The following is a 144179-nucleotide window of genomic DNA, read 5'->3' as shown; positions in this document are numbered from 1 at the left end:
TAAAAATGTTTCCTGGAACAGTGTCCTTTAGATGCTCAGATGCTAATAATGCCAGTGAGGAATACTACTCGGAAGACAGTGATTTCGGGGTTTTCTCTACGTTGTTATTCCCTAGATTAACTGTAATCGATTGTCTGAGGAGGAAAGATTCAGTATTCCTTCAGTATGGCCAGTGTATGTCAGGCTATCGTGATACATGTATATCCATGCGTCGTTACCCTGCTAGAATTGATTTCAATTCAAGTGATGGCTTCAGGCACTGACTCTGGATTAGTCTTACTCATTCCTTGACATAAAGGTGGTATTATATCTTCCTTCCAAGGACATTGGTGGAACGGATGTCACTTCATGAGTTTTTCTAAGTTTGATCCTTTCTCAAGTGCTGAAAGTGTCCACTCAATAGGATAACGCAAGGATTTCCGCCTTTGCAGATAACATTCGACATGCCTTGAATACAGGCTGGGCTCCTGGGAGTGGGTTTGTGTGTGTGTGTGTGTGTGTATGTGTGTGTGGGGGTCAGGTGTGCTGGTGCGTCAGGCGGAGGTCAGACGGGGTTCAGGCGGGAGGTGGTCCGGCTGCAGGCAGCGTGGGTCAGGCGGGAGGTGCGCCAGGATGCGGGCAGAGGTGGCTCAAGGAGTTTGAGTGCCTGAGTACCATGCATGAGGCTCTGAGTTCAAATTTCCTTACCACTGCAAAAAGAAATAGAGTAAGGCTAGCCAGATGTAAAAGTTCAGGGTCTTAAAGAAACTCCTGTAGCTAGAAAGGAGATTTCAGACAAAGATATTTCAAAAGATGAAATACTTTTCTTCTCTATGAGTAGTATGTACTTCTTTTAGCAAACTTGGAAAAGAATAAAAATTATAGTAAAGAATATATATACACACTCACATACTTTTGTCCCCTCTGTGCTGAGGATTAAACCCAGGACCTTTGCACATACTGGGCAAGTGTTCTACAACTGAGCTACATGTCTGAACCAAGAAGTAGTATTTTAAAGCCATCAATCAAAATAGTTGTGAGAATGATTAGTGATATAATTTGGCAAGAGGAATGGTAGTGGAAGAGAAGCATTTTGAGCAGGAAAAGAATGCAGTCTGATGCAAGTACGCAAGTGGAATCTAGATGTGAATAAACTGGGATTATACAGTTTTTTGTATCACTGGTTTTCAGACGTTCTTTTCTCTTTTTCACACACGAAAAGCCTGCCCTTTAAAAATACTTAGATGATATCACAAAAAGCAGAACAGCTGATGAGCTTCAGAAGCATATCAATGCCTGAGAGCCCTGACGTTGAAGATTATATTCACCTGGGTTATACTTTGTTGCAAAATATGAAAAAAGATTGGCAGGTAAAAGTGACGGCTCCTGAGGCCAAGTGATACAGCCTTGTTCAAAATGGTATTTATAATTCTATTTTTTGACAGCTTTTTGACATACTGAGCAAATTGACAGACAAAAAGCTTGATCTGGATTTGATGTCATCACATGTTTACTTAATGAACAAAATCATATTGTGTCTGCCTGGGTCACTGGGTCAGGTGCTGTTGGAAAGTCAATAATTTGAAGTCATCTCTTTCCATTGACATAATTGTGCTGTTACCGTTCCTCTGGATTATTAATGAATACATTAGAAGCCAGTCAATCAAATAGTAGTATTTGAGGAATGTATCCTTTGAGGCGGTTATGTTTTCATTTCTCCAAAGATTGTTAGAATTGTTTTGGAATTTCCTTTAGTGCACCTGATCATTGTTTTGAGTATCCTTAGTTTTGTTTCCTAATGAGTTGGTTTACAAAATAATGAGTTTGAAATTAAAAATTAAGTGTACGTGCATGTATTATCAATGTCAGAAGAGTTTTTCATTGAATGTTTGTTTTTTTTCCAGTGCTGGGGATTGAACCCAGTTCCTTGACTATGCTAGGCAAGTAATGCATTCTCAGATTCTGTTCTTTTTACAAACTTTTGATAATAATGGTGTTTGAAGTCAGGGTCTCTTACTTGCTTGGTAGGTGCTCTAGCACTTGAGCCATACCCCTAGGCCGCTTTTCTTTCAGTAATTTTTCAGATATGGTCTTTTGAGTTTTCACCCAGGGTGGGCCCTCAGACCTTGATCCTCCTGCCTATGCCACGTCACACAGATTGGATTATTTTGGGGGTGGTGGGACTTGGGACACACATAAGGATACAGGCACACAATAACATGCTCAGCTTACTGGTTGAGATGGGGTCTTGCTAACTTTGGGGATTTTATTTTGTACTATTGGGGTTTGATCTCAGGGCGTTGTAATTGCTAAGCAGGCAGTCTACCATTTGAGCCGTATCACCAGCCTAGGTCTCATTAACTTTTTGCCTTCCCTGGATTAGAACTGTGATCCTCCTGATTTCTGCCTACCGAGTAGCTGGTATTGCTACAAGCATGAATCACTCTGCCCAGCCTCTATTCTTAACTATGGTTTTCATGACTTCTCAGCACTGTCCTAATGAGGAGTGTTCTTAACCATTTTATGAGCTCTAAAATTATATTGTGAAGCATGAATGTGTGGGCTCCATATTTGATTATTTTGAAGGAAATTAGTGGTGTTCGCTAATTTTGTTAACAATATACTCAATGCATAATTCTTTTTCTAAATTTCCTGAAGACTAGGGAGCTTCATAGACTTTTTTGTTTTTGGTGGGACGGTTGGGAGTGGTAATACTGGGGTTGGATGTCAGGGCTTTGCACTTGCAAAGCAGTTGCTCTTCCCCTTTAGCAACACCACCTGTCCAATTCTACAAATCTTTAGGTTAAAGAAGTACAGTGAACCCCTAAAAGAATAAACAGAGCCAAACCATCCAAAACCAATCGCTATATTGTTTAGGAATGGATACATATGTGATAAAAACACCAATAGTAATATATTGAAATTTGGGCTGTTTGCCTGTGATGTATACCTGCATTTCTCTCTACTCAGCAGGAAGAAACGGGAGGATCACAGTTCAAAGCCAGCTGTGGCAAATAGTTTCCACAACCCTATATTGAAAATACTCAAGGCACAAAAGGTCTGCTGGAGTGCTATGGTTTTTCTTTTTTTTAATATTTTTTATTGAGTACTGTTGTACTGGGTATATGTTGTTACATTTACAAAAGATTGTTACAATATGTCACAGTTAAATTCATCCCTTCCGTCATTTTCCTTTATTCCCTCTCTCCCTATTCCTGGAATAGTTTAACAGGTTTCATGTTTCCATTTTCATACATGAGTACATAATGTTTCCGTCATATTCACCCTCACAACCCTTTACTAATAATGCTTCCTGCTCCCAATGTAACTAACCCCCAGACAAGACCAGTTTTACTTTCTTGTGTTGTGTTTTTTATTAGTTTATTTCTTTGTTTTTGGTGGGACTGGGCCTGTTCTCTTTTTTTGAAAAAAAATGATATTTTATTGTTTAAGATAGCTCTCTGGGGCGGTTCACTGTGACATTTCCAGGTACATATGTATTATAATCCTACTTGTTTCATCCCTTCGTTTTGTCCTTTGTACTTTGTTCCGCTTCCATTCTTGACGTGTAGAAAATTCATCCACCGTATTCACATTCTTAAGTTCATTCTTTTAAATGTTCTCCCTCCCGTTAGGGACTTCCCGTCAGATTGAGTTGTTTTACATAATATTCTTAGTATTTTTATTGGGCCTATATTCTACATCTGAGAGACAATACACAGTGTTTGGTTTTCAGAACCTGTCTAATTTCACTTAAGATAATCTCCATTTCCATCCATTTGCCTGCAAAGGATAAAATCTCATTCTTTATTGTGGCTGAATAAAATTCCATTGAAAATTCTTGTTTTTGTAATTTTCAGATGTAAAGAACGTTATACAGTGACACGGATTATCAGGAAATTACCACATGGTTACTTTTCAACTTGAATTTCAGATTCTATAAATTCAGGTGAGTTAAGGAGCATTTTTGATCAGAGATCGTGCTTCTATGAGATATACAACTCCCATACCCCAGCCTTTAGCAGTGACTGAGTTGAGGACGAGTTCATGAGCCCTGGGTCCCTTAGCATGTATGTATCATTGAAGAATTTTTTTGTCAGCACCCCACCCAATGCACTGGTAGGATTTTTGCAGAGGCCCTAGATGCTTTATTGCAGGGCAGATGTGAAGGTGCCCCTGGGCTTTCAGTGCAAGCCCCTGAGGTTGTGGAGCACTCTTGGATGCCACCAGTAGTTAGCAGATGGGCCTGTCACCTTCCATCTATTAGTTACCTATATCTGTGTAACAAATTTCTCCAACTTTTAGCATAGTAAAGAAGAAAAAATAATTCACTCATTTTCTGTGGGTCAGTCATTTGGGAACTGCCCAGTTGAGCAAAAGTGACCCAAAATGTTCGTAGAATGTTACAACCCAAACTGACCTTATATGTCATTTAGACCAACCTTCTTATTTTATAGGGAAATCTATGCAGAGAATTTGAATGATTACCTGTGCTGGTGCAGCTATTGTCAGAGGTGTTTGGAGCACAGGGCTCTGTCCCTCACATCTGCTGTTGGGTGATGTCAGTGCTATAATGTTTGTGAGGAGGTACGAGGTGATGAGAACTAACATGCATAGTAAGTCATATAGTTGTTAGTTTGTAGGAAATCTGGCCGATTAAGTGTGGTTGTGTAACTTCTCTCTGTGTAGCTCAGTGAAATGAACACAGTGATTAAAAAAACATTTTTACATTACTGAATTTTAGAAACTTACTGTAGTGGGGGTACATTGTGACATTTGCAAAAGTTCTTATAATATGCCATAGTTGAATTCATCCCTCCATCATTCTCCTTTATCCTCTCTCACCCCATTCCTGGAATAGTTTCATCAGGTCTCGTTTTTCCATTTTCGTACATGAATATATAGTATTTATACCATATCCTACACCCTTTCCTTATATCCTCACTCCTCCCACAAGTAACAAGTCCCTAGACAGGACCTATTTTCGAATTCTGTTCTCCATTTTTAACAACAAAAATCCATTTTTGTGTGTACTATTTTTGGTGTGGAGGGCAGAACTGGGGCTTGAACTCAGGGACTCTACCTTGAGGCAGTCCACCAGCCCTTTTTTGTGATAGGTGTTTTTGAGATAGGGTCTTGCAAACTATTTGCCCAAGCTGTCTTTGAACCATGATCTTCCTTATCTCTTCCTCCTGAGTCACAAGGATTGCAGGTGTGAGCCTCTGGTGCCCAGCACATTTTTGTTTGTTTAATGAAGATAGCTATACAGGATATTTCATTGTGACATTTTCACATACGTATATAGATATATGCATATATATATACATATATACATATATGTCCATGTTATAACACAAATTGTGTCATTCCCTCTATTTTATGGTTTTCTACTTTATTCTCCTTATGGTAGTTTCAAAAGGTTTTAAAATTCTGCATTCTTCTACAGAAAGTACAACAACCATATTGACCTGATTAACCTCTTCCTTTTACCCTCTCTCTCTCGTAAATGAGCTCCCCTTAGACCTGTTGTTCATAATACTGCTTGTATGCGTATCAGGTCTCTAGTCCATGTGTGAGAGAAAACATGTGGCCTTTGGCTTCCCTAACCTTTCTAATTTCACTTAAGTTGATGTTGTCCAGTTCCATCCTTTTACCTACAAACAACAAAATTTCATTCTTATTTAAGGCTGAATAAAATTCCATTGTGTATGAACGCCACAGTTTTTGATCCATGTGTCAGTAGTGAGGCGTCTTGGCTGATTGACATATCTTAGCTGTTGTGAATAATGCTGCAGTAAACATGGATTTGCAGGTGTCTGTATTGTAACCTGACTTGCATTCATTCACGGATGTCCCTATGAATGACAATGCTGGATCACACAGCAATTCTACTTTTAGTTTCGAGAAGCCTCCATATTGTTTTCCATACTTGTTTTACTAATTTACATTCCCACTAACTGCATATGAGGGTTCCGTTCTTTTAGACATCCTTGAAAATATTACTTGTTTGTATTCTTGATGATAGCCATTCTAATGGGAGTGAGTTGGAATCTTGGTATGGTTTTGATTTGTGTTTCCTTTCTGACTAGCGATGGTGAGCATTTCTTTATGTAGTTTTAGGTCCTTTGGACTTCTGCCTTGGAAAAAGCTCTGTTAAGTTCCTTTGTGTATTTTTTCATTGGGTCATTGATTTTATGGGAATTTAGTTTTTGAGTATATTCTCGGTATTAATTTCAGTCAGATGTATACGTGGCAAAGATTTCGCCCATTCTGAAGCCTAGGTGTCTGCGTCTAATCCTCACCACGTGATCTCAGGATGTGGTTCTAGTGTACTGGCACGGGAGAAAAAGGTTACATGGAGGCAGAGCACAGGCACCTTTTGATCTGACATAAATTCTTCTCTGGTCTGCAGAGTTCATCAAAGCACAGACAGTGAAGGTTTGAAGAAACTCACCTCATTCACCAGTGTTTCCAGGTGTTCATAAGTATGGGTTCTGCTGAAAGGTACTTTTCTTCGATGAAAGGCCAGAAATTCACCTACTCAAAATAGTTAATATTCATGGATCACAGCCACTCTGTGGGTGGGTTTGTGTGTGGGGCCGCATGTGTGGTTAAAAATAGTTCCTGGATCAGTGTCCATTCGATGCTCTGTTCCTAATAATGCCAGTGAGGAATGCTTCAAAGGAAGGCAGTAATTTTGGGTTTTTCTCTGCGTTGCTATTCCCTAGGTAAACTGTAATCAATTCTCTGAGGAGGAAAGATTCAGGGATCCTTGCATATGTCCAGAGCATGTCAGGCCATCATGATGCATGTATACACGTGCATCGTGCCCCTGCTAGAACTGATTTCAGTTCAAGTGATGGCTTCAGGCACTGACTCTCGATTAGGCTTTAGTTGTTCCTTGGCATAATGGTGGTAGTATGTGTTCCTTCCAAGGACATTGGTGGAACTGATGTCACTTCACGTGTTTTTCTAAGTTTGATCCTTTCTAATGTGCTTAAAGGGTCCCCTCAGTAGGTTAACGCCAGGATATCAGCCTTTGCAGCTAACATTGGACTTGCGTTGAATAGAGGCCAGGTTCCTGGGTGTCTGTGTCAACCTGTCTGTCTGTCTTTCTTGTGTGTATGTGTCTGTCTTCGTCTCTGTGCTTAATATTTCTCATTTGTTCATGTATTAATTTCTTTGCTATTCCTCATAAATTCTCGTACTACCAACTGTTTCTCACTCGTTGAGTGTATCCGCTGCATAGGCATGCAGAAGCCTCCTTGAATCAAAATCTATGATTAACGATGCGGAAATAGATCAATGAAAAAGGCTGTGTGATGTTCTATGCCTTCTGGTGTTGCTCAAAGTTGTAATTAACTCCATCGAATGTAAGAAATTCACATACAAGATAACTATTAGTATGTCACTCATTATCTGTGTGTGAGTGTGTGTGGGATATTTGTTGTTTAATTTCCCAACACTGGTTGGTAGAATTTAGGTTACTTCCCCAAGTCACTTGAGGAACAGCCTTGTGTGGCACTGACTTTATGTCTTCGGTTCCATGAATGAAAGGTGTACTGTGATGTCCCTCAGAGAACCTTTGCAGATTTGAATGTCCTTCCTGAGAGTTTCATGCTTATTCCATAGGTTGTGGTGTTCCTGAAATGTGCCGTTCTCCCGAGAGGTGGTAAGCATTTCAGTGACTAGAGAAACCTAAGCATTGGTTGGCTATAGCGTGTGTGTGCCTGTGTAGTTCTCAGATCAAAGTGAAGTAATTTCTGTCGAGAGGGAGTGAATTCATGTGGTCACGTTGAGGGTCTTGGCAGCCAGTGTGTGCGTTTGCGTGTTTTGTTCAAGTTAGGAACACTGTAGTCTGGAAGACAGCTCCAGGTTCTCACTCTGTGATATTTTGGGTCAAATAAGGGAATACCCTCCCAGATGATGGGAGATGTAGTTCTGAGAAGGAAGTTGCCTCATCCAAGGTTCAGGGAGTTTTCCTGGCTGATTTACCTTGAGAGGGCTTGAGGTGTTTGTGTACTCACCAGGTGAAAGCCTTCCTGTCCTCCACAGTGTGGGGTCCAGATGGGAGTACTTTGGAACAAGACAGAAGTGTCATGCCAGTTGAACCTTGAATGATCTGAGGAGGGAACATGAAGGAGACAAGCAAACCCCAGATCAGAAGTTCTTGCCAGGAAACTGCCACACAAGTGGCTGGAGACTGGAGGGAGAGGGGCCGTAGAGGCAGTGCTTACCTGGTCTGACCAATCAGGACACACTTGGTTGTGATGTCACAGTTGGATCAGAACCCCTGGAACATATACATTCCTGAGGCAGCTCCTGCCTGGCCTGTTGCTATGGTAGCGCAGCCAGCCAAGCATGAAGAAGCTGGAGGTAGGTGCCACTGTCTTGTGTGGAAGACTTCTCTTTAAATTGGGTCCTAGGTATACGGGGCATGCGTGGCGGGAGCACACGGGTGACCTGAGCACACCAGGATCGGGTGATTCCATTCGTCACAGCTAGCATAACCTTCCGTGCCACACAGCTTTTAGTGTCCATACTCCTCTGTGTCATTTCGCAGGGAACTCACCAAGCAGAGTAGGCCTCCTGGTTGTCCCTGTGGTCACAGGAAGCCTTGGTTTCTGCTTCTAATCCTGACCACGTGATCTCAGGGTGTGGTTCTAGTGGACTGGCAAGGGAGGAAAAGGCTACATGGAGGTCCAGCACAGGCACTTGTTGATCTAACATAATTTCTTCTCTGGTCTGTAGGGTCCATTCAACCAAGGGCAGTGAAGGTTTCAAGAAAATCACCTCATCACCAGTTGTTCCAGGTACCCATAAGTATGGGTTTGGCTGAAGGGTACTTTTCTTAGATGAAAGTCCAGAAATTCACTTACTCCAAAATAGTTAATATTCATGGATCACAGCCTATCTGTGGGTGTGTTTATGTGTGGGGGCGCATGTGGGTTAAAAATATTTCCTGGATCAGTGTCCTTTAGATGCTCAGATCCTAATAATGCCAGTGAGGAATACTACTCGGAAGACAGTGATTTCGGGGTTTTCTCTGCGTTGCTATTCCCTAGATCAACTGTAATCGATTGTCTGAGGAGGAAAGATTCAGTATTCCTTCCGTATGGCCAGTGTATGTCAGGCTATCATGATACATGTATATCCATGTATCGTTACCCTGCTAGAATTGATTTCAATTCAAGTGATGGCTTCAGGCACTGACTCTGGATTAGTCTTACTCATTCCTTGACATAAAGGTGGTAGTATATCTTCCTTCCAAGGACATTGGTGGAATGGATGTCACTTCATGCGTTTTTCTAAGTTTGATCCTTTCTCAAGTGCTGAAAGTGTCCACTCAATAGGATAACGCAAGGATTTCCGCCTTTGCAGATAACATTCGACATGCCTTGAATACAGGCTGGGTCCCTGGGAGTGGGTTTGTGTGTGTGTGTGTGTGTGTATGTGTGTGTGGGGGTCAGGTGTGCTGGTGCGTCAGGCGGAGGTCAGACGGGGTTCAGGCGGGAGGTGGTCCGGCTGCAGGCAGCGTGGGTCAGGCGGGAGGTGCGCCAGGATGCGGGCAGAGGTGGCTCAAGGAGTTTGAGTGCCTGAGTACCATGCATGAGGCTCTGAGTTCAAATTTCCTTACCACTGCAAAAAGAAATAGAGTAAGGCTAGCCAGATGTAAAAGTTCAGGGTCTTAAAGAAACTCCTGTAGCTAGAAAGGAGATTTCAGACAAAGATATTTCAAAAGATGAAATACTTTTCTTCTCTATGAGTAGTATGTACTTCTTTTAGCAAACTTGGAAAAGAATAAAAATTATAGTAAAGAATATATATACACACTCACATACTTTTGTCCCCTCTGTGCTGAGGATTAAACCCAGGACCTTTGCACATACTGGGCAAGTGTTCTACAACTGAGCTACATGTCTGAACCAAGAAGTAGTATTTTAAAGCCATCAATCAAAATAGTTGTGAGAATGATTAGTGATATAATTTGGCAAGAGGAATGGTAGTGGAAGAGAAGCATTTTGAGCAGGAAAAGAATGCAGTCTGATGCAAGTACGCAAGTGGAATCTAGATGTGAATAAACTGGGATTATACAGTTTTTTGTATCACTGGTTTTCAGACGTTCTTTTCTCTTTTTCACACACGAAAAGCCTGCCCTTTAAAAATACTTAGATGATATCACAAAAAGCAGAACAGCTGATGAGCTTCAGAAGCATATCAATGCCTGAGAGCCCTGACGTTGAAGATTATATTCACCTGGGTTATACTTTGTTGCAAAATATGAAAAAAGATTGGCAGGTAAAAGTGACGGCTCCTGAGGCCAAGTGATACAGCCTTGTTCAAAATGGTATTTATAATTCTATTTTTTGACAGCTTTTTGACATACTGAGCAAATTGACAGACAAAAAGCTTGATCTGGATTTGATGTCATCACATGTTTACTTAATGAACAAAATCATATTGTGTCTGCCTGGGTCACTGGGTCAGGTGCTGTTGGAAAGTCAATAATTTGAAGTCATCTCTTTCCATTGACATAATTGTGCTGTTACCGTTCCTCTGGATTATTAATGAATACATTAGAAGCCAGTCAATCAAATAGTAGTATTTGAGGAATGTATCCTTTGAGGCGGTTATGTTTTCATTTCTCCAAAGATTGTTAGAATTGTTTTGGAATTTCCTTTAGTGCACCTGATCATTGTTTTGAGTATCCTTAGTTTTGTTTCCTAATGAGTTGGTTTACAAAATAATGAGTTTGAAATTAAAAATTAAGTGTACGTGCATGTATTATCAATGTCAGAAGAGTTTTTCATTGAATGTTTGTTTTTTTTCCAGTGCTGGGGATTGAACCCAGTTCCTTGACTATGCTAGGCAAGTAATGCATTCTCAGATTCTGTTCTTTTTACAAACTTTTGATAATAATGGTGTTTGAAGTCAGGGTCTCTTACTTGCTTGGTAGGTGCTCTAGCACTTGAGCCATACCCCTAGGCCGCTTTTCTTTCAGTAATTTTTCAGATATGGTCTTTTGAGTTTTCACCCAGGGTGGGCCCTCAGACCTTGATCCTCCTGCCTATGCCACGTCAAACAGATTGGATTATTTTGGGGGTGGTGGGACTTGGGACACACATAAGGATACAGGCACACAATAACATGCTCAGCTTACTGGTTGAGATGGGGTCTTGCTAACTTTGGGGATTTTATTTTGTACTATTGGGGTTTGATCTCAGGGCGTTGTAATTGCTAAGCAGGCAGTCTACCATTTGAGCCGTATCACCAGCCTAGGTCTCATTAACTTTTTGCCTTCCCTGGATTAGAACTGTGATCCTCCTGATTTCTGCCTACCGAGTAGCTGGTATTGCTACAAGCATGAATCACTCTGCCCAGCCTCTATTCTTAACTATGGTTTTCATGACTTCTCAGCACTGTCCTAATGAGGAGTGTTCTTAACCATTTTATGAGCTCTAAAATTATATTGTGAAGCATGAATGTGTGGGCTCCATATTTGATTATTTTGAAGGAAATCAGTGGTGTTCGCTAATTTTGTTAACAATATACTCAATGCATAATTCTTTTTCTAAATTTCCTGAAGACTAGGGAGCTTCATAGACTTTTTTGTTTTTGGTGGGACGGTTGGGAGTGGTAATACTGGGGTTGGATGTCAGGGCTTTGCACTTGCAAAGCAGTTGCTCTTCCCCTTTAGCAACACCACCTGTCCAATTCTACAAATCTTTAGGTTAAAGAAGTACAGTGAACCCCTAAAAGAATAAACAGAGCCAAACCATCAAAAACCAATCGCTATATTGTTTAGGAATGGATACATATGTGATAAAAACACCAATAGTAATATATTGAAATTTGGGCTGTTTGCCTGTGATGTATACCTGCATTTCTCTCTACTCAGCAGGAAGAAACGGGAGGATCACAGTTCAAAGCCAGCTCTGGCAAATAGTTTCCACAACCCTATATTGAAAATACTCAAGGCACAAAAGGTCTGCTGGAGTGCTATGGTTTTTCTTTTTTTTAATATTTTTTATTGAGTACTGTTGTACTGGGTATATGTTGTTACATTTACAAAAGATTGTTACAATATGTCACAGTTAAATTCATCCCTTCCGTCATTTTCCTTTATTCCCTCTCTCCCTATTCCTGGAATAGTTTAACAGGTTTCATGTTTCCATTTTCATACATGAGTACATAATGTTTCCGTCATATTCACCCTCACAACCCTTTACTAATAATGCTCCCTGCTCCCAATGTAACTAACCCCCAGACAAGACCAGTTTTACTTTCTTGTGTTGTGTTTTTTATTAGTTTATTTCTTTGTTTTTGGTGGGACTGGGCCTGTTCTCTTTTTTTGAAAAAAAATGATATTTTATTGTTTAAGATAGCTCTCTGGGGCGGTTCACTGTGACATTTCCAGGTACATATGTATTATAATCCTACTTGTTTCATCCCTTCGTTTTGTCCTTTGTACTTTGTTCCGCTTCCATTCTTGACGTGTAGAAAATTCATCCACCGTATTCACATTCTTAAGTTCATTCTTTTAAATGTTCTCCCTCCCGTTAGGGACTTCCCGTCAGATTGAGTTGTTTTACATAATATTCTTATTATTTTTATTGGGCCTATATTCTACATCTGAGAGACAATACACAGTGTTTGGTTTTCAGAACCTGTCTAATTTCACTTAAGATAATCTCCATTTCCATCCATTTGCCTGCAAAGGATAAAATCTCATTCTTTATTGTGGCTGAATAAAATTCCATTGAAAATTCTTGTTTTTGTAATTTTCAGATGTAAAGAACGTTATACAGTGACACGGATTATCAGGAAATTACCACATGGTTACTTTTCAACTTGAATTTCAGATTCTATAAATTCAGGTGAGTTAAGGAGCATTTTTGATCAGAGATCGTGCTTCTATGAGATATACAACTCCCATACCCCAGCCTTTAGCAGTGACTGAGTTGAGGACGAGTTCATGAGCCCTGGGTCCCTTAGCATGTATGTATCATTGAAGAATTTTTTTGTCAGCACCCCACCCAATGCACTGGTAGGATTTTTGCAGAGGCCCTAGATGCTTTATTGCAGGGCAGATGTGAAGGTGCCCCTGGGCTTTCAGTGCAAGCCCCTGAGGTTGTGGAGCACTCTTGGATGCCACCAGTAGTTAGCAGATGGGCCTGTCACCTTCCATCTATTAGTTACCTATATCTGTGTAACAAATTTCTCCAACTTTTAGCATAGTAAAGAAGAAAAAATAATTCACTCATTTTCTGTGGGTCAGTCATTTGGAAACTGCCCAGTTGAGCAAAAGTGACCCAAAATGTTCGTAGAATGTTACAACCCAAACTGACCTTATATGTCATTTAGACCAACCTTCTTATTTTATAGGGAAATCTATGCAGAGAATTTGAATGATTACCTGTGCTGGTGCAGCTATTGTCAGAGGTGTTTGGAGCACAGGGCTCTGTCCCTCACATCTGCTGTTGGGTGATGTCAGTGCTATAATGTTTGTGAGGAGGTACGAGGTGATGAGAACTAACATGCATAGTAAGTCATATAGTTGTTAGTTTGTAGGAAATCTGGCCGATTAAGTGTGGTTGTGTAACTTCTCTCTGTGTAGCTCAGTGAAATGAACACAGTGATTAAAAAAACATTTTTACATTACTGAATTTTAGAAACTTACTGTAGTGGGGGTACATTGTGACATTTGCAAAAGTTCTTATAATATGCCATAGTTGAATTCATCCCTCCATCATTCTCCTTTATCCTCGCTCACCCCATTCCTGGAATAGTTTCATCAGGTCTCGTTTTTCCATTTTCGTACATGAATATATAGTATTTATACCATATCCTACACCCTTTCCTTATATCCTCACTCCTCCCACAAGTAACAAGTCCCTAGACAGGACCTATTTTCGAATTCTGTTCTCCATTTTTAACAACAAAAATCCATTTTTGTGTGTACTATTTTTGGTGTGGAGGGCAGAACTGGGGCTTGAACTCAGGGACTCTACCTTGAGGCAGTCCACCAGCCCTTTTTTGTGATAGGTGTTTTTGAGATAGGGTCTTGCAAACTATTTGCCCAAGCTGTCTTTGAACCATGATCTTCCTTATCTCTTCCTCCTGAGTCACAAGGATTGCAGGTGTGAGCCTCTGGTGCCCAGCACATTTTTGTTTGTTTAATGAAGATAGCTATACAGGATATTTCATTGTGACATTTTCACATACGTATATAGATATATGCATATATATATACATATATACATATATGTCCATGTTATAACACAAATTGTGTCATTCCCTCTATTTTATGGTTTTCTACTTTATTCTCCTTATGGTAGTTTCAAAAGGTTTTAAAATTCTGCATTCTTCTACAGAAAGTACAACAACCATATTGACCTGATTAACCTCTTCCTTTTACCCTCTCTCTCTCGTAAATGAGCTCCCCTTAGACCTGTTGTTCATAATACTGCTTGTATGCGTATCAGGTCTCTAGTCCATGTGTGAGAGAAAACATGTGGCCTTTGGCTTCCCTAACCTTTCTAATTTCACTTAAGTTGATGTTGTCCAGTTCCATCCTTTTACCTACAAACAACAAAATTTCATTCTTATTTAAGGCTGAATAAAATTCCATTGTGTATGAACGCCACAGTTTTTGATCCATGTGTCAGTAGTGAGGCGTCTTGGCTGATTGACATATCTTAGCTGTTGTGAATAATGCTGCCGTAAACATGGATTTGCAGTTGTCTGTATTGTAACCTGACTTGCATTCATTCACGGATGTCCCTATGAATGACAATGCTGGATCACACAGCAATTCTACTTTTAGTTTCGAGAAGCCTCCATATTGTTTTCCATACTTGTTGTACTAATTTACATTCCCACTAACTGCATATGAGGGTTCCGTTCTTTTAGACATCCTTGAAAATATTACTTGTTTGTATTCTTGATGATAGCCATTCTAATGGGAGTGAGTTGGAATCTTGGTATGGTTTTGATTTGTGTTTCCTTTCTGACTAGCGATGGTGAGCATTTCTTTATGTAGTTTTAGGTCCTTTGGACTTCTGCCTTGGAAAAAGCTCTGTTAAGTTCCTTTGTGTATTTCTTCATTGGGTCATTGATTTTATGGGAATTTAGTTTTTGAGTATATTCTCGGTATTAATTTCAGTCAGATGTATACGTGGCAAAGATTTCGCCCATTCTGAAGCCTAGGTGTCTGCGTCTAATCCTCACCACGTGATCTCAGGATGTGGTTCTAGTGTACTGGCACGGGAGGAAAAGGTTACATGGAGGCAGAGCACAGGCACCTTTTGATCTGACATAAATTCTTCTCTGGTCTGCAGAGTTCATCAAAGCACAGACAGTGAAGGTTTGAAGAAACTCACCTCATTCACCAGTGTTTCCAGGTGTTCATAAGTATGGGTTCTGCTGAAAGGTACTTTTCTTCGATGAAAGGCCAGAAATTCACCTACTCAAAATAGTTAATATTCATGGATCACAGCCACTCTGTGGGTGGGTTTGTGTGTGGGGCCGCATGTGTGGTTAAAAATAGTTCCTGGATCAGTGTCCATTCGATGCTCTGTTCCTAATAATGCCAGTGAGGAATGCTTCAAAGGAAGGCAGTAATTTTGGGTTTTTCTCTGCGTTGCTATTCCCTAGGTAAACTGTAATCAATTCTCTGAGGAGGAAAGATTCAGGGATCCTTGCATATGTCCAGAGCATGTCAGGCCATCATGATGCATGTATACACGTGCATCGTGCCCCTGCTAGAACTGATTTCAGTTCAAGTGATGGCTTCAGGCACTGACTCTCGATTAGGCTTTAGTTGTTCCTTGGCATAATGGTGGTAGTATGTGTTCCTTCCAAGGACATTGGTGGAACCGATGTCACTTCACGTGTTTTTCTAAGTTTGATCCTTTCTAATGTGCTTAAAGGGTCCCCTCAGTAGGTTAACGCCAGGATATCAGCCTTTGCAGCTAACATTGGACTTGCGTTGAATAGAGGCCAGGTTCCTGGGTGTCTGTGTCAACCTGTCTGTCTGTCTTTCTTGTGTGTATGTGTCTGTCTTTGTCTCTGTGCTTAATATTTCTCATTTGTTCATGTATTAATTTCTTTGCTATTCCTCATAAATTCTCGTACTACCAACTGTTTCTCACTCGTTGAGTGTATCCGCTGCATAGGCATGCAGAAGCCTCCTTGAATCAAAATCTATGATTAACGATGCGGAAATAGATCAATGAAAAAGGCTGTGTGATGTTCTATGCCTTCTGGTATTGCTCAAAGTTGTAATTAACTCCATCGAATGTAAGAAATTCACATACAAGATAACTATTAGTATGTCACTCATTATCTGTGTGTGAGTGTGTGTGGGATATTTGTTGTTTAATTTCCCAACACTGGTTGGTAGAATTTAGGTTCCTTCCCCAAGTCACTTGAGGAACAGCCTTGTGTGGCACTGACTTTATGTCTTCGGTTCCATGAATGAAAGGTGTACTGTGATGTCCCTCAGAGAACCTTTGCAGATTTGAATGTCCTTCCTGAGAGTTTCATGCTTATTCCATAGGTTGTGGTGTTCCTGAAATGTGCCGTTCTCCCGAGAGGTGGTAAGCATTTCAGTGACTAGAGAAACCTAAGCATTGGTTGGCTATAGCGTGTGTGTGCCTGTGTAGTTCTCAGATCAAAGTGAAGTAATTTCTGTCGAGAGGGAGTGAATTCATGTGGTCACGTTGAGGGTCTTGGCAGCCAGTGTGTGTGTTTGCGTGTTTTGTTCAAGTTAGGAACACTGTAGTCTGGAAGACAGCTCCAGGTTCTCACTCTGTGATATTTTGGGTCAAATAAGGGAATACCCTCCCAGATGATGGGAGATGTAGTTCTGAGAAGGAAGTTGCCTCATCCAAGGTTCAGGGAGTTTTCCTGGCTGATTTACCTTGAGAGGGCTTGAGGTGTTTGTGTACTCACCAGGTGAAAGCCTTCCTGTCCTCCACAGTGTGGGGTCCAGATGGGAGTACTTTGGAACAAGACAGAAGTGTCATGCCAGTTGAACCTTGAATGATCTGAGGAGGGAACATGAAGGAGACAAGCAAACCCCAGATCAGAAGTTCTTGCCAGGAAACTGCCACACAAGTGGCTGGAGACTGGAGGGAGAGGGGCCGTAGAGGCAGTGCTTACCTGGTCTGACCAATCAGGACACACTTGGTTGTGATGTCACAGTTGGATCAGAACCCCTGGAACATATACATTCCTGAGGCAGCTCCTGCCTGGCCTGTTGCTATGGTAGCGCAGCCAGCCAAGCATGAAGAAGCTGGAGGTAGGTGCCACTGTCTTGTGTGGAAGACTTCTCTTTAAATTGGGTCCTAGGTATACGGGGCATGCGTGGCGGGAGCACACGGGTGACCTGAGCACACCAGGATCGGGTGATTCCATTCGTCACAGCTAGCATAACCTTCCGTGCCACACAGCTTTTAGTGTCCATAGTCCTCTGTGTCATTTCGCAGGGAACTCACCAAGCAGAGTAGGCCTCCTGGTTGTCCCTGTGGTCACAGGAAGCCTTGGTTTCTGCTTCTAATCCTGACCACGTGATCTCAGGGTGTGGTTCTAGTGGACTGGCAAGGGAGGAAAAGGCTACATGGAGGTCCAGCACAGGCACTTGTTGATCTAACATAATTTCTTCTCTGGTCTGTAGGGTCCATTCAACCAAGGGCAGTGAAGGTTTCAAGAAAATCACCTCATCACCAGTTGTTCCAGGTACCCATAAGTATGGGTTTGGCTGAAGGGTACTTTTCTTAGATGAAAGTCCAGAAATTCACTTACTCCAAAATAGTTAATATTCATGGATCACAGCCTATCTGTGGGTGTGTTTATGTGTGGGGGCGCATGTGGGTTAAAAATATTTCCGGGATCAGTGTCCTTTAGATGCTCAGATCCTAATAATGCCAGTGAGGAATACTACTCGGAAGACAGTGATTTCGGGGTTTTCTCTGCGTTGCTATTCCCTAGATCAACTGTAATCGATTGTCTGAGGAGGAAAGATTCAGTATTCCTTCCGTATGGCCAGTGTATGTCAGGCTATCATGATACATGTATATCCATGTATCGTTACCCTGCTAGAATTGATTTCAATTCAAGTGATGGCTTCAGGCACTGACTCTGGATTAGTCTTACTCATTCCTTGACATAAAGGTGGTAGTATATCTTCCTTCCAATGACATTGGTGGAATGGATGTCACTTCATGCGTTTTTCTAAGTTTGATCCTTTCTCAAGTGCTGAAAGTGTCCACTCAATAGGATAACGCAAGGATTTCCGCCTTTGCAGATAACATTCGACATGCCTTGAATACAGGCTGGGTCCCTGGGAGTGGGTTTGTGTGTGTGTGTGTGTGTGTATGTGTGTGTGGGGGTCAGGTGTGCTGGTGCGTCAGGCGGAGGTCAGACGGGGTTCAGGCGGGAGGTGGTCCGGCTGCAGGCAGCGTGGGTCAGGCGGGAGGTGCGCCAGGATGCGGGCAGAGGTGGCTCAAGGAGTTTGAGTGCCTGAGTACCATGCATGAGGCTCTGAGTTCAAATTTCCTTACCACTGCAAAAAGAAATAGAGTAAGGCTAGCCAGATGTAAAAGTTCAGGGTCTTAAAGAAACTCCTGTAGCTAGAAAGGAGATTTCAGACAAAGATATTTCAAAAGATGAAATACTTTTCTTCTCTATGAGTAGTATGTACTTCTTTTAGCAAACTTGGAAAAGAATAAAAATTATAGTAAAGAATATATATACACACTCACATACTTTTGTCCCCTCTGTGCTGAGGATTAAACCCAGGACCTTTGCACATACTGGGCAAGTGTTCTACAACTGAGCTACATGTCTGAACCAAGAAGTAGTATTTTAAAGCCATCAATCAAAATAGTTGTGAGAATGATTAGTGATATAATTTGGCAAGAGGAATGGTAGTGGAAGAGAAGCATTTTGAGCAGGAAAAGAATGCAGTCTGATGCAAGTACGCAAGTGGAATCTAGATGTGAATAAACTGGGATTATACAGTTTTTTGTATCACTGGTTTTCAGACGTTCTTTTCTCTTTTTCACACACGAAAAGCCTGCCCTTTAAAAATACTTAGATGATATCACAAAAAGCAGAACAGCTGATGAGCTTCAGAAGCATATCAATGCCTGAGAGCCCTGACGTTGAAGATTATATTCACCTGGGTTATACTTTGTTGCAAAATATGAAAAAAGATTGGCAGGTAAAAGTGACGGCTCCTGAGGCCAAGTGATACAGCCTTGTTCAAAATGGTATTTATAATTCTATTTTTTGACAGCTTTTTGACATACTGAGCAAATTGACAGACAAAAAGCTTGATCTGGATTTGATGTCATCACATGTTTACTTAATGAACAAAATCATATTGTGTCTGCCTGGGTCACTGGGTCAGGTGCTGTTGGAAAGTCAATAATTTGAAGTCATCTCTTTCCATTGACATAATTGTGCTGTTACCGTTCCTCTGGATTATTAATGAATACATTAGAAGCCAGTCAATCAAATAGTAGTATTTGAGGAATGTATCCTTTGAGGCGGTTATGTTTTCATTTCTCCAAAGATTGTTAGAATTGTTTTGGAATTTCCTTTAGTGCACCTGATCATTGTTTTGAGTATCCTTAGTTTTGTTTCCTAATGAGTTGGTTTACAAAATAATGAGTTTGAAATTAAAAATTAAGTGTACGTGCATGTATTATCAATGTCAGAAGAGTTTTTCATTGAATGTTTGTTTTTTTTCCAGTGCTGGGGATTGAACCCAGTTCCTTGACTATGCTAGGCAAGTAATGCATTCTCAGATTCTGTTCATTTTACAAACTTTTGATAATAATGGTGTTTGAAGTCAGGGTCTCTTACTTGCTTGGTAGGTGCTCTAGCACTTGAGCCATACCCCTAGGCCGCTTTTCTTTCAGTAATTTTTCAGATATGGTCTTTTGAGTTTTCACCCAGGGTGGGCCCTCAGACCTTGATCCTCCTGCCTATGCCACGTCACACAGATTGGATTATTTTGGGGGTGGTGGGACTTGGGACACACATAAGGATACAGGCACACAATAACATGCTCAGCTTACTGGTTGAGATGGGGTCTTGCTAACTTTGGGGATTTTATTTTGTACTATTGGGGTTTGATCTCAAGGCGTTGTAATTGCTAGGCAGGCAGTCTACCATTTGAGCCGTATCACCAGCCTAGGTCTCATTAACTTTTTGCCTTCCCTGGATTAGAACTGTGATCCTCCTGATTTCTGCCTACCGAGTAGCTGGTATTGCTACAAGCATGAATCACTCTGCCCAGCCTCTATTCTTAACTATGGTTTTCATGACTTCTCAGCACTGTCCTAATGAGGAGTGTTCTTAACCATTTTATGAGCTCTAAAATTATATTGTGAAGCATGAATGTGTGGGCTCCATATTTGATTATTTTGAAGAAAATTAGTGGTGTTCGCTAATTTTGTTAACAATATACTCAATGCATAAATTCTTTTTCTAAATTTCCTGAAGACTAGGGAGCTTCATAGACTTTTTTGTTTTTGGTGGGACGGTTGGGAGTGGTAATACTGGGGTTGGATGTCAGGGCTTTGCACTTGCAAAGCAGTTGCTCTTCCCCTTTAGCAACACCACCTGTCCAATTCTACAAATCTTTTGGTTAAAGAAGAACAGTGAACCCCTAAAAGAATAAACAGAGCCAAACCATCCAAAACCAATCGCTATATTGTTTAGGAATGGATATATATGTGATAAAAAACCAATAGTAATATATTGAAATTTGGGCTATTTGCCTGTGACGTATACCTGCATTTCTCTCTACTCAGCAGGAAGAAACGGGAGGATCACAGTTCAAAGCCAGCTCTGCAAATAGTTTCCACAACCCTATATTGAAAATACTCAAGGCACAAAAGGTCTGCTGGAGTGCTATGGTTTTTCTTTTTTTTAATATTTTTTATTGAGTACTGTTGTACTGGGTATATGTTGTTACATTTACAAAAGATTGTTACAATATGTCACAGTTAAATTCATCCCTTCCGTCATTTTCCTTTATTCCCTCTCTCCCTATTCCTGGAATAGTTTAACAGGTTTCATGTTTCCATTTTCATACATGAGTACATAATGTTTCCGTCATATTCACCCTCACAACCCTTTACTAATAATGCTCCCTGCTCCCAATGTAACTAACCCCCAGACAAGACCAGTTTTACTTTCTTGTGTTGTGTTTTTTATTAGTTTATTTCTTTGTTTTTGGTGGGACTGGGCCTGTTCTCTTTTTTTGAAAAAAAATGATATTTTATTGTTTAAGATAGCTCTCTGGGGCGGTTCACTGTGACATTTCCAGGTACATATGTATTATAATCCTACTTGTTTCATCCCTTCGTTTTGTCCTTTGTACTTTGTTCCGCTTCCATTCTTGACGTGTAGAAAATTCATCCACCGTATTCACATTCTTAAGTTCATTCTTTTAAATGTTCTCCCTCCCGTTAGGGACTTCCCGTCAGATTGAGTTGTTTTACATAATATTCTTAGTATTTTTATTGGGCCTATATTCTACATCTGAGAGACAATACACAGTGTTTGGTTTTCAGAACCTGTCTAATTTCACTTAAGATAATCTCCATTTCCATCCATTTGCCTGCAAAGGATAAAATCTCATTCTTTATTGTGGCTGAATAAAATTCCATTGAAAATTCTTGTTTTTGTAATTTTCAGATGTAAAGAACGTTATACAGTGACACGGATTATCAGGAAATTACCACATGGTTACTTTTCAACTTGAATTTCAGATTCTATAAATTCAGGTGAGTTAAGGAGCATTTTTGATCAGAGATCGTGCTTCTATGAGATATACAACTCCCATACCCCAGCCTTTAGCAGTGACTGAGTTGAGGACGAGTTCATGAGCCCTGGGTCCCTTAGCATGTATGTATCATTGAAGAATTTTTTTGTCAGCACCCCACCCAATGCACTGGTAGGATTTTTGCAGAGGCCCTAGATGCTTTATTGCAGGGCAGATGTGAAGGTGCCCCTGGGCTTTCAGTGCAAGCCCCTGAGGTTGTGGAGCACTCTTGGATGCCACCAGTAGTTAGCAGATGGGCCTGTCACCTTCCATCTATTAGTTACCTATATCTGTGTAACAAATTTCTTCAACTTTTAGCATAGTAAAGAAGAAAAAATAATTCACTCATTTTCTGTGGGTCAGTCATTTGGGAACTGCCCAGTTGAGCAAAAGTGACCCAAAATGTTCGTAGAATGTTACAACCCAAACTGACCTTATATGTCATTTAGACCAACCTTCTTATTTTATAGGGAAATCTATGCAGAGAATTTGAATGATTACCTGTGCTGGTGCAGCTATTGTCAGAGGTGTTTGGAGCACAGGGCTCTGTCCCTCACATCTGCTGTTGGGTGATGTCAGTGTTATAATGTTTGTGAGGAGGTACGAGGTGATGAGAACTAACATGCATAGTAAGTCATATAGTTGTTAGTTTGTAGGAAAACTGGCCGATTAAGTGTGGTTGTGTAACTTCTCTCTGTGTAGCTCAGTGAAATGAACACAGTGATTAAAAAAACGTTTTTACATTACTGAATTTTAGAAACTTACTGTAGTGGGGGTACATTGTGACATTTGCAAAAGTTCTTATAATATGCCATAGTTGAATTCATCCCTCCATCATTCTCCTTTATCCTCTCTCACCCCATTCCTGGAATAGTTTCATCAGGTCTCGTTTTTCCATTTTCGTACATGAATATATAGTATTTATACCATATCCTACACCCTTTCCTTATATCCTCACTCCTCCCACAAGTAACAAGTCCCTAGACAGGACCTATTTTCGAATTCTGTTCTCCATTTTTAACAACAAAAATCCATTTTTGTGTGTACTATTTTTGGTGTGGAGGGCAGAACTGGGGCTTGAACTCAGGGACTCTACCTTGAGGCAGTCCACCAGCCCTTTTTTGTGATAGGTGTTTTTGAGATAGGGTCTTGCAAACTATTTGCCCAAGCTGTCTTTGAACCATGATCTTCCTTATCTCTTCCTCCTGAGTCACAAGGATTGCAGGTGTGAGCCTCTGGTGCCCAGCACATTTTTGTTTGTTTAATGAAGATAGCTATACAGGATATTTCATTGTGACATTTTCACATACGTATATAGATATATGCATATATATATACATATATACATATATGTCCATGTTATAACACAAATTGTGTCATGCCCTCTATTTTTTGGTTTTCTACTTTATTCTCCTTATGGTAGTTTCAAAAGGTTTTAAAATTCTGCATTCTTCTACAGAAAGTACAACAACCATATTGACCTGATTAACCTCTTCCTTTTACCCTCTCTCTCTCGTAAATGAGCTCCCCTTAGACCTGTTGTTCATAATACTGCTTGTATGCGTATCAGGTCTCTAGTCCATGTGTGAGAGAAAACATGTGGCCTTTGGCTTCCCTAACCTTTCTAATTTCACTTAAGTTGATGTTGTCCAGTTCCAGCCTTTTACCTACAAACAACAAAATTTCATTCTTATTTAAGGCTGAATAAAATTCCATTGTGTATGAATGCCACAGTTTTTGATCCATGTGTCAGTAGTGAGGCGTCTTGGCTGATTGACCTATCTTAGCTGTTGTGAATAATGCTGCCGTAAACATGGATTTGCAGGTGTCTGTATTGTAACCTGACTTGCATTCATTCACGGATGTCCCTATGAATGACAATGCTGGATCACACAGCAATTCTACTTTTAGTTTCGAGAAGCCTCCATATTGTTTTCCATACTTGTTGTACTAATTTACATTCCCACTAACTGCATATGAGGGTTCCGTTCTTTTAGACATCCTTGAAAATATTACTTGTTTGTATTCTTGATGATAGCCATTCTAATGGGAGTGAGTTGGAATCTTGGTATGGTTTTGATTTGTGTTTCCTTTCTGACTAGCGATGGTGAGCATTTCTTTATGTAGTTTTAGGTCCTTTGGACTTCTGCCTTGGAAAAAGCTCTGTTAAGTTCCTTTGTGTATTTCTTCATTGGGTCATTGATTTTATGGGAATTTAGTTTTTGAGTATATTCTCGGTATTAATTTCAGTCAGATGTATACGTGGCAAAGATTTCGCCCATTCTGAAGCCTAGGTGTCTGCGTCTAATCCTCACCACGTGATCTCAGGATGTGGTTCTAGTGTACTGGCACGGGAGGAAAAGGTTACATGGAGGCAGAGCACAGGCACCTTTTGATCTGACATAAATTCTTCTCTGGTCTGCAGAGTTCATCAAAGCACAGACAGTGAAGGTTTGAAGAAACTCACCTCATTCACCAGTGTTTCCAGGTGTTCATAAGTATGGGTTCTGCTGAAAGGTACTTTTCTTCGATGAAAGGCCAGAAATTCACCTACTCAAAATAGTTAATATTCATGGATCACAGCCACTCTGTGGGTGGGTTTGTGTGTGGGGCCGCATGTGTGGTTAAAAATAGTTCCTGGATCAGTGTCCATTCGATGCTCTGTTCCTAATAATGCCAGTGAGGAATGCTTCAAAGGAAGGCAGTAATTTTGGGTTTTTCTCTGCGTTGCTATTCCCTAGGTAAACTGTAATCAATTCTCTGAGGAGGAAAGATTCAGGGATCCTTGCATATGTCCAGAGCATGTCAGGCCATCATGATGCATGTATACACGTGCATCGTGCCCCTGCTAGAACTGATTTCAGTTCAAGTGATGGCTTCAGGCACTGACTCTCGATTAGGCTTTAGTTGTTCCTTGGCATAATGGTGGTAGTATGTGTTCCTTCCAAGGACATTGGTGGAACCGATGTCACTTCACGTGTTTTTCTAAGTTTGATCCTTTCTAATGTGCTTAAAGGGTCCCCTCAGTAGGTTAACGCCAGGATATCAGCCTTTGCAGCTAACATTGGACTTGCGTTGAATAGAGGCCAGGTTCCTGGGTGTCTGTGTCAACCTGTCTGTCTGTCTTTCTTGTGTGTATGTGTCTGTCTTTGTCTCTGTGCTTAATATTTCTCATTTGTTCATGTATTAATTTCTTTGCTATTCCTCATAAATTCTCGTACTACCAACTGTTTCTCACTCGTTGAGTGTATCCGCTGCATAGGCATGCAGAAGCCTCCTTGAATCAAAATCTATGATTAACGATGCGGAAATAGATCAATGAAAAAGGCTGTGTGATGTTCTATGCCTTCTGGTGTTGCTCAAAGTTGTAATTAACTCCATCGAATGTAAGAAATTCACATACAAGATAACTATTAGTATGTCACTCATTATCTGTGTGTGAGTGTGTTTGGGATATTTGTTGTTTAATTTCCCAACACTGGTTGGTAGAATTTAGGTTCCTTCCCCAAGTCACTTGAGGAACAGCCTTGTGTGGCACTGACTTTATGTCTTCGGTTCCATGAATGAAAGGTGTACTGTGATGTCCCTCAGAGAACCTTTGCAGATTTGAATGTCCTTCCTGAGAGTTTCATGCTTATTCCATAGGTTGTGGTGTTCCTGAAATGTGCCGTTCTCCCGAGAGGTGGTAAGCATTTCAGTGACTAGAGAAACCTAAGCATTGGTTGGCTATAACGTGTGTGTGCCTGTGTAGTTCTCAGATCAAAGTGAAGAAATTTCTGTGTCGAGAGGGAGTGAATTCATGTGGTCACGTTGAGGGTCTTGGCAGCCAGTGTGTGCGTTTGCGTGTTTTGTTCAAGTTAGGAACACTGTAGTCTGGAAGACAGCTCCAGGTTCTCACTCTGTGATATTTTGGGTCAAATAAGGGAATACCCTCCCAGATGATGGGAGATGTAGTTCTGAGAATGAAGTTGCCTCATCCAAGGTTCAGGGAGTTTTCCTGGCTGATTTACCTTGAGAGGGCTTGAGGTGTTTGTGTACTCACCAGGTGAAAGCCTTCCTGTCCTCCACAGTGTGGGGTCCAGATGGGAGTACTTTGGAACAAGACAGAAGTGTCATGCCAGTTGAACCTTGAATGATCTGAGGAGGGAACATGAAGGAGACAAGCAAACCCCAGATCAGAAGTTCTTGCCAGGAAACTGCCACACAAGTGGCTGGAGACTGGAGGGAGAGGGGCCGTAGAGGCAGTGCTTACCTGGTCTGACCAATCAGGACACACTTGGTTGTGATGTCACAGTTGGATCAGAACCCCTGGAACATATACATTCCTGAGGCAGCTCCTGCCTGGCCTGTTGCTATGGTAGCGCAGCCAGCCAAGCATGAAGAAGCTGGAGGTAGGTGCCACTATCTTGTGTGGAAGACTTCTCTTTAAATTGGGTCCTAGGTATACGGGGCATGCGTGGCGGGAGCACACGGGTGACCTGAGCACACCAGGATCGGGTGATTCCATTCGTCACAGCTAGCATAACCTTCCGTGCCACACAGCTTTTAGTGTCCATAGTCCTCTGTGTCATTTCGCAGGGAACTCACCAAGCAGAGTAGGCCTCCTGGTTGTCCCTGTGGTCACAGGAAGCCTTGGTTTCTGCTTCTAATCCTGACCACGTGATCTCAGGGTGTGGTTCTAGTGGACTGGCAAGGGAGGAAAAGGCTACATGGAGGTCCAGCACAGGCACTTGTTGATCTAACATAATTTCTTCTCTGGTCTGTAGGGTCCATTCAACCAAGGGCAGTGAAGGTTTCAAGAAAATCACCTCATCACCAGTTGTTCCAGGTACCCATAAGTATGGGTTTGGCTGAAGGGTACTTTTCTTAGATGAAAGTCCAGAAATTCACTTACTCCAAAATAGTTAATATTCATGGATCACAGCCTATCTGTGGGTGTGTTTATGTGTGGGGGCGCATGTGGGTTAAAAATATTTCCTGGATCAGTGTCCTTTAGATGCTCAGATCCTAATAATGCCAGTGAGGAATACTACTCGGAAGACAGTGATTTCGGGGTTTTCTCTGCGTTGCTATTCCCTAGATCAACTGTAATCGATTGTCTGAGGAGGAAAGATTCAGTATTCCTTCCGTATGGCCAGTGTATGTCAGGCTATCATGATACATGTATATCCATGTATCGTTACCCTGCTAGAATTGATTTCAATTCAAGTGATGGCTTCAGGCACTGACTCTGGATTAGTCTTACTCATTCCTTGACATAAAGGTGGTAGTATATCTTCCTTCCAAGGACATTGGTGGAATGGATGTCACTTCATGCGTTTTTCTAAGTTTGATCCTTTCTCAAGTGCTGAAAGTGTCCACTCAATAGGATAACGCAAGGATTTCCGCCTTTGCAGATAACATTCGACATGCCTTGAATACAGGCTGGGTCCCTGGGAGTGGGTTTGTGTGTGTGTGTGTGTGTATGTGTGTGTGGGGGTCAGGTGTGCTGGTGCGTCAGGCGGAGGTCAGGCGGGGTTCAGGCGGGAGGTGGTCCGGCTGCAGGCAGCGTGGGTCAGGCGGGAGGTGCGCCAGGATGCGGGCAGAGGTGGCTCAAGGAGTTTGAGTGCCTGAGTACCATGCATGAGGCTCTGAGTTCAAATTTCCTTACCACTGCAAAAAGAAATAGAGTAAGGCTAGCCAGATGTAAAAGTTCAGGGTCTTAAAGAAACACCTGTAGCTAGAAAGGAGATTTCAGACAAAGATATTTCAAAAGATGAAATACTTTTCTTCTCTATGAGTAGTATGTACTTCTTTTAGCAAACTTGGAAAAGAATAAAAATTATAGTAAAGAATATATATACACACTCACATACTTTTGTCCCCTCTGTGCTGAGGATTAAACCCAGGACCTTTGCACATACTGGGCAAGTGTTCTACAACTGAGCTACATGTTTGACCCAAGAAGTAGTATTTTAAAGCCATCAATCAAAATAGTTGTGAGAATGATTAGTGATATAATTTGGCAAGAGGAATGGTAGTGGAAGAGAAGCATTTTGAGCAGGAAAAGAATGCAGTCTGATGCAAGTACGCAAGTGGAATCTAGATGTGAATAAACTGGGATTATACAGTTTTTTGTATCACTGGTTTTCAGACGTTCTTTTCTCTTTTTCACACACGAAAAGCCTGCCCTTTAAAAATACTTTGATGATATCACAAAAAGCAGAACAGCTGATGAGCTTCAGAAGCATATCAATGCCTGGGAGCCCTGACGTTGAAGATTATATTCACCTGGGTTATACTTTGTTGCAAAATATGAAAAAAGATTGGCAGGTAAAAGTGACGGCTCCTGAGGCCAAGTGATACAGCCTTGTTCAAAATGGTATTTATAATTCTATTTTTTGACAGCTTTTTGACATACTGAGCAAATTGACAGACAAAAACCTTGATCTGGATTTGATGTCATCACATGTTTACTTAATGAACAAAATCATATTGTGTCTGCCTGGGTCACTGGGTCAGGTGCTGTTGGAAAGTCAATAATTTGAAGTCATCTCTTTCCATTGACATAATTGTGCTGTTACCGTTCCTCTGGATTATTAATGAATACATTAGAAGCCAGTCAATCAAATAGTAGTATTTGAGGAATGTATCCTTTGAGGCGGTTATGTTTTCATTTCTCCAAAGATTGTTAGAATTGTTTTGGAATTTCCTTTAGTGCACCTGATCATTGTTTTGAGTATCCTTAGTTTTGTTTCCTAATGAGTTGGTTTACAAAATAATGAGTTTGAAATTAAAAATTAAGTGTACGTGCATGTATTATCAATGTCAGAAGAGTTTTTCATTGAATGTTTGTTTTTTTTCCAGTGCTGGGGATTGAACCCAGTTCCTTGACTATGCTAGGCAAGTAATGCATTCTCAGATTCTGTTCTTTTTACAAACTTTTGATAATAATGGTGTTTGAATTCAGGGTCTCTTACTTGCTTGGTAGGTGCTCTACCACTTGAGCCATACCCCTAGGCCGCTTTTCTTTCAGTAATTTTTCAGATATGGTCTTTTGAGTTTTCACCCAGGGTGGGCCCTCAGACCTTGATCCTCCTGCCTATGCCACGTCACACAGATTGGATTATTTTGGGGGTGGTGGGACTTGGGACACACATAAGGATACAGGCACACAATAACATGCTCAGCTTACTGGTTGAGATGGGGTCTTGCTAACTTTGGGGATTTTATTTTGTACTATTGGGGTTTGATCTCAGGGCGTTGTAATTGCTAGGCAGGCAGTCTACCATTTGAGCCGTATCACCAGCCTAGTTCTCATTAACTTTTTGCCTTCCCTGGATTAGAACTGTGATCCTCCTGATTTCTGCCTACCGAGTAGCTGGTATTGCTACAAGCATGAATCACTCTGCCCAGCCTCTATTCTTAACTATGGTTTTCATGACTTCTCAGCACTGTCCTAATGAGGAGTGTTCTTAAGCATTTTATGAGCTCTAAAATTATATTGTGAAGCATGAATGTGTGGGCTCCATATTTGATTATTTTGAAGAAAATTAGTGGTGTTCGCTAATTTTGTTAACAATATACTCAATGCATAAATTCTTTTTCTAAATTTCCTGAAGACTAGGGAGCTTCATAGACTTTTTTGTTTTTGGTGGGACGGTTGGGAGTGGTAATACTGGGGTTGGATGTCAGGGCTTTGCACTTGCAAAGCAGTTGCTCTTCCCCTTTAGCAACACCACCTGTCCAATTCTACAAATCTTTAGGTTAAAGAAGTACAGTGAACCCCTAAAAGAATAAACAGAGCCAAACCATCCAAAACCAATCGCTATATTGTTTAGGAATGGATACATATGTGATAAAAATCCAATAGTAATATATTGAAATTTGGGCTGTTTGCCTGTGACGTATACCTGCATTTCTCTCTACTCAGCAGGAAGAAACGGGAGGATCACAGTTCAAAGCCAGCTCTGGCAAATAGTTTCCACAACCCTATATTGAAAATACTCAAGGCACAAAAGGTCTGCTGGAGTGCTATGGTTTTTCTTTTTTTTATTATTTTTTATTGAGTACTGTTGTACTGGGTATATGTTGTTACATTTACAAAAGATTGTTACAATATGTCACAGTTAAATTCATCCCTTCCGTCATTTTCCTTTATTCCCTCTCTCCCTATTCCTGGAATAGTTTAACAGGTTTCATGTTTCCATTTTCATACATGAGTACATAATATTTCCGTCATATTCACCCTCACAACCCTTTACTAATAATGCTCCCTGCTCCCAATGTAACTAACCCCCAGACAAGACCAGTTTTACTTTCTTGTGTTGTGTTTTTTATTAGTTTATTTCTTTGTTTTTGGTGGGACAGGGCCTGTTCTCTTTTTTTGAAAAAAAAATGATATTTTTTTGTTTAAGATAGCTCTCTGGGGCGGTTCACTGGGACATTTCCAGGTACATATGTATTATAATCCTACTTGTTTCATCCCTTCGTTTTGTCCTTTGTACTTTGTTCCCCTTCCATTCTTGATGTGTAGAAAATACATCCACCGTATTCACATTCTTAAGTTCATTCTTTTAAATGTTCTCCCTCCCATTAGGGACTTCCCGTCAGATTGAGTTGTTTTACATAATATTCTTTTTATTTTTACTGGGCCTATATTCTACATCTGAGAGGCAATACGCAGTGTTTGGTTTTCAGAACCTGGCTAATTTCACTTAAGATAATCTCCATTTCCATCCATTTCCCTGCAAAGGATAAAATCTCATTCTTTATTGTGGCTGAATAAAATTCTATTGAAAATTCTTGTTTTTGTAATTTTCGGATGTAAAGAATGTTATACAGTGACACGGATTATCAGGAAATTACCACATGGTTACTTTTCAACTTGAATTTCAGATTCTACAAATTCAGGTGAGTTAAGTAGCATGTTTGATCAGAGATCTTGCTTCTATGAGATAAACAACTCCCATACCTCAGCCTCTAGCAGTGACTGAGTTGAGGACGAGTTCATGAGCCCTGGGTCCCTTAGCATGTATGTATCATTGAAGAATTTTTTTGTCAGCACCCCACCCAATGCACTGGTAGGATTTTTGCCGAGGCCCTAGATGCTTTATTGCAGGGCAGATGTGAAGATGCCCCTGGGCTTTCAGTGCAAGCCCCTGAGGTTGTGGAGCACTCTTGGATGCCACCAGTAGTTAGCAGATGGGCCTGTCATCTTCCATCTATTAGTTACCTATGTCTGTGTAACACATTTCTCCAACTTTTAGCATAGTAAAGAAGAAAAAATAATTCACTCATTTTCTGTGGGTCAGGCATTTGGGAACTGCCCAGTTGAGCAAAAGTGACCCAAAATGTTCGTAGAATGTTAGAACCCAAACTGACCTTATATGTCATTTAGAGCAACCTTCTTATTTTATAGGGAAATCTATGCAGAGAGTTTGAATGATTACTTGTGCTGGTGCAGCTATTGTCAGAGGTGTTTGGAGCACAGGGCTCTGTCCCTCACATCTGCTGTTGGGTGATGTCAGTGTGATGTCAGTGCTATAATGTTTGTGAGGAGGTACGAGGTGATGAGAACTCACATGCATAGTAAGTCATATAGTTGTTAGTTTGTAGGAAAACTGACCGATTAAGTGTGGTTGTGTAACTTCTCTCTGTGTAGCTCAGTGAAATGAACACAGTGATTAAAAAAACGTTTTTACATTACTGAATTTTAGAAACTTCCTGTAGTGGGGGTACATTGTGACATTTGCAAAAGTTCTTATAATATGCCATAGTTGAATTCATCCCTCCATCATTCTCCTTTATCCTCTCTCACCCCATTCCTGGAATAGTTTCATCAGGTCTCGTTTTTCCATTTTCGTACATGAATATATAGTATTTATACCATATCCTACACCCTTTCCTTATATCCTCACTCCTCCCACAAGTAACAAGTCCCTAGCCAGGACCTATTTTCGAATTCTGTTCTCCATTTTTAACAACAAAAATCCATTTTTGTGTGTACTATTTTTGGTGTGGAGGGCAGAACTGGGGCTTGAACTCAGGGACTCTACCTTGAGGCAGTCCACCAGCCCTTTTTTGTGATAGGTGTTTTTGAGATAGGGTCTTGCAAACTATTTGCCCAAGCTGTCTTTGAACCATGATCTTCCTTATCTCTTCCTCCTGAGTCACAAGGATTGCAGGTGTGAGCCTCTGGTGCCCAGCACATTTTTGTTTGTTTAATGAAGATAGCTATACAGGATATTTCATTGGACATTTTCACATACGTATATAGATATATGCATATATATATACATATATACATATATGTCCATGTTATAACACAAATTGTGTCATGCCCTCTATTTTTTGGTTTTCTACTTTATTCTCCTTATGGTAGTTTCAAAAGGTTTTAAAATTCTGCATTCTTCTACAGAAAGTACAACAACCATATTGACCTGATTAACCTCTTCCTTTTACCCTCTCTCTCTCGTAAATGAGCTCCCCTTAGACCTGTTGTTCATAATACTGCTTGTATGCGTATCAGGTCTCTAGTCCATGTGTGAGAGAAAACATGTGGCCTTTGGCTTCCCTAACCTTTCTAATTTCACTTAAGTTGATGTTGTCCAGTTCCATCCTTTTACCTACAAACAACAAAATTTCATTCTTATTTAAGGCTGAATAAAATTCCATTGTGTATGAACGCCACAGTTTTTGATCCATGTGTCAGTAGTGAGGCGTCTTGGCTGATTGACATATCTTAGCTGTTGTGAATAATGCTGCAGTAAACATGGATTTGCAGGTGTCTGTATTGTAACCTGACTTGCATTCATTCACGGATGTCCCTATGAATGACAATGCTGGATCACACAGCAATTCTACTTTTAGTTTCGAGAAGCCTCCATATTGTTTTCCATACTTGTTGTACTAATTTACATTCCCACTAACTGCATATGAGGGTTCCGTTCTTTTAGACATCCTTGAAAATATTACTTGTTTGTATTCTTGATGATAGCCATTCTAATGGGAGTGAGTTGGAATCTTGGTATGGTTTTGATTTGTGTTTCCTTTCTGACTAGCGATGGTGAGCATTTCTTTATGTAGTTTTAGGTCCTTTGGACTTCTGCCTTGGAAAAAGCTCTGTTAAGTTCCTTTGTGTATTTCTTCATTGGGTCATTGATTTTATGGGAATTTAGTTTTTGAGTATATTCTCGGTATTAATTTCAGTCAGATGTATACGTGGCAAAGATTTCGCCCATTCTGAAGCCTAGGTGTCTGCGTCTAATCCTCACCACGTGATCTCAGGATGTGGTTCTAGTGTACTGGCACGGGAGGAAAAGGTTACATGGAGGCAGAGCACAGGCACCTTTTGATCTGACATAAATTCTTCTCTGGTCTGCAGAGTTCATCAAAGCACAGACAGTGAAGGTTTGAAGAAACTCACCTCATTCACCAGTGTTTCCAGGTGTTCATAAGTATGGGTTCTGCTGAAAGGTACTTTTCTTCGATGAAAGGCCAGAAATTCACCTACTCAAAATAGTTAATATTCATGGATCACAGCCACTCTGTGGGTGGGTTTGTGTGTGGGGCCGCATGTGTGGTTAAAAATAGTTCCTGGATCAGTGTCCATTCGATGCTCTGTTCCTAATAATGCCAGTGAGGAATGCTTCAAAGGAAGGCAGTAATTTTGGGTTTTTCTCTGCGTTGCTATTCCCTAGGTAAACTGTAATCAATTCTCTGAGGAGGAAAGATTCAGGGATCCTTGCATATGTCCAGAGCATGTCAGGCCATCATGATGCATGTATACACGTGCATCGTGCCCCTGCTAGAACTGATTTCAGTTCAAGTGATGGCTTCAGGCACTGACTCTCGATTAGGCTTTAGTTGTTCCTTGGCATAATGGTGGTAGTATGTGTTCCTTCCAAGGACATTGGTGGAACCGATGTCACTTCACGTGTTTTTCTAAGTTTGATCCTTTCTAATGTGCTTAAAGGGTCCCCTCAGTAGGTTAACGCCAGGATATCAGCCTTTGCAGCTAACATTGGACTTGCGTTGAATAGAGGCCAGGTTCCTGGGTGTCTGTGTCAACCTGTCTGTCTGTCTTTCTTGTGTGTATGTGTCTGTCTTTGTCTCTGTGCTTAATATTTCTCATTTGTTCATGTATTAATTTCTTTGCTATTCCTCATAAATTCTCGTACTACCAACTGTTTCTCACTCGTTGAGTGTATCCGCTGCATAGGCATGCAGAAGCCTCCTTGAATCAAAATCTATGATTAACGATGCGGAAATAGATCAATGAAAAAGGCTGTGTGATGTTCTATGCCTTCTGGTGTTGCTCAAAGTTGTAATTAACTCCATCGAATGTAAGAAATTCACATACAAGATAACTATTAGTATGTCACTCATTATCTGTGTGTGAGTGTGTGTGGGATATTTGTTGTTTAATTTCCCAACACTGGTTGGTAGAATTTAGGTTCCTTCCCCAAGTCACTTGAGGAACAGCCTTGTGTGGCACTGACTTTATGTCTTCGGTTCCATGAATGAAAGGTGTACTGTGATGTCCCTCAGAGAACCTTTGCAGATTTGAATGTCCTTCCTGAGAGTTTCATGCTTATTCCATAGGTTGTGGTGTTCCTGAAATGTGCCGTTCTCCCGAGAGGTGGTAAGCATTTCAGTGACTAGAGAAACCTAAGCATTGGTTGGCTATAGCGTGTGTGTGCCTGTGTAGTTCTCAGATCAAAGTGAAGTAATTTCTGTGTCGAGAGGGAGTGAATTCATGTGGTCACGTTGAGGGTCTTGGCAGCCAGTGTGTGCGTTTGCGTGTTTTGTTCAAGTTAGGAACACTGTAGTCTGGAAGACAGCTCCAGGTTCTCACTCTGTGATATTTTGGGTCAAATAAGGGAATACCCTCCCAGATGATGGGAGATGTAGTTCTGAGAATGAAGTTGCCTCATCCAAGGTTCAGGGAGTTTTCCTGGCTGATTTACCTTGAGAGGGCTTGAGGTGTTTGTGTACTCACCAGGTGAAAGCCTTCCTGTCCTCCACAGTGTGGGGTCCAGATGGGAGTACTTTGGAACAAGACAGAAGTGTCATGCCAGTTGAACCTTGAATGATCTGAGGAGGGAACATGAAGGAGACAAGCAAACCCCAGATCAGAAGTTCTTGCCAGGAAACTGCCACACAAGTGGCTGGAGACTGGAGGGAGAGGGGCCGTAGAGGCAGTGCTTACCTGGTCTGACCAATCAGGACACACTTGGTTGTGATGTCACAGTTGGATCAGAACCCCTGGAACATATACATTCCTGAGGCAGCTCCTGCCTGGCCTGTTGCTATGGTAGCGCAGCCAGCCAAGCATGAAGAAGCTGGAGGTAGGTGCCACTATCTTGTGTGGAAGACTTCTCTTTAAATTGGGTCCTAGGTATACGGGGCATGCGTGGCGGGAGCACACGGGTGACCTGAGCACACCAGGATCGGGTGATTCCATTCGTCACAGCTAGCATAACCTTCCGTGCCACACAGCTTTTAGTGTCCATAGTCCTCTGTGTCATTTCGCAGGGAACTCACCAAGCAGAGTAGGCCTCCTGGTTGTCCCTGTGGTCACAGGAAGCCTTGGTTTCTGCTTCTAATCCTGACCACGTGATCTCAGGGTGTGGTTCTAGTGGACTGGCAAGGGAGGAAAAGGCTACATGGAGGTCCAGCACAGGCACTTGTTGATCTAACATAATTTCTTCTCTGGTCTGTAGGGTCCATTCAACCAAGGGCAGTGAAGGTTTCAAGAAAATCACCTCATCACCAGTTGTTCCAGGTACCCATAAGTATGGGTTTGGCTGAAGGGTACTTTTCTTAGATGAAAGTCCAGAAATTCACTTACTCCAAAATAGTTAATATTCATGGATCACAGCCTATCTGTGGGTGTGTTTATGTGTGGGGGCGCATGTGGGTTAAAAATATTTCCTGGATCAGTGTCCTTTAGATGCTCAGATCCTAATAATGCCAGTGAGGAATACTACTCGGAAGACAGTGATTTCGGGGTTTTCTCTGCGTTGCTATTCCCTAGATCAACTGTAATCGATTGTCTGAGGAGGAAAGATTCAGTATTCCTTCCGTATGGCCAGTGTATGTCAGGCTATCATGATACATGTATATCCATGTATCGTTACCCTGCTAGAATTGATTTCAATTCAAGTGATGGCTTCAGGCACTGACTCTGGATTAGTCTTACTCATTCCTTGACATAAAGGTGGTAGTATATCTTCCTTCCAAGGACATTGGTGGAATGGATGTCACTTCATGCGTTTTTCTAAGTTTGATCCTTTCTCAAGTGCTGAAAGTGTCCACTCAATAGGATAACGCAAGGATTTCCGCCTTTGCAGATAACATTCGACATGCCTTGAATACAGGCTGGGTCCCTGGGAGTGGGTTTGTGTGTGTGTGTGTGTGTATGTGTGTGTGGGGGTCAGGTGTGCTGGTGCGTCAGGCGGAGGTCAGGCGGGGTTCAGGCGGGAGGTGGTCCGGCTGCAGGCAGCGTGGGTCAGGCGGGAGGTGCGCCAGGATGCGGGCAGAGGTGGCTCAAGGAGTTTGAGTGCCTGAGTACCATGCATGAGGCTCTGAGTTCAAATTTCCTTACCACTGCAAAAAGAAATAGAGTAAGGCTAGCCAGATGTAAAAGTTCAGGGTCTTAAAGAAACACCTGTAGCTAGAAAGGAGATTTCAGACAAAGATATTTCAAAAGATGAAATACTTTTCTTCTCTATGAGTAGTATGTACTTCTTTTAGCAAACTTGGAAAAGAATAAAAATTATAGTAAAGAATATATATACACACTCACATACTTTTGTCCCCTCTGTGCTGAGGATTAAACCCAGGACCTTTGCACATACTGGGCAAGTGTTCTACAACTGAGCTACATGTTTGACCCAAGAAGTAGTATTTTAAAGCCATCAATCAAAATAGTTGTGAGAATGATTAGTGATATAATTTGGCAAGAGGAATGGTAGTGGAAGAGAAGCATTTTGAGCAGGAAAAGAATGCAGTCTGATGCAAGTACGCAAGTGGAATCTAGATGTGAATAAACTGGGATTATACAGTTTTTTGTATCACTGGTTTTCAGACGTTCTTTTCTCTTTTTCACACACGAAAAGCCTGCCCTTTAAAAATACTTTGATGATATCACAAAAAGCAGAACAGCTGATGAGCTTCAGAAGCATATCAATGCCTGGGAGCCCTGACGTTGAAGATTATATTCACCTGGGTTATACTTTGTTGCAAAATATGAAAAAAGATTGGCAGGTAAAAGTGACGGCTCCTGAGGCCAAGTGATACAGCCTTGTTCAAAATGGTATTTATAATTCTATTTTTTGACAGCTTTTTGACATACTGAGCAAATTGACAGACAAAAACCTTGATCTGGATTTGATGTCATCACATGTTTACTTAATGAACAAAATCATATTGTGTCTGCCTGGGTCACTGGGTCAGGTGCTGTTGGAAAGTCAATAATTTGAAGTCATCTCTTTCCATTGACATAATTGTGCTGTTACCGTTCCTCTGGATTATTAATGAATACATTAGAAGCCAGTCAATCAAATAGTAGTATTTGAGGAATGTATCCTTTGAGGCGGTTATGTTTTCATTTCTCCAAAGATTGTTAGAATTGTTTTGGAATTTCCTTTAGTGCACCTGATCATTGTTTTGAGTATCCTTAGTTTTGTTTCCTAATGAGTTGGTTTACAAAATAATGAGTTTGAAATTAAAAATTAAGTGTACGTGCATGTATTATCAATGTCAGAAGAGTTTTTCATTGAATGTTTGTTTTTTTTCCAGTGCTGGGGATTGAACCCAGTTCCTTGACTATGCTAGGCAAGTAATGCATTCTCAGATTCTGTTCTTTTTACAAACTTTTGATAATAATGGTGTTTGAATTCAGGGTCTCTTACTTGCTTGGTAGGTGCTCTACCACTTGAGCCATACCCCTAGGCCGCTTTTCTTTCAGTAATTTTTCAGATATGGTCTTTTGAGTTTTCACCCAGGGTGGGCCCTCAGACCTTGATCCTCCTGCCTATGCCACGTCACACAGATTGGATTATTTTGGGGGTGGTGGGACTTGGGACACACATAAGGATACAGGCACACAATAACATGCTCAGCTTACTGGTTGAGATGGGGTCTTGCTAACTTTGGGGATTTTATTTTGTACTATTGGGGTTTGATCTCAGGGCGTTGTAATTGCTAGGCAGGCAGTCTACCATTTGAGCCGTATCACCAGCCTAGTTCTCATTAACTTTTTGCCTTCCCTGGATTAGAACTGTGATCCTCCTGATTTCTGCCTACCGAGTAGCTGGTATTGCTACAAGCATGAATCACTCTGCCCAGCCTCTATTCTTAACTATGGTTTTCATGACTTCTCAGCACTGTCCTAATGAGGAGTGTTCTTAAGCATTTTATGAGCTCTAAAATTATATTGTGAAGCATGAATGTGTGGGCTCCATATTTGATTATTTTGAAGAAAATTAGTGGTGTTCGCTAATTTTGTTAACAATATACTCAATGCATAAATTCTTTTTCTAAATTTCCTGAAGACTAGGGAGCTTCATAGACTTTTTTGTTTTTGGTGGGACGGTTGGGAGTGGTAATACTGGGGTTGGATGTCAGGGCTTTGCACTTGCAAAGCAGTTGCTCTTCCCCTTTAGCAACACCACCTGTCCAATTCTACAAATCTTTAGGTTAAAGAAGTACAGTGAACCCCTAAAAGAATAAACAGAGCCAAACCATCCAAAACCAATCGCTATATTGTTTAGGAATGGATACATATGTGATAAAAATCCAATAGTAATATATTGAAATTTGGGCTGTTTGCCTGTGACGTATACCTGCATTTCTCTCTACTCAGCAGGAAGAAACGGGAGGATCACAGTTCAAAGCCAGCTCTGGCAAATAGTTTCCACAACCCTATATTGAAAATACTCAAGGCACAAAAGGTCTGCTGGAGTGCTATGGTTTTTCTTTTTTTTATTATTTTTTATTGAGTACTGTTGTACTGGGTATATGTTGTTACATTTACAAAAGATTGTTACAATATGTCACAGTTAAATTCATCCCTTCCGTCATTTTCCTTTATTCCCTCTCTCCCTATTCCTGGAATAGTTTAACAGGTTTCATGTTTCCATTTTCATACATGAGTACATAATATTTCCGTCATATTCACCCTCACAACCCTTTACTAATAATGCTCCCTGCTCCCAATGTAACTAACCCCCAGACAAGACCAGTTTTACTTTCTTGTGTTGTGTTTTTTATTAGTTTATTTCTTTGTTTTTGGTGGGACAGGGCCTGTTCTCTTTTTTTGAAAAAAAAATGATATTTTTTTGTTTAAGATAGCTCTCTGGGGCGGTTCACTGGGACATTTCCAGGTACATATGTATTATAATCCTACTTGTTTCATCCCTTCGTTTTGTCCTTTGTACTTTGTTCCCCTTCCATTCTTGATGTGTAGAAAATACATCCACCGTATTCACATTCTTAAGTTCATTCTTTTAAATGTTCTCCCTCCCATTAGGGACTTCCCGTCAGATTGAGTTGTTTTACATAATATTCTTTTTATTTTTACTGGGCCTATATTCTACATCTGAGAGGCAATACGCAGTGTTTGGTTTTCAGAACCTGGCTAATTTCACTTAAGATAATCTCCATTTCCATCCATTTCCCTGCAAAGGATAAAATCTCATTCTTTATTGTGGCTGAATAAAATTCTATTGAAAATTCTTGTTTTTGTAATTTTCGGATGTAAAGAATGTTATACAGTGACACGGATTATCAGGAAATTACCACATGGTTACTTTTCAACTTGAATTTCAGATTCTACAAATTCAGGTGAGTTAAGTAGCATGTTTGATCAGAGATCTTGCTTCTATGAGATAAACAACTCCCATACCTCAGCCTCTAGCAGTGACTGAGTTGAGGACGAGTTCATGAGCCCTGGGTCCCTTAGCATGTATGTATCATTGAAGAATTTTTTTGTCAGCACCCCACCCAATGCACTGGTAGGATTTTTGCCGAGGCCCTAGATGCTTTATTGCAGGGCAGATGTGAAGATGCCCCTGGGCTTTCAGTGCAAGCCCCTGAGGTTGTGGAGCACTCTTGGATGCCACCAGTAGTTAGCAGATGGGCCTGTCATCTTCCATCTATTAGTTACCTATGTCTGTGTAACACATTTCTCCAACTTTTAGCATAGTAAAGAAGAAAAAATAATTCACTCATTTTCTGTGGGTCAGGCATTTGGGAACTGCCCAGTTGAGCAAAAGTGACCCAAAATGTTCGTAGAATGTTAGAACCCAAACTGACCTTATATGTCATTTAGAGCAACCTTCTTATTTTATAGGGAAATCTATGCAGAGAGTTTGAATGATTACTTGTGCTGGTGCAGCTATTGTCAGAGGTGTTTGGAGCACAGGGCTCTGTCCCTCACATCTGCTGTTGGGTGATGTCAGTGTGATGTCAGTGCTATAATGTTTGTGAGGAGGTACGAGGTGATGAGAACTCACATGCATAGTAAGTCATATAGTTGTTAGTTTGTAGGAAAACTGACCGATTAAGTGTGGTTGTGTAACTTCTCTCTGTGTAGCTCAGTGAAATGAACACAGTGATTAAAAAAACGTTTTTACATTACTGAATTTTAGAAACTTCCTGTAGTGGGGGTACATTGTGACATTTGCAAAAGTTCTTATAATATGCCATAGTTGAATTCATCCCTCCATCATTCTCCTTTATCCTCTCTCACCCCATTCCTGGAATAGTTTCATCAGGTCTCGTTTTTCCATTTTCGTACATGAATATATAGTATTTATACCATATCCTACACCCTTTCCTTATATCCTCACTCCTCCCACAAGTAACAAGTCCCTAGCCAGGACCTATTTTCGAATTCTGTTCTCCATTTTTAACAACAAAAATCCATTTTTGTGTGTACTATTTTTGGTGTGGAGGGCAGAACTGGGGCTTGAACTCAGGGACTCTACCTTGAGGCAGTCCACCAGCCCTTTTTTGTGATAGGTGTTTTTGAGATAGGGTCTTGCAAACTATTTGCCCAAGCTGTCTTTGAACCATGATCTTCCTTATCTCTTCCTCCTGAGTCACAAGGATTGCAGGTGTGAGCCTCTGGTGCCCAGCACATTTTTGTTTGTTTAATGAAGATAGCTATACAGGATATTTCATTGGACATTTTCACATACGTATATAGATATATGCATATATATATACATATATACATATATGTCCATGTTATAACACAAATTGTGTCATGCCCTCTATTTTTTGGTTTTCTACTTTATTCTCCTTATGGTAGTTTCAAAAGGTTTTAAAATTCTGCATTCTTCTACAGAAAGTACAACAACCATATTGACCTGATTAACCTCTTCCTTTTACCCTCTCTCTCTCGTAAATGAGCTCCCCTTAGACCTGTTGTTCATAATACTGCTTGTATGCGTATCAGGTCTCTAGTCCATGTGTGAGAGAAAACATGTGGCCTTTGGCTTCCCTAACCTTTCTAATTTCACTTAAGTTGATGTTGTCCAGTTCCATCCTTTTACCTACAAACAACAAAATTTCATTCTTATTTAAGGCTGAATAAAATTCCATTGTGTATGAACGCCACAGTTTTTGATCCATGTGTCAGTAGTGAGGCGTCTTGGCTGATTGACATATCTTAGCTGTTGTGAATAATGCTGCAGTAAACATGGATTTGCAGGTGTCTGTATTGTAACCTGACTTGCATTCATTCACGGATGTCCCTATGAATGACAATGCTGGATCACACAGCAATTCTACTTTTAGTTTCGAGAAGCCTCCATATTGTTTTCCATACTTGTTGTACTAATTTACATTCCCACTAACTGCATATGAGGGTTCCGTTCTTTTAGACATCCTTGAAAATATTACTTGTTTGTATTCTTGATGATAGCCATTCTAATGGGAGTGAGTTGGAATCTTGGTATGGTTTTGATTTGTGTTTCCTTTCTGACTAGCGATGGTGAGCATTTCTTTATGTAGTTTTAGGTCCTTTGGACTTCTGCCTTGGAAAAAGCTCTGTTAAGTTCCTTTGTGTATTTCTTCATTGGGTCATTGATTTTATGGGAATTTAGTTTTTGAGTATATTCTCGGTATTAATTTCAGTCAGATGTATACGTGGCAAAGATTTCGCCCATTCTGAAGCCTAGGTGTCTGCGTCTAATCCTCACCACGTGATCTCAGGATGTGGTTCTAGTGTACTGGCACGGGAGGAAAAGGTTACATGGAGGCAGAGCACAGGCACCTTTTGATCTGACATAAATTCTTCTCTGGTCTGCAGAGTTCATCAAAGCACAGACAGTGAAGGTTTGAAGAAACTCACCTCATTCACCAGTGTTTCCAGGTGTTCATAAGTATGGGTTCTGCTGAAAGGTACTTTTCTTCGATGAAAGGCCAGAAATTCACCTACTCAAAATAGTTAATATTCATGGATCACAGCCACTCTGTGGGTGGGTTTGTGTGTGGGGCCGCATGTGTGGTTAAAAATAGTTCCTGGATCAGTGTCCATTCGATGCTCTGTTCCTAATAATGCCAGTGAGGAATGCTTCAAAGGAAGGCAGTAATTTTGGGTTTTTCTCTGCGTTGCTATTCCCTAGGTAAACTGTAATCAATTCTCTGAGGAGGAAAGATTCAGGGATCCTTGCATATGTCCAGAGCATGTCAGGCCATCATGATGCATGTATACACGTGCATCGTGCCCCTGCTAGAACTGATTTCAGTTCAAGTGATGGCTTCAGGCACTGACTCTCGATTAGGCTTTAGTTGTTCCTTGGCATAATGGTGGTAGTATGTGTTCCTTCCAAGGACATTGGTGGAACCGATGTCACTTCACGTGTTTTTCTAAGTTTGATCCTTTCTAATGTGCTTAAAGGGTCCCCTCAGTAGGTTAACGCCAGGATATCAGCCTTTGCAGCTAACATTGGACTTGCGTTGAATAGAGGCCAGGTTCCTGGGTGTCTGTGTCAACCTGTCTGTCTGTCTTTCTTGTGTGTATGTGTCTGTCTTTGTCTCTGTGCTTAATATTTCTCATTTGTTCATGTATTAATTTCTTTGCTATTCCTCATAAATTCTCGTACTACCAACTGTTTCTCACTCGTTGAGTGTATCCGCTGCATAGGCATGCAGAAGCCTCCTTGAATCAAAATCTATGATTAACGATGCGGAAATAGATCAATGAAAAAGGCTGTGTGATGTTCTATGCCTTCTGGTGTTGCTCAAAGTTGTAATTAACTCCATCGAATGTAAGAAATTCACATACAAGATAACTATTAGTATGTCACTCATTATCTGTGTGTGAGTGTGTGTGGGATATTTGTTGTTTAATTTCCCAACACTGGTTGGTAGAATTTAGGTTCCTTCCCCAAGTCACTTGAGGAACAGCCTTGTGTGGCACTGACTTTATGTCTTCGGTTCCATGAATGAAAGGTGTACTGTGATGTCCCTCAGAGAACCTTTGCAGATTTGAATGTCCTTCCTGAGAGTTTCATGCTTATTCCATAGGTTGTGGTGTTCCTGAAATGTGCCGTTCTCCCGAGAGGTGGTAAGCATTTCAGTGACTAGAGAAACCTAAGCATTGGTTGGCTATAGCGTGTGTGTGCCTGTGTAGTTCTCAGATCAAAGTGAAGTAATTTCTGTGTCGAGAGGGAGTGAATTCATGTGGTCACGTTGAGGGTCTTGGCAGCCAGTGTGTGCGTTTGCATGTTTTGTTCAAGTTAGGAACACTGTAGTCTGGAAGACAGCTCCAGGTTCTCACTCTGTGATATTTTGGGTCAAATAAGGGAATACCCTCCCAGATGATGGGAGATGTAGTTCTGAGAATGAAGTTGCCTCATCCAAGGTTCAGGGAGTTTTCCTGGCTGATTTACCTTGAGAGGGCTTGAGGTGTTTGTGTACTCACCAGGTGAAAGCCTTCCTGTCCTCCACAGTGTGGGGTCCAGATGGGAGTACTTTGGAACAAGACAGAAGTGTCATGCCAGTTGAACCTTGAATGATCTGAGGAGGGAACATGAAGGAGACAAGCAAACCCCAGATCAGAAGTTCTTGCCAGGAAACTGCCACACAAGTGGCTGGAGACTGGAGGGAGAGGGGCCGTAGAGGCAGTGCTTACCTGGTCTGACCAATCAGGACACACTTGGTTGTGATGTCACAGTTGGATCAGAACCCCTGGAACATATACATTCCTGAGGCAGCTCCTGCCTGGCCTGTTGCTATGGTAGCGCAGCCAGCCAAGCATGAAGAAGCTGGAGGTAGGTGCCACTATCTTGTGTGGAAGACTTCTCTTTAAATTGGGTCCTAGGTATACGGGGCATGCGTGGCGGGAGCACACGGGTGACCTGAGCACACCAGGATCGGGTGATTCCATTCGTCACAGCTAGCATAACCTTCCGTGCCACACAGCTTTTAGTGTCCATAGTCCTCTGTGTCATTTCGCAGGGAACTCACCAAGCAGAGTAGGCCTCCTGGTTGTCCCTGTGGTCACAGGAAGCCTTGGTTTCTGCTTCTAATCCTGACCACGTGATCTCAGGGTGTGGTTCTAGTGGACTGGCAAGGGAGGAAAAGGCTACATGGAGGTCGAGCACAGGCACTTGTTGATCTAACATAATTTCTTCTCTGGTCTGTAGGGTCCATTAAACCAAGGGCAGTGAAGGTTTCAAGAAAATCACCTCATCACCAGTTGTTCCAGGTACCCATAAGTATGGGTTTGGCTGAAGGGTACTTTTCTTAGATGAAAGTCCAGAAATTCACTTACTCCAAAATAGTTAATATTCATGGATCACAGCCTATCTGTGGGTGTGTTTATGTGTGGGGGCGCATGTGGGTTAAAAATATTTCCGGGATCAGTGTCCTTTAGATGCTCAGATCCTAATAATGCCAGTGAGGAATACTACTCAGAAGACAGTGATTTCGGGGTTTTCTCTGCGTTGCTATTCCCTAGATCAACTGTAATCGATTGTCTGAGGAGGAAAGATTCAGTATTCCTTCCGTATGGCCAGTGTATGTCAGGCTATCATGATACATGTATATCCATGCGTCGTTACCCTGCTGGAATTGATTTCAATTCAAGTGATGGCTTCAGGCACTGACTCTGGATTAGTCTTACTCATTCCTTGACATAAAGGTGGTAGTATATCTTCCTTCCAAGGACATTGGTGGAATGGATGTCACTTCATGCGTTTTTCTAAGTTTGATCCTTTCTCAAGTGCTGAAAGTGTCCACTCAATAGGATAACGCAAGGATTTCCGCCTTTGCAGATAACATTCGACATGCCTTGAATACAGGCTGGGTCCCTGGGAGTGGGTTTGTGTGTGTGTGTGTGTGTATGTGTGTGTGGGGGTCAGGTGTGCTGGTGCGTCAGGCGGAGGTCAGGCGGGGTTCAGGCGGGAGGTGGTCCGGCTGCAGGCAGCGTGGGTCAGGCGGGAGGTGCGCCAGGATGCGGGCAGAGGTGGCTCAAGGAGTTTGAGTGCCTGAGTACCATGCATGAGGCTCTGAGTTCAAATTTCCTTACCACTGCAAAAAGAAATAGAGTAAGGCTAGCCAGATGTAAAAGTTCAGGGTCTTAAAGAAACTCCTGTAGCTAGAAAGGAGATTTCAGACAAAGATATTTCAAAAGATGAAATACTTTTCTTCTCTATGAGTAGTATGTACTTCTTTTAGCAAACTTGGAAAAGAATAAAAATTATAGTAAAGAATATCTATACACACTCACATACTTTTGTCCCCTCTGTGCTGAGGATTAAACCCAGGACCTTTGCACATACTGGGCAAGTGTTCTACAACTGAGCTACATGTCTGACCCAAGAAGTAGTATTTTAAAGCCATCAATCAAAATAGTTGTGAGAATGATTAGTGATATAATTTGGCAAGAGGAATGGTAGTGGAAGAGAAGCATTTTGAGCAGGAAAAGAATGCAGTCTGATGCAAGTACGCAAGTGGAATCTAGATGTGAATAAACTGGGATTATACAGTTTTTTGTATCACTGGTTTTCAGACGTTCTTTTCTCTTTTTCACACACGAAAAGCCTGCCCTTTAAAAATACTTTGATGATATCACAAAAAGCAGAACAGCTGATGAGCTTCAGAAGCATATCAATGCCTGGGAGCCCTGACGTTGAAGATTATATTCACCTGGGTTATACTTTGTTGCAAAATATGAAAAAAGATTGGCAGGTAAAAGTGACGGCTCCTGAGGCCAAGTGATACAGCCTTGTTCAAAATGGTATTTATAATTCTATTTTTTGACAGCTTTTTGACATACTGAGCAAATTGACAGACAAAAAGCTTGATCTGGATTTGATGTCATCACATGTTTACTTAATGAACAAAATCATATTGTGTCTGCCTGGGTCACTGGGTCAGGTGCTGTTGGAAAGTCAATAATTTGAAGTCATCTCTTTCCATTGACATAATTGTGCTATTACCGTTCCTCTGGATTATTAATGAATACATTAGAAGCCAGTCAATCAAATAGTAGTATTTGAGGAATGTATCCTTTGAGGCGGTTATGTTTTCATTTCTCCAAAGATTGTTAGAATTGTTTTGGAATTTCCTTTAGTGCACCTGATCATTGTTTTGAGTATCCTTAGTTTTGTTTCCTAATGAGTTGGTTTACAAAATAATGAGTTTGAAATTAAAAATTAAGTGTACGTGCATGTATTATCAATGTCAGAAGAGTTTTTCATTGAATGTTTGTTTTTTTTCCAGTGCTGGGGATTGAACCCAGTTCCTTGACTATGCTAGGCAAGTAATGCATTCTCAGATTCTGTTCTTTTTACAAACTTTTGATAATAATGGTGTTTGAATTCAGGGTCTCTTACTTGCTTGGTAGGTGCTCTACCACTTGAGCCATACCCCTAGGCCGCTTTTCTTTCAGTAATTTTTCAGATATGGTCTTTTGAGTTTTCACCCAGGGTGGGCCCTCAGACCTTGATCCTCCTGCCTATGCCACGTCACACAGATTGGATTATTTTGGGGGTGGTGGGACTTGGGACACACATAAGGATACAGGCACACAATAACATGCTCAGCTTACTGGTTGAGATGGGGTCTTGCTAACTTTGGGGATTTTATTTTGTACTATTGGGGTTTGATCTCAGGGCGTTGTAACTGCTAGGCAGGCAGTCTACCATTTGAGCCGTATCACCAGCCTAGTTCTCATTAACTTTTTGCCTTCCCTGGATTAGAACTGTGATCCTCCTGATTTCTGCCTACCGAGTAGCTGGTATTGCTACAAGCATGAATCACTCTGCCCAGCCTCTATTCTTAACTATGGTTTTCATGACTTCTCAGCACTGTCCTAATGAGGAGTGTTCTTAAGCATTTTATGAGCTCTAAAATTATATTGTGAAGCATGAATGTGTGGGCTCCATATTTGATTATTTTGAAGAAAATTAGTGGTGTTCGCTAATTTTGTTAACAATATACTCAATGCATAAATTCTTTTTCTAAATTTCCTGAAGACTAGGGAGCTTCATAGACTTTTTTGTTTTTGGTGGGACGGTTGGGAGTGGTAATACTGGGGTTGGATGTCAGGGCTTTGCACTTGCAAAGCAGTTGCTCTTCCCCTTTAGCAACACCACCTGTCCAATTCTACAAATCTTTAGGTTAAAGAAGTACAGTGAACCCCTAAAAGAATAAACAGAGCCAAACCATCCAAAACCAATCGCTATATTGTTTAGGAATGGATACATATGTGATAAAAATCCAATAGTAATATATTGAAATTTGGGCTGTTTGCCTGTGACGTATACCTGCATTTCTCTCTACTCAGCAGGAAGAAACGGGAGGATCACAGTTCAAAGCCAGCTCTGTCAAATAGTTTCCACAACCCTATATTGAAAATACTCAAGGCACAAAAGGTCTGCTGGAGTGCTATGGTTTTTCTTTTTTTTATTATTTTTTATTGAGTACTGTTGTACTGGGTATATGTTGTTACATTTACAAAAGATTGTTACAATATGTCACAGTTAAATTCATCCCTTCCGTCATTTTCCTTTATTCCCTCTCTCCCTATTCCTGGAATAGTTTAACAGGTTTCATGTTTCCATTTTCATACATGAGTACATAATATTTCCGTCATATTCACCCTCACAACCCTTTACTAATAATGCTCCCTGCTCCCAATGTAACTAACCCCCAGACAAGACCAGTTTTACTTTCTTGTGTTGTGTTTTTTATTAGTTTATTTCTTTGTTTTTGGTGGGACAGGGCCTGTTCTCTTTTTTTGAAAAAAAAATGATATTTTTTTGTTTAAGATAGCTCTCTGGGGCGGTTCACTGGGACATTTCCAGGTACATATGTATTATAATCCTACTTGTTTCATCCCTTCGTTTTGTCCTTTGTACTTTGTTCCCCTTCCATTCTTGATGTGTAGAAAATACATCCACCGTATTCACATTCTTAAGTTCATTCTTTTAAATGTTCTCCCTCCCATTAGGGACTTCCCGTCAGATTGAGTTGTTTTACATAATATTCTTTTTATTTTTACTGGGCCTATATTCTACATCTGAGAGGCAATACGCAGTGTTTGGTTTTCAGAACCTGGCTAATTTCACTTAAGATAATCTCCATTTCCATCCATTTCCCTGCAAAGGATAAAATCTCATTCTTTATTGTGGCTGAATAAAATTCTATTGAAAATTCTTGTTTTTGTAATTTTCGGATGTAAAGAATGTTATACAGTGACACGGATTATCAGGAAATTACCACATGGTTACTTTTCAACTTGAATTTCAGATTCTATAAATTCAGGTGAGTTAAGGAGCATTTTTGATCAGAGATCGTGCTTCTATGAGATATACAACTCCCATACCTCAGCCTCTAGCAGTGACTGAGTTGAGGACGAGTTCATGAGCCCTGGGTCCCTTAGCATGTATGTATCATTGAAGAATTTTTTTGTCAGCACCCCACCCAATGCACTGGTAGGATTTTTGCCGAGGCCCTAGATGCTTTATTGCAGGGCAGATGTGAAGATGCCCCTGGGCTTTCAGTGCAAGCCCCTGAGGTTGTGGAGCACTCTTGGATGCCACCAGTAGTTAGCAGATGGGCCTGTCATCTTCCATCTATTAGTTACCTATGTCTGTGTAACACATTTCTCCAACTTTTAGCATAGTAAAGAAGAAAAAATAATTCACTCATTTTCTGTGGGTCAGGCATTTGGGAACTGCCCAGTTGAGCAAAAGTGACCCAAAATGTTCGTAGAATGTTAGAACCCAAACTGACCTTATATGTCATTTAGAGCAACCTTCTTATTTTATAGGGAAATCTATGCAGAGAGTTTGAATGATTACTTGTGCTGGTGCAGCTATTGTCAGAGGTGTTTGGAGCACAGGGCTCTGTCCCTCACATCTGCTGTTGGGTGATGTCAGTGTGATGTCAGTGCTATAATGTTTGTGAGGAGGTACGAGGTGATGAGAACTCACATGCATAGTAAGTCATATAGTTGTTAGTTTGTAGGAAAACTGACCGATTAAGTGTGGTTGTGTAACTTCTCTCTGTGTAGCTCAGTGAAATGAACACAGTGATTAAAAAAACGTTTTTACATTACTGAATTTTAGAAACTTACTGTAGTGGGGGTACATTGTGACATTTGCAAAAGTTCTTATAATATGCCATAGTTGAATTCATCCCTCCATCATTCTCCTTTATCCTCTCTCACCCCATTCCTGGAATAGTTTCATCAGGTCTCGTTTTTCCATTTTCGTACATGAATATATAGTATTTATACCATATCCTACACCCTTTCCTTATATCCTCACTCCTCCCACAAGTAACAAGTCCCTAGACAGGACCTATTTTCGAATTCTGTTCTCCATTTTTAACAACAAAAATCCATTTTTGTGTGTACTATTTTTGGTGTGGAGGGCAGAACTGGGGCTTGAACTCAGGGACTCTACCTTGAGGCAGTCCACCAGCCCTTTTTTGTGATAGGTGTTTTTGAGATAGGGTCTTGCAAACTATTTGCCCAAGCTGTCTTTGAACCATGATCTTCCTTATCTCTTCCTCCTGAGTCACAAGGATTGCAGGTGTGAGCCTCTGGTGCCCAGCACATTTTTGTTTGTTTAATGAAGATAGCTATACAGGATATTTCATTGGACATTTTCACATACGTATATAGATATATGCATATATATATACATATATACATATATGTCCATGTTATAACACAAATTGTGTCATGCCCTCTATTTTTTGGTTTTCTACTTTATTCTCCTTATGGTAGTTTCAAAAGGTTTTAAAATTCTGCATTCTTCTACAGAAAGTACAACAACCATATTGACCTGATTAACCTCTTCCTTTTACCCTCTCTCTCTCGTAAATGAGCTCCCCTTAGACCTGTTGTTCATAATACTGCTTGTATGCGTATCAGGTCTCTAGTCCATGTGTGAGAGAAAACATGTGGCCTTTGGCTTCCCTAACCTTTCTAATTTCACTTAAGTTGATGTTGTCCAGTTCCATCCTTTTACCTACAAACAACAAAATTTCATTCTTATTTAAGGCTGAATAAAATTCCATTGTGTATGAACGCCACAGTTTTTGATCCATGTGTCAGTAGTGAGGCGTCTTGGCTGATTGACATATCTTAGCTGTTGTGAATAATGCTGCAGTAAACATGGATTTGCAGGTGTCTGTATTGTAACCTGACTTGCATTCATTCACGGATGTCCCTATGAATGACAATGCTGGATCACACAGCAATTCTACTTTTAGTTTCGAGAAGCCTCCATATTGTTTTCCATACTTGTTGTACTAATTTACATTCCCACTAACTGCATATGAGGGTTCCGTTCTTTTAGACATCCTTGAAAATATTACTTGTTTGTATTCTTGATGATAGCCATTCTAATGGGAGTGAGTTGGAATCTTGGTATGGTTTTGATTTGTGTTTCCTTTCTGACTAGCGATGGTGAGCATTTCTTTATGTAGTTTTAGGTCCTTTGGACTTCTGCCTTGGAAAAAGCTCTGTTAAGTTCCTTTGTGTATTTCTTCATTGGGTCATTGATTTTATGGGAATTTAGTTTTTGAGTATATTCTCGGTATTAATTTCAGTCAGATGTATACGTGGCAAAGATTTCGCCCATTCTGAAGCCTAGGTGTCTGCGTCTAATCCTCACCACGTGATCTCAGGATGTGGTTCTAGTGTACTGGCACGGGAGGAAAAGGTTACATGGAGGCAGAGCACAGGCACCTTTTGATCTGACATAAATTCTTCTCTGGTCTGCAGAGTTCATCAAAGCACAGACAGTGAAGGTTTGAAGAAACTCACCTCATTCACCAGTGTTTCCAGGTGTTCATAAGTATGGGTTCTGCTGAAAGGTACTTTTCTTCGATGAAAGGCCAGAAATTCACCTACTCAAAATAGTTAATATTCATGGATCACAGCCACTCTGTGGGTGGGTTTGTGTGTGGGGCCGCATGTGTGGTTAAAAATAGTTCCTGGATCAGTGTCCATTCGATGCTCTGTTCCTAATAATGCCAGTGAGGAATGCTTCAAAGGAAGGCAGTAATTTTGGGTTTTTCTCTGCGTTGCTATTCCCTAGGTAAACTGTAATCAATTCTCTGAGGAGGAAAGATTCAGGGATCCTTGCATATGTCCAGAGCATGTCAGGCCATCATGATGCATGTATACACGTGCATCGTGCCCCTGCTAGAACTGATTTCAGTTCAAGTGATGGCTTCAGGCACTGACTCTCGATTAGGCTTTAGTTGTTCCTTGGCATAATGGTGGTAGTATGTGTTCCTTCCAAGGACATTGGTGGAACCGATGTCACTTCACGTGTTTTTCTAAGTTTGATCCTTTCTAATGTGCTTAAAGGGTCCCCTCAGTAGGTTAACGCCAGGATATCAGCCTTTGCAGCTAACATTGGACTTGCGTTGAATAGAGGCCAGGTTCCTGGGTGTCTGTGTCAACCTGTCTGTCTGTCTTTCTTGTGTGTATGTGTCTGTCTTTGTCTCTGTGCTTAATATTTCTCATTTGTTCATGTATTAATTTCTTTGCTATTCCTCATAAATTCTCGTACTACCAACTGTTTCTCACTCGTTGAGTGTATCCGCTGCATAGGCATGCAGAAGCCTCCTTGAATCAAAATCTATGATTAACGATGCGGAAATAGATCAATGAAAAAGGCTGTGTGATGTTCTATGCCTTCTGGTGTTGCTCAAAGTTGTAATTAACTCCATCGAATGTAAGAAATTCACATACAAGATAACTATTAGTATGTCACTCATTATCTGTGTGTGAGTGTGTGTGGGATATTTGTTGTTTAATTTCCCAACACTGGTTGGTAGAATTTAGGTTCCTTCCCCAAGTCACTTGAGGAACAGCCTTGTGTGGCACTGACTTTATGTCTTCGGTTCCATGAATGAAAGGTGTACTGTGATGTCCCTCAGAGAACCTTTGCAGATTTGAATGTCCTTCCTGAGAGTTTCATGCTTATTCCATAGGTTGTGGTGTTCCTGAAATGTGCCGTTCTCCCGAGAGGTGGTAAGCATTTCAGTGACTAGAGAAACCTAAGCATTGGTTGGCTATAGCGTGTGTGTGCCTGTGTAGTTCTCAGATCAAAGTGAAGTAATTTCTGTGTCGAGAGGGAGTGAATTCATGTGGTCACGTTGAGGGTCTTGGCAGCCAGTGTGTGCGTTTGCATGTTTTGTTCAAGTTAGGAACACTGTAGTCTGGAAGACAGCTCCAGGTTCTCACTCTGTGATATTTTGGGTCAAATAAGGGAATACCCTCCCAGATGATGGGAGATGTAGTTCTGAGAATGAAGTTGCCTCATCCAAGGTTCAGGGAGTTTTCCTGGCTGATTTACCTTGAGAGGGCTTGAGGTGTTTGTGTACTCACCAGGTGAAAGCCTTCCTGTCCTCCACAGTGTGGGGTCCAGATGGGAGTACTTTGGAACAAGACAGAAGTGTCATGCCAGTTGAACCTTGAATGATCTGAGGAGGGAACATGAAGGAGACAAGCAAACCCCAGATCAGAAGTTCTTGCCAGGAAACTGCCACACAAGTGGCTGGAGACTGGAGGGAGAGGGGCCGTAGAGGCAGTGCTTACCTGGTCTGACCAATCAGGACACACTTGGTTGTGATGTCACAGTTGGATCAGAACCCCTGGAACATATACATTCCTGAGGCAGCTCCTGCCTGGCCTGTTGCTATGGTAGCGCAGCCAGCCAAGCATGAAGAAGCTGGAGGTAGGTGCCACTATCTTGTGTGGAAGACTTCTCTTTAAATTGGGTCCTAGGTATACGGGGCATGCGTGGCGGGAGCACACGGGTGACCTGAGCACACCAGGATCGGGTGATTCCATTCGTCACAGCTAGCATAACCTTCCGTGCCACACAGCTTTTAGTGTCCATAGTCCTCTGTGTCATTTCGCAGGGAACTCACCAAGCAGAGTAGGCCTCCTGGTTGTCCCTGTGGTCACAGGAAGCCTTGGTTTCTGCTTCTAATCCTGACCACGTGATCTCAGGGTGTGGTTCTAGTGGACTGGCAAGGGAGGAAAAGGCTACATGGAGGTCCAGCACAGGCACTTGTTGATCTAACATAATTTCTTCTCTGGTCTGTAGGGTCCATTCAACCAAGGGCAGTGAAGGTTTCAAGAAAATCACCTCATCACCAGTTGTTCCAGGTACCCATAAGTATGGGTTTGGCTGAAGGGTACTTTTCTTAGATGAAAGTCCAGAAATTCACTTACTCCAAAATAGTTAATATTCATGGATCACAGCCTATCTGTGGGTGTGTTTATGTGTGGGGGCGCATGTGGGTTAAAAATATTTCCGGGATCAGTGTCCTTTAGATGCTCAGATCCTAATAATGCCAGTGAGGAATACTACTCGGAAGACAGTGATTTCGGGGTTTTCTCTGCGTTGCTATTCCCTAGATCAACTGTAATCGATTGTCTGAGGAGGAAAGATTCAGTATTCCTTCCGTATGGCCAGTGTATGTCAGGCTATCATGATACATGTATATCCATGTATCGTTACCCTGCTAGAATTGATTTCAATTCAAGTGATGGCTTCAGGCACTGACTCTGGATTAGTCTTACTCATTCCTTGACATAAAGGTGGTAGTATATCTTCCTTCCAAGGACATTGGTGGAATGGATGTCACTTCATGCGTTTTTCTAAGTTTGATCCTTTCTCAAGTGCTGAAAGTGTCCACTCAATAGGATAACGCAAGGATTTCCGCCTTTGCAGATAACATTCGACATGCCTTGAATACAGGCTGGGTCCCTGGGAGTGGGTTTGTGTGTGTGTGTGTGTGTATGTGTGTGTGGGGGTCAGGTGTGCTGGTGCGTCAGGCGGAGGTCAGGCGGGGTTCAGGCGGGAGGTGGTCCGGCTGCAGGCAGCGTGGGTCAGGCGGGAGGTGCGCCAGGATGCGGGCAGAGGTGGCTCAAGGAGTTTGAGTGCCTGAGTACCATGCATGAGGCTCTGAGTTCAAATTTCCTTACCACTGCAAAAAGAAATAGAGTAAGGCTAGCCAGATGTAAAAGTTCAGGGTCTTAAAGAAACACCTGTAGCTAGAAAGGAGATTTCAGACAAAGATATTTCAAAAGATGAAATACTTTTCTTCTCTATGAGTAGTATGTACTTCTTTTAGCAAACTTGGAAAAGAATAAAAATTATAGTAAAGAATATATATACACACTCACATACTTTTGTCCCCTCTGTGCTGAGGATTAAACCCAGGACCTTTGCACATACTGGGCAAGTGTTCTACAACTGAGCTACATGTTTGACCCAAGAAGTAGTATTTTAAAGCCATCAATCAAAATAGTTGTGAGAATGATTAGTGATATAATTTGGCAAGAGGAATGGTAGTGGAAGAGAAGCATTTTGAGCAGGAAAAGAATGCAGTCTGATGCAAGTACGCAAGTGGAATCTAGATGTGAATAAACTGGGATTATACAGTTTTTTGTATCACTGGTTTTCAGACGTTCTTTTCTCTTTTTCACACACGAAAAGCCTGCCCTTTAAAAATACTTTGATGATATCACAAAAAGCAGAACAGCTGATGAGCTTCAGAAGCATATCAATGCCTGGGAGCCCTGACGTTGAAGATTATATTCACCTGGGTTATACTTTGTTGCAAAATATGAAAAAAGATTGGCAGGTAAAAGTGACGGCTCCTGAGGCCAAGTGATACAGCCTTGTTCAAAATGGTATTTATAATTCTATTTTTTGACAGCTTTTTGACATACTGAGCAAATTGACAGACAAAAAGCTTGATCTGGATTTGATGTCATCACATGTTTACTTAATGAACAAAATCATATTGTGTCTGCCTGGGTCACTGGGTCAGGTGCTGTTGGAAAGTCAATAATTTGAAGTCATCTCTTTCCATTGACATAATTGTGCTATTACCGTTCCTCTGGATTATTAATGAATACATTAGAAGCCAGTCAATCAAATAGTAGTATTTGAGGAATGTATCCTTTGAGGCGGTTATGTTTTCATTTCTCCAAAGATTGTTAGAATTGTTTTGGAATTTCCTTTAGTGCACCTGATCATTGTTTTGAGTATCCTTAGTTTTGTTTCCTAATGAGTTGGTTTACAAAATAATGAGTTTGAAATTAAAAATTAAGTGTACGTGCATGTATTATCAATGTCAGAAGAGTTTTTCATTGAATGTTTGTTTTTTTTCCAGTGCTGGGGATTGAACCCAGTTCCTTGACTATGCTAGGCAAGTAATGCATTCTCAGATTCTGTTCTTTTTACAAACTTTTGATAATAATGGTGTTTGAATTCAGGGTCTCTTACTTGCTTGGTAGGTGCTCTACCACTTGAGCCATACCCCTAGGCCGCTTTTCTTTCAGTAATTTTTCAGATATGGTCTTTTGAGTTTTCACCCAGGGTGGGCCCTCAGACCTTGATCCTCCTGCCTATGCCACGTCACACAGATTGGATTATTTTGGGGGTGGTGGGACTTGGGACACACATAAGGATACAGGCACACAATAACATGCTCAGCTTACTGGTTGAGATGGGGTCTTGCTAACTTTGGGGATTTTATTTTGTACTATTGGGGTTTGATCTCAGGGCGTTGTAACTGCTAGGCAGGCAGTCTACCATTTGAGCCGTATCACCAGCCTAGTTCTCATTAACTTTTTGCCTTCCCTGGATTAGAACTGTGATCCTCCTGATTTCTGCCTACCGAGTAGCTGGTATTGCTACAAGCATGAATCACTCTGCCCAGCCTCTATTCTTAACTATGGTTTTCATGACTTCTCAGCACTGTCCTAATGAGGAGTGTTCTTAAGCATTTTATGAGCTCTAAAATTATATTGTGAAGCATGAATGTGTGGGCTCCATATTTGATTATTTTGAAGAAAATTAGTGGTGTTCGCTAATTTTGTTAACAATATACTCAATGCATAAATTCTTTTTCTAAATTTCCTGAAGACTAGGGAGCTTCATAGACTTTTTTGTTTTTGGTGGGACGGTTGGGAGTGGTAATACTGGGGTTGGATGTCAGGGCTTTGCACTTGCAAAGCAGTTGCTCTTCCCCTTTAGCAACACCACCTGTCCAATTCTACAAATCTTTAGGTTAAAGAAGTACAGTGAACCCCTAAAAGAATAAACAGAGCCAAACCATCCAAAACCAATCGCTATATTGTTTAGGAATGGATACATATGTGATAAAAATCCAATAGTAATATATTGAAATTTGGGCTGTTTGCCTGTGACGTATACCTGCATTTCTCTCTACTCAGCAGGAAGAAACGGGAGGATCACAGTTCAAAGCCAGCTCTGGCAAATAGTTTCCACAACCCTATATTGAAAATACTCAAGGCACAAAAGGTCTGCTGGAGTGCTATGGTTTTTCTTTTTTTTATTATTTTTTATTGAGTACTGTTGTACTGGGTATATGTTGTTACATTTACAAAAGATTGTTACAATATGTCACAGTTAAATTCATCCCTTCCGTCATTTTCCTTTATTCCCTCTCTCCCTATTCCTGGAATAGTTTAACAGGTTTCATGTTTCCATTTTCATACATGAGTACATAATATTTCCGTCATATTCACCCTCACAACCCTTTACTAATAATGCTCCCTGCTCCCAATGTAACTAACCCCCAGACAAGACCAGTTTTACTTTCTTGTGTTGTGTTTTTTATTAGTTTATTTCTTTGTTTTTGGTGGGACAGGGCCTGTTCTCTTTTTTTGAAAAAAAAATGATATTTTTTTGTTTAAGATAGCTCTCTGGGGCGGTTCACTGGGACATTTCCAGGTACATATGTATTATAATCCTACTTGTTTCATCCCTTCGTTTTGTCCTTTGTACTTTGTTCCCCTTCCATTCTTGATGTGTAGAAAATACATCCACCGTATTCACATTCTTAAGTTCATTCTTTTAAATGTTCTCCCTCCCATTAGGGACTTCCCGTCAGATTGAGTTGTTTTACATAATATTCTTTTTATTTTTACTGGGCCTATATTCTACATCTGAGAGGCAATACGCAGTGTTTGGTTTTCAGAACCTGGCTAATTTCACTTAAGATAATCTCCATTTCCATCCATTTCCCTGCAAAGGATAAAATCTCATTCTTTATTGTGGCTGAATAAAATTCTATTGAAAATTCTTGTTTTTGTAATTTTCGGATGTAAAGAATGTTATACAGTGACACGGATTATCAGGAAATTACCACATGGTTACTTTTCAACTTGAATTTCAGATTCTATAAATTCAGGTGAGTTAAGGAGCATTTTTGATCAGAGATCGTGCTTCTATGAGATATACAACTCCCATACCTCAGCCTCTAGCAGTGACTGAGTTGAGGACGAGTTCATGAGCCCTGGGTCCCTTAGCATGTATGTATCATTGAAGAATTTTTTTGTCAGCACCCCACCCAATGCACTGGTAGGATTTTTGCCGAGGCCCTAGATGCTTTATTGCAGGGCAGATGTGAAGATGCCCCTGGGCTTTCAGTGCAAGCCCCTGAGGTTGTGGAGCACTCTTGGATGCCACCAGTAGTTAGCAGATGGGCCTGTCATCTTCCATCTATTAGTTACCTATGTCTGTGTAACACATTTCTCCAACTTTTAGCATAGTAAAGAAGAAAAAATAATTCACTCATTTTCTGTGGGTCAGGCATTTGGGAACTGCCCAGTTGAGCAAAAGTGACCCAAAATGTTCGTAGAATGTTAGAACCCAAACTGACCTTATATGTCATTTAGAGCAACCTTCTTATTTTATAGGGAAATCTATGCAGAGAGTTTGAATGATTACTTGTGCTGGTGCAGCTATTGTCAGAGGTGTTTGGAGCACAGGGCTCTGTCCCTCACATCTGCTGTTGGGTGATGTCAGTGTGATGTCAGTGCTATAATGTTTGTGAGGAGGTACGAGGTGATGAGAACTCACATGCATAGTAAGTCATATAGTTGTTAGTTTGTAGGAAAACTGACCGATTAAGTGTGGTTGTGTAACTTCTCTCTGTGTAGCTCAGTGAAATGAACACAGTGATTAAAAAAACGTTTTTACATTACTGAATTTTAGAAACTTACTGTAGTGGGGGTACATTGTGACATTTGCAAAAGTTCTTATAATATGCCATAGTTGAATTCATCCCTCCATCATTCTCCTTTATCCTCTCTCACCCCATTCCTGGAATAGTTTCATCAGGTCTCGTTTTTCCATTTTCGTACATGAATATATAGTATTTATACCATATCCTACACCCTTTCCTTATATCCTCACTCCTCCCACAAGTAACAAGTCCCTAGACAGGACCTATTTTCGAATTCTGTTCTCCATTTTTAACAACAAAAATCCATTTTTGTGTGTACTATTTTTGGTGTGGAGGGCAGAACTGGGGCTTGAACTCAGGGACTCTACCTTGAGGCAGTCCACCAGCCCTTTTTTGTGATAGGTGTTTTTGAGATAGGGTCTTGCAAACTATTTGCCCAAGCTGTCTTTGAACCATGATCTTCCTTATCTCTTCCTCCTGAGTCACAAGGATTGCAGGTGTGAGCCTCTGGTGCCCAGCACATTTTTGTTTGTTTAATGAAGATAGCTATACAGGATATTTCATTGGACATTTTCACATACGTATATAGATATATGCATATATATATACATATATACATATATGTCCATGTTATAACACAAATTGTGTCATGCCCTCTATTTTTTGGTTTTCTACTTTATTCTCCTTATGGTAGTTTCAAAAGGTTTTAAAATTCTGCATTCTTCTACAGAAAGTACAACAACCATATTGACCTGATTAACCTCTTCCTTTTACCCTCTCTCTCTCGTAAATGAGCTCCCCTTAGACCTGTTGTTCATAATACTGCTTGTATGCGTATCAGGTCTCTAGTCCATGTGTGAGAGAAAACATGTGGCCTTTGGCTTCCCTAACCTTTCTAATTTCACTTAAGTTGATGTTGTCCAGTTCCATCCTTTTACCTACAAACAACAAAATTTCATTCTTATTTAAGGCTGAATAAAATTCCATTGTGTATGAACGCCACAGTTTTTGATCCATGTGTCAGTAGTGAGGCGTCTTGGCTGATTGACATATCTTAGCTGTTGTGAATAATGCTGCAGTAAACATGGATTTGCAGGTGTCTGTATTGTAACCTGACTTGCATTCATTCACGGATGTCCCTATGAATGACAATGCTGGATCACACAGCAATTCTACTTTTAGTTTCGAGAAGCCTCCATATTGTTTTCCATACTTGTTGTACTAATTTACATTCCCACTAACTGCATATGAGGGTTCCGTTCTTTTAGACATCCTTGAAAATATTACTTGTTTGTATTCTTGATGATAGCCATTCTAATGGGAGTGAGTTGGAATCTTGGTATGGTTTTGATTTGTGTTTCCTTTCTGACTAGCGATGGTGAGCATTTCTTTATGTAGTTTTAGGTCCTTTGGACTTCTGCCTTGGAAAAAGCTCTGTTAAGTTCCTTTGTGTATTTCTTCATTGGGTCATTGATTTTATGGGAATTTAGTTTTTGAGTATATTCTCGGTATTAATTTCAGTCAGATGTATACGTGGCAAAGATTTCGCCCATTCTGAAGCCTAGGTGTCTGCGTCTAATCCTCACCACGTGATCTCAGGATGTGGTTCTAGTGTACTGGCACGGGAGGAAAAGGTTACATGGAGGCAGAGCACAGGCACCTTTTGATCTGACATAAATTCTTCTCTGGTCTGCAGAGTTCATCAAAGCACAGACAGTGAAGGTTTGAAGAAACTCACCTCATTCACCAGTGTTTCCAGGTGTTCATAAGTATGGGTTCTGCTGAAAGGTACTTTTCTTCGATGAAAGGCCAGAAATTCACCTACTCAAAATAGTTAATATTCATGGATCACAGCCACTCTGTGGGTGGGTTTGTGTGTGGGGCCGCATGTGTGGTTAAAAATAGTTCCTGGATCAGTGTCCATTCGATGCTCTGTTCCTAATAATGCCAGTGAGGAATGCTTCAAAGGAAGGCAGTAATTTTGGGTTTTTCTCTGCGTTGCTATTCCCTAGGTAAACTGTAATCAATTCTCTGAGGAGGAAAGATTCAGGGATCCTTGCATATGTCCAGAGCATGTCAGGCCATCATGATGCATGTATACACGTGCATCGTGCCCCTGCTAGAACTGATTTCAGTTCAAGTGATGGCTTCAGGCACTGACTCTCGATTAGGCTTTAGTTGTTCCTTGGCATAATGGTGGTAGTATGTGTTCCTTCCAAGGACATTGGTGGAACCGATGTCACTTCACGTGTTTTTCTAAGTTTGATCCTTTCTAATGTGCTTAAAGGGTCCCCTCAGTAGGTTAACGCCAGGATATCAGCCTTTGCAGCTAACATTGGACTTGCGTTGAATAGAGGCCAGGTTCCTGGGTGTCTGTGTCAACCTGTCTGTCTGTCTTTCTTGTGTGTATGTGTCTGTCTTTGTCTCTGTGCTTAATATTTCTCATTTGTTCATGTATTAATTTCTTTGCTATTCCTCATAAATTCTCGTACTACCAACTGTTTCTCACTCGTTGAGTGTATCCGCTGCATAGGCATGCAGAAGCCTCCTTGAATCAAAATCTATGATTAACGATGCGGAAATAGATCAATGAAAAAGGCTGTGTGATGTTCTATGCCTTCTGGTGTTGCTCAAAGTTGTAATTAACTCCATCGAATGTAAGAAATTCACATACAAGATAACTATTAGTATGTCACTCATTATCTGTGTGTGAGTGTGTGTGGGATATTTGTTGTTTAATTTCCCAACACTGGTTGGTAGAATTTAGGTTCCTTCCCCAAGTCACTTGAGGAACAGCCTTGTGTGGCACTGACTTTATGTCTTCGGTTCCATGAATGAAAGGTGTACTGTGATGTCCCTCAGAGAACCTTTGCAGATTTGAATGTCCTTCCTGAGAGTTTCATGCTTATTCCATAGGTTGTGGTGTTCCTGAAATGTGCCGTTCTCCCGAGAGGTGGTAAGCATTTCAGTGACTAGAGAAACCTAAGCATTGGTTGGCTATAGCGTGTGTGTGCCTGTGTAGTTCTCAGATCAAAGTGAAGTAATTTCTGTGTCGAGAGGGAGTGAATTCATGTGGTCACGTTGAGGGTCTTGGCAGCCAGTGTGTGCGTTTGCATGTTTTGTTCAAGTTAGGAACACTGTAGTCTGGAAGACAGCTCCAGGTTCTCACTCTGTGATATTTTGGGTCAAATAAGGGAATACCCTCCCAGATGATGGGAGATGTAGTTCTGAGAATGAAGTTGCCTCATCCAAGGTTCAGGGAGTTTTCCTGGCTGATTTACCTTGAGAGGGCTTGAGGTGTTTGTGTACTCACCAGGTGAAAGCCTTCCTGTCCTCCACAGTGTGGGGTCCAGATGGGAGTACTTTGGAACAAGACAGAAGTGTCATGCCAGTTGAACCTTGAATGATCTGAGGAGGGAACATGAAGGAGACAAGCAAACCCCAGATCAGAAGTTCTTGCCAGGAAACTGCCACACAAGTGGCTGGAGACTGGAGGGAGAGGGGCCGTAGAGGCAGTGCTTACCTGGTCTGACCAATCAGGACACACTTGGTTGTGATGTCACAGTTGGATCAGAACCCCTGGAACATATACATTCCTGAGGCAGCTCCTGCCTGGCCTGTTGCTATGGTAGCGCAGCCAGCCAAGCATGAAGAAGCTGGAGGTAGGTGCCACTATCTTGTGTGGAAGACTTCTCTTTAAATTGGGTCCTAGGTATACGGGGCATGCGTGGCGGGAGCACACGGGTGACCTGAGCACACCAGGATCGGGTGATTCCATTCGTCACAGCTAGCATAACCTTCCGTGCCACACAGCTTTTAGTGTCCATAGTCCTCTGTGTCATTTCGCAGGGAACTCACCAAGCAGAGTAGGCCTCCTGGTTGTCCCTGTGGTCACAGGAAGCCTTGGTTTCTGCTTCTAATCCTGACCACGTGATCTCAGGGTGTGGTTCTAGTGGACTGGCAAGGGAGGAAAAGGCTACATGGAGGTCCAGCACAGGCACTTGTTGATCTAACATAATTTCTTCTCTGGTCTGTAGGGTCCATTCAACCAAGGGCAGTGAAGGTTTCAAGAAAATCACCTCATCACCAGTTGTTCCAGGTACCCATAAGTATGGGTTTGGCTGAAGGGTACTTTTCTTAGATGAAAGTCCAGAAATTCACTTACTCCAAAATAGTTAATATTCATGGATCACAGCCTATCTGTGGGTGTGTTTATGTGTGGGGGCGCATGTGGGTTAAAAATATTTCCGGGATCAGTGTCCTTTAGATGCTCAGATCCTAATAATGCCAGTGAGGAATACTACTCGGAAGACAGTGATTTCGGGGTTTTCTCTGCGTTGCTATTCCCTAGATCAACTGTAATCGATTGTCTGAGGAGGAAAGATTCAGTATTCCTTCCGTATGGCCAGTGTATGTCAGGCTATCATGATACATGTATATCCATGTATCGTTACCCTGCTAGAATTGATTTCAATTCAAGTGATGGCTTCAGGCACTGACTCTGGATTAGTCTTACTCATTCCTTGACATAAAGGTGGTAGTATATCTTCCTTCCAAGGACATTGGTGGAATGGATGTCACTTCATGCGTTTTTCTAAGTTTGATCCTTTCTCAAGTGCTGAAAGTGTCCACTCAATAGGATAACGCAAGGATTTCCGCCTTTGCAGATAACATTCGACATGCCTTGAATACAGGCTGGGTCCCTGGGAGTGGGTTTGTGTGTGTGTGTGTGTGTATGTGTGTGTGGGGGTCAGGTGTGCTGGTGCGTCAGGCGGAGGTCAGGCGGGGTTCAGGCGGGAGGTGGTCCGGCTGCAGGCAGCGTGGGTCAGGCGGGAGGTGCGCCAGGATGCGGGCAGAGGTGGCTCAAGGAGTTTGAGTGCCTGAGTACCATGCATGAGGCTCTGAGTTCAAATTTCCTTACCACTGCAAAAAGAAATAGAGTAAGGCTAGCCAGATGTAAAAGTTCAGGGTCTTAAAGAAACACCTGTAGCTAGAAAGGAGATTTCAGACAAAGATATTTCAAAAGATGAAATACTTTTCTTCTCTATGAGTAGTATGTACTTCTTTTAGCAAACTTGGAAAAGAATAAAAATTATAGTAAAGAATATATATACACACTCACATACTTTTGTCCCCTCTGTGCTGAGGATTAAACCCAGGACCTTTGCACATACTGGGCAAGTGTTCTACAACTGAGCTACATGTTTGACCCAAGAAGTAGTATTTTAAAGCCATCAATCAAAATAGTTGTGAGAATGATTAGTGATATAATTTGGCAAGAGGAATGGTAGTGGAAGAGAAGCATTTTGAGCAGGAAAAGAATGCAGTCTGATGCAAGTACGCAAGTGGAATCTAGATGTGAATAAACTGGGATTATACAGTTTTTTGTATCACTGGTTTTCAGACGTTCTTTTCTCTTTTTCACACACGAAAAGCCTGCCCTTTAAAAATACTTTGATGATATCACAAAAAGCAGAACAGCTGATGAGCTTCAGAAGCATATCAATGCCTGGGAGCCCTGACGTTGAAGATTATATTCACCTGGGTTATACTTTGTTGCAAAATATGAAAAAAGATTGGCAGGTAAAAGTGACGGCTCCTGAGGCCAAGTGATACAGCCTTGTTCAAAATGGTATTTATAATTCTATTTTTTGACAGCTTTTTGACATACTGAGCAAATTGACAGACAAAAAGCTTGATCTGGATTTGATGTCATCACATGTTTACTTAATGAACAAAATCATATTGTGTCTGCCTGGGTCACTGGGTCAGGTGCTGTTGGAAAGTCAATAATTTGAAGTCATCTCTTTCCATTGACATAATTGTGCTGTTACCGTTCCTCTGGATTATTAATGAATACATTAGAAGCCAGTCAATCAAATAGTAGTATTTGAGGAATGTATCCTTTGAGGCGGTTATGTTTTCATTTCTCCAAAGATTGTTAGAATTGTTTTGGAATTTCCTTTAGTGCACCTGATCATTGTTTTGAGTATCCTTAGTTTTGTTTCCTAATGAGTTGGTTTACAAAATAATGAGTTTGAAATTAAAAATTAAGTGTACGTGCATGTATTATCAATGTCAGAAGAGTTTTTCATTGAATGTTTGTTTTTTTTCCAGTGCTGGGGATTGAACCCAGTTCCTTGACTATGCTAGGCAAGTAATGCATTCTCAGATTCTGTTCTTTTTACAAACTTTTGATAATAATGGTGTTTGAATTCAGGGTCTCTTACTTGCTTGGTAGGTGCTCTACCACTTGAGCCATACCCCTAGGCCGCTTTTCTTTCAGTAATTTTTCAGATATGGTCTTTTGAGTTTTCACCCAGGGTGGGCCCTCAGACCTTGATCCTCCTGCCTATGCCACGTCACACAGATTGGATTATTTTGGGGGTGGTGGGACTTGGGACACACATAAGGATACAGGCACACAATAACATGCTCAGCTTACTGGTTGAGATGGGGTCTTGCTAACTTTGGGGATTTTATTTTGTACTATTGGGGTTTGATCTCAGGGCGTTGTAATTGCTAGGCAGGCAGTCTACCATTTGAGCCGTATCACCAGCCTAGTTCTCATTAACTTTTTGCCTTCCCTGGATTAGAACTGTGATCCTCCTGATTTCTGCCTACCGAGTAGCTGGTATTGCTACAAGCATGAATCACTCTGCCCAGCCTCTATTCTTAACTATGGTTTTCATGACTTCTCAGCACTGTCCTAATGAGGAGTGTTCTTAACCATTTTATGAGCTCTAAAATTATATTGTGAAGCATGAATGTGTGGGCTCCATATTTGATTATTTTGAAGAAAATTAGTGGTGTTCGCTAATTTTGTTAACAATATACTCAATGCATAAATTCTTTTTCTAAATTTCCTGAAGACTAGGGAGCTTCATAGACTTTTTTGTTTTTGGTGGGACGGTTGGGAGTGGTAATACTGGGGTTGGATGTCAGGGCTTTGCACTTGCAAAGCAGTTGCTCTTCCCCTTTAGCAACACCACCTGTCCAATTCTACAAATCTTTAGGTTAAAGAAGTACAGTGAACCCCTAAAAGAATAAACAGAGCCAAACCATCCAAAACCAATCGCTATATTGTTTAGGAATGGATACATATGTGATAAAAATCCAATAGTAATATATTGAAATTTGGGCTGTTTGCCTGTGACGTATACCTGCATTTCTCTCTACTCAGCAGGAAGAAACGGGAGGATCACAGTTCAAAGCCAGCTCTGGCAAATAGTTTCCACAACCCTATATTGAAAATACTCAAGGCACAAAAGGTCTGCTGGAGTGCTATGGTTTTTCTTTTTTTTATTATTTTTTATTGAGTACTGTTGTACTGGGTATATGTTGTTACATTTACAAAAGATTGTTACAATATGTCACAGTTAAATTCATCCCTTCCGTCATTTTCCTTTATTCCCTCTCTCCCTATTCCTGGAATAGTTTAACAGGTTTCATGTTTCCATTTTCATACATGAGTACATAATATTTCCGTCATATTCACCCTCACAACCCTTTCGTAATAATGCTCCCTGCTCCCAATGTAACTAACCCCCAGACAAGACCAGTTTTACTTTCTTGTGTTTTGTTTTTTATTAGTTTATTTCTTTGTTTTTGGTGGGACAGGGCCTGTTCTCTTTTTTTGAAAAAAAAATGATATTTTTTTGTTTAAGATAGCTCTCTGGGGCGGTTCACTGGGACATTTCCAGGTACATATGTATTATAATCCTACTTGTTTCATCCCTTCGTTTTGTCCTTTGTACTTTGTTCCCCTTCCATTCTTGATGTGTAGAAAATACATCCACCGTATTCACATTCTTAAGTTCATTCTTTTAAATGTTCTCCCTCCCATTAGGGACTTCCCGTCAGATTGAGTTGTTTTACATAATATTCTTTTTATTTTTACTGGGCCCATATTCTACATCTGAGAGACAATACACAGTGTTTGGTTTTCAGAACCTGTCTAATTTCACTTAAGATAATCTCCATTTCCATCCATTTGCCTGCAAAGGATAAAATCTCATTCTTTATTGTGGCTGAATAAAATTCCATTGAAAATTCTTGTTTTTGTAATTTTCAGATGTAAAGAACGTTATACAGTGACACGGATTATCAGGAAATTACCACATGGTTACTTTTCAACTTGAATTTCAGATTCTATAAATTCAGGTGAGTTAAGGAGCATTTTTGATCAGAGATCGTGCTTCTATGAGATATACAACTCCCATACCCCAGCCTTTAGCAGTGACTGAGTTGAGGACGAGTTCATGAGCCCTGGGTCCCTTAGCATGTATGTATCATTGAAGAATTTTTTTGTCAGCACCCCACCCAATGCACTGGTAGGATTTTTGCAGAGGCCCTAGATGCTTTATTGCAGGGCAGATGTGAAGGTGCCCCTGGGCTTTCAGTGCAAGCCCCTGAGGTTGTGGAGCACTCTTGGATGCCACCAGTAGTTAGCAGATGGGCCTGTCACCTTCCATCTATTAGTTACCTATATCTGTGTAACAAATTTCTCCAACTTTTAGCATAGTAAAGAAGAAAAAATAATTCACTCATTTTCTGTGGGTCAGTCATTTGGGAACTGCCCAGTTGAGCAAAAATGACCCAAAATGTTCGTAGAATGTTACAACCCAAACTGACCTTATATGTCATTTAGACCAACCTTCTTATTTTATAGGGAAATCTATGCAGAGAATTTGAATGATTACCTGTGCTGGTGCAGCTATTGTCAGAGGTGTTTGGAGCACAGGGCTCTGTCCCTCACATCTGCTGTTGGGTGATGTCAGTGTGATGTCAGTGCTATAATGTTTGTGAGGAGGTACGAGGTGATGAGAACTCACATGCATAGTAAGTCATATAGTTGTTAGTTTGTAGGAAAACTGGCCGATTAAGTGTGGTTGTGTAACTTCTCTCTGTGTAGCTCAGTGAAATGAACACAGTGATTAAAAAAACGTTTTTACATTACTGAATTTTAGAAACTTACTGTAGTGGGGGTACATTGTGACATTTGCAAAAGTTCTTATAATATGCCATAGTTGAATTCATCCCTCCATCATTCTCCTTTATCCTCTCTCACCCCATTCCTGGAATAGTTTCATCAGGTCTCGTTTTTCCATTTTCGTACATGAATATATAGTATTTATACCATATCCTACACCCTTTCCTTATATCCTCACTCCTCCCACAAGTAACAAGTCCCTAGACAGGACCTATTTTCGAATTCTGTTCTCCATTTTTAACAACAAAAATCCATTTTTGTGTGTACTATTTTTGGTGTGGAGGGCAGAACTGGGGCTTGAACTCAGGGACTCTACCTTGAGGCAGTCCACCAGCCCTTTTTTGTGATAGGTGTTTTTGAGATAGGGTCTTGCAAACTATTTGCCCAAGCTGTCTTGGAACCATGATCTTCCTTATCTCTTCCTCCTGAGTCACAAGGATTGCAGGTGTGAGCCTCTGGTGCCCAGCACATTTTTGTTTGTTTAATGAAGATAGCTATACAGGATATTTCATTGTGACATTTTCACATACGTATATAGATATATGCATATATATATACATATATACATATATGTCCATTTTATAACACAAATTGTGTCATGCCCTCTATTTTTTGGTTTTCTACTTTATTCTCCTTATGGTAGTTTCAAAAGGTTTTAAAATTCTGCATTCTTCTACAGAAAGTACAACAACCATATTGACCTGATTAACCTCTTCCTTTTACCCTCTCTCTCTCGTAAATGAGCTCCCCTTAGACCTGTTGTTCATAATACTGCTTGTATGCGTATCAGGTCTCTAGTCCATGTGTGAGAGAAAACATGTGGCCTTTGGCTTCCCTAACCTTTCTAATTTCACTTAAGTTGATGTTGTCCAGTTCCATCCTTTTACCTACAAACAACAAAATTTCATTCTTATTTAAGGCTGAATAAAATTCCATTGTGTATGAACGCCACAGTTTTTGATCCATGTGTCAGTAGTGAGGCGTCTTGGCTGATTGACATATCTTAGCTGTTGTGAATAATGCTGCAGTAAACATGGATTTGCAGGTGTCTGTATTGTAACCTGACTTGCATTCATTCACGGATGTCCCTATGAATGACAATGCTGGATCACACAGCAATTCTACTTTTAGTTTCGAGAAGCCTCCATATTGTTTTCCATACTTGTTGTACTAATTTACATTCCCACTAACTGCATATGAGGGTTCCGTTCTTTTAGACATCCTTGAAAATATTACTTGTTTGTATTCTTGATGATAGCCATTCTAATGGGAGTGAGTTGGAATCTTGGTATGGTTTTGATTTGTGTTTCCTTTCTGACTAGCGATGGTGAGCATTTCTTTATGTAGTTTTAGGTCCTTTGGACTTCTGCCTTGGAAAAAGCTCTGTTAAGTTCCTTTGTGTATTTCTTCATTGGGTCATTGATTTTATGGGAATTTAGTTTTTGAGTATATTCTCGGTATTAATTTCAGTCAGATGTATACGTGGCAAAGATTTCGCCCATTCTGAAGCCTAGGTGTCTGCGTCTAATCCTCACCACGTGATCTCAGGATGTGGTTCTAGTGTACTGGCACGGGAGGAAAAGGTTACATGGAGGCAGAGCACAGGCACCTTTTGATCTGACATAAATTCTTCTCTGGTGTGCAGAGTTCATCAAAGCACAGACAGTGAAGGTTTGAAGAAACTCACCTCATTCACCAGTGTTTCCAGGTGTTCATAAGTATGGGTTCTGCTGAAAGGTACTTTTCTTCGATGAAAGGCCAGAAATTCACCTACTCAAAATAGTTAATATTCATGGATCACAGCCACTCTGTGGGTGGGTTTGTGTGTGGGGCCGCATGTGTGGTTAAAAATAGTTCCTGGATCAGTGTCCATTCGATGCTCTGTTCCTAATAATGCCAGTGAGGAATGCTTCAAAGGAAGGCAGTAATTTTGGGTTTTTCTCTGCGTTGCTATTCCCTAGGTAAACTGTAATCAATTCTCTGAGGAGGAAAGATTCAGGGATCCTTGCATATGTCCAGAGCATGTCAGGCCATCATGATGCATGTATACACGTGCATCGTGCCCCTGCTAGAACTGATTTCAGTTCAAGTGATGGCTTCAGGCACTGACTCTCGATTAGGCTTTAGTTGTTCCTTGGCATAATGGTGGTAGTATGTGTTCCTTCCAAGGACATTGGTGGAACCGATGTCACTTCACGTGTTTTTCTAAGTTTGATCCTTTCTAATGTGCTTAAAGGGTCCCCTCAGTAGGTTAACGCCAGGATATCAGCCTTTGCAGCTAACATTGGACTTGCGTTGAATAGAGGCCAGGTTCCTGGGTGTCTGTGTCAACCTGTCTGTCTGTCTTTCTTGTGTGTATGTGTCTGTCTTTGTCTCTGTGCTTAATATTTCTCATTTGTTCATGTATTAATTTCTTTGCTATTCCTCATAAATTCTCGTACTACCAACTGTTTCTCACTCGTTGAGTGTATCCGCTGCATAGGCATGCAGAAGCCTCCTTGAATCAAAATCTATGATTAACGATGCGGAAATAGATCAATGAAAAAGGCTGTGTGATGTTCTATGCCTTCTGGTGTTGCTCAAAGTTGTAATTAACTCCATCGAATGTAAGAAATTCACATACAAGATAACTATTAGTATGTCACTCATTATCTGTGTGTGAGTGTGTGTGGGATATTTGTTGTTTAATTTCCCAACACTGGTTGGTAGAATTTAGGTTCCTTCCCCAAGTCACTTGAGGAACAGCCTTGTGTGGCACTGACTTTATGTCTTCGGTTCCATGAATGAAAGGTGTACTGTGATGTCCCTCAGAGAACCTTTGCAGATTTGAATGTCCTTCCTGAGAGTTTCATGCTTATTCCATAGGTTGTGGTGTTCCTGAAATGTGCCGTTCTCCCGAGAGGTGGTAAGCATTTCAGTGACTAGAGAAACCTAAGCATTGGTTGGCTATAGAGTGTGTGTGCCTGTGTAGTTCTCAGATCAAAGTGAAGTAATTTCTGTGTCGAGAGGGAGTGAATTCATGTGGTCACGTTGAGGGTCTTGGCAGCCAGTGTGTGCGTTTGCGTGTTTTGTTCAAGTTAGGAACACTGTAGTCTGGAACACAGCTCCAGGTTCTCACTCTGTGATATTTTGGGTCAAATAAGGGAATACCCTCCCAGATGATGGGAGATGTAGTTCTGAGAATGAAGTTGCCTCATCCAAGGTTCAGGGAGTTTTCCTGGCTGATTTACCTTGAGAGGGCTTGAGGTGTTTGTGTACTCACCAGGTGAAAGCCTTCCTGTCCTCCACAGTGTGGGGTCCAGATGGGAGTACTTTGGAACAAGACAGAAGTGTCATGCCAGTTGAACCTTGAATGATCTGAGGAGGGAACATGAAGGAGACAAGCAAACCCCAGATCAGAAGTTCTTGCCAGGAAACTGCCACACAAGTGGCTGGAGACTGGAGGGAGAGGGGCCGTAGAGGCAGTGCTTACCTGGTCTGACCAATCAGGACACACTTGGTTGTGATGTCACAGTTGGATCAGAACCCCTGGAACATATACATTCCTGAGGCAGCTCCTGCCTGGCCTGTTGCTATGGTAGCGCAGCCAGCCAAGCATGAAGAAGCTGGAGGTAGGTGCCACTATCTTGTGTGGAAGACTTCTCTTTAAATTGGGTCCTAGGTATACGGGGCATGCGTGGCGGGAGCACACGGGTGACCTGAGCACACCAGGATCGGGTGATTCCATTCGTCACAGCTAGCATAACCTTCCGTGCCACACAGCTTTTAGTGTCCATAGTCCTCTGTGTCATTTCGCAGGGAACTCACCAAGCAGAGTAGGCCTCCTGGTTGTCCCTGTGGTCACAGGAAGCCTTGGTTTCTGCTTCTAATCCTGACCACGTGATCTCAGGGTGTGGTTCTAGTGGACTGGCAAGGGAGGAAAAGGCTACATGGAGGTCGAGCACAGGCACTTGTTGATCTAACATAATTTCTTCTCTGGTCTGTAGGGTCCATTAAACCAAGGGCAGTGAAGGTTTCAAGAAAATCACCTCATCACCAGTTGTTCCAGGTACCCATAAGTATGGGTTTGGCTGAAGGGTACTTTTCTTAGATGAAAGTCCAGAAATTCACTTACTCCAAAATAGTTAATATTCATGGATCACAGCCTATCTGTGGGTGTGTTTATGTGTGGGGGCGCATGTGGGTTAAAAATATTTCCGGGATCAGTGTCCTTTAGATGCTCAGATCCTAATAATGCCAGTGAGGAATACTACTCAGAAGACAGTGATTTCGGGGTTTTCTCTGCGTTGCTATTCCCTAGATCAACTGTAATCGATTGTCTGAGGAGGAAAGATTCAGTATTCCTTCCGTATGGCCAGTGTATGTCAGGCTATCATGATACATGTATATCCATGCGTCGTTACCCTGCTGGAATTGATTTCAATTCAAGTGATGGCTTCAGGCACTGACTCTGGATTAGTCTTACTCATTCCTTGACATAAAGGTGGTAGTATATCTTCCTTCCAAGGACATTGGTGGAATGGATGTCACTTCATGCGTTTTTCTAAGTTTGATCCTTTCTCAAGTGCTGAAAGTGTCCACTCAATAGGATAACGCAAGGATTTCCGCCTTTGCAGATAACATTCGACATGCCTTGAATACAGGCTGGGTCCCTGGGAGTGGGTTTGTGTGTGTGTGTGTGTGTATGTGTGTGTGGGGGTCAGGTGTGCTGGTGCGTCAGGCGGAGGTCAGGCGGGGTTCAGGCGGGAGGTGGTCCGGCTGCAGGCAGCGTGGGTCAGGCGGGAGGTGCGCCAGGATGCGGGCAGAGGTGGCTCAAGGAGTTTGAGTGCCTGAGTACCATGCATGAGGCTCTGAGTTCAAATTTCCTTACCACTGCAAAAAGAAATAGAGTAAGGCTAGCCAGATGTAAAAGTTCAGGGTCTTAAAGAAACTCCTGTAGCTAGAAAGGAGATTTCAGACAAAGATATTTCAAAAGATGAAATACTTTTCTTCTCTATGAGTAGTATGTACTTCTTTTAGCAAACTTGGAAAAGAATAAAAATTATAGTAAAGAATATCTATACACACTCACATACTTTTGTCCCCTCTGTGCTGAGGATTAAACCCAGGACCTTTGCACATACTGGGCAAGTGTTCTACAACTGAGCTACATGTCTGACCCAAGAAGTAGTATTTTAAAGCCATCAATCAAAATAGTTGTGAGAATGATTAGTGATATAATTTGGCAAGAGGAATGGTAGTGGAAGAGAAGCATTTTGAGCAGGAAAAGAATGCAGTCTGATGCAAGTACGCAAGTGGAATCTAGATGTGAATAAACTGGGATTATACAGTTTTTTGTATCACTGGTTTTCAGACGTTCTTTTCTCTTTTTCACACACGAAAAGCCTGCCCTTTAAAAATACTTTGATGATATCACAAAAAGCAGAACAGCTGATGAGCTTCAGAAGCATATCAATGCCTGGGAGCCCTGACGTTGAAGATTATATTCACCTGGGTTATACTTTGTTGCAAAATATGAAAAAAGATTGGCAGGTAAAAGTGACGGCTCCTGAGGCCAAGTGATACAGCCTTGTTCAAAATTGTATTTATAATTCTATTTTTTGACAGCTTTTTGACATACTGAGCAAATTGACAGACAAAAAGCTTGATCTGGATTTGATGTCATCACATGTTTACTTAATGAACAAAATCATATTGTGTCTGCCTGGGTCACTGGGTCAGGTGCTGTTGGAAAGTCAATAATTTGAAGTCATCTCTTTCCATTGACATAATTGTGCTGTTACCGTTCCTCTGGATTATTAATGAATACATTAGAAGCCAGTCAATCAAATAGTAGTATTTGAGGAATGTATCCTTTGAGGCGGTTATGTTTTCATTTCTCCAAAGATTGTTAGAATTGTTTTGGAATTTCCTTTAGTGCACCTGATCATTGTTTTGAGTATCCTTAGTTTTGTTTCCTAATGAGTTGGTTTACAAAATAATGAGTTTGAAATTAAAAATTAAGTGTACGTGCATGTATTATCAATGTCAGAAGAGTTTTTCATTGAATATTTGGTTTTTTTCCAGTGCTGGGGATTGAACCCAGTTCCTTGACTATGCTAGGCAAGTAATGCATTCTCAGATTCTGTTCTTTTTACAAACTTTTGATAATAATGGTGTTTGAATTCAGGGTCTCTTACTTGCTTGGTAGGTGCTCTACCACTTGAGCCATACCCCTAGGCCGCTTTTCTTTCAGTAATTTTTCAGATATGGTCTTTTGAGTTTTCACCCAGGGTGGGCCCTCAGACCTTGATCCTCCTGCCTATGCCACGTCACACAGATTGGATTATTTTGGGGGTGGTGGGACTTGGGACACACATAAGGATACAGGCACACAATAACATGCTCAGCTTACTGGTTGAGATGGGGTCTTGCTAACTTTGGGGATTTTATTTTGTACTATTGGGGTTTGATCTCAGGGCGTTGTAATTGCTAGGCAGGCAGTCTACCATTTGAGCCGTATCACCAGCCTAGGTCTCATTAACTTTTTGCCTTCCCTGGATTAGAACTGTGATCCTCCTGATTTCTGCCTACCGAGTAGCTGGTATTGCTACAAGCATGAATCACTCTGCCCAGCCTCTATTCTTAACTATGGTTTTCATGACTTCTCAGCACTGTCCTAATGAGGAGTGTTCTTAAGCATTTTATGAGCTCTAAAATTATATTGTGAAGCATGAATGTGTGGGCTCCATATTTGATTATTTTGAAGAAAATTAGTGGTGTTCGCTAATTTTGTTAACAATATACTCAATGCATAAATTCTTTTTCTAAATTTCCTGAAGACTAGGGAGCTTCATAGACTTTTTTGTTTTTGGTGGGACGGTTGGGAGTGGTAATACTGGGGTTGGATGTCAGGGCTTTGCACTTGCAAAGCAGTTGCTCTTCCCCTTTAGCAACACCACCTGTCCAATTCTACAAATCTTTAGGTTAAAGAAGTACAGTGAACCCCTAAAAGAATAAACAGAGCCAAACCATCCAAAACCAATCGCTATATTGTTTAGGAATGGATACATATGTGATAAAAATCCAATAGTAATATATTGAAATTTGGGCTGTTTGCCTGTGACGTATACCTGCATTTCTCTCTACTCAGCAGGAAGAAACGGGAGGATCACAGTTCAAAGCCAGCTCTGGCAAATAGTTTCCACAACCCTATATTGAAAATACTCAAGGCACAAAAGGTCTGCTGGAGTGCTATGGTTTTTCTTTTTTTTATTATTTTTTATTGAGTACTGTTGTACTGGGTATATGTTGTTACATTTACAAAAGATTGTTACAATATGTCACAGTTAAATTCATCCCTTCCGTCATTTTCCTTTATTCCCTCTCTCCCTATTCCTGGAATAGTTTAACAGGTTTCATGTTTCCATTTTCATACATGAGTACATAATATTTCCGTCATATTCACCCTCACAACCCTTTCGTAATAATGCTCCCTGCTCCCAATGTAACTAACCCCCAGACAAGACCAGTTTTACTTTCTTGTGTTTTGTTTTTTATTAGTTTATTTCTTTGTTTTTGGTGGGACAGGGCCTGTTCTCTTTTTTTGAAAAAAAAATGATATTTTTTTGTTTAAGATAGCTCTCTGGGGCGGTTCACTGGGACATTTCCAGGTACATATGTATTATAATCCTACTTGTTTCATCCCTTCGTTTTGTCCTTTGTACTTTGTTCCCCTTCCATTCTTGATGTGTAGAAAATACATCCACCGTATTCACATTCTTAAGTTCATTCTTTTAAATGTTCTCCCTCCCATTAGGGACTTCCCGTCAGATTGAGTTGTTTTACATAATATTCTTTTTGTTTTTACTGGGCCCATATTCTACATCTGAGAGACAATACACAGTGTTTGGTTTTCAGAACCTGTCTAATTTCACTTAAGATAATCTCCATTTCCATCCATTTGCCTGCAAAGGATAAAATCTCATTCTTTATTGTGGCTGAATAAAATTCTATTGAAAATTCTTGTTTTTGTAATTTTCGGATGTAAAGAATGTTATACAGTGACACGGATTATCAGGAAATTACCACATGGTTACTTTTCAACTTGAATTTCAGATTCTACAAATTCAGGTGAGTTAAGTAGCATGTTTGATCAGAGATCTTGCTTCTATGAGATAAACAACTCCCATACCTCAGCCTCTAGCAGTGACTGAGTTGAGGACGAGTTCATGAGCCCTGGGTCCCTTAGCATGTATGTATCATTGAAGAATTTTTTTGTCAGCACCCCACCCAATGCACTGGTAGGATTTTTGCCGAGGCCCTAGATGCTTTATTGCAGGGCAGATGTGAAGATGCCCCTGGGCTTTCAGTGCAAGCCCCTGAGGTTGTGGAGCACTCTTGGATGCCACCAGTAGTTAGCAGATGGGCCTGTCATCTTCCATCTATTAGTTACCTATGTCTGTGTAACACATTTCTCCAACTTTTAGCATAGTAAAGAAGAAAAAATAATTCACTCATTTTCTGTGGGTCAGGCATTTGGGAACTGCCCAGTTGAGCAAAAGTGACCCAAAATGTTCGTAGAATGTTAGAACCCAAACTGACCTTATATGTCATTTAGAGCAACCTTCTTATTTTATAGGGAAATCTATGCAGAGAGTTTGAATGATTACTTGTGCTGGTGCAGCTATTGTCAGAGGTGTTTGGAGCACAGGGCTCTGTCCCTCACATCTGCTGTTGGGTGATGTCAGTGTGATGTCAGTGCTATAATGTTTGTGAGGAGGTACGAGGTGATGAGAACTCACATGCATAGTAAGTCATATAGTTGTTAGTTTGTAGGAAAACTGACCGATTAAGTGTGGTTGTGTAACTTCTCTCTGTGTAGCTCAGTGAAATGAACACAGTGATTAAAAAAACGTTTTTACATTACTGAATTTTAGAAACTTACTGTAGTGGGGGTACATTGTGACATTTGCAAAAGTTCTTATAATATGCCATAGTTGAATTCATCCCTCCATCATTCTCCTTTATCCTCTCTCACCCCATTCCTGGAATAGTTTCATCAGGTCTCGTTTTTCCATTTTCGTACATGAATATATAGTATTTATACCATATCCTACACCCTTTCCTTATATCCTCACTCCTCCCACAAGTAACAAGTCCCTAGACAGGACCTATTTTCGAATTCTGTTCTCCATTTTTAACAACAAAAATCCATTTTTGTGTGTACTATTTTTGGTGTGGAGGGCAGAACTGGGGCTTGAACTCAGGGACTCTACCTTGAGGCAGTCCACCAGCCCTTTTTTGTGATAGGTGTTTTTGAGATAGGGTCTTGCAAACTATTTGCCCAAGCTGTCTTTGAACCATGATCTTCCTTATCTCTTCCTCCTGAGTCACAAGGATTGCAGGTGTGAGCCTCTGGTGCCCAGCACATTTTTGTTTGTTTAATGAAGATAGCTATACAGGATATTTCATTGGACATTTTCACATATGTATATAGATATATGCATATATATATACATATATACATATATGTCCATGTTATAACACAAATTGTGTCATGCCCTCTATTTTTTGGTTTTCTACTTTATTCTCCTTATGGTAGTTTCAAAAGGTTTTAAAATTCTGCATTCTTCTACAGAAAGTACAACAACCATATTGACCTGATTAACCTCTTCCTTTTACCCTCTCTCTCTCGTAAATGAGCTCCCCTTAGACCTGTTGTTCATAATACTGCTTGTATGCGTATCAGGTCTCTAGTCCATGTGTGAGAGAAAACATGTGGCCTTTGGCTTCCCTAACCTTTCTAATTTCACTTAAGTTGATGTTGTCCAGTTCCATCCTTTTACCTACAAACAACAAAATTTCATTCTTATTTAAGGCTGAATAAAATTCCATTGTGTATGAACGCCACAGTTTTTGATCCATGTGTCAGTAGTGAGGCGTCTTGGCTGATTGACATATCTTAGCTGTTGTGAATAATGCTGCAGTAAACATGGATTTGCAGGTGTCTGTATTGTAACCTGACTTGCATTCATTCACGGATGTCCCTATGAATGACAATGCTGGATCACACAGCAATTCTACTTTTAGTTTCGAGAAGCCTCCATATTGTTTTCCATACTTGTTGTACTAATTTACATTCCCACTAACTGCATATGAGGGTTCCGTTCTTTTAGACATCCTTGAAAATATTACTTGTTTGTATTCTTGATGATAGCCATTCTAATGGGAGTGAGTTGGAATCTTGGTATGGTTTTGATTTGTGTTTCCTTTCTGACTAGCGATGGTGAGCATTTCTTTATGTAGTTTTAGGTCCTTTGGACTTCTGCCTTGGAAAAAGCTCTGTTAAGTTCCTTTGTGTATTTCTTCATTGGGTCATTGATTTTATGGGAATTTAGTTTTTGAGTATATTCTCGGTATTAATTTCAGTCAGATGTATACGTGGCAAAGATTTCGCCCATTCTGAAGCCTAGGTGTCTGCGTCTAATCCTCACCACGTGATCTCAGGATGTGGTTCTAGTGTACTGGCACGGGAGGAAAAGGTTACATGGAGGCAGAGCACAGGCACCTTTTGATCTGACATAAATTCTTCTCTGGTCTGCAGAGTTCATCAAAGCACAGACAGTGAAGGTTTGAAGAAACTCACCTCATTCACCAGTGTTTCCAGGTGTTCATAAGTATGGGTTCTGCTGAAAGGTACTTTTCTTCGATGAAAGGCCAGAAATTCACCTACTCAAAATAGTTAATATTCATGGATCACAGCCACTCTGTGGGTGGGTTTGTGTGTGGGGCCGCATGTGTGGTTAAAAATAGTTCCTGGATCAGTGTCCATTCGATGCTCTGTTCCTAATAATGCCAGTGAGGAATGCTTCAAAGGAAGGCAGTAATTTTGGGTTTTTCTCTGCGTTGCTATTCCCTAGGTAAACTGTAATCAATTCTCTGAGGAGGAAAGATTCAGGGATCCTTGCATATGTCCAGAGCATGTCAGGCCATCATGATGCATGTATACACGTGCATCGTGCCCCTGCTAGAACTGATTTCAGTTCAAGTGATGGCTTCAGGCACTGACTCTCGATTAGGCTTTAGTTGTTCCTTGGCATAATGGTGGTAGTATGTGTTCCTTCCAAGGACATTGGTGGAACCGATGTCACTTCACGTGTTTTTCTAAGTTTGATCCTTTCTAATGTGCTTAAAGGGTCCCCTCAGTAGGTTAACGCCAGGATATCAGCCTTTGCAGCTAACATTGGACTTGCGTTGAATAGAGGCCAGGTTCCTGGGTGTCTGTGTCAACCTGTCTGTCTGTCTTTCTTGTGTGTATGTGTCTGTCTTTGTCTCTGTGCTTAATATTTCTCATTTGTTCATGTATTAATTTCTTTGCTATTCCTCATAAATTCTCGTACTACCAACTGTTTCTCACTCGTTGAGTGTATCCGCTGCATAGGCATGCAGAAGCCTCCTTGAATCAAAATCTATGATTAACGATGTGGAAATAGATCAATGAAAAAGGCTGTGTGATGTTCTATGCCTTCTGGTGTTGCTCAAAGTTGTAATTAACTCCATCGAATGTAAGAAATTCACATACAAGATAACTATTAGTATGTCACTCATTATCTGTGTGTGAGTGTGTGTGGGATATTTGTTGTTTAATTTCCCAACACTGGTTGGTAGAATTTAGGTTCCTTCCCCAAGTCACTTGAGGAACAGCCTTGTGTGGCACTGACTTTATGTCTTCGGTTCCATGAATGAAAGGTGTACTGTGATGTCCCTCAGAGAACCTTTGCAGATTTGAATGTCCTTCCTGAGAGTTTCATGCTTATTCCATAGGTTGTGGTGTTCCTGAAATGTGCCGTTCTCCCGAGAGGTGGTAAGCATTTCAGTGACTAGAGAAACCTAAGCATTGGTTGGCTATAGCGTGTGTGTGCCTGTGTAGTTCTCAGATCAAAGTGAAGTAATTTCTGTGTCGAGAGGGAGTGAATTCATGTGGTCACGTTGAGGGTCTTGGCAGCCAGTGTGTGCGTTTGCATGTTTTGTTCAAGTTAGGAACACTGTAGTCTGGAAGACAGCTCCAGGTTCTCACTCTGTGATATTTTGGGTCAAATAAGGGAATACCCTCCCAGATGATGGGAGATGTAGTTCTGAGAATGAAGTTGCCTCATCCAAGGTTCAGGGAGTTTTCCTGGCTGATTTACCTTGAGAGGGCTTGAGGTGTTTGTGTACTCACCAGGTGAAAGCCTTCCTGTCCTCCACAGTGTGGGGTCCAGATGGGAGTACTTTGGAACAAGACAGAAGTGTCATGCCAGTTGAACCTTGAATGATCTGAGGAGGGAACATGAAGGAGACAAGCAAACCCCAGATCAGAAGTTCTTGCCAGGAAACTGCCACACAAGTGGCTGGAGACTGGAGGGAGAGGGGCCGTAGAGGCAGTGCTTACCTGGTCTGACCAATCAGGACACACTTGGTTGTGATGTCACAGTTGGATCAGAACCCCTGGAACATATACATTCCTGAGGCAGCTCCTGCCTGGCCTGTTGCTATGGTAGCGCAGCCAGCCAAGCATGAAGAAGCTGGAGGTAGGTGCCACTATCTTGTGTGGAAGACTTCTCTTTAAATTGGGTCCTAGGTATACGGGGCATGCGTGGCGGGAGCACACGGGTGACCTGAGCACACCAGGATCGGGTGATTCCATTCGTCACAGCTAGCATAACCTTCCGTGCCACACAGCTTTTAGTGTCCATAGTCCTCTGTGTCATTTCGCAGGGAACTCACCAAGCAGAGTAGGCCTCCTGGTTGTCCCTGTGGTCACAGGAAGCCTTGGTTTCTGCTTCTAATCCTGACCACGTGATCTCACGGTGTGGTTCTAGTGGACTGGCAAGGGAGGAAAAGGCTACATGGAGGTCCAGCACAGGCACTTGTTGATCTAACATAATTTCTTCTCTGGTCTGTAGGGTCCATTCAACCAAGGGCAGTGAAGGTTTCAAGAAAATCACCTCATCACCAGTTGTTCCAGGTACCCATAAGTATGGGTTTGGCTGAAGGGTACTTTTCTTAGATGAAAGTCCAGAAATTCACTTACTCCAAAATAGTTAATATTCATGGATCACAGCCTATCTGTGGGTGTGTTTATGTGTGGGGGCGCATGTGGGTTAAAAATATTTCCGGGATCAGTGTCCTTTAGATGCTCAGATCCTAATAATGCCAGTGAGGAATACTACTCGGAAGACAGTGATTTCGGGGTTTTCTCTGCGTTGCTATTCCCTAGATCAACTGTAATCGATTGTCTGAGGAGGAAAGATTCAGTATTCCTTCCGTATGGCCAGTGTATGTCAGGCTATCATGATACATGTATATCCATGTATCGTTACCCTGCTAGAATTGATTTCAATTCAAGTGATGGCTTCAGGCACTGACTCTAGATTAGTCTTACTCATTCCTTGACATAAAGGTGGTAGTATATCTTCCTTCCAAGGACATTGGTGGAATGGATGTCACTTCATGCGTTTTTCTAAGTTTGATCCTTTCTCAAGTGCTGAAAGTGTCCACTCAATAGGATAACGCAAGGATTTCCGCCTTTGCAGATAACATTCGACATGCCTTGAATACAGGCTGGGTCCCTGGGAGTGGGTTTGTGTGTGTGTGTGTGTGTATGTGTGTGTGGGGGTCAGGTGTGCTGGTGCGTCAGGCGGAGGTCAGGCGGGGTTCAGGCGGGAGGTGGTCCGGCTGCAGGCAGCGTGGGTCAGGTGGGAGGTGCGCCAGGATGCGGGCAGAGGTGGCTCAAGGAGTTTGAGTGCCTGAGTACCATGCATGAGGCTCTGAGTTCAAATTTCCTTACCACTGCAAAAAGAAATAGAGTAAGGCTAGCCAGATGTAAAAGTTCAGGTTCTTAAAGAAACTCCTGTAGCTAGAAAGGAGATTTCAGACAAAGATATTTCAAAAGATGAAATACTTTTCTTCTCTATGAGTAGTATGTACTTCTTTTAGCAAACTTGGAAAAGAATAAAAATTATAGTAAAGAATATATATACACACTCACATACTTTTGTCCCCTCTGTGCTGAGGATTAAACCCAGGACCTTTGCACATACTGGGCAAGTGTTCTACAACTGAGCTACATGTTTGACCCAAGAAGTAGTATTTTAAAGCCATCAATCAAAATAGTTGTGAGAATGATTAGTGATATAATTTGGCAAGAGGAATGGTAGTGGAAGAGAAGCATTTTGAGCAGGAAAAGAATGCAGTCTGATGCAAGTACGCAAGTGGAATCTAGATGTGAATAAACTGGGATTATACAGTTTTTTGTATCACTGGTTTTCAGACGTTCTTTTCTCTTTTTCACACACGAAAAGCCTGCCCTTTAAAAATACTTTGATGATATCACAAAAAGCAGAACAGCTGATGAGCTTCAGAAGCATATCAATGCCTGGGAGCCCTGACGTTGAAGATTATATTCACCTGGGTTATACTTTGTTGCAAAATATGAAAAAAGATTGGCAGGTAAAAGTGACGGCTCCTGAGGCCAAGTGATACAGCCTTGTTCAAAATGGTATTTATAATTCTATTTTTTGACAGCTTTTTGACATACTGAGCAAATTGACAGACAAAAAGCTTGATCTGGATTTGATGTCATCACATGTTTACTTAATGAACAAAATCATATTGTGTCTGCCTGGGTCACTGGGTCAGGTGCTGTTGGAAAGTCAATAATTTGAAGTCATCTCTTTCCATTGACATAATTGTGCTGTTACCGTTCCTCTGGATTATTAATGAATACATTAGAAGCCAGTCAATCAAATAGTAGTATTTGAGGAATGTATCCTTTGAGGCGGTTATGTTTTCATTTCTCCAAAGATTGTTAGAATTGTTTTGGAATTTCCTTTAGTGCACCTGATCATTGTTTTGAGTATCCTTAGTTTTGTTTCCTAATGAGTTGGTTTACAAAATAATGAGTTTGAAATTAAAAATTAAGTGTACGTGCATGTATTATCAATGTCAGAAGAGTTTTTCATTGAATGTTTGTTTTTTTTCCAGTGCTGGGGATTGAACCCAGTTCCTTGACTATGCTAGGCAAGTAATGCATTCTCAGATTCTGTTCTTTTTACAAACTTTTGATAATAATGGTGTTTGAATTCAGGGTCTCTTACTTGCTTGGTAGGTGCTCTACCACTTGAGCCATACCCCTAGGCCGCTTTTCTTTCAGTAATTTTTCAGATATGGTCTTTTGAGTTTTCACCCAGGGTGGGCCCTCAGACCTTGATCCTCCTGCCTATGCCACGTCACACAGATTGGATTATTTTGGGGGTGGTGGGACTTGGGACACACATAAGGATACAGGCACACAATAACGTGCTCAGCTTACTGGTTGAGATGGGGTCTTGCTAACTTTGGGGATTTTATTTTGTACTATTGGGGTTTGATCTCAGGGCGTTGTAATTGCTAGGCAGGCAGTCTACCATTTGAGCCGTATCACCAGCCTAGTTCTCATTAACTTTTTGCCTTCCCTGGATTAGAACTGTGATCCTCCTGATTTCTGCCTACCGAGTAGCTGGTATTGCTACAAGCATGAATCACTCTGCCCAGCCTCTATTCTTAACTATGGTTTTCATGACTTCTCAGCACTGTCCTAATGAGGAGTGTTCTTAAGCATTTTATGAGCTCTAAAATTATATTGTGAAGCATGAATGTGTGGGCTCCATATTTGATTATTTTGAAGAAAATTAGTGGTGTTCGCTAATTTTGTTAACAATATACTCAATGCATAAATTCTTTTTCTAAATTTCCTGAAGACTAGGGAGCTTCATAGACTTTTTTGTTTTTGGTGGGACGGTTGGGAGTGGTAATACTGGGGTTGGATGTCAGGGCTTTGCACTTGCAAAGCAGTTGCTCTTCCCCTTTAGCAACACCACCTGTCCAATTCTACAAATCTTTAGGTTAAAGAAGTACAGTGAACCCCTAAAAGAATAAACAGAGCCAAACCATCCAAAACCAATCGCTATATTGTTTAGGAATGGATACATATGTGATAAAAATCCAATAGTAATATATTGAAATTTGGGCTGTTTGCCTGTGACGTATACCTGCATTTCTCTCTACTCAGCAGGAAGAAACGGGAGGATCACAGTTCAAAGCCAGCTCTGGCAAATAGTTTCCACAACCCTATATTGAAAATACTCAAGGCACAAAAGGTCTGCTGGAGTGCTATGGTTTTTCTTTTTTTTATTATTTTTTATTGAGTACTGTTGTACTGGGTATATGTTGTTACATTTACAAAAGATTGTTACAATATGTCACAGTTAAATTCATCCCTTCCGTCATTTTCCTTTATTCCCTCTCTCCCTATTCCTGGAATAGTTTAACAGGTTTCATGTTTCCATTTTCATACATGAGTACATAATATTTCCGTCATATTCACCCTCACAACCCTTTCGTAATAATGCTCCCTGCTCCCAATGTAACTAACCCCCAGACAAGACCAGTTTTACTTTCTTGTGTTTTGTTTTTTATTAGTTTATTTCTTTGTTTTTGGTGGGACAGGGCCTGTTCTCTTTTTTTGAAAAAAAAATGATATTTTTTTGTTTAAGATAGCTCTCTGGGGCGGTTCACTGGGACATTTCCAGGTACATATGTATTATAATCCTACTTGTTTCATCCCTTCGTTTTGTCCTTTGTACTTTGTTCCCCTTCCATTCTTGATGTGTAGAAAATACATCCACCGTATTCACATTCTTAAGTTCATTCTTTTAAATGTTCTCCCTCCCATTAGGGACTTCCCGTCAGATTGAGTTGTTTTACATAATATTCTTTTTATTTTTACTGGGCCCATATTCTACATCTGAGAGACAATACACAGTGTTTGGTTTTCAGAACCTGTCTAATTTCACTTAAGATAATCTCCATTTCCATCCATTTGCCTGCAAAGGATAAAATCTCATTCTTTATTGTGGCTGAATAAAATTCCATTGAAAATTCTTGTTTTTGTAATTTTCAGATGTAAAGAACGTTATACAGTGACACGGATTATCAGGAAATTACCACATGGTTACTTTTCAACTTGAATTTCAGATTCTATAAATTCAGGTGAGTTAAGGAGCATTTTTGATCAGAGATCGTGCTTCTATGAGATATACAACTCCCATACCCCAGCCTTTAGCAGTGACTGAGTTGAGGACGAGTTCATGAGCCCTGGGTCCCTTAGCATGTATGTATCATTGAAGAATTTTTTTGTCAGCACCCCACCCAATGCACTGGTAGGATTTTTGCAGAGGCCCTAGATGCTTTATTGCAGGGCAGATGTGAAGGTGCCCCTGGGCTTTCAGTGCAAGCCCCTGAGGTTGTGGAGCACTCTTGGATGCCACCAGTAGTTAGCAGATGGGCCTGTCACCTTCCATCTATTAGTTACCTATATCTGTGTAACAAATTTCTCCAACTTTTAGCATAGTAAAGAAGAAAAAATAATTCACTCATTTTCTGTGGGTCAGTCATTTGGGAACTGCCCAGTTGAGCAAAAATGACCCAAAATGTTCGTAGAATGTTACAACCCAAACTGACCTTATATGTCATTTAGACCAACCTTCTTATTTTATAGGGAAATCTATGCAGAGAATTTGAATGATTACCTGTGCTGGTGCAGCTATTGTCAGAGGTGTTTGGAGCACAGGGCTCTGTCCCTCACATCTGCTGTTGGGTGATGTCAGTGCTATAATATTTGTGAGGAGGTACGAGGTGATGAGAACTCACATGCATAGTAAGTCATATAGTTGTTAGTTTGTAGGAAAACTGGCCGATTAAGTGTGGTTGTGTAACTTCTCTCTGTGTAGCTCAGTGAAATGAACACAGTGATTAAAAAAACGTTTTTACATTACTGAATTTTAGAAACTTACTGTAGTGGGGGTACATTGTGACATTTGAAAAAGTTCTTATAATATGCCATAGTTGAATTCATCCCTCCATCATTCTCCTTTATCCTCTCTCACCCCATTCCTGGAATAGTTTCATCAGGTCTCGTTTTTCCATTTTCGTACATGAATATATAGTATTTATACCATATCCTACACCCTTTCCTTATATCCTCACTCCTCCCACAAGTAACAAGTCCCTAGACAGGACCTATTTTCGAATTCTGTTCTCCATTTTTAACAACAAAAATCCATTTTTGTGTGTACTATTTTTGGTGTGGAGGGCAGAACTGGGGCTTGAACTCAGGGACTCTACCTTGAGGCAGTCCACCAGCCCTTTTTTGTGATAGGTGTTTTTGAGATAGGGTCTTGCAAACTATTTGCCCAAGCTGTCTTGGAACCATGATCTTCCTTATCTCTTCCTCCTGAGTCACAAGGATTGCAGGTGTGAGCCTCTGGTGCCCAGCACATTTTTGTTTGTTTAATGAAGATAGCTATACAGGATATTTCATTGTGACATTTTCACATACGTATATAGATATATGCATATATATATACATATATACATATATGTCCATTTTATAACACAAATTGTGTCATGCCCTCTATTTTTTGGTTTTCTACTTTATTCTCCTTATGGTAGTTTCAAAAGGTTTTAAAATTCTGCATTCTTCTACAGAAAGTACAACAACCATATTGACCTGATTAACCTCTTCCTTTTACCCTCTCTCTCTCGTAAATGAGCTCCCCTTAGACCTGTTGTTCATAATACTGCTTGTATGCGTATCAGGTCTCTAGTCCATGTGTGAGAGAAAACATGTGGCCTTTGGCTTCCCTAACCTTTCTAATTTCACTTAAGTTGATGTTGTCCAGTTCCATCCTTTTACCTACAAACAACAAAATTTCATTCTTATTTAAGGCTGAATAAAATTCCATTGTGTATGAACGCCACAGTTTTTGATCCATGTGTCAGTAGTGAGGCGTCTTGGCTGATTGACATATCTTAGCTGTTGTGAATAATGCTGCAGTAAACATGGATTTGCAGGTGTCTGTATTGTAACCTGACTTGCATTCATTCACGGATGTCCCTATGAATGACAATGCTGGATCACACAGCAATTCTACTTTTAGTTTCGAGAAGCCTCCATATTGTTTTCCATACTTGTTGTACTAATTTACATTCCCACTAACTGCATATGAGGGTTCCGTTCTTTTAGACATCCTTGAAAATATTACTTGTTTGTATTCTTGATGATAGCCATTCTAATGGGAGTGAGTTGGAATCTTGGTATGGTTTTGATTTGTGTTTCCTTTCTGACTAGCGATGGTGAGCATTTCTTTATGTAGTTTTAGGTCCTTTGGACTTCTGCCTTGGAAAAAGCTCTGTTAAGTTCCTTTGTGTATTTCTTCATTGGGTCATTGATTTTATGGGAATTTAGTTTTTGAGTATATTCTCGGTATTAATTTCAGTCAGATGTATACGTGGCAAAGATTTCGCCCATTCTGAAGCCTAGGTGTCTGCGTCTAATCCTCACCACGTGATCTCAGGATGTGGTTCTAGTGTACTGGCACGGGAGGAAAAGGTTACATGGAGGCAGAGCACAGGCACCTTTTGATCTGACATAAATTCTTCTCTGGTGTGCAGAGTTCATCAAAGCACAGACAGTGAAGGTTTGAAGAAACTCACCTCATTCACCAGTGTTTCCAGGTGTTCATAAGTATGGGTTCTGCTGAAAGGTACTTTTCTTCGATGAAAGGCCAGAAATTCACCTACTCAAAATAGTTAATATTCATGGATCACAGCCACTCTGTGGGTGGGTTTGTGTGTGGGGCCGCATGTGTGGTTAAAAATAGTTCCTGGATCAGTGTCCATTCGATGCTCTGTTCCTAATAATGCCAGTGAGGAATGCTTCAAAGGAAGGCAGTAATTTTGGGTTTTTCTCTGCGTTGCTATTCCCTAGGTAAACTGTAATCAATTCTCTGAGGAGGAAAGATTCAGGGATCCTTGCATATGTCCAGAGCATGTCAGGCCATCATGATGCATGTATACACGTGCATCGTGCCCCTGCTAGAACTGATTTCAGTTCAAGTGATGGCTTCAGGCACTGACTCTCGATTAGGCTTTAGTTGTTCCTTGGCATAATGGTGGTAGTATGTGTTCCTTCCAAGGACATTGGTGGAACCGATGTCACTTCACGTGTTTTTCTAAGTTTGATCCTTTCTAATGTGCTTAAAGGGTCCCCTCAGTAGGTTAACGCCAGGATATCAGCCTTTGCAGCTAACATTGGACTTGCGTTGAATAGAGGCCAGGTTCCTGGGTGTCTGTGTCAACCTGTCTGTCTGTCTTTCTTGTGTGTATGTGTCTGTCTTTGTCTCTGTGCTTAATATTTCTCATTTGTTCATGTATTAATTTCTTTGCTATTCCTCATAAATTCTCGTACTACCAACTGTTTCTCACTCGTTGAATGTATCCGCTGCATAGGCATGCAGAAGCCTCCTTGAATCAAAATCTATGATTAACGATGCGGAAATAGATCAATGAAAAAGGCTGTGTGATGTTCTATGCCTTCTGGTGTTGCTCAAAGTTGTAATTAACTCCATCGAATGTAAGAAATTCACATACAAGATAACTATTAGTATGTCACTCATTATCTGTGTGTGAGTGTGTGTGGGATATTTGTTGTTTAATTTCCCAACACTGGTTGGTAGAATTTAGGTTCCTTCCCCAAGTCACTTGAGGAACAGCCTTGTGTGGCACTGACTTTATGTCTTCGGTTCCATGAATGAAAGGTGTACTGTGATGTCCCTCAGAGAACCTTTGCAGATTTGAATGTCCTTCCTGAGAGTTTCATGCTTATTCCATAGGTTGTGGTGTTCCTGAAATGTGCCGTTCTCCCGAGAGGTGGTAAGCATTTCAGTGACTAGAGAAACCTAAGCATTGGTTGGCTATAGAGTGTGTGTGCCTGTGTAGTTCTCAGATCAAAGTGAAGTAATTTCTGTGTCGAGAGGGAGTGAATTCATGTGGTCACGTTGAGGGTCTTGGCAGCCAGTGTGTGCGTTTGCGTGTTTTGTTCAAGTTAGGAACACTGTAGTCTGGAAGACAGCTCCAGGTTCTCACTCTGTGATATTTTGGGTCAAATAAGGGAATACCCTCCCAGATGATGGGAGATGTAGTTCTGAGAATGAAGTTGCCTCATCCAAGGTTCAGGGAGTTTTCCTGGCTGATTTACCTTGAGAGGGCTTGAGGTGTTTGTGTACTCACCAGGTGAAAGCCTTCCTGTCCTCCACAGTGTGGGGTCCAGATGGGAGTACTTTGGAACAAGACAGAAGTGTCATGCCAGTTGAACCTTGAATGATCTGAGGAGGGAACATGAAGGAGACAAGCAAACCCCAGATCAGAAGTTCTTGCCAGGAAACTGCCACACAAGTGGCTGGAGACTGGAGGGAGAGGGGCCGTAGAGGCAGTGCTTACCTGGTCTGACCAATCAGGACACACTTGGTTGTGATGTCACAGTTGGATCAGAACCCCTGGAACATATACATTCCTGAGGCAGCTCCTGCCTGGCCTGTTGCTATGGTAGCGCAGCCAGCCAAGCATGAAGAAGCTGGAGGTAGGTGCCACTATCTTGTGTGGAAGACTTCTCTTTAAATTGGGTCCTAGGTATACGGGGCATGCGTGGCGGGAGCACACGGGTGACCTGAGCACACCAGGATCGGGTGATTCCATTCGTCACAGCTAGCATAACCTTCCGTGCCACACAGCTTTTAGTGTCCATAGTCCTCTGTGTCATTTCGCAGGGAACTCACCAAGCAGAGTAGGCCTCCTGGTTGTCCCTGTGGTCACAGGAAGCCTTGGTTTCTGCTTCTAATCCTGACCACGTGATCTCAGGGTGTGGTTCTAGTGGACTGGCAAGGGAGGAAAAGGCTACATGGAGGTCGAGCACAGGCACTTGTTGATCTAACATAATTTCTTCTCTGGTCTGTAGGGTCCATTAAACCAAGGGCAGTGAAGGTTTCAAGAAAATCACCTCATCACCAGTTGTTCCAGGTACCCATAAGTATGGGTTTGGCTGAAGGGTACTTTTCTTAGATGAAAGTCCAGAAATTCACTTACTCCAAAATAGTTAATATTCATGGATCACAGCCTATCTGTGGGTGTGTTTATGTGTGGGGGCGCATGTGGGTTAAAAATATTTCCGGGATCAGTGTCCTTTAGATGCTCAGATCCTAATAATGCCAGTGAGGAATACTACTCAGAAGACAGTGATTTCGGGGTTTTCTCTGCGTTGCTATTCCCTAGATCAACTGTAATCGATTGTCTGAGGAGGAAAGATTCAGTATTCCTTCCGTATGGCCAGTGTATGTCAGGCTATCATGATACATGTATATCCATGCGTCGTTACCCTGCTGGAATTGATTTCAATTCAAGTGATGGCTTCAGGCACTGACTCTGGATTAGTCTTACTCATTCCTTGACATAAAGGTGGTAGTATATCTTCCTTCCAAGGACATTGGTGGAATGGATGTCACTTCATGCGTTTTTCTAAGTTTGATCCTTTCTCAAGTGCTGAAAGTGTCCACTCAATAGGATAACGCAAGGATTTCCGCCTTTGCAGATAACATTCGACATGCCTTGAATACAGGCTGGGTCCCTGGGAGTGGGTTTGTGTGTGTGTGTGTGTGTATGTGTGTGTGGGGGTCAGGTGTGCTGGTGCGTCAGGCGGAGGTCAGGCGGGGTTCAGGCGGGAGGTGGTCCGGCTGCAGGCAGCGTGGGTCAGGCGGGAGGTGCGCCAGGATGCGGGCAGAAGTGGCTCAAGGAGTTTGAGTGCCTGAGTACCATGCATGAGGCTCTGAGTTCAAATTTCCTTACCACTGCAAAAAGAAATAGAGTAAGGCTAGCCAGATGTAAAAGTTCAGGGTCTTAAAGAAACTCCTGTAGCTAGAAAGGAGATTTCAGACAAAGATATTTCAAAAGATGAAATACTTTTCTTCTCTATGAGTAGTATGTACTTCTTTTAGCAAACTTGGAAAAGAATAAAAATTATAGTAAAGAATATCTATACACACTCACATACTTTTGTCCCCTCTGTGCTGAGGATTAAACCCAGGACCTTTGCACATACTGGGCAAGTGTTCTACAACTGAGCTACATGTCTGACCCAAGAAGTAGTATTTTAAAGCCATCAATCAAAATAGTTGTGAGAATGATTAGTGATATAATTTGTCAAGAGGAATGGTAGTGGAAGAGAAGCATTTTGAGCAGGAAAAGAATGCAGTCTGATGCAAGTACGCAAGTGGAATCTAGATGTGAATAAACTGGGATTATACAGTTTTTTGTATCACTGGTTTTCAGACGTTCTTTTCTCTTTTTCACACACGAAAAGCCTGCCCTTTAAAAATACTTTGATGATATCACAAAAAGCAGAACAGCTGATGAGCTTCAGAAGCATATCAATGCCTGGGAGCCCTGACGTTGAAGATTATATTCACCTGGGTTATACTTTGTTGCAAAATATGAAAAAAGATTGGCAGGTAAAAGTGACGGCTCCTGAGGCCAAGTGATACAGCCTTGTTCAAAATGGTATTTATAATTCTATTTTTTGACAGCTTTTTGACATACTGAGCAAATTGACAGACAAAAAGCTTGATCTGGATTTGATGTCATCACATGTTTACTTAATGAACAAAATCATATTGTGTCTGCCTGGGTCACTGGGTCAGGTGCTGTTGGAAAGTCAATAATTTGAAGTCATCTCTTTCCATTGACATAATTGTGCTGTTACCGTTCCTCTGGATTATTAATGAATGCATTAGAAGCCAGTCAATCAAATAGTAGTATTTGAGGAATGTATCCTTTGAGGCGGTTATGTTTTCATTTCTCCAAAGATTGTTAGAATTGTTTTGGAATTTCCTTTAGTGCACCTGATCATTGTTTTGAGTATCCTTAGTTTTGTTTCCTAATGAGTTGGTTTACAAAATAATGAGTTTGAAATTAAAAATTAAGTGTACGTGCATGTATTATCAATGTCAGAAGAGTTTTTCATTGAATGTTTGGTTTTTTTCCAGTGCTGGGGATTGAACCCAGTTCCTTGACTATGCTAGGCAAGTAATGCATTCTCAGATTCTGTTCTTTTTACAAACTTTTGATAATAATGGTGTTTGAATTCAGGGTCTCTTACTTGCTTGGTAGGTGCTCTACCACTTGAGCCATACCCCTAGGCCGCTTTTCTTTCAGTAATTTTTCAGATATGGTCTTTTGAGTTTTCACCCAGGGTGGGCCCTCAAACCTTGATCCTCCTGCCTATGCCACGTCACACAGATTGGATTATTTTGGGGGTGGTGGGACTTGGGACACACATAAGGATACAGGCACACAATAACATGCTCAGCTTACTGGTTGAGATGGGGTCTTGCTAACTTTGGGGATTTTATTTTGTACTATTGGGGTTTGATCTCAGGGCGTTGTAATTGCTAGGCAGGCAGTCTACCATTTGAGCCGTATCACCAGCCTAGGTCTCATTAACTTTTTGCCTTCCCTGGATTAGAACTGTGATCCTCCTGATTTCTGCCTACCGAGTAGCTGGTATTGCTACAAGCATGAATCACTCTGCCCAGCCTCTATTCTTAACTATGGTTTTCATGACTTCTCAGCACTGTCCTAATGAGGAGTGTTCTTAACCATTTTATGAGCTCTAAAATTATATTGTGAAGCATGAATGTGTGGGCTCCATATTTGATTATTTTGAAGAAAATTAGTGGTGTTCGCTAATTTTGTTAACAATATACTCAATGCATAAATTCTTTTTCTAAATTTCCTGAAGACTAGGGAGCTTCATAGACTTTTTTGTTTTTGGTGGGACGGTTGGGAGTGGTAATACTGGGGTTGGATGTCAGGGCTTTGCACTTGCAAAGCAGTTGCTCTTCCCCTTTAGCAACACCACCTGTCCAATTCTACAAATCTTTAGGTTAAAGAAGTACAGTGAACCCCTAAAAGAATAAACAGAGCCAAACCATCCAAAACCAATCGCTATATTGTTTAGGAATGGATACATATGTGATAAAAATCCAATAGTAATATATTGAAATTTGGGCTGTTTGCCTGTGACGTATACCTGCATTTCTCTCTACTCAGCAGGAAGAAACGGGAGGATCACAGTTCAAAGCCAGCTCTGGCAAATAGTTTCCACAACCCTATATTGAAAATACTCAAGGCACAAAAGGTCTGCTGGAGTGCTATGGTTTTTCTTTTTTTTATTATTTTTTATTGAGTACTGTTGTACTGGGTATATGTTGTTACATTTACAAAAGATTGTTACAATATGTCACAGTTAAATTCATCCCTTCCGTCATTTTCCTTTATTCCCTCTCTCCCTATTCCTGGAATAGTTTAACAGGTTTCATGTTTCCATTTTCATACATGAGTACATAATATTTCCGTCATATTCACCCTCACAACCCTTTCCTAATAATGCTCCCTGCTCCCAATGTAACTAACCCCCAGACAAGACCAGTTTTACTTTCTTGTGTTTTGTTTTTTATTAGTTTATTTCTTTGTTTTTGGTGGGACAGGGCCTGTTCTCTTTTTTTGAAAAAAAAATGATATTTTTTTGTTTAAGATAGCTCTCTGGGGCGGTTCACTGGGACATTTCCAGGTACATATGTATTATAATCCTACTTGTTTCATCCCTTCGTTTTGTCCTTTGTACTTTGTTCCCCTTCCATTCTTGATGTGTAGAAAATACATCCACCGTATTCACATTCTTAAGTTCATTCTTTTAAATGTTCTCCCTCCCATTAGGGACTTCCCGTCAGATTGAGTTGTTTTACATAATATTCTTTTTATTTTTACTGGGCCCATATTCTACATCTGAGAGACAATACACAGTGTTTGGTTTTCAGAACCTGTCTAATTTCACTTAAGATAATCTCCATTTCCATCCATTTGCCTGCAAAGGATAAAATCTCATTCTTTATTGTGGCTGAATAAAATTCCATTGAAAATTCTTGTTTTTGTAATTTTCAGATGTAAAGAACGTTATACAGTGACACGGATTATCAGGAAATTACCACATGGTTACTTTTCAACTTGAATTTCAGATTCTATAAATTCAGGTGAGTTAAGGAGCATTTTTGATCAGAGATCGTGCTTCTATGAGATATACAACTCCCATACCCCAGCCTTTAGCAGTGACTGAGTTGAGGACGAGTTCATGAGCCCTGGGTCCCTTAGCATGTATGTATCATTGAAGAATTTTTTTGTCAGCACCCCACCCAATGCACTGGTAGGATTTTTGCAGAGGCCCTAGATGCTTTATTGCAGGGCAGATGTGAAGGTGCCCCTGGGCTTTCAGTGCAAGCCCCTGAGGTTGTGGAGCACTCTTGGATGCCACCAGTAGTTAGCAGATGGGCCTGTCACCTTCCATCTATTAGTTACCTATATCTGTGTAACAAATTTCTCCAACTTTTAGCATAGTAAAGAAGAAAAAATAATTCACTCATTTTCTGTGGGTCAGTCATTTGGGAACTGCCCAGTTGAGCAAAAATGACCCAAAATGTTCGTAGAATGTTACAACCCAAACTGACCTTATATGTCATTTAGACCAACCTTCTTATTTTATAGGGAAATCTATGCAGAGAATTTGAATGATTACCTGTGCTGGTGCAGCTATTGTCAGAGGTGTTTGGAGCACAGGGCTCTGTCCCTCACATCTGCTGTTGGGTGATGTCAGTGCTATAATGTTTGTGAGGAGGTACGAGGTGATGAGAACTAACATGCATCGTAAGTCATATAGTTGTTAGTTTGTAGGAAAACTGGCCGATTAAGTGTGGTTGTGTAACTTCTCTCTGTGTAGCTCAGTGAAATGAACACAGTGATTAAAAAAACGTTTTTACATTACTGAATTTTAGAAACTTACTGTAGTGGGGGTACATTGTGACATTTGCAAAAGTTCTTATAATATGCCATAGTTGAATTCATCCCTCCATCATTCTCCTTTATCCTCTCTCACCCCATTCCTGGAATAGTTTCATCAGGTCTCGTTTTTCCATTTTCGTACATGAATATATAGTATTTATACCATATCCTACACCCTTTCCTTATATCCTCACTCCTCCCACAAGTAACAAGTCCCTAGACAGGACCTATTTTCGAATTCTGTTCTCCATTTTTAACAACAAAAATCCATTTTTGTGTGTACTATTTTTGGTGTGGAGGGCAGAACTGGGGCTTGAACTCAGGGACTCTACCTTGAGGCAGTCCACCAGCCCTTTTTTGTGATAGGTGTTTTTGAGATAGGGTCTTGCAAACTATTTGCCCAAGCTGTCTTTGAACCATGATCTTCCTTATCTCTTCCTCCTGAGTCACAAGGATTACAGGTGTGAGCCTCTGGTGCCCAGCACATTTTTGTTTGTTTAATGAAGATAGCTATACAGGATATTTCATTGTGACATTTTCACATACGTATATAGATATATGCATATATATATACATATATACATATATGTCCATGTTATAACACAAATTGTGTCATTCCCTCTATTTTTTGGTTTTCTACTTTATTCTCCTTATGGTAGTTTCAAAAGGTTTTAAAATTCTGCATTCTTCTACAGAAAGTACAACAACCATATTGACCTGATTAACCTCTTCCTTTTACCCTCTCTCTCTCGTAAATGAGCTCCCCTTAGAACTGTTGTTCATAATACTGCTTGTATGCGTATCAGGTCTCTAGTCCATGTGTGAGAGAAAACATGTGGCCTTTGGCTTCCCTAACCTTTCTAATTTCACTTAAGTTGATGTTGTCCAGTTCCAGCCTTTTGCCTACAAACAACAAAATTTCATTCTTATTTAAGGCTGAATAAAATTCCATTGTGTATGAACGCCACAGTTTTTGATCCATGTGTCAGTAGTGAGGCGTCTTGGCTGATTGACATATCTTAGCTGTTGTGAATAATGCTGCCGTAAACATGGATTTGCAGGTGTCTGTATTGTAACCTGACTTGCATTCATTCACGGATGTCCCTATGAATGACAATGCTGGATCACACAGCAATTCTACTTTTAGTTTCGAGAAGCCTCCATATTGTTTTCCATACTTGTTGTACTAATTTACATTCCCACTAACTGCATATGAGGGTTCCGTTCTTTTAGACATCCTTGAAAATATTACTTGTTTGTATTCTTGATGATAGCCATTCTAATGGGAGTGAGTTGGAATCTTGGTATGGTTTTGATTTGTGTTTCCTTTCTGACTAGCGATGGTGAGCATTTCTTTATGTAGTTTTAGGTCCTTTGGACTTCTGCCTTGGAAAAAGCTCTGTTAAGTTCCTTTGTGTATTTCTTCATTGGGTCATTGATTTTATGGGAATTTAGTTTTTGAGTATATTCTCGGTATTAATTTCAGTCAGATGTATACGTGGCAAAGATTTCGCCCATTCTGAAGCCTAGGTGTCTGCGTCTAATCCTCACCACGTGATCTCAGGATGTGGTTCTAGTGTACTGGCACGGGAGGAAAAGGTTACATGGAGGCAGAGCACAGGCACCTTTTGATCCGACATAAATTCTTCTCTGGTCTGCAGAGTTCATCAAAGCACAGACAGTGAAGGTTTGAAGAAACTCACCTCATTCACCAGTGTTTCCAGGTGTTCATAAGTATGGGTTCTGCTGAAAGGTACTTTTCTTCGATGAAAGGCCAGAAATTCACCTACTCAAAATAGTTAATATTCATGGATCACAGCCACTCTGTGGGTGGGTTTGTGTGTGGGGCCGCATGTGTGGTTAAAAATAGTTCCTGGATCAGTGTCCATTCGATGCTCTGTTCCTAATAATGCCAGTGAGGAATGCTTCAAAGGAAGGCAGTAATTTTGGGTTTTTCTCTGCGTTGCTATTCCCTAGGTAAACTGTAATCAATTCTCTGAGGAGGAAAGATTCAGGGATCCTTGCATATGTCCAGAGCATGTCAGGCCATCATGATGCATGTATACACGTGCATCGTGCCCCTGCTAGAACTGATTTCAGTTCAAGTGATGGCTTCAGGCACTGACTCTCGATTAGGCTTTAGTTGTTCCTTGGCATAATGGTGGTAGTATGTGTTCCTTCCAAGGACATTGGTGGAACCGATGTCACTTCACATGTTTTTCTAAGTTTGATCCTTTCTAATGTGCTTAAAGGGTCCCCTCAGTAGGTTAACGCCAGGATATCAGCCTTTGCAGCTAACATTGGACTTGCGTTGAATAGAGGCCAGGTTCCTGGGTGTCTGTGTCAACCTGTCTGTCTGTCTTTCTTGTGTGTATGTGTCTGTCTTTGTCTCTGTGCTTAACATTTCTCATTTGTTCATGTATTAATTTCTTTGCTATTCCTCATAAATTCTCGTACTACCAACTGTTTCTCACTCGTTGAGTGTATCCGCTGCATAGGCATGCAGAAGCCTCCTTGAATCAAAATCTATGATTAATGATGCGGAAATAGATCAATGAAAAAGGCTGTGTGATGTTCTATGCCTTCTGGTGTTGCTCAAAGTTGTAATTAACTCCATCAAATGTAAGAAATTCACATACAAGATAACTATTAGTATGTCACTCATTATCTGTGTGTGAGTGTGTGTGGGATATTTGTTGTTTAATTTCCCAACACTGGTTGGTAGAATTTAGGTTCCTTCCCCAAGTCACTTGAGGAACAGCCTTGTGTGGCACTGACTTTATGTCTTCGGTTCCATGAATGAAAGGTGTACTGTGATGTCCCTCAGAGAACCTTTGCAGATTTGAATGTCCTTCCTGAGAGTTTCATGCTTATTCCATAGGTTGTGGTGTTCCTGAAATGTGCCGTTCTCCCGAGAGGTGGTAAGCATTTCAGTGACTAGAGAAACCTAAGCATTGGTTGGCTATAACGTGTGTGTGCCTGTGTAGTTCTCAGATCAAAGTGAAGAAATTTCTGTGTCGAGAGGGAGTGAATTCATGTGGTCACGTTGAGGGTCTTGGCAGCCAGTGTGTGCGTTTGCGTGTTTTGTTCAAGTTAGGAACACTGTAGTCTGGAAGACAGCTCCAGGTTCTCACTCTGTGATATTTTGGGTCAAATAAGGGAATACCCTCCCAGATGATGGGAGATGTAGTTCTGAGAATGAAGTTGCCTCATCCAAGGTTCAGGGAGTTTTCCTGGCTGATTTACCTTCAGAGGGCTTGAGGTGTTTGTGTACTCACCAGGTGAAAGCCTTCCTGTCCTCCACAGTGTGGGGTCCAGATGGGAGTACTTTGGAACAAGACAGAAGTGTCATGCCAGTTGAACCTTGAATGATCTGAGGAGGGAACATGAAGGAGACAAGCAAACCCCAGATCAGAAGTTCTTGCCAGGAAACTGCCACACAAGTGGCTGGAGACTGGAGGGAGAGGGGCCGTAGAGGCAGTGCTTACCTGGTCTGACCAATCAGGACACACTTGGTTGTGATGTCACAGTTGGATCAGAACCCCTGGAACATATACATTCCTGAGGCAGCTCCTGCCTGGCCTGTTGCTATGGTAGCGCAGCCAGCCAAGCATGAAGAAGCTGGAGGTAGGTGCCACTATCTTGTGTGGAAGACTTCTCTTTAAATTGGGTCCTAGGTATACGGGGCATGCGTGGCGGGAGCACACGGGTGACCTGAGCACACCAGGATCGGGTGATTCCATTCGTCACAGCTAGCATAACCTTCCGTGCCACACAGCTTTTAGTGTCCATAGTCCTCTGTGTCATTTCGCAGGGAACTCACCAAGCAGAGTAGGCCTCCTGGTTGTCCCTGTGGTCACAGGAAGCCTTGGTTTCTGCTTCTAATCCTGACCACGTGATCTCAGGGTGTGGTTCTAGTGGACTGGCAAGGGAGGAAAAGGCTACATGGAGGTCCAGCACAGGCACTTGTTGATCTAACATAATTTCTTCTCTGGTCTGTAGGGTCCATTCAACCAAGGGCAGTGAAGGTTTCAAGAAAATCACCTCATCACCAGTTGTTCCAGGTACCCATAAGTATGGGTTTGGCTGAAGGGTACTTTTCTTAGATGAAAGTCCAGAAATTCACTTACTCCAAAATAGTTAATATTCATGGATCACAGCCTATCTGTGGGTGTGTTTATGTGTGGGGGCGCATGTGGGTTAAAAATATTTCCTGGATCAGTGTCCTTTAGATGCTCAGATCCTAATAATGCCAGTGAGGAATACTACTCAGAAGACAGTGATTTCGGGGTTTTCTCTGCGTTGCTATTCCCTAGATCAACTGTAATCGATTGTCTGAGGAGGAAAGATTCAGTATTCCTTCCGTATGGCCAGTGTATGTCAGGCTATCATGATACATGTATATCCATGTATCGTTACCCTGCTAGAATTGATTTCAATTCAAGTGATGGCTTCAGGCACTGACTCTGGATTAGTCTTACTCATTCCTTGACATAAAGGTGGTAGTATATCTTCCTTCCAAGGACATTGGTGGAATGGATGTCACTTCATGCGTTTTTCTAAGTTTGATCCTTTCTCAAGTGCTGAAAGTGTCCACTCAATAGGATAACGCAAGGATTTCCGCCTTTGCAGATAACATTCGACATGCCTTGAATACAGGCTGGGTCCCTGGGAGTGGGTTTGTGTGTGTGTGTGTGTGTGTATGTGTGTGTGGGGGTCAGGTGTGCTGGTGCGTCAGGCGGAGGTCAGGCGGGGTTCAGGCGGGAGGTGGTCCGGCTGCAGGCAGCATGGGTCAGGCGGGAGGTGCGCCAGGATGCGGGCAGAGGTGGCTCAAGGAGTTTGAGTGCCTGAGTACCATGCATGAGGCTCTGAGTTCAAATTTCCTTACCACTGCAAAAAGAAATAGAGTAAGGCTAGCCAGATGTAAAAGTTCAGGGTCTTAAAGAAACACCTGTAGCTAGAAAGGAGATTTCAGACAAAGATATTTCAAAAGATGAAATACTTTTCTTCTCTATGAGTAGTATGTACTTCTTTTAGCAAACTTGGAAAAGAATTAAAATTATAGTAAAGAATATATATACACACTCACATACTTTTGTCCCCTCTGTGCTGAGGATTAAACCCAGGACCTTTGCACATACTGGGCAAGTGTTCTACAACTGAGCTACATGTCTGACCCAAGAAGTAGTATTTTAAAGCCATCAATCAAAATAGTTGTGAGAATGATTAGTGATATAATTTGTCAAGAGGAATGGTAGTGGAAGAGAAGCATTTTGAGCAGGAAAAGAATGCAGTCTGATGCAAGTACGCAAGTGGAATCTAGATGTGAATAAACTGGGATTATACAGTTTTTTGTATCACTGGTTTTCAGACGTTCTTTTCTCTTTTTCACACACGAAAAGCCTGCCCTTTAAAAATACTTTGATGATATCACAAAAAGCAGAACAGCTGATGAGCTTCAGAAGCATATCAATGCCTGGGAGCCCTGACGTTGAAGATTATATTCACCTGGGTTATACTTTGTTGCAAAATATGAAAAAAGATTGGCAGGTAAAAGTGACGGCTCCTGAGGCCAAGTGATACAGCCTTGTTCAAAATGGTATTTATAATTCTATTTTTTGACAGCTTTTTGACATACTGAGCAAATTGACAGACAAAAAGCTTGATCTGGATTTGATGTCATCACATGTTTACTTAATGAACAAAATCATATTGTGTCTGCCTGGGTCACTGGGTCAGGTGCTGTTGGAAAGTCAATAATTTGAAGTCATCTCTTTCCATTGACATAATTGTGCTGTTACCGTTCCTCTGGATTATTAATGAATGCATTAGAAGCCAGTCAATCAAATAGTAGTATTTGAGGAATGTATCCTTTGAGGCGGTTATGTTTTCATTTCTCCAAAGATTGTTAGAATTGTTTTGGAATTTCCTTTAGTGCACCTGATCATTGTTTTGAGTATCCTTAGTTTTGTTTCCTAATGAGTTGGTTTACAAAATAATGAGTTTGAAATTAAAAATTAAGTGTACGTGCATGTATTATCAATGTCAGAAGAGTTTTTCATTGAATGTTTGGTTTTTTTCCAGTGCTGGGGATTGAACCCAGTTCCTTGACTATGCTAGGCAAGTAATGCATTCTCAGATTCTGTTCTTTTTACAAACTTTTGATAATAATGGTGTTTGAATTCAGGGTCTCTTACTTGCTTGGTAGGTGCTCTACCACTTGAGCCATACCCCTAGGCCGCTTTTCTTTCAGTAATTTTTCAGATATGGTCTTTTGAGTTTTCACCCAGGGTGGGCCCTCAGACCTTGATCCTCCTGCCTATGCCACGTCACACAGATTGGATTATTTTGGGGGTGGTGGGACTTGGGACACACATAAGGATACAGGCACACAATAACATGCTCAGCTTACTGGTTGAGATGGGGTCTTGCTAACTTTGGGGATTTTATTTTGTACTATTGGGGTTTGATCTCAGGGCGTTGTAATTGCTAGGCAGGCAGTCTACCATTTGAGCCGTATCACCAGCCTAGGTCTCATTAACTTTTTGCCTTCCCTGGATTAGAACTGTGATCCTCCTGATTTCTGCCTACCGAGTAGCTGGTATTGCTACAAGCATGAATCACTCTGCCCAGCCTCTATTCTTAACTATGGTTTTCATGACTTCTCAGCACTGTCCTAATGAGGAGTGTTCTTAAGCATTTTATGAGCTCTAAAATTATATTGTGAAGCATGAATGTGTGGGCTCCATATTTGATTATTTTGAAGAAAATTAGTGGTGTTCGCTAATTTTGTTAACAATATACTCAATGCATAAATTCTTTTTCTAAATTTCCTGAAGACTAGGGAGCTTCATAGACTTTTTTGTTTTTGGTGGGACAGTTGGGAGTGGTAATACTGGGGTTGGATGTCAGGGCTTTGCACTTGCAAAGCAGTTGCTCTTCCCCTTTAGCAACACCACCTGTCCAATTCTACAAATCTTTAGGTTAAAGAAGTACAGTGAACCCCTAAAAGAATAAACAGAGCCAAACCATCCAAAACCAATCGCTATATTGTTTAGGAATGGATACATATGTGATAAAAATCCAATAGTAATATATTGAAATTTGGGCTGTTTGCCTGTGACGTATACCTGCATTTCTCTCTACTCAGCAGGAAGAAACGGGAGGATCACAGTTCAAAGCCAGCTCTGGCAAATAGTTTCCACAACCCTATATTGAAAATACTCAAGGCACAAAAGGTCTGCTGGAGTGCTATGGTTTTTCTTTTTTTTATTATTTTTTATTGAGTACTGTTGTACTGGGTATATGTTGTTACATTTACAAAAGATTGTTACAATATGTCACAGTTAAATTCATCCCTTCCGTCATTTTCCTTTATTCCCTCTCTCCCTATTCCTGGAATAGTTTAACAGGTTTCATGTTTCCATTTTCATACATGAGTACATAATATTTCCGTCATATTCACCCTCACAACCCTTTCGTAATAATGCTCCCTGCTCCCAATGTAACTAACCCCCAGACAAGACCAGTTTTACTTTCTTGTGTTTTGTTTTTTATTAGTTTATTTCTTTGTTTTTGGTGGGACAGGGCCTGTTTTCTTTTTTTGAAAAAAAAATGATATTTTTTTGTTTAAGATAGCTCTCTGGGGCGGTTCACTGGGACATTTCCAGGTACATATGTATTATAATCCTACTTGTTTCATCCCTTCGTTTTGTCCTTTGTACTTTGTTCCCCTTCCATTCTTGATGTGTAGAAAATACATCCACCGTATTCACATTCTTAAGTTCATTCTTTTAAATGTTCTCCCTCCCATTAGGGACTTCCCGTCAGATTGAGTTGTTTTACATAATATTCTTTTTATTTTTACTGGGCCCATATTCTACATCTGAGAGACAATACACAGTGTTTGGTTTTCAGAACCTGTCTAATTTCACTTAAGATAATCTCCATTTCCATCCATTTGCCTGCAAAGGATAAAATCTCATTCTTTATTGTGGCTGAATAAAATTCCATTGAAAATTCTTGTTTTTGTAATTTTCAGATGTAAAGAACGTTATACAGTGACACGGATTATCAGGAAATTACCACATGGTTACTTTTCAACTTGAATTTCAGATTCTATAAATTCAGGTGAGTTAAGGAGCATTTTTGATCAGAGATCGTGCTTCTATGAGATATACAACTCCCATACCCCAGCCTTTAGCAGTGACTGAGTTGAGGACGAGTTCATGAGCCCTGGGTCCCTTAGCATGTATGTATCATTGAAGAATTTTTTTGTCAGCACCCCACCCAATGCACTGGTAGGATTTTTGCAGAGGCCCTAGATGCTTTATTGCAGGGCAGATGTGAAGGTGCCCCTGGGCTTTCAGTGCAAGCCCCTGAGGTTGTGGAGCACTCTTGGATGCCACCAGTAGTTAGCAGATGGGCCTGTCACCTTCCATCTATTAGTTACCTATATCTGTGTAACAAATTTCTCCAACTTTTAGCATAGTAAAGAAGAAAAAATAATTCACTCATTTTCTGTGGGTCAGTCATTTGGGAACTGCCCAGTTGAGCAAAAATGACCCAAAATGTTCGTAGAATGTTACAACCCAAACTGACCTTATATGTCATTTAGACCAACCTTCTTATTTTATAGGGAAATCTATGCAGAGAATTTGAATGATTACCTGTGCTGGTGCAGCTATTGTCAGAGGTGTTTGGAGCACAGGGCTCTGTCCCTCACATCTGCTGTTGGGTGATGTCAGTGTGATGTCAGTGCTATAATGTTTGTGAGGAGGTACGAGGTGATGAGAACTCACATGCATAGTAAGTCATATAGTTGTTAGTTTGTAGGAAAACTGGCCGATTAAGTGTGGTTGTGTAACTTCTCTCTGTGTAGCTCAGTGAAATGAACACAGTGATTAAAAAAACGTTTTTACATTACTGAATTTTAGAAACTTACTGTAGTGGGGGTACATTGTGACATTTGCAAAAGTTCTTATAATATGCCATAGTTGAATTCATCCCTCCATCATTCTCCTTTATCCTCTCTCACCCCATTCCTGGAATAGTTTCATCAGGTCTCGTTTTTCCATTTTCGTACATGAATATATAGTATTTATACCATATCCTACACCCTTTCCTTATATCCTCACTCCTCCCACAAGTAACAAGTCCCTAGACAGGACCTATTTTCGAATTCTGTTCTCCATTTTTAACAACAAAAATCCATTTTTGTGTGTACTATTTTTGGTGTGGAGGGCAGAACTGGGGCTTGAACTCAGGGACTCTACCTTGAGGCAGTCCACCAGCCCTTTTTTGTGATAGGTGTTTTTGAGATAGGGTCTTGCAAACTATTTGCCCAAGCTGTCTTTGAACCATGATCTTCCTTATCTCTTCCTCCTGAGTCACAAGGATTACAGGTGTGAGCCTCTGGTGCCCAGCACATTTTTGTTTGTTTAATGAAGATAGCTATACAGGATATTTCATTGTGACATTTTCACATACGTATATAGATATATGCATATATATATACATATATACATATATGTCCATGTTATAACACAAATTGTGTCATTCCCTCTATTTTTTGGTTTTCTACTTTATTCTCCTTATGGTAGTTTCAAAAGGTTTTAAAATTCTGCATTCTTCTACAGAAAGTACAACAACCATATTGACCTGATTAACCTCTTCCTTTTACCCTCTCTCTCTCGTAAATGAGCTCCCCTTAGAACTGTTGTTCATAATACTGTTTGTATGCGTATCAGGTCTCTAGTCCATGTGTGAGAGAAAACATGTGGCCTTTGGCTTCCCTAACCTTTCTAATTTCACTTAAGTTGATGTTGTCCAGTTCCAGCCTTTTACCTACAAACAACAAAATTTCATTCTTATTTAAGGCTGAATAAAATTCCATTGTGTATGAACGCCACAGTTTTTGATCCATGTGTCAGTAGTGAGGCGTCTTGGCTGATTGACATATCTTAGCTGTTGTGAATAATGCTGCCGTAAACATGGATTTGCAGGTGTCTGTATTGTAACCTGACTTGCATTCATTCACGGATGTCCCTATGAATGACAATGCTGGATCACACAGCAATTCTACTTTTAGTTTCGAGAAGCCTCCATATTGTTTTCCATACTTGTTGTACTAATTTACATTCCCACTAACTGCATATGAGGGTTCCGTTCTTTTAGACATCCTTGAAAATATTACTTGTTTGTATTCTTGATGATAGCCATTCTAATGGGAGTGAGTTGGAATCTTGGTATGGTTTTGATTTGTGTTTCCTTTCTGACTAGCGATGGTGAGCATTTCTTTATGTAGTTTTAGGTCCTTTGGACTTCTGCCTTGGAAAAAGCTCTGTTAAGTTCCTTTGTGTATTTCTTCATTGGGTCATTGATTTTATGGGAATTTAGTTTTTGAGTATATTCTCGGTATTAATTTCAGTCAGATGTATACGTGGCAAAGATTTCGCCCATTCTGAAGCCTAGGTGTCTGCGTCTAATCCTCACCACGTGATCTCAGGATGTGGTTCTAGTGTACTGGCACGGGAGGAAAAGGTTACATGGAGGCAGAGCACAGGCACCTTTTGATCTGACATAAATTCTTCTCTGGTCTGCAGAGTTCATCAAAGCACAGACAGTGAAGGTTTGAAGAAACTCACCTCATTCACCAGTGTTTCCAGGTGTTCATAAGTATGGGTTCTGCTGAAAGGTACTTTTCTTCGATGAAAGGCCAGAAATTCACCTACTCAAAATAGTTAATATTCATGGATCACAGCCACTCTGTGGGTGGGTTTGTGTGTGGGGCCGCATGTGTGGTTAAAAATAGTTCCTGGATCAGTGTCCATTCGATGCTCTGTTCCTAATAATGCCAGTGAGGAATGCTTCAAAGGAAGGCAGTAATTTTGGGTTTTTCTCTGCGTTGCTATTCCCTAGGTAAACTGTAATCAATTCTCTGAGGAGGAAAGATTCAGGGATCCTTGCATATGTCCAGAGCATGTCAGGCCATCATGATGCATGTATATACGTGCATCGTTCCCCTGCTAGAACTGATTTCAGTTCAAGTGATGGCTTCAGGCACTGACTCTCGATTAGGCTTTAGTTGTTCCTTGGCATAATGGTGGTAGTATGTGTTCCTTCCAAGGACATTGGTGGAACCGATGTCACTTCACGTGTTTTTCTAAGTTTGATCCTTTCTAATGTGCTTAAAGGGTCCCCTCAGTAGGTTAACGCCAGGATATCAGCCTTTGCAGCTAACATTGGACTTGCGTTGAATAGAGGCCAGGTTCCTGGGTGTCTGTGTCAACCTGTCTGTCTGTCTTTCTTGTGTGTATGTGTCTGTCTTTGTCTCTGTGCTTAATATTTCTCATTTGTTCATGTATTAATTTATTTGCTATTCCTCATAAATTCTCGTACTACCAACTGTTTCTCACTCGTTGAGTGTATCCGCTGCATAGGCATGCAGAAGCCTCCTTGAATCAAAATCTATGATTAACGATGCGGAAATAGATCAATGAAAAAGGCTGTGTGATGTTCTATGCCTTCTGGTGTTGCTCAAAGTTGTAATTAACTCCATCAAATGTAAGAAATTCACATACAAGATAACTATTAGTATGTCACTCATTATCTGTGTGTGAGTGTGTGTGGGATATTTGTTGTTTAATTTCCCAACACTGGTTGGTAGAATTTAGGTTCCTTCCCCAAGTCACTTGAGGAACAGCCTTGTGTGGCACTGACTTTATGTCTTCGGTTCCATGAATGAAAGGTGTACTGTGATGTCCCTCAGAGAACCTTTGCAGATTTGAATGTCCTTCCTGAGAGTTTCATGCTTATTCCATAGGTTGTGGTGTTCCTGAAATGTGCCGTTCTCCCGAGAGGTGGTAAGCATTTCAGTGACTAGAGAAACCTAAGCATTGGTTGGCTATAACGTGTGTGTGCCTGTGTAGTTCTCAGATCAAAGTGAAGAAATTTCTGTGTCGAGAGGGAGTGAATTCATGTGGTCACGTTGAGGGTCTTGGCAGCCAGTGTGTGCGTTTGCGTGTTTTGTTCAAGTTAGGAACACTGTAGTCTGGAAGACAGCTCCAGGTTCTCACTCTGTGATATTTTGGGTCAAATAAGGGAATACCCTCCCAGATGATGGGAGATGTAGTTCTGAGAATGAAGTTGCCTCATCCAAGGTTCAGGGAGTTTTCCTGGCTGATTTACCTTCAGAGGGCTTGAGGTGTTTGTGTACTCACCAGGTGAAAGCCTTCCTGTCCTCCACAGTGTGGGGTCCAGATGGGAGTACTTTGGAACAAGACAGAAGTGTCATGCCAGTTGAACCTTGAATGATCTGAGGAGGGAACATGAAGGAGACAAGCAAACCCCAGATCAGAAGTTCTTGCCAGGAAACTGCCACACAAGTGGCTGGAGACTGGAGGGAGAGGGGCCGTAGAGGCAGTGCTTACCTGGTCTGACCAATCAGGACACACTTGGTTGTGATGTCACAGTTGGATCAGAACCCCTGGAACATATACATTCCTGAGGCAGCTCCTGCCTGGCCTGTTGCTATGGTAGCGCAGCCAGCCAAGCATGAAGAAGCTGGAGGTAGGTGCCACTATCTTGTGTGGAAGACTTCTCTTTAAATTGGGTCCTAGGTATACGGGGCATGCGTGGCGGGAGCACACGGGTGACCTGAGCACACCAGGATCGGGTGATTCCATTCGTCACAGCTAGCATAACCTTCCGTGCCACACAGCTTTTAGTGTCCATAGTCCTCTGTGTCATTTCGCAGGGAACTCACCAAGCAGAGTAGGCCTCCTGGTTGTCCCTGTGGTCACAGGAAGCCTTGGTTTCTGCTTCTAATCCTGACCACGTGATCTCAGGGTGTGGTTCTAGTGGACTGGCAAGGGAGGAAAAGGCTACATGGAGGTCCAGCACAGGCACTTGTTGATCTAACATAATTTCTTCTCTGGTCTGTAGGGTCCATTAAACCAAGGGCAGTGAAGGTTTCAAGAAAATCACCTCATCACCAGTTGTTCCAGGTACCCATAAGTATGGGTTTGGCTGAAGGGTACTTTTCTTAGATGAAAGTCCAGAAATTCACTTACTCCAAAATAGTTAATATTCATGGATCACAGCCTATCTGTGGGTGTGTTTATGTGTGGGGGCGCATGTGGGTTAAAAATATTTCCTGGATCAGTGTCCTTTAGATGCTCAGATGCTAATAATGCCAGTGAGGAATACTACTCAGAAGACAGTGATTTCGGGGTTTTCTCTGCGTTGCTATTCCCTAGATCAACTGTAATCGATTTTCTGAGGAGGAAAGATTCAGTATTCCTTCCGTATGGCCAGTGTATGTCAGGCTATCATGATACATGTATATCCATGTATCGTTACCCTGCTAGAATTGATTTCAATTCAAGTGATGGCTTCAGGCACTGACTCTGGATTAGTCTTACTCATTCCTTGACATAAAGGTGGTAGTATATCTTCCTTCCAAGGACATTGGTGGAATGGATGTCACTTCATGCGTTTTTCTAAGTTTGATCCTTTCTCAAGTGCTGAAAGTGTCCACTCAATAGGATAACGCAAGGATTTCCGCCTTTGCAGATAACATTCGACATGCCTTGAATACAGGCTGGGTCCCTGGGAGTGGGTTTGTGTGTGTGTGTGTGTGTGTATGTGTGTGTGGGGGTCAGGTGTGCTGGTGCGTCAGGCGGAGGTCAGGCGGGGTGCAGGCGGGAGGTGGTCCGGCTGCAGGCAGCATGGGTCAGGCGGGAGGTGCGCCAGGATGCGGGCAGAGGTGGCTCAAGGAGTTTGAGTGCCTGAGTACCATGCATGAGGCTCTGAGTTCAAATTTCCTTACCACTGCAAAAAGAAATAGAGTAAGGCTAGCCAGATGTAAAAGTTCAGGGTCTTAAAGAAACACCTGTAGCTAGAAAGGAGATTTCAGACAAAGATATTTCAAAAGATGAAATACTTTTCTTCTCTATGAGTAGTATGTACTTCTTTTAGCAAACTTGGAAAAGAATAAAAATTATAGTAAAGAATATATATACACACTCACATACTTTTGTCCCCTCTGTGCTGAGGATTAAACCCAGGACCTTTGCACATACTGGGCAAGTGTTCTACAACTGAACTACATGTTTGACCCAAGAAGTAGTATTTTAAAGCCATCAATCAAAATAGTTGTGAGAATGATTAGTGATATAATTTGTCAAGAGGAATGGTAGTGGAAGAGAAGCATTTTGAGCAGGAAAAGAATGCAGTCTGATGCAAGTACGCAAGTGGAATCTAGATGTGAATAAACTGGGATTATACAGTTTTTTGTATCACTGGTTTTCAGATGTTATTTTCTCTTTTTCACACACGAAAAGCCTGCCCTTTAAAAATACTTTGATGATATCACAAAAAGCAGAACAGCTGATGAGCTTCAGAAGCATATCAATGCCTGACAGCCCTGACGTTGAAGATTATATTCACCTGGGTTATACTTTGTTGCAAAATATGAAAAAAGATTGGCAGGTAAAAGTGACGGCTCCTGAGGCCAAGTGATACAGCCTTGTTCAAAATGGTATTTATAATTCTATTTTTTGACAGCTTTTTGACATACTGAGCAAATTGACAGACAAAAAGCTTGATCTGGATTTGATATCATCACATATTTACTTAATGAACAAAATCATATTGTGTCTGCGTGGGTCACTGGGTCAGGTGCTGTTGGAAAGTCAATAATTTGTAGTCATCTCCTTCCATTGACATAATTGTGCTGTTACCGTTCCTCTGGATTATTAATGAATACATTAGAAGCCAGTCAATCAAATAGTAGTATTTGAGGAATGTATCCTTTGAGGCGGTTATGTTTTCATTTCTCCAAAGATTGTTAGAATTGTTTTGGAATTTCCTTTAGTGCACCTGATCATTGTTTTGAGTATCCTTAGTTTTGTTTCCTAATGAGTTGGTTTACAAAATAATGAGTTTGAAATTAAAAATTAAGTGTACGTGCATGTATTATCAATGTCAGAAGAGTTTTTCATTGAATGTTTGGTTTTTTTCCAGTGCTGGGGATTGAACCCAGTTCCTTGACTATGCTAGGCAAGTAATGCATTCTCAGATTCTGTTCTTTTTACAAACTTTTGATAATAATGGTGTTTGAATTCAGGGTCTCTTACTTGCTTGGTAGGTGCTCTAGCACTTGAGCCATACCCCTATTCCGCTTTTCTTTCGGTAATTTTTCAGATATGGTCTTTTGAGTTTTCACCCAGGGTGGGCCCTCAGACCTTGATCCTCCTGCCTATGCCACGTCACACAGATTGGATTATTTTGGGGGTGGTGGGACTTGGGACACACATAAGGATACAGGCACACAATAACATGCTCAGCTTACTGGTTGAGATGGGGTCTTGCTAACTTTGGGGATTTTATTTTGTACTATTGGGGTTTGATCTCAGGGCGTTGTAATTGCTAGGCAGGCAGTCTACCATTTGAGCCGTATCACCAGCCTAGGTCTCATTAACTTTTTGCCTTCCCTGGATTAGAACTGTGATCCTCCTCATTTCTGCCTACCGAGTAGCTGGTATTGCTACAAGCATGAATCACTCTGCCCAGCCTCTATTCTTAACTATGGTTTTCATGACTTCTCAGCACTGTCCTAATGAGGAGTGTTCTTAAGCATTTTATGAGCTCTAAAATTATATTGTGAAGCATGAATGTGTGGGCTCCATATTTGATTATTTTGAAGAAAATTAGTGGTGTTCGCTAATTTTGTTAACAATATACTCAATGCATAAATTCTTTTTCTAAATTTCCTGAAGACTAGGGAGCTTCATAGACTTTTTTGTTTTTGGTGGGACGGTTGGGAGTGGTAATACTGGGGTTGGATGTCAGGGCTTTGCACTTGCAAAGCAGTTGCTCTTCCCCTTTAGCAACACCACCTGTCCAATTCTACAAATCTTTAGGTTAAAGAAGTACAGTGAACCCCTAAAAGAATAAACAGAGCCAAACCATCCAAAACCAATCGCTATATTGTTTAGGAATGGATACATATGTGATAAAAATCCAATAGTAATATATTGAAATTTGGGCTGTTTGCCTGTGACGTATACCTGCATTTCTCTCTACTCAGCAGGAAGAAACGGGAGGATCACAGTTCAAAGCCAGCTCTGGCAAATAGTTTCCACAACCCTATATTGAAAATACTCAAGGCACAAAAGGTCTGCTGGAGTGCTATGGTTTTTCTTTTTTTTAATATTTTTTATTGAGTACTGTTGTACTGGGTATATGTTGTTACATTTACAAAAGATTGTTACAATATGTCACAGTTAAATTCATCCCTTCCGTCATTTTCCTTTATTCCCTCTCTCCCTATTCCTGGAATAGTTTAACAGGTTTCATGTTTCCATTTTCATACATGAGTACATAATGTTTCCGTCATATTCACCCTCACAACCCTTTACTAATAATGCTCCCTGCTCCCAGTGTAACTAACCCCCAGACAAGACCAGTTTTACTTTCTTGTGTTGTGTTTTTTATTAGTTTATTTCTTTGTTTTTGGTGGGACTGGGCCTGTTCTCTTTTTTTGAAAAAAAAATGATATTTTTTTGTTTAAGATAGCTCTCTGGGGCGGTTCACTGGGACATTTCCAGGTACATATGTATTATAATCCTACTTGTTTCATCCCTTCGTTTTGTCCTTTGTACTTTGTTCCCCTTCCATTCTTGATGTGTAGAAAATACATCCACCGTATTCACATTCTTAAGTTCATTCTTTTAAATGTTCTCCCTCCCATTAGGGACTTCCCGTCAGATTGAGTTGTTTTACATAATATTCTTTTTATTTTTACTGGGCCTATATTCTACATCTGAGAGGCAATACGCAGTGTTTGGTTTTCAGAACCTGGCTAATTTCACTTAAGATAATCTCCATTTCCATCCATTTGCCTGCAAAGGATAAAATCTCATTCTTTATTGTGGCTGAATAAAATTCTATTGAAAATTCTTGTTTTTGTAATTTTCGGATGTAAAGAATGTTATACAGTGACACGGATTATCAGGAAATTACCACATGGTTACTTTTCAACTTGAATTTCAGATTCTACAAATTCAGGTGAGTTAAGTAGCATGTTTGATCAGAGATCTTGCTTCTATGAGATAAACAACTCCCATACCTCAGCCTCTAGCAGTGACTGAGTTGAGGACGAGTTCATGAGCCCTGGGTCCCTTAGCATGTATGTATCATTGAAGAATTTTTTTGTCAGCACCCCACCCAATGCACTGGTAGGATTTTTGCCGAGGCCCTAGATGCTTTATTGCAGGGCAGATGTGAAGATGCCCCTGGGCTTTCAGTGCAAGCCCCTGAGGTTGTGGAGCACTCTTGGATGCCACCAGTAGTTAGCAGATGGGCCTGTCATCTTCCATCTATTAGTTACCTATGTCTGTGTAACACATTTCTCCAACTTTTAGCATAGTAAAGAAGAAAAAATAATTCACTCATTTTCTGTGGGTCAGGCATTTGGGGACTGCCCAGTTGAGCAAAAGTGACCCAAAATGTTCGTAGAATGTTAGAACCCAAACTGACCTTATATGTCATTTAGACCAACCTTCTTATTTTATAGGGAAATCTATGCAGAGAGTTTGAATGATTACTTGTGCTGGTGCAGCTATTGTCAGAGGTGTTTGGAGCACAGGGCTCTGTCCCTCACATCTGCTGTTGGGTGATGTCAGTGTGATGTCAGTGCTATAATGTTTGTGAGGAGGTACGAGGTGATGAGAACTCACATGCATAGTAAGTCATATAGTTGTTAGTTTGTAGGAAAACTGACCGATTAAGTGTGGTTGTGTAACTTCTCTCTGTGTAGCTCAGTGAAATGAACACAGTGATTAAAAAAACGTTTTTACATTACTGAATTTTAGAAACTTACTGTAGTGGGGGTACATTGTGACATTTGCAAAAGTTCTTATAATATGCCATAGTTGAATTCATCCCTCCATCATTCTCCTTTATCCTCTCTCACCCCATTCCTGGAATAGTTTCATCAGGTCTCGTTTTTCCATTTTCGTACATGAATATATAGTATTTATACCATATCCTACACCCTTTCCTTATATCCTCACTCCTCCCACAAGTAACAAGTCCCTAGACAGGACCTATTTTCGAATTCTGTTCTCCATTTTTAACAACAAAAATCCATTTTTGTGTGTACTATTTTTGGTGTGGAGGGCAGAACTGGGGCTTGAACTCAGGGACTCTACCTTGAGGCAGTCCACCAGCCCTTTTTTGTGATAGGTGTTTTTGAGATAGGGTCTTGCAAACTATTTGCCCAAGCTGTCTTTGAACCATAATCTTCCTTATCTCTTCCTCCTGAGTCACAAGGATTGCAGGTGTGAGCCTCTGGTGCCCAGCACATTTTTGTTTGTTTAATGAAGATAGCTATACAGGATATTTCATTGGACATTTTCACATACGTATATAGATATATGCATATATATATACATATATACATATATGTCCATGTTATAACACAAATTGTGTCATGCCCTCTATTTTTTGGTTTTCTACTTTATTCTCCTTATGGTAGTTTCAAAAGGTTTTAAAATTCTGCATTCTTCTACAGAAAGTACAACAACCATATTGACCTGATTAACCTCTTCCTTTTACCCTCTCTCTCTCGTAAATGAGCTCCCCTTAGACCTGTTGTTCATAATACTGCTTGTATGCGTATCAGGTCTCTAGTCCATGTGTGAGAGAAAACATGTGGCCTTTGGCTTCCCTAACCTTTGTAATTTCACTTAAGTTGATGTTGTCCAGTTCCATCCTTTTACCTACAAACAACAAAATTTCATTCTTATTTAAGGCTGAATAAAATTCCATTGTGTATGAACGCCACAGTTTTTGATCCATGTGTCAGTAGTGAGGCGTCTTGGCTGATTGACATATCTTAGCTGTTGTGAATAATGCTGCAGTAAACATGGATTTGCAGGTGTCTGTATTGTAACCTGACTTGCATTCATTCACGGATGTCCCTATGAATGACAATGCTGGATCACACAGCAATTCTACTTTTAGTTTCGAGAAGCCTCCATATTGTTTTCCATACTTGTTGTACTAATTTACATTCCCACTAACTGCATATGAGGGTTCCGTTCTTTTAGACATCCTTGAAAATATTACTTGTTTGTATTCTTGATGATAGCCATTCTAATGGGAGTGAGTTGGAATCTTGGTATGGTTTTGATTTGTGTTTCCTTTCTGACTAGCGATGGTGAGCATTTCTTTATGTAGTTTTAGGTCCTTTGGACTTCTGCCTTGGAAAAAGCTCTGTTAAGTTCCTTTGTGTATTTCTTCATTGGGTCATTGATTTTATGGGAATTTAGTTTTTGAGTATATTCTCGGTATTAATTTCAGTCAGATGTATACGTGGCAAAGATTTCGCCCATTCTGAAGCCTAGGTGTCTGCGTCTAATCCTCACCACGTGATCTCAGGATGTGGTTCTAGTGTACTGGCACGGGAGGAAAAGGTTACATGGAGGCAGAGCACAGGCACCTTTTGATCTGACATAAATTCTTCTCTGGTCTGCAGAGTTCATCAAAGCACAGACAGTGAAGGTTTGAAGAAACTCACCTCATTCACCAGTGTTTCCAGGTGTTCATAAGTATGGGTTCTGCTGAAAGGTACTTTTCTTCGATGAAAGGCCAGAAATTCACCTACTCAAAATAGTTAATATTCATGGATCACAGCCACTCTGTGGGTGGGTTTGTGTGTGGGGCCGCATGTGTGGTTAAAAATAGTTCCTGGATCAGTGTCCATTCGATGCTCTGTTCCTAATAATGCCAGTGAGGAATGCTTCAAAGGAAGGCAGTAATTTTGGGTTTTTCTCTGCGTTGCTATTCCCTAGGTAAACTGTAATCAATTCTCTGAGGAGGAAAGATTCAGGGATCCTTGCATATGTCCAGAGCATGTCAGGCCATCATGATGCATGTATACACGTGCATCGTGCCCCTGCTAGAACTGATTTCAGTTCAAGTGATGGCTTCAGGCACTGACTCTCGATTAGGCTTTAGTTGTTCCTTGGCATAATGGTGGTAGTATGTGTTCCTTCCAAGGACATTGGTGGAACCGATGTCACTTCACGTGTTTTTCTAAGTTTGATCCTTTCTAATGTGCTTAAAGGGTCCCCTCAGTAGGTTAACGCCAGGATATCAGCCTTTGCAGCTAACATTGGACTTGCGTTGAATAGAGGCCAGGTTCCTGGGTGTCTGTGTCAACCTGTCTGTCTGTCTTTCTTGTGTGTATGTGTCTGTCTTTGTCTCTGTGCTTAATATTTCTCATTTGTTCATGTATTAATTTCTTTGCTATTCCTCATAAATTCTCGTACTACCAACTGTTTCTCACTCGTTGAGTGTATCCGCTGCATAGGCATGCAGAAGCCTCCTTGAATCAAAATCTATGATTAACGATGCGGAAATAGATCAATGAAAAAGGCTGTGTGATGTTCTATGCCTTCTGGTGTTGCTCAAAGTTGTAATTAACTCCATCGAATGTAAGAAATTCACATACAAGATAACTATTAGTATGTCACTCATTATCTGTGTGTGAGTGTGTGTGGGATATTTGTTGTTTAATTTCCCAACACTGGTTGGTAGAATTTAGGTTCCTTCCCCAAGTCACTTGAGGAACAGCCTTGTGTGGCACTGACTTTATGTCTTCGGTTCCATGAATGAAAGGTGTACTGTGATGTCCCTCAGAGAACCTTTGCAGATTTGAATGTCCTTCCTGAGAGTTTCATGCTTATTCCATAGGTTGTGGTGTTCCTGAAATGTGCCGTTCTCCCGAGAGGTGGTAAGCATTTCAGTGACTAGAGAAACCTAAGCATTGGTTGGCTATAGCGTGTGTGTGCCTGTGTAGTTCTCAGATCAAAGTGAAGTAATTTCTGTGTCGAGAGGGAGTGAATTCATGTGGTCACGTTGAGGGTCTTGGCAGCCAGTGTGTGCGTTTGCATGTTTTGTTCAAGTTAGGAACACTGTAGTCTGGAAGACAGCTCCAGGTTCTCACTCTGTGATATTTTGGGTCAAATAAGGGAATACCCTCCCAGATGATGGGAGATGTAGTTCTGAGAATGAAGTTGCCTCATCCAAGGTTCAGGGAGTTTTCCTGGCTGATTTACCTTGAGAGGGCTTGAGGTGTTTGTGTACTCACCAGGTGAAAGCCTTCCTGTCCTCCACAGTGTGGGGTCCAGATGGGAGTACTTTGGAACAAGACAGAAGTGTCATGCCAGTTGAACCTTGAATGATCTGAGGAGGGAACATGAAGGAGACAAGCAAACCCCAGATCAGAAGTTCTTGCCAGGAAACTGCCACACAAGTGGCTGGAGACTGGAGGGAGAGGGGCCGTAGAGGCAGTGCTTACCTGGTCTGACCAATCAGGACACACTTGGTTGTGATGTCACAGTTGGATCAGAACCCCTGGAACATATACATTCCTGAGGCAGCTCCTGCCTGGCCTGTTGCTATGGTAGCGCAGCCAGCCAAGCATGAAGAAGCTGGAGGTAGGTGCCACTATCTTGTGTGGAAGACTTCTCTTTAAATTGGGTCCTAGGTATACGGGGCATGCGTGGCGGGAGCACACGGGTGACCTGAGCACACCAGGATCGGGTGATTCCATTCGTCACAGCTAGCATAACCTTCCGTGCCACACAGCTTTTAGTGTCCATAGTCCTCTGTGTCATTTCGCAGGGAACTCACCAAGCAGAGTAGGCCTCCTGGTTGTCCCTGTGGTCACAGGAAGCCTTGGTTTCTGCTTCTAATCCTGACCACGTGATCTCAGGGTGTGGTTCTAGTGGACTGGCAAGGGAGGAAAAGGCTACATGGAGGTCCAGCACAGGCACTTGTTGATCTAACATAATTTCTTCTCTGGTCTGTAGGGTCCATTCAACCAAGGGCAGTGAAGGTTTCAAGAAAATCACCTCATCACCAGTTGTTCCAGGTACCCATAAGTATGGGTTTGGCTGAAGGGTACTTTTCTTAGATGAAAGTCCAGAAATTCACTTACTCCAAAATAGTTAATATTCATGGATCACAGCCTATCTGTGGGTGTGTTTATGTGTGGGGGCGCATGTGGGTTAAAAATATTTCCGGGATCAGTGTCCTTTAGATGCTCAGATCCTAATAATGCCAGTGAGGAATACTACTCGGAAGACAGTGATTTCGGGGTTTTCCCTGCGTTGCTATTCCCTAGATCAACTGTAATCGATTGTCTGAGGAGGAAAGATTCAGTATTCCTTCCGTATGGCCAGTGTATGTCAGGCTATCATGATACATGTATATCCATGTATCGTTACCCTGCTAGAATTGATTTCAATTCAAGTGATGGCTTCAGGCACTGACTCTGGATTAGTCTTACTCATTCCTTGACATAAAGGTGGTAGTATATCTTCCTTCCAAGGACATTGGTGGAATGGATGTCACTTCATGCATTTTTCTAAGTTTGATCCTTTCTCAAGTGCTGAAAGTGTCCACTCAATAGGATAACGCAAGGATTTCCGCCTTTGCAGATAACATTCGACATGCCTTGAATACAGGCTGGGTCCCTGGGAGTGGGTTTGTGTGTGTGTGTGTGTGTATGTGTGTGTGGGGGTCAGGTGTGCTGGTGCGTCAGGCGGAGGTCAGGCGGGGTTCAGGCGGGAGGTGGTCCGGCTGCAGGCAGCGTGGGTCAGGCGGGAGGTGCGCCAGGATGCGGGCAGAGGTGGCTCAAGGAGTTTGAGTGCCTGAGTACCATGCATGAGGCTCTGAGTTCAAATTTCCTTACCACTGCAAAAAGAAATAGAGTAAGGCTAGCCAGATGTAAAAGTTCAGGTTCTTAAAGAAACTCCTGTAGCTAGAAAGGAGATTTCAGACAAAGATATTTCAAAAGATGAAATACTTTTCTTCTCTATGAGTAGTATGTACTTCTTTTAGCAAACTTGGAAAAGAATAAAAATTATAGTAAAGAATATATATACACACTCACATACTTTTGTCCCCTCTGTGCTGAGGATTAAACCCAGGACCTTTGCACATACTGGGCAAGTGTTCTACAACTGAGCTACATGTTTGACCCAAGAAGTAGTATTTTAAAGCCATCAATCAAAATAGTTGTGAGAATGATTAGTGATATAATTTGGCAAGAGGAATGGTAGTGGAAGAGAAGCATTTTGAGCAGGAAAAGAATGCAGTCTGATGCAAGTACGCAAGTGGAATCTAGATGTGAATAAACTGGGATTATACAGTTTTTTGTATCACTGGTTTTCAGACGTTCTTTTCTCTTTTTCACACACGAAAAGCCTGCCCTTTAAAAATACTTTGATGATATCACAAAAAGCAGAACAGCTGATGAGCTTCAGAAGCATATCAATGCCTGGGAGCCCTGACGTTGAAGATTATATTCACCTGGGTTATACTTTGTTGCAAAATATGAAAAAAGATTGGCAGGTAAAAGTGACGGCTCCTGAGGCCAAGTGATACAGCCTTGTTCAAAATGGTATTTATAATTCTATTTTTTGACAGCTTTTTGACATACTGAGCAAATTGACAGACAAAAAGCTTGATCTGGATTTGATGTCATCACATGTTTACTTAATGAACAAAATCATATTGTGTCTGCCTGGGTCACTGGGTCAGGTGCTGTTGGAAAGTCAATAATTTGAAGTCATCTCTTTCCATTGACATAATTGTGCTGTTACCGTTCCTCTGGATTATTAATGAATACATTAGAAGCCAGTCAATCAAATAGTAGTATTTGAGGAATGTATCCTTTGAGGCGGTTATGTTTTCATTTCTCCAAAGATTGTTAGAATTGTTTTGGAATTTCCTTTAGTGCACCTGATCATTGTTTTGAGTATCCTTAGTTTTGTTTCCTAATGAGTTGGTTTACAAAATAATGAGTTTGAAATTAAAAATTAAGTGTACGTGCATGTATTATCAATGTCAGAAGAGTTTTTCATTGAATGTTTGGTTTTTTTCCAGTGCTGGGGATTGAACCCAGTTCCTTGACTATGCTAGGCAAGTAATGCATTCTCAGATTCTGTTCTTTTTACAAACTTTTGATAATAATGGTGTTTGAATTCAGGGTCTCTTACTTGCTTGGTAGGTGCTCTACCACTTGAGCCATACCCCTAGGCCGCTTTTCTTTCAGTAATTTTTCAGATATGGTCTTTTGAGTTTTCACCCAGGGTGGGCCCTCAGACCTTGATCCTCCTGCCTATGCCACGTCACACAGATTGGATTATTTTGGGGGTGGTGGGTCTTGGGACACACATAAGGATACAGGCACACAATAACATGCTCAGCTTACTGGTTGAGATGGGGTCTTGCTAACTTTGGGGATTTTATTTTGTACTATTGGGGTTTGATCTCAGGGCGTTGTAATTGCTAGGCAGGCAGTCTACCATTTGAGCCGTATCACCAGCCTAGTTCTCATTAACTTTTTGCCTTCCCTGGATTAGAACTGTGATCCTCCTGATTTCTGCCTACCGAGTAGCTGGTATTGCTACAAGCATGAATCACTCTGCCCAGCCTCTATTCTTAACTATGGTTTTCATGACTTCTCAGCACTGTCCTAATGAGGAGTGTTCTTAAGCATTTTATGAGCTCTAAAATTATATTGTGAAGCATGAATGTGTGGGCTCCATATTTGATTATTTTGAAGAAAATTAGTGGTGTTCGCTAATTTTGTTAACAATATACTCAATGCATAAATTCTTTTTCTAAATTTCCTGAAGACTAGGGAGCTTCATAGACTTTTTTGTTTTTGGTGGGACGGTTGGGAGTGGTAATACTGGGGTTGGATGTCAGGGCTTTGCACTTGCAAAGCAGTTGCTCTTCCCCTTTAGCAACACCACCTGTCCAATTCTACAAATCTTTAGGTTAAAGAAGTACAGTGAACCCCTAAAAGAATAAACAGAGCCAAACCATCCAAAACCAATCGCTATATTGTTTAGGAATGGATACATATGTGATAAAAATCCAATAGTAATATATTGAAATTTGGGCTGTTTGCCTGTGACGTATACCTGCATTTCTCTCTACTCAGCAGGAAGAAACGGGAGGATCACAGTTCAAAGCCAGCTCTGGCAAATAGTTTCCACAACCCTATATTGAAAATACTCAAGGCACAAAAGGTCTGCTGGAGTGCTATGGTTTTTCTTTTTTTTATTATTTTTTATTGAGTACTGTTGTACTGGGTATATGTTGTTACATTTACAAAAGATTGTTACAATATGTCACAGTTAAATTCATCCCTTCCGTCATTTTCCTTTATTCCCTCTCTCCCTATTCCTGGAATAGTTTAACAGGTTTCATGTTTCCATTTTCATACATGAGTACATAATATTTCCGTCATATTCACCCTCACAACCCTTTCGTAATAATGCTCCCTGCTCCCAATGTAACTAACCCCCAGACAAGACCAGTTTTACTTTCTTGTGTTTTGTTTTTTATTAGTTTATTTCTTTGTTTTTGGTGGGACAGGGCCTGTTCTCTTTTTTTGAAAAAAAAATGATATTTTTTTGTTTAAGATAGCTCTCTGGGGCGGTTCACTGGGACATTTCCAGGTACATATGTATTATAATCCTACTTGTTTCATCCCTTCGTTTTGTCCTTTGTACTTTGTTCCCCTTCCATTCTTGATGTGTAGAAAATACATCCACCGTATTCACATTCTTAAGTTCATTCTTTTAAATGTTCTCCCTCCCATTAGGGACTTCCCGTCAGATTGAGTTGTTTTACATAATATTCTTTTTATTTTTACTGGGCCCATATTCTACATCTGAGAGACAATACACAGTGTTTGGTTTTCAGAACCTGTCTAATTTCACTTAAGATAATCTCCATTTCCATCCATTTGCCTGCAAAGGATAAAATCTCATTCTTTATTGTTGCTGAATAAAATTCCATTGAAAATTCTTGTTTTTGTAATTTTCAGATGTAAAGAACGTTATACAGTGACACGGATTATCAGGAAATTACCACATGGTTACTTTTCAACTTGAATTTCAGATTCTATAAATTCAGGTGAGTTAAGGAGCATTTTTGATCAGAGATCGTGCTTCTATGAGATATACAACTCCCATACCCCAGCCTTTAGCAGTGACTGAGTTGAGGACGAGTTCATGAGCCCTGGGTCCCTTAGCATGTATGTATCATTGAAGAATTTTTTTGTCAGCACCCCACCCAATGCACTGGTAGGATTTTTGCAGAGGCCCTAGATGCTTTATTGCAGGGCAGATGTGAAGGTGCCCCTGGGCTTTCAGTGCAAGCCCCTGAGGTTGTGGAGCACTCTTGGATGCCACCAGTAGTTAGCAGATGGGCCTGTCACCTTCCATCTATTAGTTACCTATATCTGTGTAACAAATTTCTCCAACTTTTAGCATAGTAAAGAAGAAAAAATAATTCACTCATTTTCTGTGGGTCAGTCATTTGGGAACTGCCCAGTTGAGCAAAAATGACCCAAAATGTTCGTAGAATGTTACAACCCAAACTGACCTTATATGTCATTTAGACCAACCTTCTTATTTTATAGGGAAATCTATGCAGAGAATTTGAATGATTACCTGTGCTGGTGCAGCTATTGTCAGAGGTGTTTGGAGCACAGGGCTCTGTCCCTCACATCTGCTGTTGGGTGATGTCAGTGTGATGTCAGTGCTATAATGTTTGTGAGGAGGTACGAGGTGATGAGAACTCACATGCATAGTAAGTCATATAGTTGTTAGTTTGTAGGAAAACTGGCCGATTAAGTGTGGTTGTGTAACTTCTCTCTGTGTAGCTCAGTGAAATGAACACAGTGATTAAAAAAACGTTTTTACATTACTGAATTTTAGAAACTTACTGTAGTGGGGGTACATTGTGACATTTGCAAAAGTTCTTATAATATGCCATAGTTGAATTCATCCCTCCATCATTCTCCTTTATCCTCTCTCACCCCATTCCTGGAATAGTTTCATCAGGTCTCGTTTTTCCATTTTCGTACATGAATATATAGTATTTATACCATATCCTACACCCTTTCCTTATATCCTCACTCCTCCCACAAGTAACAAGTCCCTAGACAGGACCTATTTTCGAATTCTGTTCTCCATTTTTAACAACAAAAATCCATTTTTGTGTGTACTATTTTTGGTGTGGAGGGCAGAACTGGGGCTTGAACTCAGGGACTCTACCTTGAGGCAGTCCACCAGCCCTTTTTTGTGATAGGTGTTTTTGAGATAGGGTCTTGCAAACTATTTGCCCAAGCTGTCTTGGAACCATGATCTTCCTTATCTCTTCCTCCTGAGTCACAAGGATTGCAGGTGTGAGCCTCTGGTGCCCAGCACATTTTTGTTTGTTTAATGAAGATAGCTATACAGGATATTTCATAGTGACATTTTCACATACGTATATAGATATATGCATATATATATACATATATACATATATGTCCATTTTATAACACAAATTGTGTCATGCCCTCTATTTTTTGGTTTTCTACTTTATTCTCCTTATGGTAGTTTCAAAAGGTTTTAAAATTCTGCATTCTTCTACAGAAAGTACAACAACCATATTGACCTGATTAACCTCTTCCTTTTACCCTCTCTCTCTCGTAAATGAGCTCCCCTTAGACCTGTTGTTCATAATACTGCTTGTATGCGTATCAGGTCTCTAGTCCATGTGTGAGAGAAAACATGTGGCCTTTGGCTTCCCTAACCTTTGTAATTTCACTTAAGTTGATGTTGTCCAGTTCCATCCTTTTACCTACAAACAACAAAATTTCATTCTTATTTAAGGCTGAATAAAATTCCATTGTGTATGAACGCCACAGTTTTTGATCCATGTGTCAGTAGTGAGGCGTCTTGGCTGATTGACATATCTTAGCTGTTGTGAATAATGCTGCAGTAAACATGGATTTGCAGGTGTCTGTATTGTAACCTGACTTGCATTCATTCACGGATGTCCCTATGAATGACAATGCTGGATCACACAGCAATTCTACTTTTAGTTTCGAGAAGCCTCCATATTGTTTTCCATACTTGTTGTACTAATTTACATTCCCACTAACTGCATATGAGGGTTCCGTTCTTTTAGACATCCTTGAAAATATTACTTGTTTGTATTCTTGATGATAGCCATTCTAATGGGAGTGAGTTGGAATCTTGGTATGGTTTTGATTTGTGTTTCCTTTCTGACTAGCGATGGTGAGCATTTCTTTATGTAGTTTTAGGTCCTTTGGACTTCTGCCTTGGAAAAAGCTCTGTTAAGTTCCTTTGTGTATTTCTTCATTGGGTCATTGATTTTATGGGAATTTAGTTTTTGAGTATATTCTCGGTATTAATTTCAGTCAGATGTATACGTGGCAAAGATTTCGCCCATTCTGAAGCCTAGGTGTCTGCGTCTAATCCTCACCACGTGATCTCAGGATGTGGTTCTAGTGTACTGGCACGGGAGGAAAAGGTTACATGGAGGCAGAGCACAGGCACCTTTTGATCTGACATAAATTCTTCTCTGGTCTGCAGAGTTCATCAAAGCACAGACAGTGAAGGTTTGAAGAAACTCACCTCATTCACCAGTGTTTCCAGGTGTTCATAAGTATGGGTTCTGCTGAAAGGTACTTTTCTTCGATGAAAGGCCAGAAATTCACCTACTCAAAATAGTTAATATTCATGGATCACAGCCACTCTGTGGGTGGGTTTGTGTGTGGGGCCGCATGTGTGGTTAAAAATAGTTCCTGGATCAGTGTCCATTCGATGCTCTGTTCCTAATAATGCCAGTGAGGAATGCTTCAAAGGAAGGCAGTAATTTTGGGTTTTTCTCTGCGTTGCTATTCCCTAGGTAAACTGTAATCAATTCTCTGAGGAGGAAAGATTCAGGGATCCTTGCATATGTCCAGAGCATGTCAGGCCATCATGATGCATGTATACACGTGCATCGTGCCCCTGCTAGAACTGATTTCAGTTCAAGTGATGGCTTCAGGCACTGACTCTCGATTAGGCTTTAGTTGTTCCTTGGCATAATGGTGGTAGTATGTGTTCCTTCCAAGGACATTGGTGGAACCGATGTCACTTCACGTGTTTTTCTAAGTTTGATCCTTTCTAATGTGCTTAAAGGGTCCCCTCAGTAGGTTAACGCCAGGATATCAGCCTTTGCAGCTAACATTGGACTTGCGTTGAATAGAGGCCAGGTTCCTGGGTGTCTGTGTCAACCTGTCTGTCTGTCTTTCTTGTGTGTATGTGTCTGTCTTTGTCTCTGTGCTTAATATTTCTCATTTGTTCATGTATTAATTTATTTGCTATTCCTCATAAATTCTCGTACTACCAACTGTTTCTCACTCGTTGAGTGTATCCGCTGCATAGGCATGCAGAAGCCTCCTTGAATCAAAATCTATGATTAACGATGCGGAAATAGATCAATGAAAAAGGCTGTGTGATGTTCTATGCCTTCTGGTGTTGCTCAAAGTTGTAATTAACTCCATCGAATGTAAGAAATTCACATACAAGATAACTATTAGTATGTCACTCATTATCTGTGTGTGAGTGTGTGTGGGATATTTGTTGTTTAATTTCCCAACACTGGTTGGTAGAATTTAGGTTCCTTCCCCAAGTCACTTGAGGAACAGCCTTGTGTGGCACTGACTTTATGTCTTCGGTTCCATGAATGAAAGGTGTACTGTGATGTCCCTTAGAGAACCTTTGCAGATTTGAATGTCCTTCATGAGAGTTTCATGCTTATTCCATAGGTTGTGGTGTTCCTGAAATGTGCCGTTCTCCCGAGAGGTGGTAAGCATTTCAGTGACTAGAGAAACCTAAGCATTGGTTGGCTATAGCGTGTGTGTGCCTGTGTAGTTCTCAGATCAAAGTGAAGTAATTTCTGTGTCGAGAGGGAGTGAATTCATGTGGTCACGTTGAGGGTCTTGGCAGCCAGTGTGTGCGTTTGCGTGTTTTGTTCAAGTTAGGAACACTGTAGTCTGGAAGACAGCTCCAGGTTCTCACTCTGTGATATTTTGGGTCAAATAAGGGAATACCCTCCCAGATGATGGGAGATGTAGTTCTGAGAATGAAGTTGCCTCATCCAAGGTTCAGGGAGTTTTCCTGGCTGATTTACCTTGAGAGGGCTTGAGGTGTTTGTGTACTCACCAGGTGAAAGCCTTCCTGTCCTCCACAGTGTGGGGTCCAGATGGGAGTACTTTGGAACAAGACAGAAGTGTCATGCCAGTTGAACCTTGAATGATCTGAGGAGGGAACATGAAGGAGACAAGCAAACCCCAGATCAGAAGTTCTTGCCAGGAAACTGCCACACAAGTGGCTGGAGACTGGAGGGAGAGGGGCCGTAGAGGCAGTGCTTACCTGGTCTGACCAATCAGGACACACTTGGTTGTGATGTCACAGTTGGATCAGAACCCCTGGAACATATACATTCCTGAGGCAGCTCCTGCCTGGCCTGTTGCTATGGTAGCGCAGCCAGCCAAGCATGAAGAAGCTGGAGGTAGGTGCCACTATCTTGTGTGGAAGACTTCTCTTTAAATTGGGTCCTAGGTATACGGGGCATGCGTGGCGGGAGCACACGGGTGACCTGAGCACACCAGGATCGGGTGATTCCATTCGTCACAGCTAGCATAACCTTCTGTGCCACACAGCTTTTAGTGTCCATAGTCCTCTGTGTCATTTCGCAGGGAACTCACCAAGCAGAGTAGGCCTCCTGGTTGTCCCTGTGGTCACAGGAAGCCTTGGTTTCTGCTTCTAATCCTGACCACGTGATCTCAGGGTGTGGTTCTAGTGGACTGGCAAGGGAGGAAAAGGCTACATGGAGGTCCAGCACAGGCACTTGTTGATCTAACATAATTTCTTCTCTGGTCTGTAGGGTCCATTAAACCAAGGGCAGTGAAGGTTTCAAGAAAATCACCTCATCACCAGTTGTTCCAGGTACCCATAAGTATGGGTTTGGCTGAAGGGTACTTTTCTTAGATGAAAGTCCAGAAATTCACTTACTCCAAAATAGTTAATATTCATGGATCACAGCCTATCTGTGGGTGTGTTTATGTGTGGGGGCGCATGTGGGTTAAAAATATTTCCTGGATCAGTGTCCTTTAGATGCTCAGATCCTAATAATGCCAGTGAGGAATACTACTCAGAAGACAGTGATTTCGGGGTTTTCTCTGCGTTGCTATTCCCTAGATCAACTGTAATCGATTGTCTGAGGAGGAAAGATTCAGTATTCCTTCCGTATGGCCAGTGTATGTCAGGCTATCATGATACATGTATATCCATGCGTCGTTACCCTGCTAGAATTGATTTCAATTCAAGTGATGGCTTCAGGCACTGACTCTGGATTAGTCTTACTCATTCCTTGACATAAAGGTGGTAGTATATCTTCCTTCCAAGGACATTGGTGGAATGGATGTCACTTCATGCGTTTTTCTAAGTTTGATCCTTTCTCAAGTGCTGAAAGTGTCCACTCAATAGGATAACGCAAGGATTTCCGCCTTTGCAGATAACATTCGACATGCCTTGAATACAGGCTGGGTCCCTGGGAGTGGGTTTGTGTGTGTGTGTGTGTGTATGTGTGTGTGGGGGTCAGGTGTGCTGGTGCGTCAGGCGGAGGTCAGGCGGGGTTCAGGCGGGAGGTGGTCCGGCTGCAGGCAGCGTGGGTCAGGCGGGAGGTGCGCCAGGATGCGGGCAGAGGTGGCTCAAGGAGTTTGAGTGCCTGAGTACCATGCATGAGGCTCTGAGTTCAAATTTCCTTACCACTGCAAAAAGAAATAGAGTAAGGCTAGCCAGATGTAAAAGTTCAGGGTCTTAAAGAAACACCTGTAGCTAGAAAGGAGATTTCAGACAAAGATATTTCAAAAGATGAAATACTTTTCTTCTCTATGAGTAGTATGTACTTCTTTTAGCAAACTTGGAAAAGAATAAAAATTATAGTAAAGAATATATATACACACTCACATACTTTTGTCCCCTCTGTGCTGAGGATTAAACCCAGGACCTTTGCACATACTGGGCAAGTGTTCTACAACTGAGCTACATGTCTGACCCAAGAAGTAGTATTTTAAAGCCATCAATCAAAATAGTTGTGAGAATGATTAGTGATATAATTTGGCAAGAGGAATGGTAGTGGAAGAGAAGCATTTTGAGCAGGAAAAGAATGCAGTCTGATGCAAGTACGCAAGTGGAATCTAGATGTGAATAAACTGGGATTATACAGTTTTTTGTATCACTGGTTTTCAGACGTTCTTTTCTCTTTTTCACACACGAAAAGCCTGCCCTTTAAAAATACTTTGATGATATCACAAAAAGCAGAACAGCTGATGAGCTTCAGAAGCATATCAATGCCTGGGAGCCCTGACGTTGAAGATTATATTCACCTGGGTTATACTTTGTTGCAAAATATGAAAAAAGATTGGCAGGTAAAAGTGACGGCTCCTGAGGCCAAGTGATACAGCCTTGTTCAAAATGGTATTTATAATTCTATTTTTTGACAGCTTTTTGACATACTGAGCAAATTGACAGACAAAAAGCTTGATCTGGATTTGATGTCATCACATGTTTACTTAATGAACAAAATCATATTGTGTCTGCCTGGGTCACTGGGTCAGGTGCTGTTGGAAAGTCAATAATTTGAAGTCATCTCTTTCCATTGACATAATTGTGCTGTTACCGTTCCTCTGGATTATTAATGAATGCATTAGAAGCCAGTCAATCAAATAGTAGTATTTGAGGAATGTATCCTTTGAGGCGGTTATGTTTTCATTTCTCCAAAGATTGTTAGAATTGTTTTGGAATTTCCTTTAGTGCACCTGATCATTGTTTTCAGTATCCTTAGTTTTGTTTCCTAATGAGTTGGTTTACAAAATAATGAGTTTGAAATTAAAAATTAAGTGTACGTGCATGTATTATCAATGTCAGAAGAGTTTTTCATTGAATGTTTGTTTTTTTTCCAGTGCTGGGGATTGAACCCAGTTCCTTGACTACGCTAGGCAAGTAATGCATTCTCAGATTCTGTTCATTTTACAAACTTTTGATAATAATGGTGTTTGAAGTCAGGGTCTCTTACTTGCTTGGTAGGTGCTCTAGCACTTGAGCCATACCCCTAGGCCGCTTTTCTTTCAGTAATTTTTCAGATATGGTCTTTTGAGTTTTCACCCAGGGTGGGCCCTCAGACCTTGATCCTCCTGCCTATGCCACGTCACACAGATTGGATTATTTTGGGGGTGGTGGGACTTGGGACACACATAAGGATACAGGCACACAATAACATGCTCAGCTTACTGGTTGAGATGGGGTCTTGCTAACTTTGGGGATTTTATTTTGTACTATTGGGGTTTGATCTCAGGGCGTTGTAATTGCTAGGCAGGCAGTCTACCATTTGAGCCGTATCACCAGCCTAGGTCTCATTAACTTTTTGCCTTCCCTGGATTAGAACTGTGATCCTCCTGATTTCTGCCTACCGAGTAGCTGGTATTGCTACAAGCATGAATCACTCTGCCCAGCCTCTATTCTTAACTATGGTTTTCATGACTTCTGAGCACTGTCCTAATGAGGAGTGTTCTTAACCATTTTATGAGCTCTAAAATTATATTGTGAAGCATGAATGTGTGGGCTCCATATTTGATTATTTTGAAGAAAATTAGTGGTGTTCGCTAATTTTGTTAACAATATACTCAATGCATAAATTCTTTTTCTAAATTTCCTGAAGACTAGGGAGCTTCATAGACTTTTTTGTTTTTGGTGGGACGGTTGGGAGTGGTAATACTGGGGTTGGATGTCAGGGCTTTGCACTTGCAAAGCAGTTGCTCTTCCCCTTTAGCAACACCACCTGTCCAATTCTACAAATCTTTAGGTTAAAGAAGTACAGTGAACCCCTAAAAGAATAAACAGAGCCAAACCATCCAAAACCAATCGCTATATTGTTTAGGAATGGATACATATGTGATAAAAATCCAATAGTAATATATTGAAATTTGGGCTGTTTGCCTGTGACGTATACCTGCATTTCTCTCTACTCAGCAGGAAGAAACGGGAGGATCACAGTTCAAAGCCAGCTCTGGCAAATAGTTTCCACAACCCTATATTGAAAATACTCAAGGCACAAAAGGTCTGCTGGAGTGCTATGGTTTTTCTTTTTTTTATTATTTTTTATTGAGTACTGTTGTACTGGGTATATGTTGTTACATTTACAAAAGATTGTTACAATATGTCACAGGTAAATTCATCCCTTCCGTCATTTTCCTTTATTCCCTCTCTCCCTATTCCTGGAATAGTTTAACAGGTTTCATGTTTCCATTTTCATACATGAGTACATAATATTTCCGTCATATTCACCCTCACAACCCTTTCCTAATAATGCTCCCTGCTCCCAATGTAACTAACCCCCAGACAAGACCAGTTTTACTTTCTTGTGTTTTGTTTTTTATTAGTTTATTTCTTTGTTTTTGGTGGGACAGGGCCTGTTCTCTTTTTTTGAAAAAAAAATGATATTTTTTTGTTTAAGATAGCTCTCTGGGGTGGTTCACTGGGACATTTCCAGGTACATATGTATTATAATCCTACTTGTTTCATCCCTTCGTTTTGTCCTTTGTACTTTGTTCCCCTTCCATTCTTGATGTGTAGAAAATACATCCACCGTATTCACATTCTTAAGTTCATTCTTTTAAATGTTCTCCCTCCCATTAGGGACTTCCCGTCAGATTGAGTTGTTTTACATAATATTCTTTTTATTTTTACTGGGCCCATATTCTACATCTGAGAGACAATACACAGTGTTTGGTTTTCAGAACCTGTCTAATTTCACTTAAGATAATCTCCATTTCCATCCATTTGCCTGCAAAGGATAAAATCTCATTCTTTATTGTGGCTGAATAAAATTCCATTGAAAATTCTTGTTTTTGTAATTTTCAGATGTAAAGAACGTTATACAGTGACACGGATTATCAGGAAATTACCACATGGTTACTTTTCAACTTGAATTTCAGATTCTATAAATTCAGGTGAGTTAAGGAGCATTTTTGATCAGAGATCGTGCTTCTATGAGATATACAACTCCCATACCCCAGCCTTTAGCAGTGACTGAGTTGAGGACGAGTTCATGAGCCCTGGGTCCCTTAGCATGTATGTATCATTGAAGAATTTTTTTGTCAGCACCCCACCCAATGCACTGGTAGGATTTTTGCAGAGGCCCTAGATGCTTTATTGCAGGGCAGATGTGAAGGTGCCCCTGGGCTTTCAGTGCAAGCCCCTGAGGTTGTGGAGCACTCTTGGATGCCACCAGTAGTTAGCAGATGGGCCTGTCACCTTCCATCTATTAGTTACCTATATCTGTGTAACAAATTTCTCCAACTTTTAGCATAGTAAAGAAGAAAAAATAATTCACTCATTTTCTGTGGGTCAGTCATTTGGGAACTGCCCAGTTGAGCAAAAATGACCCAAAATGTTCGTAGAATGTTACAACCCAAACTGACCTTATATGTCATTTAGACCAACCTTCTTATTTTATAGGGAAATCTATGCAGAGAATTTGAATGATTACCTGTGCTGGTGCAGCTATTGTCAGAGGTGTTTGGAGCACAGGGCTCTGTCCCTCACATCTGCTGTTGGGTGATGTCAGTGCTATAATGTTTGTGAGGAGGTACGAGGTGATGAGAACTAACATGCATAGTAAGTCATATAGTTGTTAGTTTGTAGGAAAACTGGCCGATTAAGTGTGGTTGTGTAACTTCTCTCTGTGTAGCTCAGTGAAATGAACACAGTGATTAAAAAAACGTTTTTACATTACTGAATTTTAGAAACTTACTGTAGTGGGGGTACATTGTGACATTTGCAAAAGTTCTTATAATATGCCATAGTTGAATTCATCCCTCCATCATTCTCCTTTATCCTCTCTCACCCCATTCCTGGAATAGTTTCATCAGGTCTCGTTTTTCCATTTTCGTACATGAATATATAGTATTTATACCATATCCTACACCCTTTCCTTATATCCTCACTCCTCCCACAAGTAACAAGTCCCTAGACAGGACCTATTTTCGAATTCTGTTCTCCATTTTTAACAACAAAAATCCATTTTTGTGTGTACTATTTTTGGTGTGGAGGGCAGAACTGGGGCTTGAACTCAGGGACTCTACCTTGAGGCAGTCCACCAGCCCTTTTTTGTGATAGGTGTTTTTGAGATAGGGTCTTGCAAACTATTTGCCCAAGCTGTCTTTGAACCATGATCTTCCTTATCTCTTCCTCCTGAGTCACAAGGATTACAGGTGTGAGCCTCTGGTGCCCAGCACATTTTTGTTTGTTTAATGAAGATAGCTATACAGGATATTTCATTGTGACATTTTCACATACGTATATAGATATATGCATATATATATACATATATACATATATGTCCATGTTATAACACAAATTGTGTCATTCCCTCTATTTTTTGGTTTTCTACTTTATTCTCCTTATGGTAGTTTCAAAAGGTTTTAAAATTCTGCATTCTTCTACAGAAAGTACAACAACCATATTGACCTGATTAACCTCTTCCTTTTACCCTCTCTCTCTCGTAAATGAGCTCCCCTTAGAACTGTTGTTCATAATACTGCTTGTATGCGTATCAGGTCTCTAGTCCATGTGTGAGAGAAAACATGTGGCCTTTGGCTTCCCTAACCTTTCTAATTTCACTTAAGTTGATGTTGTCCAGTTCCAGCCTTTTACCTACAAACAACAAAATTTCATTCTTATTTAAGGCTGAATAAAATTCCATTGTGTATGAACGCCACAGTTTTTGATCCATGTGTCAGTAGTGAGGCGTCTTGGCTGATTGACATATCTTAGCTGTTGTGAATAATGCTGCCGTAAACATGGATTTGCAGGTGTCTGTATTGTAACCTGACTTGCATTCATTCACGGATGTCCCTATGAATGACAATGCTGGATCACACAGCAATTCTACTTTTAGTTTCGAGAAGCCTCCATATTGTTTTCCATACTTGTTGTACTAATTTACATTCCCACTAACTGCATATGAGGGTTCCGTTCTTTTAGACATCCTTGAAAATATTACTTGTTTGTATTCTTGATGATAGCCATTCTAATGGGAGTGAGTTGGAATCTTGGTATGGTTTTGATTTGTGTTTCCTTTCTGACTAGCGATGGTGAGCATTTCTTTATGTAGTTTTAGGTCCTTTGGACTTCTGCCTTGGAAAAAGCTCTGTTAAGTTCCTTTGTGTATTTCTTCATTGGGTCATTGATTTTATGGGAATTTAGTTTTTGAGTATATTCTCGGTATTAATTTCAGTCAGATGTATACGTGGCAAAGATTTCGCCCATTCTGAAGCCTAGGTTTCTGCGTCTAATCCTCACCACGTGATCTCAGGATGTGGTTCTAGTGTACTGGCACGGGAGGAAAAGGTTACATGGAGGCAGAGCACAGGCACCTTTTGATCCGACATAAATTCTTCTCTGGTCTGCAGAGTTCATCAAAGCACAGACAGTGAAGGTTTGAAGAAACTCACCTCATTCACCAGTGTTTCCAGGTGTTCATAAGTATGGGTTCTGCTGAAAGGTACTTTTCTTCGATGAAAGGCCAGAAATTCACCTACTCAAAATAGTTAATATTCATGGATCACAGCCACTCTGTGGGTGGGTTTGTGTGTGGGGCCGCATGTGTGGTTAAAAATAGTTCCTGGATCAGTGTCCATTCGATGCTCTGTTCCTAATAATGCCAGTGAGGAATGCTTCAAAGGAAGGCAGTAATTTTGGGTTTTTCTCTGCGTTGCTATTCCCTAGGTAAACTGTAATCAATTCTCTGAGGAGGAAAGATTCAGGGATCCTTGCATATGTCCAGAGCATGTCAGGCCATCATGATGCATGTATACACGTGCATCGTGCCCCTGCTAGAACTGATTTCAGTTCAAGTGATGGCTTCAGGCACTGACTCTCGATTAGGCTTTAGTTGTTCCTTGGCATAATGGTGGTAGTATGTGTTCCTTCCAAGGACATTGGTGGAACCGATGTCACTTCACGTGTTTTTCTAAGTTTGATCCTTTCTAATGTGCTTAAAGGGTCCCCTCAGTAGGTTAACGCCAGGATATCAGCCTTTGCAGCTAACATTGGACTTGCGTTGAATAGAGGCCAGGTTCCTGGGTGTCTGTGTCAACCTGTCTGTCTGTCTTTCTTGTGTGTATGTGTCTGTCTTTGTCTCTGTGCTTAATATTTCTCATTTGTTCATGTATTAATTTCTTTGCTATTCCTCATAAATTCTCGTACTACCAACTGTTTCTCACTCGTTGAGTGTATCCGCTGCATAGGCATGCAGAAGCCTCCTTGAATCAAAATCTATGATTAACGATGCGGAAATAGATCAATGAAAAAGGCTGTGTGATGTTCTATGCCTTCTGGTGTTGCTCAAAGTTGTAATTAACTCCATCGAATGTAAGAAATTCACATACAAGATAACTATTAGTATGTCACTCATTATCTGTGTGTGAGTGTGTGTGGGATATTTGTTGTTTAATTTCCCAACACTGGTTGGTAGAATTTAGGTTCCTTCCCCAAGTCACTTGAGGAACAGCCTTGTGTGGCACTGACTTTATGTCTTCGGTTCCATGAATGAAAGGTGTACTGTGATGTCCCTCAGAGAACCTTTGCAGATTTGAATGTCCTTCCTGAGAGTTTCATGCTTATTCCATAGGTTGTGGTGTTCCTGAAATGTGCCGTTCTCCCGAGAGGTGGTAAGCATTTCAGTGACTAGAGAAACCTAAGCATTGGTTGGCTATAGCGTGTGTGTGCCTGTGTAGTTCTCAGATCAAAGTGAAGTAATTTCTGTGTCGAGAGGGAGTGAATTCATGTGGTCACGTTGAGGGTCTTGGCAGCCAGTGTGTGCGTTTGCATGTTTTGTTCAAGTTAGGAACACTGTAGTCTGGAAGACAGCTCCAGGTTCTCACTCTGTGATATTTTGGGTCAAATAAGGGAATACCCTCCCAGATGATGGGAGATGTAGTTCTGAGAATGAAGTTGCCTCATCCAAGGTTCAGGGAGTTTTCCTGGCTGATTTACCTTGAGAGGGCTTGAGGTGTTTGTGTACTCACCAGGTGAAAGCCTTCCTGTCCTCCACAGTGTGGGGTCCAGATGGGAGTACTTTGGAACAAGACAGAAGTGTCATGCCAGTTGAACCTTGAATGATCTGAGGAGGGAACATGAAGGAGACAAGCAAGCCCCAGATCAGAAGTTCTTGCCAGGAAACTGCCACACAAGTGGCTGGAGACTGGAGGGAGAGGGGCCGTAGAGGCAGTGCTTACCTGGTCTGACCAATCAGGACACACTTGGTTGTGATGTCACAGTTGGATCAGAACCCCTGGAACATATACATTCCTGAGGCAGCTCCTGCCTGGCCTGTTGCTATGGTAGCGCAGCCAGCCAAGCATGAAGAAGCTGGAGGTAGGTGCCACTATCTTGTGTGGAAGACTTCTCTTTAAATTGGGTCCTAGGTATACGGGGCATGCGTGGCGGGAGCACACGGGTGACCTGAGCACACCAGGATCGGGTGATTCCATTCGTCACAGCTAGCATAACCTTCCGTGCCACACAGCTTTTAGTGTCCATAGTCCTCTGTGTCATTTCGCAGGGAACTCACCAAGCAGAGTAGGCCTCCTGGTTGTCCCTGTGGTCACAGGAAGCCTTGGTTTCTGCTTCTAATCCTGACCACGTGATCTCACGGTGTGGTTCTAGTGGACTGGCAAGGGAGGAAAAGGCTACATGGAGGTCCAGCACAGGCACTTGTTGATCTAACATAATTTCTTCTCTGGTCTGTAGGGTCCATTCAACCAAGGGCAGTGAAGGTTTCAAGAAAATCACCTCATCACCAGTTGTTCCAGGTACCCATAAGTATGGGTTTGGCTGAAGGGTACTTTTCTTAGATGAAAGTCCAGAAATTCACTTACTCCAAAATAGTTAATATTCATGGATCACAGCCTATCTGTGGGTGTGTTTATGTGTGGGGGCGCATGTGGGTTAAAAATATTTCCGGGATCAGTGTCCTTTAGATGCTCAGATCCTAATAATGCCAGTGAGGAATACTACTCGGAAGACAGTGATTTCGGGGTTTTCTCTGCGTTGCTATTCCCTAGATCAACTGTAATCGATTGTCTGAGGAGGAAAGATTCAGTATTCCTTCCGTATGGCCAGTGTATGTCAGGCTATCATGATACATGTATATCCATGTATCGTTACCCTGCTGGAATTGATTTCAATTCAAGTGATGGCTTCAGGCACTGACTCTGGATTAGTCTTACTCATTCCTTGACATAAAGGTGGTAGTATATCTTCCTTCCAAGGACATTGGTGGAATGGATGTCACTTCATGCGTTTTTCTAAGTTTGATCCTTTCTCAAGTGCTGAAAGTGTCCACTCAATAGGATAACGCAAGGATTTCCGCCTTTGCAGATAACATTCGACATGCCTTGAATACAGGCTGGGTCCCTGGGAGTGGGTTTGTGTGTGTGTGTGTGTGTATGTGTGTGTGGGGGTCAGGTGTGCTGGTGCGTCAGGCGGAGGTCAGGCGGGGTTCAGGCGGGAGGTGGTCCGGCTGCAGGCAGCGTGGGTCAGGCGGGAGGTGCGCCAGGATGCGGGCAGAGGTGGCTCAAGGAGTTTGAGTGCCTGAGTACCATGCATGAGGCTCTGAGTTCAAATTTCCTTACCACTGCAAAAAGAAATAGAGTAAGGCTAGCCAGATGTAAAAGTTCAGGTTCTTAAAGAAACTCCTGTAGCTAGAAAGGAGATTTCAGACAAAGATATTTCAAAAGATGAAATACTTTTCTTCTCTATGAGTAGTATGTACTTCTTTTAGCAAACTTGGAAAAGAATAAAAATTATAGTAAAGAATATATATACACACTCACATACTTTTGTCCCCTCTGTGCTGAGGATTAAACCCAGGACCTTTGCACATACTGGGCAAGTGTTCTACAACTGAGCTACATGTTTGACCCAAGAAGTAGTATTTTAAAGCCATCAATCAAAATAGTTGTGAGAATGATTAGTGATATAATTTGGCAAGAGGAATGGTAGTGGAAGAGAAGCATTTTGAGCAGGAAAAGAATGCAGTCTGATGCAAGTACGCAAGTGGAATCTAGATGTGAATAAACTGGGATTATACAGTTTTTTGTATCACTGGTTTTCAGACGTTCTTTTCTCTTTTTCACACACGAAAAGCCTGCCCTTTAAAAATACTTTGATGATATCACAAAAAGCAGAACAGCTGATGAGCTTCAGAAGCATATCAATGCCTGGGAGCCCTGACGTTGAAGATTATATTCACCTGGGTTATACTTTGTTGCAAAATATGAAAAAAGATTGGCAGGTAAAAGTGACGGCTCCTGAGGCCAAGTGATACAGCCTTGTTCAAAATGGTATTTATAATTCTATTTTTTGACAGCTTTTTGACATACTGAGCAAATTGACAGACAAAAAGCTTGATCTGGATTTGATGTCATCACATGTTTACTTAATGAACAAAATCATATTGTGTCTGCCTGGGTCACTGGGTCAGGTGCTGTTGGAAAGTCAATAATTTGAAGTCATCTCTTTCCATTGACATAATTGTGCTGTTACCGTTCCTCTGGATTATTAATGAATACATTAGAAGCCAGTCAATCAAATAGTAGTATTTGAGGAATGTATCCTTTGAGGCGGTTATGTTTTCATTTCTCCAAAGATTGTTAGAATTGTTTTGGAATTTCCTTTAGTGCACCTGATCATTGTTTTGAGTATCCTTAGTTTTGTTTCCTAATGAGTTGGTTTACAAAATAATGAGTTTGAAATTAAAAATTAAGTGTACGTGCATGTATTATCAATGTCAGAAGAGTTTTTCATTGAATGTTTGTTTTTTTTCCAGTGCTGGGGATTGAACCCAGTTCCTTGACTATGCTAGGCAAGTAATGCATTCTCAGATTCTGTTCTTTTTACAAACTTTTGATAATAATGGTGTTTGAATTCAGGGTCTCTTACTTGCTTGGTAGGTGCTCTAGCACTTGAGCCATACCCCTAGGCCGCTTTTCTTTCAGTAATTTTTCAGATATGGTCTTTTGAGTTTTCACCCAGGGTGGGCCCTCAGACCTTGATCCTCCTGCCTATGCCACGTCACACAGATTGGATTATTTTGGGGGTGGTGGGACTTGGGACACACATAAGGATACAGGCACACAATAACGTGCTCAGCTTACTGGTTGAGATGGGGTCTTGCTAACTTTGGGGATTTTATTTTGTAGTATTGGGATTTGATCTCAGGGCGTTGTAATTGCTAGGCAGGCAGTCTACCATTTGAGCCGTATCACCAGCCTAGTTCTCATTAACTTTTTGCCTTCCCTGGATTAGAACTGTGATCCTCCTGATTTCTGCCTACCGAGTAGCTGGTATTGCTACAAGCATGAATCACTCTGCCCAGCCTCTATTCTTAACTATGGTTTTCATGACTTCTCAGCACTGTCCTAATGAGGAGTGTTCTTAAGCATTTTATGAGCTCTAAAATTATATTGTGAAGCATGAATGTGTGGGCTCCATATTTGATTATTTTGAAGAAAATTAGTGGTGTTCGCTAATTTTGTTAACAATATACTCAATGCATAAATTCTTTTTCTAAATTTCCTGAAGACTAGGGAGCTTCATAGACTTTTTTGTTTTTGGTGGGACGGTTGGGAGTGGTAATACTGGGGTTGGATGTCAGGGCTTTGCACTTGCAAAGCAGTTGCTCTTCCCCTTTAGCAACACCACCTGTCCAATTCTACAAATCTTTAGGTTAAAGAAGTACAGTGAACCCCTAAAAGAATAAACAGAGCCAAACCATCCAAAACCAATCGCTATATTGTTTAGGAATGGATACATATGTGATAAAAATCCAATAGTAATATATTGAAATTTGGGCTGTTTGCCTGTGACGTATACCTGCATTTCTCTCTACTCAGCAGGAAGAAACGGGAGGATCACAGTTCAAAGCCAGCTCTGGCAAATAGTTTCCACAACCCTATATTGAAAATACTCAAGGCACAAAAGGTCTGCTGGAGTGCTATGGTTTTTCTTTTTTTTATTATTTTTTATTGAGTACTGTTGTACTGGGTATATGTTGTTACATTTACAAAAGATTGTTACAATATGTCACAGTTAAATTCATCCCTTCCGTCATTTTCCTTTATTCCCTCTCTCCCTATTCCTGGAATAGTTTAACAGGTTTCATGTTTCCATTTTCATACATGAGTACATAATATTTCCGTCATATTCACCCTCACAACCCTTTCGTAATAATGCTCCCTGCTCCCAATGTAACTAACCCCCAGACAAGACCAGTTTTACTTTCTTGTGTTTTGTTTTTTATTAGTTTATTTCTTTGTTTTTGGTGGGACAGGGCCTGTTCTCTTTTTTTGAAAAAAAAATGATATTTTTTTGTTTAAGATAGCTCTCTGGGGCGGTTCACTGGGACATTTCCAGGTACATATGTATTATAATCCTACTTGTTTCATCCCTTCGTTTTGTCCTTTGTACTTTGTTCCCCTTCCATTCTTGATGTGTAGAAAATACATCCACCGTATTCACATTCTTAAGTTCATTCTTTTAAATGTTCTCCCTCCCATTAGGGACTTCCCGTCAGATTGAGTTGTTTTACATAATATTCTTTTTATTTTTACTGGGCCCATATTCTACATCTGAGAGACAATACACAGTGTTTGGTTTTCAGAACCTGTCTAATTTCACTTAAGATAATCTCCATTTCCATCCATTTGCCTGCAAAGGATAAAATCTCATTCTTTATTGTGGCTGAATAAAATTCCATTGAAAATTCTTGTTTTTGTAATTTTCAGATGTAAAGAACGTTATACAGTGACACGGATTATCAGGAAATTACCACATGGTTACTTTTCAACTTGAATTTCAGATTCTATAAATTCAGGTGAGTTAAGGAGCATTTTTGATCAGAGATCGTGCTTCTATGAGATATACAACTCCCATACCCCAGCCTTTAGCAGTGACTGAGTTGAGGACGAGTTCATGAGCCCTGGGTCCCTTAGCATGTATGTATCATTGAAGAATTTTTTTGTCAGCACCCCACCCAATGCACTGGTAGGATTTTTGCAGAGGCCCTAGATGCTTTATTGCAGGGCAGATGTGAAGGTGCCCCTGGGCTTTCAGTGCAAGCCCCTGAGGTTGTGGAGCACTCTTGGATGCCACCAGTAGTTAGCAGATGGGCCTGTCACCTTCCATCTATTAGTTACCTATATCTGTGTAACAAATTTCTCCAACTTTTAGCATAGTAAAGAAGAAAAAATAATTCACTCATTTTCTGTGGGTCAGTCATTTGGGAACTGCCCAGTTGAGCAAAAATGACCCAAAATGTTCGTAGAATGTTACAACCCAAACTGACCTTATATGTCATTTAGACCAACCTTCTTATTTTATAGGGAAATCTATGCAGAGAATTTGAATGATTACCTGTGCTGGTGCAGCTATTGTCAGAGGTGTTTGGAGCACAGGGCTCTGTCCCTCACATCTGCTGTTGGGTGATGTCAGTGTGATGTCAGTGCTATAATGTTTGTGAGGAGGTACGAGGTGATGAGAACTCACATGCATAGTAAGTCATATAGTTGTTAGTTTGTAGGAAAACTGGCCGATTAAGTGTGGTTGTGTAACTTCTCTCTGTGTAGCTCAGTGAAATGAACACAGTGATTAAAAAAACGTTTTTACATTACTGAATTTTAGAAACTTACTGTAGTGGGGGTACATTGTGACATTTGCAAAAGTTCTTATAATATGCCATAGTTGAATTCATCCCTCCATCATTCTCCTTTATCCTCTCTCACCCCATTCCTGGAATAGTTTCATCAGGTCTCGTTTTTCCATTTTCGTACATGAATATATAGTATTTATACCATATCCTACACCCTTTCCTTATATCCTCACTCCTCCCACAAGTAACAAGTCCCTAGACAGGACCTATTTTCGAATTCTGTTCTCCATTTTTAACAACAAAAATCCATTTTTGTGTGTACTATTTTTGGTGTGGAGGGCAGAACTGGGGCTTGAACTCAGGGACTCTACCTTGAGGCAGTCCACCAGCCCTTTTTTGTGATAGGTGTTTTTGAGATAGGGTCTTGCAAACTATTTGCCCAAGCTGTCTTGGAACCATGATCTTCCTTATCTCTTCCTCCTGAGTCACAAGGATTGCAGGTGTGAGCCTCTGGTGCCCAGCACATTTTTGTTTGTTTAATGAAGATAGCTATACAGGATATTTCATTGTGACATTTTCACATACGTATATAGATATATGCATATATATATACATATATACATATATGTCCATTTTATAACACAAATTGTGTCATGCCCTCTATTTTTTGGTTTTCTACTTTATTCTCCTTATGGTAGTTTCAAAAGGTTTTAAAATTCTGCATTCTTCTACAGAAAGTACAACAACCATATTGACCTGATTAACCTCTTCCTTTTACCCTCTCTCTCTCGTAAATGAGCTCCCCTTAGACCTGTTGTTCATAATACTGCTTGTATGTGTATCAGGTCTCTAGTCCATGTGTGAGAGAAAACATGTGGCCTTTGGCTTCCCTAACCTTTCTAATTTCACTTAAGTTGATGTTGTCCAGTTCCATCCTTTTACCTACAAACAACAAAATTTCATTCTTATTTAAGGCTGAATAAAATTCCATTGTGTATGAACGCCACAGTTTTTGATCCATGTGTCAGTAGTGAGGCGTCTTGGCTGATTGACATATCTTAGCTGTTGTGAATAATGCTGCAGTAAACATGGATTTGCAGGTGTCTGTATTGTAACCTGACTTGCATTCATTCACGGATGTCCCTATGAATGACAATGCTGGATCACACAGCAATTCTACTTTTAGTTTCGAGAAGCCTCCATATTGTTTTCCATACTTGTTGTACTAATTTACATTCCCACTAACTGCATATGAGGGTTCCGTTCTTTTAGACATCCTTGAAAATATTACTTGTTTGTATTCTTGATGATAGCCATTCTAATGGGAGTGAGTTGGAATCTTGGTATGGTTTTGATTTGTGTTTCCTTTCTGACTAGCGATGGTGAGCATTTCTTTATGTAGTTTTAGGTCCTTTGGACTTCTGCCTTGGAAAAAGCTCTGTTAAGTTCCTTTGTGTATTTCTTCATTGGGTCATTGATTTTATGGGAATTTAGTTTTTGAGTATATTCTCGGTATTAATTTCAGTCAGATGTATACGTGGCAAAGATTTCGCCCATTCTGAAGCCTAGGTGTCTGCGTCTAATCCTCACCACGTGATCTCAGGATGTGGTTCTAGTGTACTGGCACGGGAGGAAAAGGTTACATGGAGGCAGAGCACAGGCACCTTTTGATCTGACATAAATTCTTCTCTGGTGTGCAGAGTTCATCAAAGCACAGACAGTGAAGGTTTGAAGAAACTCACCTCATTCACCAGTGTTTCCAGGTGTTCATAAGTATGGGTTCTGCTGAAAGGTACTTTTCTTCGATGAAAGGCCAGAAATTCACCTACTCAAAATAGTTAATATTCATGGATCACAGCCACTCTGTGGGTGGGTTTGTGTGTGGGGCCGCATGTGTGGTTAAAAATAGTTCCTGGATCAGTGTCCATTCGATGCTCTGTTCCTAATAATGCCAGTGAGGAATGCTTCAAAGGAAGGCAGTAATTTTGGGTTTTTCTCTGCGTTGCTATTCCCTAGGTAAACTGTAATCAATTCTCTGAGGAGGAAAGATTCAGGGATCCTTGCATATGTCCAGAGCATGTCAGGCCATCATGATGCATGTATACACGTGCATCGTGCCCCTGCTAGAACTGATTTCAGTTCAAGTGATGGCTTCAGGCACTGACTCTCGATTAGGCTTTAGTTGTTCCTTGGCATAATGGTGGTAGTATGTGTTCCTTCCAAGGACATTGGTGGAACCGATGTCACTTCACGTGTTTTTCTAAGTTTGATCCTTTCTAATGTGCTTAAAGGGTCCCCTCAGTAGGTTAACGCCAGGATATCAGCCTTTGCAGCTAACATTGGACTTGCGTTGAATAGAGGCCAGGTTCCTGGGTGTCTGTGTCAACCTGTCTGTCTGTCTTTCTTGTGTGTATGTGTCTGTCTTTGTCTCTGTGCTTAATATTTCTCATTTGTTCATGTATTAATTTCTTTGCTATTCCTCATAAATTCTCGTACTACCAACTGTTTCTCACTCGTTGAGTGTATCCGCTGCATAGGCATGCAGAAGCCTCCTTGAATCAAAATCTATGATTAACGATGCGGAAATAGATCAATGAAAAAGGCTGTGTGATGTTCTATGCCTTCTGGTGTTGCTCAAAGTTGTAATTAACTCCATCGAATGTAAGAAATTCACATACAAGATAACTATTAGTATGTCACTCATTATCTGTGTGTGAGTGTGTGTGGGATATTTGTTGTTTAATTTCCCAACACTGGTTGGTAGAATTTAGGTTCCTTCCCCAAGTCACTTGAGGAACAGCCTTGTGTGGCACTGACTTTATGTCTTCGGTTCCATGAATGAAAGGTGTACTGTGATGTCCCTCAGAGAACCTTTGCAGATTTGAATGTCCTTCCTGAGAGTTTCATGCTTATTCCATAGGTTGTGGTGTTCCTGAAATGTGCCGTTCTCCCGAGAGGTGGTAAGCATTTCAGTGACTAGAGAAACCTAAGCATTGGTTGGCTATAGCGTGTGTGTGCCTGTGTAGTTCTCAGATCAAAGTGAAGTAATTTCTGTGTCGAGAGGGAGTGAATTCATGTGGTCACGTTGAGGGTCTTGGCAGCCAGTGTGTGCGTTTGCGTGTTTTGTTCAAGTTAGGAACACTGTAGTCTGGAAGACAGCTCCAGGTTCTCACTCTGTGATATTTTGGGTCAAATAAGGGAATACCCTCCCAGATGATGGGAGATGTAGTTCTGAGAATGAAGTTGCCTCATCCAAGGTTCAGGGAGTTTTCCTGGCTGATTTACCTTCAGAGGGCTTGAGGTGTTTGTGTACTCACCAGGTGAAAGCCTTCCTGTCCTCCACAGTGTGGGGTCCAGATGGGAGTACTTTGGAACAAGACAGAAGTGTCATGCCAGTTGAACCTTGAATGATCTGAGGAGGGAACATGAAGGAGACAAGCAAACCCCAGATCAGAAGTTCTTGCCAGGAAACTGCCACACAAGTGGCTGGAGACTGGAGGGAGAGGGGCCGTAGAGGCAGTGCTTACCTGGTCTGACCAATCAGGACACACTTGGTTGTGATGTCACAGTTGGATCAGAACCCCTGGAACATATACATTCCTGAGGCAGCTCCTGCCTGGCCTGTTGCTATGGTAGCGCAGCCAGCCAAGCATGAAGAAGCTGGAGGTAGGTGCCACTATCTTGTGTGGAAGACTTCTCTTTAAATTGGGTCCTAGGTATACGGGGCATGCGTGGCGGGAGCACACGGGTGACCTGAGCACACCAGGATCGGGTGATTCCATTCGTCACAGCTAGCATAACCTTCCGTGCCACACAGCTTTTAGTGTCCATAGTCCTCTGTGTCATTTCGCAGGGAACTCACCAAGCAGAGTAGGCCTCCTGGTTGTCCCTGTGGTCACAGGAAGCCTTGGTTTCTGCTTCTAATCCTGACCACGTGATCTCAGGGTGTGGTTCTAGTGGACTGGCAAGGGAGGAAAAGGCTACATGGAGGTCGAGCACAGGCACTTGTTGATCTAACATAATTTCTTCTCTGGTCTGTAGGGTCCATTAAACCAAGGGCAGTGAAGGTTTCAAGAAAATCACCTCATCACCAGTTGTTCCAGGTACCCATAAGTATGGGTTTGGCTGAAGGGTACTTTTCTTAGATGAAAGTCCAGAAATTCACTTACTCCAAAATAGTTAATATTCATGGATCACAGCCTATCTGTGGGTGTGTTTATGTGTGGGGGCGCATGTGGGTTAAAAATATTTCCGGGATCAGTGTCCTTTAGATGCTCAGATCCTAATAATGCCAGTGAGGAATACTACTCAGAAGACAGTGATTTCGGGGTTTTCTCTGCGTTGCTATTCCCTAGATCAACTGTAATCGATTGTCTGAGGAGGAAAGATTCAGTATTCCTTCCGTATGGCCAGTGTATGTCAGGCTATCATGATACATGTATATCCATGCGTCGTTACCCTGCTGGAATTGATTTCAATTCAAGTGATGGCTTCAGGCACTGACTCTGGATTAGTCTTACTCATTCCTTGACATAAAGGTGGTAGTATATCTTCCTTCCAAGGACATTGGTGGAATGGATGTCACTTCATGCGTTTTTCTAAGTTTGATCCTTTCTCAAGTGCTGAAAGTGTCCACTCAATAGGATAACGCAAGGATTTCCGCCTTTGCAGATAACATTCGACATGCCTTGAATACAGGCTGGGTCCCTGGGAGTGGGTTTGTGTGTGTGTGTGTGTGTATGTGTGTGTGGGGGTCAGGTGTGCTGGTGCGTCAGGCGGAGGTCAGGCGGGGTTCAGGCGGGAGGTGGTCCGGCTGCAGGCAGCATGGGTCAGGCGGGAGGTGCACCAGGATGCGGGCAGAGGTGGCTCAAGGAGTTTGAGTGCCTGAGTACCATGCATGAGGCTCTGAGTTCAAATTTCCTTACCACTGCAAAAAGAAATAGAGTAAGGCTAGCCAGATGTAAAAGTTCAGGGTCTTAAAGAAACTCCTGTAGCTAGAAAGGAGATTTCAGACAAAGATATTTCAAAAGATGAAATACTTTTCTTCTCTATGAGTAGTATGTACTTCTTTTAGCAAACTTGGAAAAGAATAAAAATTATAGTAAAGAATATCTATACACACTCACATACTTTTGTCCCCTCTGTGCTGAGGATTAAACCCAGGACCTTTGCACATACTGGGCAAGTGTTCTACAACTGAGCTACATGTCTGACCCAAGAAGTAGTATTTTAAAGCCATCAATCAAAATAGTTGTGAGAATGATTAGTGATATAATTTGGCAAGAGGAATGGTAGTGGAAGAGAAGCATTTTGAGCAGGAAAAGAATGCAGTCTGATGCAAGTACGCAAGTGGAATCTAGATGTGAATAAACTGGGATTATACAGTTTTTTGTATCACTGGTTTTCAGACGTTCTTTTCTCTTTTTCACACAC

The sequence above is a fragment of the Castor canadensis genome, chromosome 8 (assembly GCF_047511655.1).
Source record: "Castor canadensis chromosome 8, mCasCan1.hap1v2, whole genome shotgun sequence".
NCBI classification, from domain to species: Eukaryota; Metazoa; Chordata; class Mammalia; order Rodentia; family Castoridae; genus Castor; species Castor canadensis.
This window is presented reverse-complemented; position numbering follows the sequence as displayed.